Source organism: Nomascus leucogenys, chromosome 5, assembly GCF_006542625.1.
Source record: "Nomascus leucogenys isolate Asia chromosome 5, Asia_NLE_v1, whole genome shotgun sequence".
NCBI lineage: Eukaryota > Metazoa > Chordata > Mammalia > Primates > Hylobatidae > Nomascus > Nomascus leucogenys.
The window spans coordinates 28749430-28860520 of NC_044385.1; the positions used below are offsets into that span (position 1 = coordinate 28749430).

The window sequence follows — 111091 nt, forward strand, 5'->3', positions numbered from 1 at the left end:
AATCCTACAAGAATAATTCCTCATGGATAACTCTCAGAGCCTGTAACAAAGTGGGGGTAATAGTCAGGAGGTTGCTGGACTTCCTTGGGGCTTCTTGGTGCCCCTCCCACCAGTTTCTGCCTAAATTTCACCTTTCAGAAATTTGAATGGAGCCAGTGATTTCTTGGAAGGCCAGGTTATGGGCAAGGGGAAGATGTGCACACGTGGTGATGTGAAATTTGATACTTTACTAAATGAACAACTGCCACTTGATTTAACATTCTCCCAGTTTTCTGTAGAGTTTAATTTTGGTTCAAATGAAGAAATTAGTGTTACACCCATGCTTGAGGACAAGCCAAACTGCATGACTTCACATCACTTTTAGAGCAGTATTGAATTACATAACTTCTTAGCTTGTTTGCTCCCAACAGCCTAAGATTCAGGATTTTCAGAATTGAGATTTGGGCCTGAGGAGAGGGTTTCCAACTCCAGGGCTGGCCAGACCTTGGTGATGTCACCTGAGGAACACATCTGTGTTCTTTCAGTTGGGTTGGCATCTATAGGAGAGAAAATCCCATGTTGGAGGGAAAGCCTTAAAGATTATATTGGGCCTCTTTCCTTAACACTAATTTTTTGCTTTTCTGTTTAATTATGTCTGTTCTCTTAGGCTGAATGATTTTCCTAGTTCTGATCACACAGCACAAAGTCTCTTTCAGTACATTCTGTTCCTTTTACAAGGTCTCTGCCCAATTACAGGAACACACTCATCTCTTCTCCAAATAACCATTACTTGCTGAAATAAAGAAACTAACTACAAAGTATTTCAGGGAAATAAAGACTCAATCCGGGAAAAACCTAAAGCAAGTCTTTCATTTAAAAAAGGCAATTAAAAAGCATTACTTTTGCAATGTTGAGTAAAATTATTCATATATATTGATACAATTACCTAATATTTATATTAATTATTTCTCGAATCTCATCAGATCTAGTTATTATGCTCCAAAAGACGCACAAAAATAACATTTCCTCTACTATCTCTGACCTGACCTGGAATGTTAGTAAAATCAGGGCCCTAGTTTTCTTTGTTCAGTACAGAGGTTGGGGTTGCAGAGACAGGGGAAGGACTAGAGAATAGAGTGATGATTTAGCAGATTAGCAAAAAGAGATGCAATCTAGTTTTTTCTAGAATTACAAGGTAATAGTCTGTGATAGAAACAAAGGCATGTATTAGCTACAGTTCAGAGACAGGTTTGCCATGATGCCCTTGAAGTTCTGGTCTTTCCCTTTTATGGGACCTTTCTAAGACTTTGAATCTAATTTTGTATTTGAAATTTTGCTTCTTTTTTTTTTTAAAGCAATCCGCCTCCCACACACATTATATGTGTTTTCAGGAAGACAAAGCATAGGTCCATCCATAGTCTAAGGCTTATTAGCAAAAGGAGCACAGCTCAGCTTATTCCCAGATAGAAAAGTAATGTCATCTCAAGGCTAGTGACTGCAAGGAACAGTGAGTTTTTGGCTTCTTCTTTTTATTCTCCCCTAAAAATGGTAGAACAGGTTGTCACAGGTACATTAATGAAGATTTCTAAGGGCTGAAATCATTTCATACAATAGTCCCACTTGCTTAGGAGTAGGTTGTGCTGTTCCACTTAGTGGTGCTTTGCTTGTATGTAACCATCAGTTTCATCAAGGGCTTTTCCAGTGGGGCTTAGGTAATATTTGTATTTTCATTACCACATTTTTCAGTCAGCATCACCTTTTATGTTGAACTCTACAGAATGCGAATAGTCAACAAATTTTGAACTACAAAAACTGCACTTTCATAAGGTATGACCTAATATTGTTCAATCATATGTAAATTACAAAAACAAAGGCTGGTAATATTATAGCTTATGGGAATCATGTAACCATTGTTTGTAAACAGAGCTGCTTTCAAATTATTTTGCCAGAACTGTCTACTAGAAAGACAAGAACACAAGACACAAATGTGAGCAACATACGTAATTTTAAATTTTCTGGTAACTGTATTAAATAAGTGAAAAAAACAGGTAAAATTAATAATATACTTTATTTAATCCCATATATTCAAAATAGTATTATTTAGACATGTAATCAGTATAAAAATCATTAATAAGACATTTTACATTTCACACTCTTTTTTTGTACCAAGTCTTCAAACTCTGGTGTATATTTTACACATCTGGCATATCTCAATTCACATTAGCCATGTTTCGATTGCTCAATGGCCACATGTGGCTAGTGGCTAATAGAATGGACAATGAAGTTCCGGACCCTTCACTTACAAACTGAGTAGTCTTGGACAAGTAATTTAAGCATTCTGAGTCTGCTCTCTTCCCTTTAAAATGGAGTTATATTTTTTTAAAAACCTACATCCTAGGATTAAATATGAGATTAAATAAATTAAAAGAGAACAGTGTCTGGTAGATCCTCAGAATACTATAGTTATCAATACTGCATTATCACGTTAGGGAGCGGGTCATTCAAGTAGCCACCGTTCTCTTTTACTTTGAATTTTCGTTGGTGGACTTCAGTAAAGCTTAAAATGAATTTTCCCTATAATAACTTCTGTCAGTCCTGTAACCAAAAGGTTAACATATAGAGTTATAGAATATTCTCAGGAATTACTGATGTCCTGATCAATTTATGAGATAAGGGTCTGGAGGTTTTACACATTTAGTATCAAGATGGAGAAATATGAGCCCAGGTTATAGTCTGGAGGTTAAAAGTTCATTACAAGATTGCCAAGAAACCAAAAACAGAACAGGCTTGGAAATATTGTTAAGCTGGCCTGCCATTTACTCTGCCAGTTACAGAACAAACACTAAGCAAAGTACCTTTTCACGTGTCTATTCACTTAACAACAAGGGCACTAAAACACACAGACAAAACGCTATAGAGCGGGGATTGTCATCTTCATTTTAAAGAAATAGAGGCCCAGAGTTGCTGACAAATTTGCCAAAGTTGGTAAGGCTGTTAGGTGGCTCTTTTCATCTCTCTGATTCTATGATACCTTCTATTTTTACTCATCAATTAAATATAATGTGGGTTGGGGTGATAGGTCTGGGACTAGCCAGGCTGCACAGAAGCATGAACTAATGGGTTTAGAGTGACAAAACTTCCTCCCTCTATGAGTTTACTATGAAAGATCAAACACAGATGAGACTGCAGAAAAGGGAACCATTTTCTCTTCTACCTCAATACTCGAATTGATGGTTTGTTTCTAGATGGTGTTTAGACAACACAACAGGCACACACTAGTTCTTTCACTAGACAAAGCAAGACAACCAGATTGACTCACAATTACTTCTTTTATTAGTCCTATTTATTAAGAGATTGGCAACTCGTTTTGAGGAGTCTGGTCTTGTAGGTAACAGCCAAAAACATTGGAGGAAATAGGGTGGGTTTTTTTGTTTGTGGTGCAGTGGTACCAGTGAAACTGACATGCAAGTAGCTGATCCCAAACAACCAACCCCAAAGAGCACGTGGCTCTTGTTATATCTGGCTGGCTCAGCAACTATCCAAGTTATGGGGCTACAGGGGATACTGTCTAGACCAGTTCTTTTGGCCCTGGCGTTGGCAGAACATAGAACCAGAAAGCCAAAGCATGGTGCAAACATCTCTCTGCATTTTTTCTGGTCGGCAGTCAAGCTGGATGGAAACTAAATCTCAAACAATTACCAAATAGCAATAAATAAGGGAATAAAAAGACTGCACAGGGATTTCTTCTATCCTTGATGGATATGGTCTGACTCTTGTGCTTTAAAGCGTGACTTCTGAAGTGACGATCCTTAAGGGAGAAAGCACAGAGGGCAATCTGAAAGGTGGTATGACTTTTCCAGTTTGAGATAGTCTTATTGCATCACAGGTGTTTTCTAGACTTGATGATGGTACTGATAGGAAAAAGACATCCACATATCATTGAAATAATTTATTTACCACTAGAGCACCACAAAAACAGACATACATCGTGTTAAAATACAGCGTAATTGGTCATCAAAATACAAAACAGCTAATCTTATATTCCATTTTTAACCATGCCAACGATCAAATTGTACTGCTGATTAACACAAAAATAATTGCTGCCCACTTGCATACTAGCACTTCACCCCTTCCTTCCCACCTCCACCCCCCTCCCATGGCAATATTTACTTATGGGAAATAAAGACCTTATAGAACCCCCAAATTAAAAAAAAAAAGATTCAAGAGATCTTAAAATAGAGCATTTAAAATATTATCAGTGCATTCATGAGGAAAGACAAAATAATACAAAACAAAATGTCATCCTATCTGAGAGGAAAATACCTGCAGAAATAAAAGTGATTTACACATAATAGAAAAGTGGAAGACAAAAAAAAATAATCAACACACACTCAAATCTGGGACTGGGTTACATCCAACACAAGGGCTGTTTACTATTAGGGCATCCCATCTCTTGCTTTTCCAGTTTTCAAACTTGCAAATCCAATTCTTTACTTTAATTAACGGTCAGGAAATTCCAAAAAAGAAATAGACCATATCAAACAACTTCACTTTGGATTCCCGCTTCCTTATGCTGCTCTTTAGGTGAAACTACAAATATTCCATTGCTTTGCCTATTAATTTTTATTTTAAAGCTAAATAAGTGACAAGTGACAAACTGACATATTCTATAAACCCCAACATGAGGATACCTCTTCTGCAATGATGTGGCAAATTATTTCTTAAAGCAAAGTAAACTTTAGCCTCAGATACAGATAACTCTCACTCAGAGGAAAGAAAGAATTTTTTGATCATAGGAAAAATTGGCTTGTGCCTTTTCCCCTTCCAAGAACATTTGTAAAAACCTTAACTTCAGTGAAATACACAAAATGACTTATGCTGACCTGGACTTTTTCCCCTTTTGAAAAATCGACTAAAATGTATATCTTTCAATTTCCCCCTGAATATTAAAAACCTGACTAAAGAAAAAGATGTTTCCTATGAAGTATCCTCTTTGTAATAACAATAGGATTTTACGAAAATATTGATTAAACCAAGGTAGAGAAACTTTTCTTAACTCAATCAAGATTCTGAGTTTTAGTTGGAACCCTAAATCCTTGCTAAAATGAAAACATTTTACTTCAATTTTCTATGTATTTATAACATTCCTCCTTTTCCTAACATAAAAGTTTGTTAACGTCTGACTTGGTTAGTAATGATGGTTGGAAGATGAAGATCACTGAACTCGAACCCATCTTTTCTGTAAAAGAAAAAAAAAGGACAAGTGGACCCAGGTAGCTTATGTCATAATAATGAATGAAACACAAAGCACAAGTAGGGCAAATGTTATAAAAAAAAATGCATTTGTAGTGCAAGTCAAAATATAGGGGCTTTACTCAAAAGTACTGGCCAGCTAAAAGAAACATACATTTGTGAGTGATCATTAAAAAGAGCCCAAATTTAAGTCAATCTAAATCGTAGTTGACATTATTACAGAACATAAAAAATATGGTAAAAATTTACACATTACACATAAAGTAGTTAATGTTTTGATTTAATAGTTTGCAAAAGAGATCTGCAGATGTGTTTTCAATTATGCTGGCTTCTATATCCATCTATTTTAATAATATAGGTATGGTTACATATACCAAAACAAAGGAAAAAACCTATAGCATAGCTATACAGCAATATTTTAAGGTCTGAAGTTTGACCAGTACATGTCAAAACATTTCAACATTTCACTGGTTTACTAAACTGACAAAGAACCATTTACAATTAAAAAGAAAAAAAAAGTCTTACAGACTTATTCTGACTGAAAGTTTCTTTTATTAACAGGCTTTTTAGTTTTTGGACCTTACAAGAAGCTTCCTTAGGCAGCTGGTACATAACATGTGTTTTCAGGGTCTTTATCTTAATGCAGACTTTCTCGGTCATATAATAACTCACTTGGGTTTTCATCCCATTAATATGACCTCTTTTTTTCTGGCTCGTTTGAGTTCAAGTTCCTTAAGCCATCCATGAGTTTCTGGCAAAGTATTTGGTCTCCACTTTATACACCTGTTTTATTTTCCAAGGGCAATGAAACGTTCATTATATAGTAACACACAATAAATAACTCACTGTTAACTCTAAGAGTAAGAATGGGAAGGGTGCCTATTGCATAGCAATACAGAAAAATCAAGTGAGGCGCGGGATAGGAACGGTACGTACAGCAACTCCACTTAATGGGATTTTCCTGTTTTTTTTTTCGTTGTTGTTGTTGTTCACATAATTAACACTAATAAATTCTTCCAGTGTTTATTTTTTTCTTTAAAGAAATTTGCTTCTTGTCTCTCTCACTTACAAAGTAGGTGAAATGTAGAATAAGGCCTTCAACTTTTTTGTGTCAGATGCCAGTTTTAACAAACAGAACACAAACTTCCAAAGTGTCTGAACTAGTACCGCCTTTTCAAATTTTTTTTTTTAACACTGATGAACCAAGGCTCTCTTATGTTTTCTTGTTACAAGCATCATCATTGTCGTCGTCATCATCATTATCATCATCATTGTAATTTTGGTCTTGCCACTTTTCCAAGAATTTTAGCTGCATTTGCAAGACTTTACAATCATATTAGAAAGCTGTTCAATCTTGGGTGTTTTGCCAATGTAGTAGAGAATGGTTAGAGGTTCTAAATCTTGGGACACGCAGCAAGGAGAAGCAGATGCTTCTGGATTTATGGTATTATATAAGCTCAGGACCTGAAAGGACACAGGAGAGGAGAGACAACATAGGGAAGGATGGAAAATGAACGCAATTCGTTTTTAAAAAGAATTCCACATTGTTAGCAGTCACAGCACTGAGTAGGCAATTTAAAATTATTTTTGGTTGCTAATTTCCTAAATTACAATCAAATTGATATGTGACCTTAGCAATCATCAAAGTCATCATTTTCCCACACGGAACTCGTTTTTCACACATCTTAAGCAAATGATTCTGTAAGAGTCAGATTGGAAAAAATTGCTCATTCAACAGATTTTTCCCAGTTTTTCCAGTAAGTCTTTCCTCTGGTCACTGCTGGGCTGCACATACTTCCTAGGTCCCCACAAAACTTGATCCTTATAGCATTTGGTCTTATTTCTACACTACTCTGTAAACGAAGTTGTTTCTTGAGTATACATTTCAATCCCATCTAGATTAAGAGCTCCCTCCAGATCAGGAACTCTGCAGACTTTGCTTTTATCTTGCAGCCCTAGTAAGTCTTCTCTGGACAAAATGAGATTCATGTACTAAGTGAAGAAATGAATACATGAATAAGTAGAAGAATAAAAATTTTTATCAAAGCTCTCATAAGAGCTTTAATCTACCTTTGGGTATAGAAAAAGACACCTGCATGCAATATGAAATCTTTCTACAGGCTGGGCACAGTGGCTCACGCCTCTAATCCCAACACTTTGAAGGATCACTTGAGTGTAGGAGTTCAGGACCAGCTTGGACAAAAGACCCAGACCCTGTTTCTTTAAATAAATAAATAAGGAAGGAAGGAAATGAAATCTTTCTACGTTAAGTTTCTCCTCAGGCCAATTTAAGGTATCCTCAATTTTCATTAAGAAAAAAAGCCTTTTTTTTTTTTTTTTTACCATTGCTTCATAAACACAATGATGCTAGGAATGACATAAAAGCGATCTCTAAGATCTCCTATAACAAATAATTATTCACTTTCTTACATTTTGCTTAAAACGATCATAATCATAATCACAATCATAATCAACCCTCCATTAACCTATGCGGTAAATGATAGTTGCTGAGTTGGAGGAGTTAATGGCAAGTCTGTAAACAGAATGAAGAGACGGTTCTATAATTAGCCTTATACCTTTAACCCCATTCTGTATCAGAGGGGTGTGAGACTTTTACTAATGGAAGTATGTAGGTTCCCCACTGATGATACAGAGACATTTCCAAGGATGCCATTAATGTGTTAGTCAAACAGCAAGTGACCTTTTCCTCGAGATTCACTGCAATGTTTTCAGCCTAAGACAGAAGATCTGTTCAGCACAGCAACACTGACTACTTTATTAAGCTACCTCTGGCTTCTTGGGTAACTGTCCAAACCACATATTTGTGACCATGACAGTTATTCTTCCTCTCTCCTTGAAAAACAAGCATGGTCTCAGCCTTCACACACTCCCTCTGTGTATCAGAGAGGAGAATTATGGTTCTACTTGGCAACAAGGCCTTGCCCACATTACAGCTACTGCTGCCGCAGCCCAGAGGAGGCAGCCTGGTCAGAGAGCTCAGACAAAGGGACAGGCATGAGCAAGCTTCCCTCACATGGCCAAGCACACGGTCGCCCCTGAGTGCCAAAGTCTACAGGGGAGTTGGGAAAACAGCTGAAGGAAGGGGAGCCGTATTTGTCAATTTAAATTCCAGCATATGTAGGCATTTATAAATAAATATACTTTATGCCCAATGAACACATGATTTTTCATATGAACTAAAGAGGAATTTTTATAATACAGATTGTCTAAAATAATTGATAACCCCCAAACTCATGAATTCAGCTGAATGTAGTATGTGATCTTTTTTGGCAGCTGATCCATTTTCCTACCCTGCAGTGAAGGCAATTTTTCTAATGCCTCTTTAATAGGGAGATTTACAGAGGCATAAAGAGCAGAATAGAAATCCTAACGTGTAACCATATTTTAGGAATTAAACCCAGTAAGATAGAGCAAATGGAGGCCTGGTTATAAAACAAGGAGGCCTGCATGCCAAGCCTTGGTTTGTCACTAATTTTATGTTTGGTCTTGGGTATCATCTAGACCACATGATCTAGACCCCAATTTCCTTTTTTTTTTTTTTTTGAGACGGGATCTCACTCTGCCACCCAGGCTGGAGGAGTGCAGTGGCACGATCTCGGCTCACTGCAACCTCCGCCTCCTGGGTTCAAGTGATTCTCTGCCTCAACCTCCCGAGTAGCTGGGATTGCAGGCACCCGCCACCATGCCTGGCTAATTTTTTTTTTAGAGATTGAGTCTCACTCTGTCGCCCAGGCTGGAGTGCAGTGGCGCAATCTCGGCTCACTGCAAGCTCCGCCTCCCGGGTTCACGCCATTCTCCTGCCTCAGCCTCTCCGAGTAGCTGGGACTACAGGCGCCCGCCACCACGCCCGGCTAATTTTTTGTATTTTCAGTAGAGACGGGGTTTCACCATGGTCTCGATCTCCTGACCTCGTGATCCGCCCGCCTCGGCCTCCCAAAGTGCTGGGATTACAAGCGTGAGCCACCGTGCCTGGCCTAACTTTTTTTGTATTCTTAGTAGAGACGGGGTTTCACCATCTTGACCAGGCTGGTCTTCAACTCCTGACCTCATGATCCACCCTCCTCGGCCTCCCGAAGTGCTGGGAATACAGGCATGAGCCACCGCGCCCGGCCCCCAATTTCTTTAAGAAAATGAAAGGGTTGGATAAGATGTCCGTTCTATCTCTAAAATCCTGATGAACCATCAAGAGGAAGCACGCGAACAAATATCATTATTACATAGAAAAACTCTTCTCTAATCTTGCTGGAAACCCATACCATCCAATCTGGGAATTACCGTCTGAATTAACTCTATCTTCATTGAAACAACTTGATAAAATACTCAGATTCTCATTTACTTTGTGTTACATTAAAAAAAAAGTAGAGAAATGAATTTTCAAGTCATTTTCACATATATCATCTTTTGTACTTCATATCAACTCTTGAGTTTGGCATTATTATTTTAAAGATAACTTTTAATACAGACATTCCTTCTTACTGATAAGAAACTGAGGTTTAGAGATGTTAAATTACATTCTAACTGTCATACATTAGTAAATTGCTAGTGTATTTACTAATAATCACACACTCCCAGGCATTAACTGAAATCCTCAATGTTCTTTCTAATATAACGGTCTCTGATGGAGATGATAGCAGATTTTTTTTTTTTAGATGGAGACCTGGGTCCCTTCACACTGTATCTATATATGACACTATGTGACATATTGATTCTAAAAAGGGTGGTGTTTTTTTTTTGGCTATTTATGCTTATAGCTGTTAAGAATATAAAACTTATGAAGGCAGAGAGTAGAATGATGGTTACCAGAGGCTGGGAACAGGGTAAGGGTGAAGAGAAGTTGATTAACAGGTACAAAAATACAGTTAGATAGAAGGAATAAATTCTCATGTTTTATAGCACAGTAGGGTTACTATAGTTAACAATAATTTATTGTCTATTTTAAAATAACTAGAAGAGATGATCTGGAATGTTCCCCAAATGAGGAAATGATAAATTTTTGAGGCGATGGATATCCTAATTACCCTGATTTCATCATTACACATTGTATACATGTATCAAAATATCACATGTACCTCATTAATATATGCAATTATGTATCAATAAAAATTATTTTTGAAAAATAATATAAAATAAAGAAAAAAATTAAACAAAACTTCCCTCCAGTTGTTTATAACTGGGCAGGTGAGACATATGGTTTGTAACTGATCAGTGTCACTTTCTGATTTCACCTACAGCTAACACTCTTCCTTCTCATCTATTAGGGGAGTTTCTTGCCATTATTTTCAATGGCAAAAACCGCGAATACTTTTGCACCAACCTAATAAAAGAATCTCTCCAGTACCCATACATGCGTGATGGTAAAACAGCACGAGGTTAATTACAACTCATTTGGAAATACTATCAGCAGGTGCACATGGTAACCCAAGAACAGAGGCAACAGGTAAGCTGAATACTCACCCTGCTGTGCTGAGTGTCTGAACTCCATAAATACGGGCACGCTCCAGCACAGAAGTTGGCATTGTACCCTTTGGGTTCGTGTATCCATTTCCACCCTAGATCCCTCTTGAAATCAATGTAAAGTGGACGTAGGCAGCAATTATCCTGCACATTTCTGGTTAAAAAAAAAAAAAATGGAGATTTTAAAGCTGATTCACCACCCTCACTCTACCACCACCTCACCCCAAACCAGAAAAATGAGTCATTCATTTATTCAACAAACATCTAATGAGCAAATATCATGGGCCAGGTTTTAATGGCTTTATTGTAATCTCAAGTGACTTTCATGATAGAGTGTTGTGTGTGGTGATTTGCTGGACTACTTGCCCTTATGAGTTCTACACCCTGACTTCCTTGTCTGTGACCTGGAAAATCATACCTTTACCTTCAGATGACCAGATATAAGCAGGGAGTGGCTGGGCGTGATGAAGCCCTTTCCAATCAACACTGGGCAGTTCTGCCATCCAGCCTCTATTGCCCTTTCAAATATAAAATGAAAGAAGTACAACAGCAATTTTCAAATAACCATCTAAGGCATTTTCCTTTGAGAATTGATCCTTTATTTCACCACATGTTCTCTGATCTAGGAATGAACCAGAGATCAAGAAACATGGAGTCCTGCTGAGGGCAACCACTGGATCTGGCAACCAAAAAGTGCCACTTTAATCATGGCCTCTGACACTTTGAGCACTTCATCAGTGAGGACCCTTCCCTGTCCCGTACCTCTCAAAATAAGGAAAGAGCCCTCCTCTTACTGAGACCACATAAGAACATTCACATTCTCCCTCCATGCACTCATGTGGGAATGGGAAATAAATTCTTGCTTCTCTCATATGCTGTTGCTAAAGGTGTGACACATGGCATTCTTCTGCTGTCTCATCTCTGTTACTATGAAAGAAGTGTGACTATCAGCACTTGGATTTGGTGAGGGTGAAGGCATCATCCAGATGGTGGGTCTTTCTTAATTAAGGAGTTGACATCACGCACTTCAAATAAGCTTTTATTTGTTCTGAGGAGCAGAGAGCTTGTTTTCTTCTTCAGCACCAAAGAACTTCAGAGGAATTTTGGGGAAAAAAATCAGGGGGCTAGTTTTCTCCCTTCACACTTGGTTCACTGCTAAGGACCTGATGAATATAAGCCTCTGGGAAGAATGGTATTATGAGATACGGGAGCTGTACTGCACTCTACCTGGCCTTAGCAATGAGTTCCACTTGGGTCAATACACGGTAGAAGAAAGGGCAAAGGCAGTGTAAGAGTTAACAGATGCAATTACTTGGTTTTATTTTTCTTTCCTTTACCTAAAGCAATAGGCTGCATCCAAAGCACGCTTCTTCCGCCGGTTGGTCTGTTGTGACTCAAGTCTGTAGGAGGGCAATAACATTAGCAGGAGATGTGGGGTCTTCCCACTGTTTTTTTTCCTAGTGGACTTTATAGTTTTCTGATCACCACTGGTATATGTGGAGGTGCCATCAATACCTTGAAAAAATGCATTTGGGTAATAAACATTTAGCTTCACCTTCATCAAATATAGTCAGCCATATTTTTTTCCTTTGTATATTGTCACAAATAGCAGTGATGACCACCAAAGCAGCATCAGCTGGCAACAGTTATTCCCCATGGAAATAGATATGGCACAACAGGACTACAACTAACCCACGTGACAATTAACACTTCTAAATGGGGCTCTTGTCAGAAGGCAGTTCGGTGTCAAAGCCAGGGCTGTTGGTTATGAAAGTCACTACAGAAGCAGTCTTTGACCTATAGTCCAAGGGCAATCTAGGCAGTTTATTTTAGTCAATCCTCAGTTTAGGCTGTGTTCAAGCCCTCAACAACTGAACACATGGCAATAGAACATGCCTTGTCACCCACTGGTTCACACTTTTCCTAAGACTACTAAACTCAAAAGACTTTCCTAATGAACATAAACTGAGACTTAACTGAATTGGAGTGAATTAGGTTCAAGTGAAACAGAAGTCACCCTTACCTAATGCTATTTTGGGAAGCTGTGAAGAAAGGGCTTTTTCATTTATTTTATGGCATCCTCAACACTTTCCTGATTCCATCTGAGATTTAGAAACTTGAGCTCCCCAAAGCATGCTCAAGAGACTGCCAGTTTAAGCATTTAATCTCCACACTCCAGAGAATCATGACTAGGTTAGAGACTGAAATAAATCTCTAGACCTCTGGGAGTATTTTTCCATGAGCGAGGGCTGCTGTAGTCTTCTAAAAGTGGATGGAGGTCCTGGGTGATGTTAGGAGGGCAGGAAAATCAATTCTCTGGCGCATTGTGGGCAGATGCTGCATTGGCACATGGGCATGGATTTCCTCTCACCTCTCATCATCCAACAACTCATCATCTAATACATGAAGTGACTTGAACCCTTGGTATCTCCTCACTCTCCATGACTTTTGTCCAACTTACTTAAAGGTGAGCATGGGGAAAGCCAAAACCTTTTTATGTGTTTATAAACTAATATAAAATTCTGATAAGGAACCCACTTGAAATATTGGGTATGGACTAGAAAAGGTGGAATGTTCTTATACATGGAAGGTTAGTTATGGAAGCTGTAGCAGGAGGAGACTCCTTTCTTCTGTGAAATATGGTTGTCAGTTCCTGACATTTGGTTTGGGGGATTATCAATGAATTTTCTTAAATACATTCTATCTCTCTCTATAATATCAGTATAGATGGAAAGTTGGTTTGCTACAATGAAGAACAAAGGTCTTAACTTACTACTGGAGGGTTAATGAGTTAATCAGTTATTATTGACCAAGTCATCACTGGGCATTGAGAATTATAAACTGGGAACCTATTCCGTTCTTCCAGTCCTTTCTCCCTTCACATATGTATATCCAACCATATCACTGTCCAAATGAATGAAACTCCCCAGGCCTTAGCAGTCTCGTTTTCACATGCAAACTGATTTTATCCCCCATGAGATTATCAATATAGACCCTTCCCTCCCCAACTTCATATGACCAAGTTTTGGTTACCTGCAAATCTTGCTTCTAGTTCTTCGCTTTTATTTGGGATGATGTAATTATTAGATGGTACAAAAGTGCAGCAGGGACAGTGTAAGCTTATTTTAAATCCCAGGTTCCTGTCTGGAAAACATTAAGTCAAGGAGGTCATTTGTATGTATGTCTATACCCTTAAATCTGCAATCAATTTAAAGTAACTTAGGGATACTGAACATCTTGGGAGGAAAAGAGAGAGTGGCTTGTAACCTTTATGGTGAAGCCATTCATGAACAGCATCAGTTACATCGAAGGAGAGCCATTCGCCTTCTGCTCTTGTTTTCACAACTTTGCTGTCGATGTAGCGCTGGGTTGGAGATGTTAAATCTTTGGACTTGAGAATCTAGAGGGGAAAAGAGCAAGAGAAAAGTCTGAGTTGGAATTCTGACAGCATGACTAAACCAAAACTATTAACAGTGTTCTAATTCATTATCTAAATTTAGCTCTACTGTAGTATAGCCATGTATTGTCATCTCAATAGCATGGTCACATGCATAAAAACACAACACCAGGCTATTTGCCATGAAAAATAGAGCTACTAAATCAGCTGCATGTTATGATAAAGGTGACAGGAACCATAAAGCCAAGTGTCTAAAAGAAAGTGACAGTAATTATTTTACTTTGCTGACATAAGCTTTGCAAGGTTTCAGCCATAAATTCTATGCTATTAAGTTAATGGTTTTCTTGTTCTGCTTCCCTACTTACTTAATCTGGGGAGTTGGGGTACAGAAAGTGACAAGAGGAGAAGTCCAGTTCAGAGGACCCAGGCTCACTCTCAAAGGCCCTGAATTATAAATCTCCTTCTAATAAAGAAAGAATGGTCCTAACCTTGGTTTCCAAATCCATTGCCATTAAAATATGTGTCATGCCTCAGCTTTTGAGCTAAGTCCCTAGCTGGGATATTTTACTCTTAATGTGATTTGTTATGATTTATAAAGGTATTCCATCCCCTGCAGATTCAGAATGAATCTAAGCAGAAGTGGTTTGGTATGGTACATAGACGAATATCTGAAAGCAAACTAGCCTAAACACTGAGGCTTTAGAAAGATGTATTTATCTCAGGCTGGGCGCGGTGGCTCACTGTAATCCCAGCACTTTGGGAGACTGAGTTGGATGGATCACTTGAAGTCAGGAGTTCAAGACCAGCCTGGCCAACATGGTAAAACCCTGTCTCTACTAAACACAAAAATTAGCCAGGCATGGTGGCGGGCGCCTGTAATCCCAGCTACTCAGGAGGCTGAGGCAGGACAATCACTTGAACCAGGGAGACGGAGGTTGCAGTGAGCCGAGGTGGCATTACTGCACTCCAGCCTGGGCGACAGAGTGGGATTGCCTCTCAAAAACAAACAAACAAAAAGAAAAAGTTAACGTTTCGAGAAAGGTGTATTTATCTCAAATGAGTAAAGTGCAACTGTAGTATGTTCCAAGGTTTCGACAAGAAGTGAATATTTTAGGTGGTTTTAAAAAAATTCTATTTTGATCATAGTGTTTTAGGAACTAAATCATGATTCTAAGTCTACTATAGTAAATCCCTACTGAAACCCTGTATGCTGCCTTTCCTCAGTACTTAGGGGTTCAAGCTGTCATTTTTGTACTACTCTTCCTGATTTTTGTACTACTCTTCCTGATTTTTGTACTACTCTTCCTGATTTTTGTACTACTCTGTTTTGTGGTCATTCCATACCTACGGGCTTGGTCTCTCCAGCAAATTCATAAAACTTCCCAGATCAGGGATCATGTCTTCAATTTGATATCGTTTCAAACCATAGCACTCAATTGAATCAATGTCTATTAAATGTTTATTTCAGTATCTAGAAGATTTATTAACTGTCCTTTAAACCTTGTAAAACAAAAATGCATCATCTTTCCACTGATCTGAAAATGTACTTTCCTTCCATGTGTGTACATGATTTGTTTCAGGTAATTTGGCAACAAACACTTCCTAAAATACTTGCCATAATGGTAGACTTTTTTCTGGATTAAGTAAGTATAGAAAAGGAAGGGGATTCATACACTTAGACCCTTGGGTGCCCTCATGAATTTTACACAAGTCCTATTCTACAGATCTGCCCCTGTGGTCCAAAAACTCCACTAAAAGAAGAGAATGTGGAGGCAATAATGACTCTATGATAGGTAAGAAATGTTCTTTGTGAGTTAAAGAAAACAGATAAACATGACTTGACGGCTGTGTACACTATGCTGTGGGCTTGGCACACATTATTTTATTTTATTTAATCCTCAAAATGTTCCTGTAGGGTAGATTAAGGAAGCAAACTCAAGGAGGTTAACTAGCTTGCCCAATGCCTCCCAGTGAACAAGTGTGAAGAGAGGATCCAACTCAATCCCGAGTCATTTTCCCACTTCAGTGCTGGATTTTTAAAGGCCCAACAAGTTATCAAGTTAAGAAAACATTCAATGACAGAGGCAAAGATTTTAAAATAAGATTAAAATAAATGTTTGTACAAGATGAAAATATAAGATAGTGGAACGTATACACAATGAATGTTGGCATAAAGCTACAGCTTTAAAGATACAGCTTAATAGCAGTCCATCCCCTGGGATTCAAACCTTGCTTTGAAAATACTCCCAGTTGGGAAAGTAAGACATCACTTATCTAATTCTGAATAAATGGTATAATTAACCTACTATGGAATAGGAATGATAAAAACAATGGTTGAGAAGCAGTTTTCAGGCATTCTGATCTGCCTCATTGACTAAAAACTGGTAACATTCACAGAACTCATCTTTTTGTCTTTAAATTCTTCCCCTAGCTAATCTGCAACAATGCATTTTTACATAATGCTTTGCATATTTCTGTGCTGCTAATTAGCACAGTGTATTATCTTATTCATATAGCTAACACTTAGACATACTACCTAGAACTAAACATTGTCTCCATTGCTGAATTTATTACTTATGATATATATGTCAAATGTCTATGACATATACATACATATACATGTATATATGTGTGTATATATATGTCCAGTCTCACTAAAGACAAAGAATTTTTAAAAATTATGGCCATATCGACCAAATAAGCAGAAAAGACACATAACGCCAAATCTATAGAAATCTTCCACCTTATAGAAAAGAAGTACATTTAGATTATCTTGCTTGGAAAGAGTCCAAAGAGCAGCAAAGAGACTCTGAAGCTTTTTCTCTTTTAAATCCTACCAGGAGACTTACGATAAGAGCTTCCTCAACCACAGAGCACTGGTAGGCTCAGAAAATGGACAACCTCATCCTCTCACTTGGGTGAAAGGTCCTCTGGATCTTTTTCACTAGCTCCAGATTCAAGAACAGGCCACATATAAATCACCCAAGAAATACAGTTAGTTAGCTACATAATTCTCAAACACAGTAGCAACTTTTGTCTGGTGGATTTGTTGTCTTGAACTTCATGGCCAAAGAGTTCTTAACCCACTTGTTACATGTTAACTTCATTCTTCTTATCCAGTCCTTAGTGGAAACAGGAAATGGCTGCTTTCCATCACTCAGAGAATATCCTTCATATTCTTGGAGACTATGATTAAGTCCCCCTCAGTGTGCTTGCTTGCTCTCTCTAAACTAAATAAACCCAGTTCCTTTAGACCATATTTAGAGGTGTAATTTCCCGAACCTTTAATCATTTGGGTTGCTAACAAGGACGAATGATGCTATATAAAAGTATTCCTCCTACAGCTTCATGATTTTGCTTCAGAACTGTCTAGAAAACCTTCTAATCACATCGTAAAGTCTTGAATCTTAACTTGAAAGGTATCTTCTTCCTAAGAATAGGCACAACCTCACTATCCTCTGTTTATCTCCCATTTATCACCCAAACTAACTGAACTATAATAGAAGAAGGCATGGAAAATCAACCTGCTGCTTACATTCAAAAGTTTATACAGGAAGTGACCAGATCAGTCAACTTCCCATTCTATTTTAGCCTTTGCTGTCTGTCTTTCTCGGGTCTCTGAACAACAAGAGTATTGAATGTTAGTAGTTGTGGATATGTAGCTGTTAATTGTTTTTCTAGATTCACGAGTCATTTGCTTCTAAATTTCTTTATACATCTTTTTTTTTTTTTTTTGAGACAGGGTCTCACACTATCACCCAGGTTGGAGTGCAGTGGCGTGATCTTGGCTCACTGCAACCTCTGCCTCCCAGGTTCAAGTGATTCTCTTGCCTCAGACTCTGGAGTAGCTGGGACTACAGGTGTGCGTCACCCATGCTTGGCTAATTTTTTGTATTTTTAGTAGAGACAGGGTTTTGCCATGTTGCTCAGGCTGGTCTCAAGCTACCCACCTCAGCCTCCCAAAGTGCTAGGATTACAGGCTTGAGCTACCATGCCTGGCCTCTTTATATATCTTATCATGACAAAGATAATTTAGTTGAATAGTAGAAGTTCTCTTAACTGGCCTCCCCTTAACTGGCCAGAGTAACCAGCATTCTCCATTAATTCTGTGTTTTATAATATGCATTGGCTGATGCCCAAAGCACACCAGGGATCATTGGGGAAAGTTACTCTCCAAGCACTTCCAGTCTTACCAGTTGAGTTGTATGCTTAACAAATATCAATTATATACATTTCTTTTTTTCCCTAGAAAGCATGAAATGATATACATTTCTAAACCTGCTTATGACACTTGGACTTGTTATTGTAATTGTGCAAGTTAATTAAATGATCTAGAAACTGATGAAATGCAGGACCAAAAGTAAAGAGAGCTGTTTCTTCTCTGAAAACTAGTTGACTGTCTTGGAAAGTCTTCATAAAGACAAGTTCCTATAGAAAAGAAAGTTTTTTGGAAAACAGTTTGCTAGTTCCTCAAAAAGGCAAACATTGAATTACCCCATGATCCAGAAATTCCACTCTTAAGATATATAGCCAAAAGAACTGAAACCTGGCACTCAAGCAATACTTATACATCAATGTTCATAGCAGCATTACTCACAATAGTCAGAAGGTGGGAAAAAATTCAAGTACTCATCAAGAGATGAATGCATAAACAAAATGTAGTACACTAATCCACTAAGATATTATTCAGCCATAAGAAAGAATAAAATTCAGACACATGCTACATGACATGGATGAACTCTGAGAATTATGCTAAGTGAAATAAGCTGACACAGAAGGACAAATATTGCGATTCCACTTACGAAAGGTACTTTAAATAGGCAAATTCATAGAGATAAAAAGCAGAATAGGCCAGGCACAGGGGCTCACGCCTGTAATCCCAGCTCTTTGGGAGGCCGAGGCAGGCAGATTACCTGAGGTCAGAAGTTTGAGACCAGCCTGGCCAACATGGTGAAACCCCATCTCTACTAAAAATACAAAAATTAGCCGGGTGTGGTGGCACACACCTGTAATCCCAGCTACTTGGGAGACTGAGGCAGGAAAATTGCTTGAGCCAAGAAGGCGGAGGTTGCAGTGAGCTGAGATCATGCCACTGCACTCCAGCCTGGCTGACAGAGCAAGACTCTGTCTCAAAAAAAAATAAAAATAAAAATAAAAAAAAGATGCTCATGGATAGGAAGAATCAGTATCGTGAAAATGGCCATACTGCCCAAGGTAATTTATAGATTCAATGCCATCCCCATCAAGCTACCAATGACTTTCTTCACAGAATTGGAAAAAACTACTTTAAAGTTAATATGGAACTAAAAGAGCCCACATTGCCACGACAATTCTAAGCCAAAAGAACAAAGCTGGAAGCATCATGCTACCTGACTTCAAACTATACTACAAGGCTACAGTAACCAAAACATCATGGTACTGGTACCAAAACAGAGATATAGACCAATGGAACAGAACAGAGCCCTCAGAAATAACACCACACATCTACAACCATCTGATCTTTGACAAACCTGACAAAAACAAGAAATGGGGAAAGGATTCCCTATTTAATAAATGGTGCTGGGAAAACTGGCTAGCTACATGTAGAAAGCTGAAACTGGACCCCTTCCTTACACCTTATACAAAAATTAATTCAAGATGGATTAAAGACTAACATGTTAGACCTAAAACCATAAAAACCCTAGAAGAAAACCTAGGCAATACCATTCAGGACAAAGGCATGGGCAAGGACTTCATGTCTAAAACACCAAAAGCAATGACAACAAAAGCCAAAATTGACAAATGGGATCTAATTAAACTAAAGAGCTTCTGCACAGCAAAAGAAACTACCATCAGAGTGAACAGGCAACCTACAGAATGGGAGAAAATTTTTGCAATCTACCCATCTGACAAAGGGCTAATATCCAGAATCTACAAAGAACTTAAACAAATGTACAAGAAAAATTCAAACAACCCCATCAAAAAGTAGGCAAAGGATACAAACAGACACTTCTCAAAAGAAGACATTTATGCAGCCAACAGACACATGAAAAAATGCTCATCATCACTGGCCATCAGAGAAATGCAAATCAAAACCACAGTGAGATACCACCTTATACCAGTTAGAATGGCGATCATTAAAAAGTCAGGAAACAACAGGTGCTGGAGAGGATGTGGAGAAATAGGAACACTTTTACACTGTTGTTCGGACTGTAAACTAGTTCAACCATTGTGGAAGTCAGTGTGGCGATTCCTCAAGGGTCTAGAACTAGAAATACCATTTGACCCAGCCATCCCATTACTGGGTATATACCCAAAGGATTATAAATCATGCTGCTATAAAGACACATGCACATGAATGTTTATTGTGGCACCATTCACAATAGCAAAGACTTGGAACCAACCCAAATGCCCATCAATGATAGACTAGATTTAAGAAAATGTGGCACATATACACCATGGAATACTATGCAGCCATAAAAAAGGATGAGTTCATGTCCTTTGTAGGGACATGGATGAAGCTGGAAACCATCATTCTCAGCAAATTATCGCAAGGACGGAAAACCAAACACTGCATGTTCTCACTCATAGGTGGGAATTGAACAATGAGAACACTTGGACACAGGAAGGGGAACATCACACACCGGGGCTTGTCCTGAGGTGGGGGGAGGGGGGAGGGATAGCATTAGGAGATACTAATGTAAATGACAAGTTAATGGGTGCAGCACACCAACATGGCACATGTATACATATGTAACAAACCTGCACATTGTGCACATGTACCCTAGAACTTAAAGTACAATAATAAAATAAATAAATAAATAAAAAGAAAAAAGAAAAAAAAAGAAGCAGAATAGAGGTTAGAAGTTAGCAGGGGTGTAGAAGGTAATTAGAAAGTATTGTTTAATGGGTACAGAGTTTCCGCTGGTGATAAAAAAAGTTCTAGAAATGGATAGTGGTGATGGCTATACAATATTGTGGTGAATGTACTTAATGCTGCTGACTTGTATACTTAAAGAATAGTTAAACTGTAATGTTTACATTACGTATATTTTATCACAATAATTTGTTTTCTAATTTTAGGTGTGAGAGAGACAGCTATAAAAGAAATAATACGATAAAAATTTAGAAGAATCCTACACTCAGGTTGCTCAGCAATTGTCCTTAAACGTCTCTCTCTACTTCAGAAAAATGAAAATAGAAATTGTAGATGATGCACTATAAATGTGATTTATACAAAACAAAATGACATGGATTGGTAATTGGCACATCCATGTCAAAGAAAAGTCCTTGGCCTTTCATTAAAAAAACTCAGCCTCAGCATGTGAATGTGTATGTATACATCCATATGTACATACATATATATTTGTTTTAAGTTTTAAAAATTTAAGGTTTGTATCTCTCTCTGTTTCTCTCTCATATGTTTTTCTAATCCCTTGCTTTAACTGATTTTTTAATCTTTAACTGACCAACAACTGCTTCTGATTGAATTAGAAAAGGGGGCTTCTCATGTATTAAAAATGAGATTTAGCTGTCTCTGGCTTAGCTGCCACCCACAGTGATGTTTGAATGCCACCTTCATTACATTACTGATATATACTCATTATAATATGTGCGAAATACCCACATATCGCCTTCAGCAAGGCTCCAAGCTCTTCATTGAATTACACAACTCCCTACACAAAAGCATCCATTCATTTCTCTGCCATTGGAAAGTAGCCAACCAGGGAGTGGATAAAGGTGAAAGTCACTGATGTTACCCAATAGTTTGAGGGGGGTAAAAACAAGTAGAAGTCTAGATACAAAATTATAGCCAGAAGAAACCTTAACCTTAAAAAAAATGCTGTAAAACAACTCAGGATTTGGGTTAGACACTAAGGGCAACATCTCTTACACATCTATGAGACATTGCAAAGAGTTATAAGAAAGCACTGAGAATTCAATGTTACTTTCCATATTCATACATCAACGGATCCACAGGAGGCCATGGGGCAATTCAATCAGACTTCTAATGCAAAGGGAATTTAACTATAGCGCTGTAGAGAAAAACTGACACCAGGTTCATTAGTGTGGGCCCATCTTGTTTTTAAATGCATTTAATGTTTTTAATGCTTTAAATATGTTTAATCATTAAATATCTTTAAGTGTATTCAATGTTTAAATGTATTTAAATGTTTTAAATGTTTGCAGTGACTTGCAAGTAGGATGAACAAATGATGAATCAAACATTCACTCTGCTGGCTGTGAGCGTGAGTCTCTCAGATGTGCCTGACCTCAAGTCATTCACTTCAGCGTTATGAAATACTAGCATTGGCAAGGCACTTTGAGGCCATCTGCTTCAATCCAATACAGTTCATTCTCTAACATCTCTTTGTCTAAAGGCCTCTCATGACCGTGAACTCACTATTTAATGAGAAAGGTCGTCCCCCTTTTGGACAATCCACATTGTTGAGATTCTCCGTTATCTTGGACTTAAAATTTCCATCAACCAGTCTTCCTTAATAATAGCACCATTGCCTCATATTTGTACAACCATTGTAGTTTTTCAAATATTTGAACATTTTGCCATGTTTTTAGCCCTTCACAGAAACCTTGTGGGATGAACATCATGGCCCTTATTATCTGCATTCTAAAAGAAACAGAAGCCCAGGCCGGGCGCGGTGGCTCCCATCTGTAATCCCAGCACTTTGGGAGGCTGAGGTGGGCGGACTACAAGGTCAGGAGATCAAGACCATCCTGGCTAACATGGTGAAATCCCGTATCTACTAAAAATACAAAAAATTAGCCGGGCGTAGTGGCTGGCGCCTGTATTCCCAGCTACTTGGGAGGCTGAGGCAGGAGAATGGAGTGAACCCAGGAGACGAGCTTGCAGTGAGCCGAGATCACACCACTGCACTCCAGCCTTGGTGACAGAGCGAGGCTCCATCTAAAAAAAACCAAACAAACACGGAAGCCTGAAGCACTTAGGTGTGTTAACAAAGCCCTTCAGGAAAAGCCTGGACTAATGTCTTTCCCTCTTAATACCAGTGGAGAAGGCTTTCCAATATTGTTTTTCGCCCTCTGGAGCAAGATGTAAAATTCTTTCTTTTCCATGTCAGGCTCCAGTCACAAGAGGTGGCTTCCCTCAACTGATCCCTTTAAGGCAAAAGTTCAAGGTGTGTCACCATCCTTGTTAAACCCCTTTCCAATGTCTTCTTAAAATTAGTTCCTCAACAAACTCCAGATATGGTCTAACAGAATATGGAGATACACAGAACCTGTCAAATGTGAAGAGGGGAGTAGCTATTGCTTCCCTTGTTCTGGTCACTACTTTTAATGCAAACTATTTACTTTTGGCAGCAGCCACATCACATCATTGAGTCACAGAAATTTTTTTGTAAAATAAAAACCTTTGTTCTTATTCACAAACTGTTGTTAAGTCAGATTTTTCCACTCCAAATCCTTTCTGGAATGAGGTGGAATAAAGAGAAAGAAATAAGGGAAAGCAAGAAGGGAGGGAGGGTTGGTCTTTCTAGCCCAGTGGTCTCCAATGTTAGCCTGCTTCAAAAACATCTGGAGTGCTCATTAACACAGATTGCTAAGCCCCATCCCCAGAGCTTCTGATTTAATAGGACGAGGTGGAGGCCCAAGAATTTGCATTTATAACAAGTTCCCAGGTGATGCAGAAGCTGCTAACCAGGGATTACTCTGAGAACCACTGCTGTAGCCTGTATTTATATAATTCATTTTTCAAACATAAATGCAAATTACACATATATATCTGTTAATGTTGAACTCTATTATCTGACCCAAGTTTTAGCCTTTTGGAATCTCTCTGAATTTTCAGTTTGCTATTCAATGTATAAGCTATTCTTCCGAGCCACAGAGCACCAGCAACAGTGCAGCTAATGTCTTCATCACATTAGTGATAACAATGTTAAAATCATAAGGCCAAAACCAGAACCTGTTGCTGGCTTCCTAGTTACCTCCTTCCTGGTGGCCATTTCTGAAATCAACATTCTGTGGTATGTTGTATACAGCAGAAAAAAGTGGAATTTCACTCATTGACTAAGGGTCCTGGTCATCTGGGCCACCTGACAATCAATCCATTCCATTTACTCAGTGGTCCCTTAGAGCTCTTTGAAGAAGCCATAAGGCTTTGCCAAGTGCCTTTGAAAATCATTAGCATAGTGAAAAGGTCCAGAGGCTTTGGAGTCAGACAAGCCTAAACTATGGCTTACTGGATCTATAATTCTCTCATCAATGAAAAGGAATAGTAAAGGAATAGTAAAACCCACCTTGTATGCTTGTTGAGAAAATTAAGTGTCACAGAGTAGGAAGAGCATCAGTCACATTGCCTGGTATTCAATACGTGTGAGTTATTATTATGATTATGTTCCTTACCTTGTCAAAAATTTTCAGAGGCTTCTAATGCCCAGTGAATAAACTCCAGATTCCTTAGTTTAGTATTGATAACACAACTGGCCACCAACCTATCATCTCAGATGCGCCTTTCATCCCTAGAAGCCTAATCTAAACAATATCTCTAAAACATGGATTATGTACTCCAAATTTTGGCTTCTGACTAGCAACCCTATCAGAATGCCTTTCCCTCCTCCAGTTTTCTCCTAAAAAACAAAACAAAACAAGCCTTTCCACTCTTCACATCCAAACTTGAAGTCCAGTTTTTCAATGATATGCTTACTTTCACTCTAAACTAAAGTCAGGTCCCTTTCCCTAATTCCCCATGCAATGCTACAGGGTTTGCTGAGCATTTGGTCCCTTGCACATAGTGGCTTCAAGGGTAATCCTGGATGTGTGGAAATGTTCATTTCCTCCAACAGAATATTACGCCCATAAAAGAGAGAGGGAAACATAAACTTATTTAATCCCCACAAACCCTTATATTTTGGTTTGCTGACACTGGTAGCTTAAAGAATACATATTCATTGATTAATTTTGGAGAAATCTGACTCTCTAGGTTGAAACCCTGTTATTAAAGATGAAGATTTTCTCTCAGGCAGACAGGCACAGAGAACACACTCCTGTGGTCATTTCTTGGCTTATCTACAGCAGGAACAAATGATTCTCCAAGACATTACTCCCACATCCATACTCTGGAAGGCTTTCATTGGCTTTGGAGAAGCCTTTTACCCTCACTCAAAGTAATAATAATAATAACTAATAATATTCAAATATTTAATATGATCAGTTAATTTGTTTGGTCAGTCATTCATTCATTGCCGAGCGTCTTGTATGCACTTGAGTCCTCATTTATTCATTTGTTTGATTTTATTTTATACCTCACTTCCTCCAGTTTAGTTCAACAAATATTAAGCACTGGCTGTAAGCAAAGCATTGCATTATATGTATACCCCAGGATAATAAGATGGTGCCTGTTCTTAAAGGAGTGCATTGGGTAGTAAGGGAATATAGACATCTCAACAAAAACTTAAAACAACGTGTGCATAGGTTACCAGAAAATGTTACAGGCAGGGCATCTATCCCTGCCAGGTAGATGAGGTCAGGGAAGATTTCCTGGAGAGAGGAGAGTGTAAAAGGATAACTATGAACATCCAAAAAACCAGCACTAAGAGAACACAGTCCAGGTAATAGAGATGTGCTGGTTCATTAGAAAAGAGAACAAGGCCAGGCATGGTGCCTCACGCCTGTAGTCTCAGCACTATGGGATGGGAGGATCGTTTGAGCCCAGAAGTTTGAGACCAATCTGAGCAACATAATGAGACCTCACCTCTATGAAAACATTTTTAAAAATTAGCTGGACATGGTGGTGCACATCTGTAGTCCCAGTTACTCAAAATGCTAGGGCAGGAGGATCTGTTGAGCCTGGGAGGTTGAGGCTGCAGCGAGCCAAGATTGCACCACTGCATTCCAGCCTGCGTGACAGAGTGAGACTTTGTCCAAAAAAAAAAGAAAGAAGAATGAAAGAAAGAGAGAAAGAGAAAGAAAGAAAGAAAGAAAGGAAGAAAGAAAGAGAAATAAATAAATAAATAAATAAATGATGGAAGAAAGAAAGAAAGAGAAGAAAGAAAGAAGAAAGAAAGAAAGAAAGAAAGAAAGAAAAAGAAAGAAAGAAAGAAAGAAAGAAAGAAAGAAAGAAAGAAAGAAAGAAAGAAAGAAAGAAGGCAGGCAGGCAGGCAGGCAGGCAGGCAGGCAGGCAGGCATCCTCCTCTCTCTTCAGTGCCCTTTTATCTTTTCTAACAATATATACTAGGATTTAGGGAGAGTTGGCTTGATGGGTGTATGGGTTGCCTAGAACTGTAGTAACAAAGTACCATAAACTGGGTGGCTTAAAATAACACAAACTTATCCTGTCACAGATCTGGGGGCTAGAAGTCTGAAATCAGGGTGTTGGCTGGGCCATGCTCTCTCTGACGCCTCAAGGGAGGATCCTTCTTTGCCTCTTCTAGCATCTGGTGGTTTGCTGGCAACTTTTGGTGTTCCTTGGCTATAGTTGCATAGCTTCAATTTCTGCCTTCATCTTCACATGGCAGGCTCCCTGTGACTGTGTCTTCACATGGCTGTCTTTTTATAAGGACACCAGTCTTACTGGATTAGGGACCCACCCTCCTGCAGGATGACCTCATCTCAACTAATTATATCTGCAATGACCCTATTTTCAAATCAGATCACATTCCAAAGTACTGGGGATTATGACTTCAACATAACTTTTTTTGTATGTGTAGGGGAAGGGACACAATCCCACTTCTAACAGTACGGATTCATAAATTATACTGTGGGGAGCATAATGCTGAATCTAACTATGAGCTCCTTCAAAGCAAAAAATGTTCTTTCTCTCTCTTATTACCCCCACAGAGTCTTTTTCATGGCAGCTTACACAATCCCTGCTTGGTAAATTCTTATTAACTAACAGACTTCATTAGAAAGACACATTTGATCAAGTGACAAATAAGCCCTCAAACAATCGGTCCTTTATAGTGATTAAAAAAACTTGCTTCTTGGAATTTTATAACACCCAGAAACCCACCACAGAGATTATATATATCAAGAAGGACAGAAAGAATCATCAGACAGAATAAGCAATTTAATACTGTATTTTATCCTTTCTACTTATTTCATTATAAAAATGAAATGAGGGAGAGAAAGCAAGAAAGAGAATTTCCAAATAATAGCCAGTGGAGCCTTATAGAGAATCAGAACTGGGTAAAGTGGCTTTTATTTCACAGAGGCACAAACGGAGCTCTCTCTTCCTGTCTAACTGTAGCCTCCTTGATTATGCTGGGTCACTTCGGGGGTGCCTACCACACTAACACACTGCATGATTATCCTTCAGAAGTGGCTTAACACACCCAGTACTTATCTTGCTTCTGCCATCACCATGTCCTGTAATTGCCATGGCTCCTTTATAATTGCATCTGTCTAAGAGGTCGTAAATAATGTATACCTGGCAAGAGTTTCATGAGGGCCTTCAGTCAGATCCCATGGAATACACATCCGCCTCAGAACACTGAGAATACAAGTCTCTTTGGAGCTCAGATAGCTGTATTATTATGTCATTATGTGAACTCTTTCTCTTTACAGTAGAATATTATTGCACATTGATATACACCTGTATTATACATACTCATGTGAAATTATGATAAAGCATGGCATACGCAGACCTTCGATGACCTTTACGGAAATGTCACTAGATGTGCCTTCAAGTTACACATACACACACACACACACACGCACACACACACAGAAAAGTCTCTCCTCTCTGATGAAAACACCTTATAATTCCCGATTGTTTCCTTCATTAAAAAAAAAACTTTACAGATGAACCTTTGTGCTGAGTGCACATGTGCATAAACAAGTAAATCCATTTCTCCAGATTGAAGGGATGAAGGAGTCCTTTGTGTGAACAGAAAGTCTCTCGGATGCTGCAGCTCAGTAGCATTCATGAGACCATCAGGTATAAATCACACAAAAGAGAAAAGGATTCAACTGGACTAAAGCCACATCAGTATAGACCAGGCGAGAGAGGGGTGCAGTACAATACGTAATGGTAGAATTTGAAGGAGAATTAAATCAAGACTGTACTGTCTTTTTCTTGGCTGAATTCCTACAGTCTTTGAGGCTGTACCACACAGCCCAGCACTATGAATTTTGAGAATGACCTAGCTATTTCCTGCCATTGAGGGAAAGACTGTCCACAAGACCTCAAGCTCTCTGGAGCCATATCTTCTAATTTTTTATTTGACCTCCCCCTTCCAATTCCACTCTGACTTTAACATGTGCACTTGGGGAACAGACTTCTAACTCGATTCCTACCTCCTGGCACCTATAACATATGTGGCCTGTACTATAATTTAAGTGAGCACTTTAATTTAGGGCATGTGACTATAAACTAACAAGCCCAAATAAATAAATAAAGAGCTTGTTTTTTCTGAAAACATCAAGTTTATGGGGTACCCAAGAATATCAATTTCATTAATTTATTACATAACTTTATTTTATTTTTTACCTACATGGTTATTATCTATTAATATTAAATACTTCATCAGAATTAGCTCTGAATAAGTCACAGAAGATGCATAGTTATATACATTTCTTTCTTCATCAATATTTAGATATCTTTAAAACAAATGGAGCAGAATTTCCAAATCCGAATAAATGAGTGATGTTTCTCAACAGAATCCCCTCATAAAGTTACATACTTATTTGACGGACATTCCTTATAGTTGAATCTTATTTTGACGTTTTAGTTAAATTCATTCAAAAACACTTATTGAACACCCACTGTGGACCAGACACATCTCCAGGAGTTTATGGCTAGAGGCAGATTACAAACAACATAAAGATGGAATAGATCAAATATTGCACATAATAAAGATTATCAAGGAGAAAAGCACAATAGACATTGGGGCTAGGATGTGTTGGGAAAAGTGACTCTGAGATCTTAGGTATGGTGGCCAAAGAGCCACCTCCCTGAGCAGGTGGTCTCTAAGGAAAGACCTAAAGAAATAAAGAGAACCAGCCATATGGGTAGTTGGGAAAAGCACTGCGGGTGGAGGGAACAGTGGCCACAAGCCACAGGAAGGAGGGAGTGCAGTGTCTGAGGAAGAGCAAAGAGGTCATTGACAAATGGGGAGCCCTATGAATGAGGGGGAAATTATGGCTGAGGGGTGGGTGACTAAGGAATAGGTCAGAGCCAGCCTCCTAAGTCACGGTAAGGACTTGGCTTCTACTCAGGGTGAGATACGAAGCCACTGTAGAGCTTTAAAGAGAGGACTTTGATCTGAGCAACATTTTATCAGGAATCACATTGATTGCTATGCTGTAAACAGCTGCTGAGGGGGTGTATTAGTCCATTTTCATGCTGCTGATAAAGACATACCTGAGACTGAGCAATTTACAAAAGAAAAAGGTTTATTGGACTTACAGTTCCACATGGCTGAGGAGGCCTCACAATCATGATGGAAGGCAAAGAGAAGAAAGTCACATCTTAAGTGGATGGCAGCAGGCAAAGAGAGAGAGCTTGTGTAGGGGAATGCCTCTTTTTAAAACCATCATATCATGAGACTTATCGTGATATCATGAGACTTATTCACGATTACGAGAACAGCATGGGAAAGACTTGCCCCCATGATTCAATTACCTCCCACTAGGTCCCTCCTACAACACACAGAAATTCAAGATGAGATCTGGGTGGGGACACAGCCAAAACATACCATTCTGCCCCAGCCCCTCCCAAATCTCATGTCCTCACATTTCAAAACCAATCATGCCTTCTCAACAGTTCCCCAAAGTCTTAACTCATTTCAGCATTAACTCAAAAGTCCACAGTACAAAGTCTCATCTGAAACAAGGAAAGTCCCTTCTGCCTATGAGCCTATAAAATCAAAAGCAAGTTAGTTACTTCCTAGATACAACGGGGGTACAGGCATTGGGTAAATATAGTCATTCCAAATGGGAGAAATTGGCCAAAACAAAGGGGCTGTAGGCCCCATGAAAGTCTGAAATCCAGCAGGGCAGTAAAATCTTAAAGCTCCAAAATGATCTCCTTTGACTCTATGTCTCACGTCCAGGTCATGCTGACGCAAGAAGTGGGCTCCCATGGCCTTGGGCAGCTCCACCCCCATGGCTTTGCAAGGTATAGCCCCCTTCTTGGCTGCTTTTATGGGCTAGTGTTGAGTGTCTTGTGATTTTTCCAGGCATATGGTGCAAGCTGTTGGTGGATCTACCATTCTGGGGTCTGGAAGACGGTGGCCCTCTTTTCACAGCTCCACTAGGTGCCTCAGTAGAAACTCTGTGTGGGGGCTCCAACCCCATATTTCATTTCTGCACTGCCCTAGCAGAGGTTCTCCATGAGGACCCTACCCCTATAGCAAACTTCTGCCGGGGCATCCAGGCATTTCCATACATCTTCTGAAATCTAGGCAGAGGTTTCCAAAACCCAGTTCTTTACTTATGTGCACTCACAGGCTCAATACCATGTAGAAGCTGCCAAGGCTTGGGGCTTGCACCCTCTGAAGCCATGGCCCAAGCTCTATGTTGGCCCTTTTCAGCCATAGCTGGAGTGGCTGGGATGCAGGGCACCAAATCCCTAGGCTGCACACAGCACAGGGACCCTGGGCCAGGCCCACAAAACCACATTTTCCTCCTAGGCCTTCAGGCCTGTGATGGGAGGGGCTGCCATGAAGACCTCTGGCATGCCCTGGAGACATTTTTCCCATTGTCTTGGGGATTAACATTTGGCTCCCTATTACTTAAGCAAATTTTTGCATCCAAGTTCAATTTCACTTCAGAAAATGAGATTTTCTTTTCCATTACATTGTCAGGTTGCAAATTTTCCAAACTTTTATTTTCTGTTTCCCTTTTAAAACTGAATGCCTTTAACAGCACCCAAGTCACATCTTGAATGCTTTGCTGCTTAGAAGTCTCTTTCACCAGATACCCTAAATCATCTGTCTCAAGTACAAAGTTCCACAAATCTCTAGGGCAGGGGCAAAATGCCATCAGTCTCTGCTAAAACTTAGCATAGAGTCACCTTTGCTCCAGTTCCCAACAAGTTCCTGATCTCCATCTGAGACCACCTCAGCCTGGACCTTATTATTCATATCACCATCAGCATTTTTGTCAAAGCCATTCAACAGGTCTCTAGGAAGTTCCAAACTTTCCCACATTTTCCTGTCTTCTTCTGAGCCCTCCATACTGTTTTAACCTCTGCTCATTACCCAGTTCCAAAGTCGCTTCCACATTTTGGGTATCATTTCAGCATCACCTCACTCTACTGATACCAATTTACTGTATTAGTCCATTTTCGCACTGCTGCAAGACTGGGCAATTTACAAAAGAAAAAGGTTTATTGGACTTACAGTTCCATGTGGCTGGGGAGGACTCACAGTCACGGCAGAAGGTGAAAGGCACATCTCACATGGTGGCAGACAAGAGAAGAGAGCTTGCGCAGGGGAACACCTCTATTTAAAACCATCAGATCTCATGAGACTTATTCACTATCACAAGAGCAGCGTGGGAAAGACTTGCTCCCATGATTCAATTACCTCCCACCCAGTCCCTCCCACAACACATTTGAATTCAAGATGAGATTTGAATGGAGACACAGGCAAACCATATCAAGGGGCCAGGGTGGAAACAGGGGGAGCAACAAGGAGGCCACTGCCATGGCCCAGGTGAGAGACAAGAACTGCTTGGACAAGCATAGTAACAGCAGAGACATGGGAGGTGGTTGACTTTCAGAAATATAAGAACCAGTAAAATCAGCTGAATGACTTATCATTTTCCTCTTCCATAGAACTTTGGCAGTCTTCAAAAATCAACACTACCTTTTGCAAATCCAGATTTGTCCCCTTTGGGGAAATCTCAAGTATGTATGCTGGGCTCTGCCACAGTTCTAGAACAGGGGTTCCAAAAAATATCCTGAGTACTGTTGGCATTGAGAAAAAAACATACACGCTCCCTTGAAATAGCTTTTGCCCTAAAGGAGGTTACAGAATAGTTGGCATACTGAACATTTACGACACGGAAAAAAAGGAATCTTATTAAAAATCAATTGGGAAGCATATATCAAGCCTATTTGTGTGGTGGTGGAGCAGGAAGAGGTAGTAACAGGACAGGAGATGAGATAAAAAGACACCCCTATTGCAGTCAGTCATTGTAATCATTCTTCAAAAAGAGAAGCAAGACAGAGCACAGCCCCCAGCTCAGCACTGCAGCCCTTAACATCTTGATAAAGCCAATGTACACAGTGATAAAACAATGGCTGTTCCCCAAAACCCTGCTCTGTCCCACTGTTAACAGAAAACAGATCAGACCTCATCCAAGCAGAGATGACTGACACCACTGTTGAGTGGTTTTAGAATCACAAGCCAACCTTAGGGGAAGTATGAACCATGTTCAAGATGACAAGAAAAATCCTGACAGTAACCTACTCCCTCTGCATCTTATGTGCCAGACACTTAACCTAGGCATACTCCTCACAGGAACTCATTAGGCAAGAACGGTTATCTCCATTTTCAGATGAAAAACTGAGGTTCAGAGAAAGGGCTGACTGGCTACAAAGGTCTTCTCCTTTCCCACTCTGATATGCTCACCTGCAAATTTTTTTTTTTTTTTTTGAGACAGAGTCTCGCTCTGTCACCCAGGCTGGAGTGCAGTGACACAATCTGGGCTCACTGCAACTTCCGCCCACCAGGCTCAAGTGATTCTCCTGCCTCAGCCTCCTGAGTAGCTAGGATTACAGGTGCCCGCCACCAAGCCTGGCTAATTTTTATATTTATAGTAGAAATGGGGTTTCACCATGTTGGCCAGGCTGGTCTCAAACTCCTGACCTCAAGTGTTCCACCCACCTCAGCCTCCCAAAGTGCTGGAATTACAGGCATGAGCCACCGCGCCCGGCCTGCTCATCTGCAACTTAATGAACCACCACAAGCTGAGTGAGTGGAAAATATTCTTGAAGGAGACCCTGAAGCAAACTCCTGGGACAGCAACCAAGAACCCAGACCCTACAGCAAGAAGGGCTAGGGGAAGTGTTCATTTTTAACAGATTCTAAGCAGATCATAAATTTCACACTGTTTCTTACAAAAGTTCAAACTCAATGCTCGGAAACTGTAATGATAATAATAGTAACTGCTGAGGATACAGATACTGTGCTAGAAGTTTCCATGCATTATCTCTGTGCCTTATAAAATCTTTGACAAGTAGGTGCTTTTATCTGCATTTTAGTGGTGTGGAAATAGTGTTAGTGACACGACTTCCTCAGACTCCCCAAAGGACCAAAGCTATGCCTTGAACCCACCCTGATCAACTCCAAAGTCTGTGTTCTTTCTGCTAGTATGGAATCATGGTCAAGAGTATGACCCCTGGGGTCAGACTGCCTGGGTTCAAATCCTGGCTCTGCTTCTTCCTACCTGCCTGGCCTGGGCAAGCTACTTAACTTCACTGTATCCCAGTTTCCTCACTTGTAAAAGAAGGATGAGACCAGTACCTACCTTAGCACACAGTAAGCACTGCATGTATTAGCGATAATTATCAATATTGTTACTGAGTCATATTATGAAAAAAGAATAAGATTATTAGTTACTATTGCATATTCATTAACATTTATTTGAATACAGTGGAGAAGGGCTGCTGTTCATTCTACTTTTTGGGGGGTCTTGTCTGCTGACAAGGTTAACACATTTGTGCTAATGTTATAACCTAATGCAAATGATAACAATCCAGTTTCCTTATGAGGCAAGTACGCCATTTGATCAGTTTGAAAAAAAAACCTGAGATATTAATAGCCTTGTGCAAACAAAGTGTTTATTATACCTCATGGTTTTTTTTTTTTTTTTTAGGTGGGTTACTATGCTATGTATGTCTCCAACGCGGCGCCGGGGCTAGGATCAGTATTAAGAAGATTGTATGCTGTAAAATTATGTACAACGGGAGCACAGTATGGCTTTTTGTTTGTTTGTTTGTTTTTCAGTAGCATTTTTGCAAGTCTAATTTAACAGACAGTTTTTTGGCTGACCTCTTTTTATTTTACACCCCCTTGGGCAATGTGAGAAGTGAAAGCTGAATCGTGTGCGTGTGTGTGTGTGCGCACGCGTGCATGCACGCACAAACACAAGCACGTGCATGTGTTTAGGGTTAGGAAAAAGAGGCAATTTTCATTAACCCCATTAGTGCTGTGCTCCCTGGTATGATAAAAACCCCACTTTTCAATTTTGCAGCATTAAAATCCCTTAAAAGGTAGGCCTAGGCCATCTACCCTGAACTTTCACTATGAAACCTTAAGAATGTGCATTTTAAAATCTGTTGCAGGGATGTTACATATGGAATGTCCATTAAAGGTAGCTGATGATTCACTCCCCCCACTACAATCTTCGCTTACTTATTTTGCTCCACAAACATCAATTCACCCTATCATCCTCAAGTCTGGAAAATCAGTTAGTATTTACTATACAAAACTAAATGGATGTAAATGACTTAAGATTTCGCCACTGTTTTATATATCCTTGCAACTGATAGCCTCTAGAAATGTCATTTCATCACATTTGACAAGCTGGTTACTGTTTAAATGCAAATTCAATGAGGCATTAAAATCCTAACGAAAGAGGTCAGAGCAAATAGGAAGACAGATTTTATTTTACAGATGCTCCTCGACTTACAAGGGATTGTGTCCTGATATCATACGTATGAACAAAAGGAAGTTGAGTCACTTTTACACCATTATAAAGTTGAAAAAATCTTAAGTAGGGGACCATCTGTACTTTCACTTGCCAAAGTCTTGACAGTTTTCTGTAGAGAGGGGGGTTCCTCTGCCATGCTAGCAGTGGCTTCAACTGAAGCTGGATGCCCTGCCTCTCTGTAGAAATGCACAGCGCCGATGCCTTGTCAGGCCACAGTCAAGAAATCTAAGGTCCCCTTTAAATTCACCGAGCTGACTTCACCTCAGCACATTTCTCTTCTACTGATTAACAGGAACCCACTGGCAGATGATATTCTACCAGCACCAACAGTGACGCAACCCGGGACGCAGAGATTGTGTGATCTCAGCTCACTGCAACCTCTGCCTCTCAGGTTCAAGCGATTCTCCTGCCTCAGCCTCCAGAGTAGCTGGGTTTACAGGCATGTGCCACCACACCCAGCTATTTTTTGTATTTTTTAGTAGAGACGGATTTTCACCATGTTGCCCAGGCTGGTCTTGAACTCCTGGGCTCAAGCGATCCACCTGCCTCAGCCTCCCAAAGTGCTGGGATTATAGGTGTGAGCCACCGCATCCAGCCTCTGGGCCTAGTTTTAAGAGGACTTGCAGCTTCTGCGTTGGACATTTGCACACTTGAGTCTCCATCTAAGAAGTCAGATTACTCTTCTGGGAAGACCACATGGACACACCTGAGACTAACAGCCCCATGGGAAAAGGCAACATTTTAGTGGCTTTTTCTCCTGACATTGTAAGATGCAGGAACCTAATACATCACTCTGCTTCCCCCATGGAGTTATTTTTGTATGACTTTATTCAGTGCTCTGAAGCTAATAAATCAGTCTTAAAAAAACCTGGCAACTGACTTTCACAGGTAACTCAGGAGAGAGCTCTTCCCACTGGAGGAATCAAACACATAGAAGTCAAAATCTAAGCAGTGACAGCAAAGGAAGGGAACCAACACATGTCGAACACGCGCTCCCCACCTGGCCGTCATAGACATTATTTCATTTCACCCTCATAATAAACCCCAAGCTAACTGGGAATTACTAAGAAAGCTTAGGTCACAACACCCATACCATTGCATACTATGCCATGCTGCCTCAATAAGGTAAACGGGGAGGACAGACATAGTCACCAAATCCTGGGACATGAGTACACGCACTGAAACACGAGGAAGGTCGTTCTGACATAATACTATGCATACCAATTAACCAAACCCACTCCTATTTCAATCTAATCTATTCAGATATCTCTGCAACAAATATTGTTGGGTTCATAGGAATCTCTTGATTCAGGCATATGGCTCAGTTCCTTGGAATTACGTGTCTGCCCACGAAAGGAGCCCAACCAAGATGGCACGTTGCCCGCAAATTCTCACAACTCCCTTTCTGGCAAGAATGAGTTCTGAGGCATTTCTCTGAATTCTCCAGCTTTTGCTCTAAGAGTATCTTGGGTATATCTTTATTCGTAGACAGATACCACTTATATGTACATTTCTTCACAATACCCTGAGTAACCAGAAGGTGGAGGCTAATTTATCTCTAGATGGCTGGCACCAGGTATGATGCTGATGACAGGAGGTGCACACTCACAGTCGGCTGACTATTACTTTACTTCACACAATGGGTTAGTGTTCCAAAATTAAAGATGGCTGCAACTTCTTTGACACATTTCCCATTGATATATGCGATCTATTTCCTTTCCCTTTGAATCTGGGCTGCCCTGTAGTTCATTTGATCAATAGAGTAAGGCAAAAGTGATGCTGTGTCATTTCTGGGCCTACTTTTTTTTTTTTTTTTTTTTTTGAGACTGAATTTGGCTCTGTCGCCCAGGCTGGAGTGCAGTGGTGCAATCTCTGCTCACTGCAACCTCCACCTCCTGGGTTCAAGCGATTCTCCTGCCTCAGCCTCCTGAGTAGCTGGGATTACAGGTGTGTGCCACTGTGCCTGGGTAATTTTTGTATTTTTAGTAGAGATAGGCTTGAACTCCTGGGCTCAAGAGATCCAACTGCCTCAGCCTCTCAAAGTGCTGGGATTACAGGCGTGAGCCACCACGCCCAGCCTTTGGGCTTAGTTTTTAAGAGGACTTGCAGTTTCTACCTTAGATATTTGCACACCTGAGTCCCCATGTAAGAAACCAGACTACTCTTCTGGGAAGACCACATGGAGACATCTGAGACTATCTAGGGGGAGGAGCCCAGCTGAGCCCGGCCTTCCAGTCATCCTACTGAAGTTCCAAGCATAGGCACAAAGTCATCATCAATCCTCCAGACCAGCCCAACTTTCATCTAAATGCTACCAAGTGACCCCAGCCAAAGCCACATGGAGTAAGACAATATCCAGCCAAGCTCTGATCAAATTTCTGACCCACAAAAACTTGTGAAGTATAACAAAATGATTATTATTTGAGGCCACAAAATTTTGAAGCTTGTTGTGCAGCAAATAGATAACCCAAACAGTGGTGGGAATCGTACTATTCTGGAGGTGGTAAGGTTTTAAATGAGAAATGAGTATTGAAAGGGTGTGAGTTGGTGAGAAGAAACTAGAAATATTGGAGAGCTCCAAGTCCTCTGAGGTTAGCAAATTTAAATATAAGTATTCTTTGGTGGTCCCAAAGGATTGTTTAGGGCCATGAAGTTATGGGTACCCTTAGATATAAGTCATTAAGTTCCCCAGGCATTTCTTCATGTGTAAAATGGGGATTTATCCACCTCCAAGATAGCAGGTGTTCTTACCCACATAGGAGATGTTCAACTTGAAGAGAATTCTCCTTCCTATTTTCTCTCCCTCTACCTCAGAGTTCTGGTTATGATTTTAATCATACATACAGGGGAAACTTAATCAAAGAAAGGTGTGTTCAAATTTACAAATGGGCTGAGAGCTATAACAACTATCATGGGTTTGAAGGCATTCCTACAGCAATGGAGTTTTGTCTGAACATATTGCAACAAAGGCTGCCTTTGGCATAAAGCTTTAAAAATATGGCAAGGATCGTTACAATCTAAAAACAGTTGTTTTTCATCTTTGGTTTCTCCTCTTTCCCTTCATCTGTCAGATACTTTATCCCTCTCATAGTCCCTTCATTATTGGTATACATGGGAAGCCTATCTTGATCACACCAGTAGATGCTATTTAGAGTTTGTTAACTTGAAAGAGGTTAGAGAAAGCAGGAAAGAAAGATTTTATTTTCCTATCATTCATTAATGTTCTGACACACTGTTCTGTAGAGAGAGGAGGTTAATGAAAATCCTAAGTTCACAAGCTTTCAGGTTTAAACAAGCTCAGAGTGACTTCAACAGAAGCGTGTGTTTCCTAACTACCCTAGGTGGAGAGAAACAACAGACCTTCGCAGCTCTGGACAAGACAAACCCTGAACTCATGTATAGAATTGCTATCCTATGTCCAACCAGTCCCATATTGTGACCCTAAAAGGAATATCTGGAGGCATTTTTATGAGACAGAATGACCCAAAAATCTTGGGCTATATTTTAAATCTGTGAATTCCAATTGGAAGATCCAAATTTGAACAATCACATGTGAGTTACCAGGAGAGCTCTTTGAAACCAACATCTGTGCGGAGGCAACTCTCATTTTCCTTTCCAGGGAAAATCGGAATCTCCTTGAAGGAAACTGTAGTTAGTCTTCATAAAAGCTCCCCCAGGGATTCCAAACCTGGTGGAGTGCCTATGCTCACATTAAGTTCACAGGCACGCGTGCACACATGTACACACATATACATACACTCCTCCTGCTGAGTATCAGTGTCCCGAAGAGTCCTAATAAATCATCCAAACAACCATGTAAACGACCTGAGAACCTTTTCATAGTCACCCTGTCTTCCTCTAGGGAGTAGGATGCCAACTGTGTGTCAAGTAATACAGTAATCAAAGGGTATCCAAGAACTTCAAAGGCTTTGTTCTTCTGAAGAGCTGAGCTTTCCAAATAGCTGAAGATCTGCCCATTTAAGCACCAAATCTTTTTTTTTCCAAAATAACATTTCAGCAATTTCGGATGTAAAACTCTGTAAAATTTATTGCATGTGTTCAGTTTCCTGACTGTAATTTAGCCTCATCTTCATAATTCAAGGCTATTACCATAGGCATCAATTCCTGTAATGGGACTAGAGATGGGAGTTTATTACCAACGACTACAAAGACCTCCAAATGGCAGCTGGAGACAAAAGGAAAGTTGGAGAAAGTTGGAGAACCATACTAAAAATGGGACTCCAAATGAAGAGGCCAGAAGCAAAAGTCAGAAGCCAGAGAGAAAGCCAAGGAGATAAAAAGTGGGTTAACTATAAACGGGGTAAGATTCAGAAAACTTGTCCACAACAGGCATTGCTTCTGTGGTCTGATTATCTGAGACAGCATTACTGTGATACACTGGTAAAAATCTTTAGTCTAAAGCAGAGGTCCCCAACCTGGACGGTACCGGTCCATGGCCCATCAGGAGCCAGGCCACACAGCAGGAAGTTAGCAGCAGGCAAGCAAGCAAAGCTTCATCTGTGTTTACAGCCACTCCCCATTGCTTGCAGTACCGCCTGAGCTCTACCTCCTGTCAGATTAGCGGTGGCATTAGATTCTCAAAGGAGCAAGAACCCTATTGTGAAATGCACATGCTGGGGATCTAGGTTGCACGCTCCTTATGATAATCAAATGCCTGATGATCAGACACTGTCTCCCATCACTGCCAGATGGGACCATATAGTTGCAGGAAAACAAGCTCAGGGCTCCCACTGATTCTACATTATGGTGAGTTGTATAATTATTTCATTATATATTACAATGAAATAAAGTGCACAATAAAAGTAATGCTCTGTGGAAAAATTGTATTCCATGAAACTGGTCCCTGGTGCCAAAAAGGTTAGGGACTGCTGGTCTAAAGGACCTACTGCTGATGTCACGGTGTCCTCCTCTAGCCCTCCTCTTTTAATTCAGTGCTTCTAACTTCTTGTGACCCTACAGATAGTCAACCTAGTTGAAGCAATAAAAGGCAAGAGGCTGCCTTTCTGATCCATCAAACGTGTGTGTGAGTTGCCTTCTCTTCGGGTGTTCAAGGATCTCTTTGACTTACTCTCTGGACCTTGTCTGTGTTTCAGGAGGTGTATAGCCGAGCCCCAGAAAGATAAAAAAAAAATGCTATTATTTTATATTTTTCTGCTATAACTTTCTCCTTCCAGATGCCCATGTATAGTGACAGTGAACGTGTCCATGCTTCTCTAAACTAAAAGCTTCCATCTTGGGCCATTCCCCTTTCAAGTGTGGGACTCTAAGCCATGCAGATCATGTCGCTTGCATCATGGAGCAGCCAGTGCTGCAGAAACCCCTGAGGCACATCCAAGAACTCACTAAGGTCCTCTAAGTTGCCAGCCTCAAGAGAAACACCCTTTCCTGGAGATGGGATGGGCCCTGGGAGGAAAAAAGTCATCGGCAAGCCTGCTGGCAGAGGCTACTCCTCAGAGGACAGGGTCAAGGGGCTACAGGAAAACAGTGACTTAGCAGCTTCCATTACAGGTAACAGGACCTAGGTGACCCTGCCTTCAATTTACTGAAGCCATGTAACTAAAGTAGGGCCAAAGAGGGCAACCTATGATGCTATCGTCAGCACAGAAGGAAATTTAAGAGTGATTTAATTGGTAAAAAAGAGAAGAAAAAGGAGATATAATCATGTTTTTTGTTTGTTTGTTTAAATCATCTTGTAATTTATACGGCTACCCTTAACCTGGCTTTTTTTCATAGGAACCAGTTTTTGCTTTCCCTCCAAATATTACTTCATCCTCTAGCCTAGTTTGTCTTACTATTCTTCTATTCTGGCTGATCCCAAGGGTAAGAGAAAGGGAAAATTTTGCTAGGAATAGCATAGTATGTGGTGAGGGGCAGGAGGGACTTGGGGAGTCAGAGGTGGATTTGTATCCCAGCCATGCCATTTCCTACCTGTGTGACCCTGGCCAAGTTACTTAATTTCTCTGGGATTTAGCATCATTCTCTGTGAAATGGAGAAAGAATATAATAGCAGAAAGAATACTTCATTGTACAAACTTCATAGTATAGCTGTGAGTATCATTGGAAACAGTACTTCTAATTCTTTGCTTAGCATAGTGTCTGGTCACACAAGCATGCTCTCTGACCTTGGGGTGACGAGCAACGGCTGGCCCATTGGTGCTACCCAGAATGCAAGTTAGGATTTAAAAGTCTCCAAAAACAGGTTCTTGAGGGCCTATTTAAATAAGTAAGAATTATTCTTCATGAACACACATGTGAACTAGTACTTTAAAACTGGGGCCAGGCACAGTGCCTCATGCCTGTAATCCTAGCACATTGGGAAGCCCAGGTGGGATGATCTCTTCAGCTCAGGAGTTGGAGACCAGCCTTGGCAATAAAGAGAGACCTCGTCTGTACTAAAAATTTAAAAAAAAAATACATTAGATAGGCGTGGGGATGCACACCTGTAGGATCGCTTGAGCCCTGGAAGTTGAGGGTGCAGTGAGCTATGATTGCACCACTGCATTCTAGCCTGGGTGACAGAGCAAGATGCTTTCTCAAAAAACAGAAAAAGAAAACAAAACGACTGCTTTAAGTATTTTAAACTATTCTTCAGGTCTCATATTGATTTGTATGGTAGTTCTCCATTTTCATAATGAATACAAAGAAAATTTTGATCCTAATTATCACAAATTCCAAATGATTAGGGTCCAGAAAAACTAGCAGTTTCTGCACATAGATGCCAATTTCTTTTTCTCAAGTAATCCCATGTTTTAATCATATTGTCATATATATATACCCCTTATCACAGGGATCCCAAGGGGTTTGTTCTTAATCCTCTGTAGTGTCACTCTACACACTGTCTCTGGAGGGCCACCTTCTCCCCAGTCTCTCCTCACCTCCAGGCACTGAGCGCTATGCATCAGGTACCCTCAGCAAGCCCATTCAAGACTGTCTTTGCACTGGCTGCCCTTCCTGCCAAGAATGATGATCCCCCATCAGGTTTTAATAGATACTTCTCAAGGCCTCACCAAAATGTCAGCTCCCGGGTGAAATTTCCCTGCCTATACTTTATATGCGAGTACCACTATTCATATGGCATCAGGATGTATTTAAGTTGCCTGTTTACAAGGCTGCACCAGACTCAGGATTTTTCAAGTGGTTCTTTAATGTGCACAAGAAGCACCTGCGGATCTTGTTAAACTGGGGATTCTGATTCTGTAAAGTCTAGGGTGGGGCCTGAGATTCTACATTTCTCACAGCCCCTAGGTGATGCCGATGCAAATGCCCTGTAGACTACACTCGGGTAACAAGCTTTTAAGAACATCTCTGAAAATCTCAGCAAGTTGGCATTTCATCATCATCATCATTATATTTTGACGCAGCTGCCCACCAACTCCAACTCTACTAGAAAGATGAGAACAGGAGACATCACGGCTGTCCAAATAATGGAGGAAAGTGTGTGTGTGTGTGTGTGTGTGTGTGTGGTGTGTGTGTGTATTGGGTGGGTAGATTGGAGACAGTGGGTAGAATTAGAAAGGAAAAGGAAACGGGATAAGGTTAATAAAGAGACAGGAGGTTGCAAAGAGAGGAGAAAAAAAGTGAAAAAGGAAGAGAGAAGACAATAAGAAAACAAAGAGAAAATCATAGAAAAGGAGAAAGAAACAGCTATAGGATGAGTAAAGGAAGGTCAGCTGACTACTCCCCGGAAGAAATTGGTCCTACATTATCTGACTTTATAGTTTAAGGGGTTGACTTCTGGAACCAAACCCTCTCAAGAGTACATACTCCAGCTGTTCATGCAACTGAGGAAGTGTGCTCAGAGCTTCAATACTGCATTCTAAAGGGTTCTTCCCTCCTGAGTGATTAGGAACAAGCTATTACTAGAACAGTAATAGCAAATGAGGGCCTATATCATGATTGCGAATATATAGAATGGCTTATATCAGCTAAGAAAATCTAAGACACTAGAATTCTTGTACTCTAAGACCTCAAACTGATTGCCCATTACAACAACCTAAATGAGCCAGGTATGGTGGCTCACGTCTGTAATCCCTAAACTTTTTGAGGCCAAGGTGGGAAGATTGCTTGAGGCCAGGAGTTCCAGATCAGCCAGGGCAACATGGTGAGACCTCATATCTATAAAAAGTTTTTTAAAAAGATAATCGGGTGTGATGGTACACTCCTGCAGTCCCATTGACTCGGGAGGCTGAGGCAAGAGGATCGTTTGAACCCAGGAGTTCAAGGTTGAAGTGAGCTGTGATCATGCCACTGTGCTCCAGCCTGTGACAGACAGAGAGAGAGAGTCTGTCTAAAAAAACAACAACAACAACAAATGAACATTACCTGATACAGCTCAATCCGTTGTTCAGGCACTCTGGCTTTTGGGTTCTGCAAACGAAAGACTCTGAACTCTGCTTTCACCAAATTGGAAGCATTCTTCTCCATTGCTGAGACGTCAAATCGAACAATTCTGAAGTAGGGTCTGTAGAAAGTGGGCGGGATGGCATCTGTAAAAAATTAGGGCAATCATTGAAAATGATAAAATCCATTGTGCTTTCAGAGAAGACTGTAGCCTGAGATAATCCCAAGAAACCATAAGGGAAGTAACTACAGAATAATTTAGTTTCCAATGGCCAATTTAATACTATTAACAATTTAACCAGAAAAAAAAGAAATAAAATAAACATGTGCATTTAGTTACAAGAGTAGCAAATTAATAGAGATTAACAAACCACTTCCAACTCCATTTGAAAGCATGCAGTTAACCCCATCCTTTGAAGGCTGACAGACTGGTGGAAAATCATAGATGGTTTTGAATTGGAACAAGTTTATGACAGTTGAGGCCTGGAGAGAGCTGTCAGGCCTGCATACACTTTAATCAGATGTGCCAAGAAAATAGTTCCTAATGGCCGCAGTTTGCCCGTGTATTTTTTTCCTTGAAAGTTTGTCATCCGAATAATCTTTTTTTAACCAGGCTTATATATCGAATCTCTTTTGGCTTCAATATTTTAGTTTTTCACACACGTATGACTTAACATATTCTCTAGTCAAGTTATGATGAGGAAATTCAAATAAACAAAAGTATAACCCACGTGCTAGCTTATACCAGATCCAGTATTAAAATTCTTTAAGCAGGATAATGTCTGTTGGCAGGAGGTCATCCTAGCTAATGAAGAAAAAGAATTGGCACAAATTCCTTCAGTTCTCAACCATGTAAAATATAGAGTTGCTGATGGTACATGACAATTTAAAGCTCCTGGGAAGGCCGGGCACAGTGGGTCACGCCTGTAATTCGAACACTTTGGGAGGCTCAGGTGGGCAGACCACTTAAGGTCAGGAGTTTGAGACCAGTGCTGGCCAACATGGCGAAACCCTGTTTCTACTAAAAATACAAAAATTAGCCAGGCGTGGTGGCGTGCACCTGTAATCCCATCTACTCCGGAGACTGAGGCAGGAGAATTGCTTGAACCCCGGGGGCGGAGGCTGCAGTGAGCTGAAATCACAACACTACACTCTAGCCTGGGCAATAGGGTGAGGCTCCATCTCAAAAATCAATCAATCAATCAATCAATCAATCAAGCTCCTGGGTTGCTTTAGAGTTGTGCTGGCGTTTTTTTTTTTTTTTTCTTGTAATCTGCCAATGTCTTTGAATATGCAACTGAGGCTATACCAAGACCAGAGCAGGTCCTATTCTAACTCCATGCTTTCAAATACAATATTCATTTATTAAGCACCTACACTGTGCAGACCACTTGTTACAGGTATGTTTCCACAATCTTCTTCCAAAATCTCCTACACTCTTTCCCCTTTCCAGAATGTTTCATCCAACTCTAGTGGCTCCACTTCTTTCTACCCACTCTCCAATTATCTGACTTCATTACAAATAATCATTCACAGTTGTTCATGTTTCTTTATAAATGTTTTTATTACTTCTGCATTATGTTTGTTTATTTTGTTTCCCCCGTGAGATTTTAGGAATCTTGAGGGCAGAGACTGTATTTGCCAGGTCTTTCTTCTTTCCCACGTATCTGGACAGGGTTCACCAAATATCCCGTTTGCATAGTTGGTCATCAACAGGAGTCTCTTGAAAGACTCAGGCATCTGACTGTTGGCAACACTAACATCTTATTAAATAAATGAGCCATCTTGCCGATCTTAAAATAGAAATAAATACCTTCCGTGACTTATTGGGAAATCCATGCCCTGACAATTACACTGAAGAAAAAACGATGCTAGGAACACACCAACATTTTCTCATCTTAAGAGCCTGAATTTTTTCCTTCATAGGAACTTTCTCCCAACCCATCTCCTTCCCCTATATATGTGTGACTCTCAGCACACAGGCTCATGGAGAAGCAGGCAATTTCTACGCCAGTCTCCTCCATACTGGTTCAGAAAATGACTGTGTGAATTCAGGCTTTATAACCCATGAGTCAGAAGTCTCAGAAACAAACAAACAAACAACCCCCAAAAATCCAAAGTATCCAGGTTTCAAAGAAAAAAAGTATTCACGCAGACATGGTGATGATCCGCTGCATCACCACTGCGAATTAGCTGATGGGCGGCTTCCAGGCCAGGGCGCACTGGTATGCGCAGAAAGGCTTTTGGAGCCCCCTAGCACACAGCATTTTGACAAGGTAGCTGCTGAGAACAAATAGAACTTTTTCTCTTCTGGAATATGCCCGCCCCCATGATTGGAACGGCTGGTCCTATGCCGACCAGCTCAGCTGAAAACAGGCCAGACACCCAGAGAAGCCTAGGCCAGTCGGGCCAGGCTTTCTGGCTTTGCACACACCGTCTTGGCCAAAACCTTCCACAGGCCGATGCTGCATTCATCTTCGAATAGCCTCGGCATTAGACGGCAAAAGCTTCAAACATCCTTTGAGGGAGCATCCTGGAATAGCGAAGCTAATTTAGCATGTTTCCTGTTGTTAGGAAGAGTAAACATCTCATTCAATTTTCCCCGCCTCTTTCAGTGGAATCCCTGCAGGCCTCTTCCACTTTCACAAACACCCATCTTTCACACCCGCCCGCCTCAATCTTATCCTTCCATCAAGTTTGTAAATAAGTGCTCTTGAGATTTATTTTTATCTCTTTTGTGTTTATTAAACTTTGGACCATTTTTCCCCCCTTTTCTGGTCCTCTGCCCATCCACACTCTTTCTTTTTATGACTGCCTCAGACCATGAGGTCAATTTTGTTTCTTCTTCTTCTAAGCAAATCATCCAATGATCGTGTCCTAGGCTTTTGAGCTTTGAAGGGGCGTTTGCAAATATTTACAGGAGTAGCTTGCTAGTTAAGTACAGTTGTTCAGCTGGGCTTCCTATACATTGGCAAACAGCCCTCCTCCCCTCTGGCTCTTATAAGCATTTAGGCTGTTTATATTTCAACTGTCTAATAACACAAATCTGCATTTTTGGTCCTTGTTTTATAAGTAGAAGTAGCTAACACACACAGTGAAAGGACTGCTGAGCAGCCCCCATCAGCCACTGCTTTGGTCTTTTAACCACAGCGAAGCAACCAGGCCAGGAAGAACCGGCAGCCTTCCCTGCCTGTACTCCTGCTCCAGCATATGAGAGTGTGGTAAAAACTGTCAACTGAAGAACCGACTATCCCTTCCAGGGGTTGATGCCAGCTGTCCTGTGCTGTCATCTGCTCTGGGTCACAAGCCCCCTAGCTGGCTGAGGAACGTGAGCAACTGGCCAAATGTCTCCTCATTTGGAAAAAACAAAATTGCTGTCAATTGCTCTAGCAGTCTTTGACCCTGCCTTTACTTCATAAACGCCCTATACGCGGAGCAGGGAGACCCAAAAAGGCCCCTCGATGCCCAGTCAGGACGCAGCAGGCTCCCGCCCTCCACTAAGGGAGCTCGGGGTAGGGGCTTAATGGCTTGTGCAGCTCTGATCCACCCACTTAGTCTTGGAGGGATGGAGGTTTTTCCTCTGCTTCCTCCAAGAACTCATTTCCCCCTTTGGAATGGGAGTTCTCGCTGAAGTCCTCTGTAATGCGCATCCCAGTTCCTATTTCATTGCCAGGTGGTCAGGTACTTGTGCTTGACCTTTGCCAACTTATCCACATTCACATCCTGGCCCGCTCCTTCTCTCAATTTCTGACCTACTTTTTCAGTTCAATCAAATCGATTTTCCTTCAACCCTTTGGATTTCACACCAGGAGGCTGATTCTGGTCCTCCTCCCAGGCTTTCTCATGGGCCTTCCTCCCAGGGAAAATTTTGCACATAGAAGATTCCAGTATGTCATCAAGTGGTGTCCTCCTCACCTCAACCTTGGCCACACATGCCTGCAAAACCATATTTTGGGGATGGAAGAGAGAGAAAAAAAAACCTGAGAAAATCTAACTAGTCACTAATTTCCAAAGAGTATACAAAAAGCTTAAATACAGCACTTAATCACATACTACTGTATAAACATTATATGTTGACTTGTATCTGCTCCAAAAAATTTACCAACTTATTGTATGTAAGTACTTTGAACTCACAAATCTTTCCTTATAGTTTTTCTCCACAGCCCAGGGTGGACTTCATGAGCGTGTGGCCAGCACAGGGGCACAGGGTCTCCATCCTCAGAAAGGTCTCATACCTGAATTTAGTGCTCTGTGGCCTCTCTAGTCACCATCTTGAAATCCTCAATCATTTTATCTTTGAATTGATGCTTTGTAAGTGAGGTCTTACGGGACAATGAAGCATGCGCAGAGGGCTGGGGACCTCAGCCCTGTGCCATCTCACCTCCTGTCACCTGTCCACTTGCCCAGGACTCTCTGCCTCCTACCTCTTGCCCTCTGGTGTCCCCACTCTCACCCTGCCTTCCCTGGCCCACGCAGTGGCCACTGTTTTCCTCCACCCAATGACAGCTGGGGTCAGGCACACAACCCATGCCATTTCAGGGCAAGGCCTGGTGGCAGCTGTCCCCACCACAAGCTGGCAGTGCCACAATATGTTCAGGGAGCAACCCAGTAGAAGCATGTCTCTCACCCACTCCTTTTTAAAAATTTTTTTCAATACTTTTTGGCGTACAGGTGCTTTTTGGTGACATGAATGAGTTCTTTAGTGGGTGATTTCTGAGATTTTCGTGCACCCTCTTAATCCAGGTACCAAGCACATCCCAGTGCAAAGTTTGCAACCCTATGGGTTGAAGTGGCAGCCCCATGGGAAGGGAGATGCCTGGCTCAATGTATTATCAATCTTCTGGGCTTGTGGCAGGGGTCCCCAGCAGCTGCTGGGCTGCATGTTCCAAGTTTTAGGGCAAGGGTTTCAGGTCCCCGTGAAAGTCTCCTGTCACTCTGGGAGCATCCCCATGCCCAAGCGAGCACAATATCAAACAGCACACAAAAAAAACACCGTGACAGTTGGAAAGCTAGAGAGACAGAGAGAGGGAGACCATGGAACAAAGGAAAAAGTTTTATATTTTAGCATCTTCAAGAGTACTCCTTTTCCTTCTTTTTGAACAAGAGACCCCATATTTTCGTATTGAAAAGGGATTCTGCAAATTTTGTAGCTAGCCCTGCCAAAGCCTCATATAGTTATAGGATTCTTATGTACTGAAGGACCTTCAAGGCTATCTGAATTCTAATCCAGTTAAGAATGAACTGGTTGAACTGAATCAACCAGTTCCTAGCTATGTGGCAACAGGGATATTATTGGCTTTTCTGAGCCTGTTTCTTCATCTATATAATGAAGTAAATAATTTTCTCCCTCCTATGTATTGGGTCATATTGTCAGGATTATATAAGCAGGCAGATGGAAAGTTGGAGCACTGGGTCTAGCACAGATTTCCACACAGTTTCCTCCCTGCCTCCCTTCCCATACTGCAACAGAACTGCCAAGTGGTCAGTGGGCCTTTCATGAATGCCCCCGAGAGAGAGTGCTCTGATAGCCTGACAGACTAAATTAGAAGAGGGGAGAAAGAACAGGAGGAGCTAAGTGTCCTGGGGCAGTTTATAAATGACGCTATATACTCTAATTCCTTTCCACTGAATAGGGAGCAATTCCAGTCCCCAAAGTTCTCACAGACTCCCCACCACTATCCTTTAACATTTCACCTGTTTTACTATAAACCTGGCCATCAGAAAAGGTGACAAGAGAAATCCTAACTTTCCACTAAACAGCTCTGCATCAAGCAATTTCACTTTTCACTACAATGTTCATATTAGGACTATTTTTATTAAAAAGTTTAATTGACATTGGTACAATACTATTAACTAGGCTTGGATTTCTTCGGTTTTTATATGTACTAATTTTTTTAATTTTTAATTTTTGTGGCTACCTAGTAAGGGTGTATATATTTATGTGGTCCATGAAATACTTCGATACAGGCATGCAATGCCTAATAATCACATCATGGTAAATGGGGTATCCATCCCCTTTGAAAACGTACTATAGTTGTGATTATCATTGGGAGAAGCTGTTGAAGGATACATAGGAACTCTCTGTACTATTTTTGCAATTTCTTGTGAGTCTAAAATTGTTTCAGGCCTGGCACAGTGGCTTATGCCTCTAATCCCAGCACTCTGGGAGGCCAAAGTAGGAGGACTGGTTAAGGCTAGGAGTTTGAGACCAGCCTGGGCAATAAAGCAAGACAAGACCCCATCTCTATTAAAAAATAAAAATTTAGCTGGCTGATGTGGCATGTGCCTGTACTCCTACCTACTTGGGAGGCTGAGGTGGGAGGATCACTTGAGCCTGAGAGGGTGAGACTACAGTGAGCCATAATTGAGTCACTGCACTGAAGCCTGGGCAACAGAGTGAGACCTGTCTCTAAAAAAAATTAAAATAAGCCAGGCACAGTGGCTCATGCCTGTAATCCCACCACTTTGGGAGGCTGAGGCAGGCAGATCATGAGGTCAAGAGATCAAGACCATCCTGGCCACATGGTAAAACCCCGTCTCTACTAAAAATACAAAAATTAGCTGGGCGTGGTGGCAGGCATCTGTAGTCCCAGCTACTCGGGAGGCTGAGGTAGGAGAATCGCTTGAACCCGGGAGGCAGAGGTTGCAGTGAGCCGAGATTGCACCGCTGCACTCCAGCCTGGCGACGGAGAAAGACTCCATCTCAAAAAATAAAATAAAATAATTTCAAAATAAAGTTAAAGAAAAGGTTAATAAAAAAACAACTGAATAAAGGTCTTACAACCTCACTCATATATGATGAGCTCTGAAACAGAATGTAGATTTGAGGCTTGCAAGAAGTCACCCAATGATGTCTAAGGTTCAGCCCTTCAGGGGGGCAATGCTTCAGCCATCTATCTATTGTTTATTCCCTCTTAGATTGGTTACACCACAAAACTGGCAGGGAGAAAGTGTGTGAATGTTGAAATGCTTGGGTCAAGAACCTACAGGTATTTGCTGTATTTGCTAAAGCAGTGGTTCTTAAAGTGAGGTTCCCGGCCCACGGCATCAGCCATGCCTAGGAATGCATGATAAATATGAATCATCCAGGAAAGTCTGATGCACCATCTCATCAAAGTTTGAGAACCAATGTGTGACTACATATTGGTTGACACCTAGCTGGTGAAACCAGTCCTAGTTAACAATTAAAAGCAGATTGGTAAAGTCCAGGGGAAAAGAAGGAGGCTTTGGTGTTTAATATCAGCTTTCTTGGAGTCAGCACTGACCACAATCCTTAAGGACAGACAAGCACTGGTCTCAGTGTCCTTGTGGGGGATTTTCCAAGATAAGCCAGAAAGGTCAGTAGTTCAAAGTGAAACACAGGTGTGGGTATGAACGGAATTGGTAGTGGCCTGGAGGTTTTGTTTATCCTCCTGCCTGAAGTACTCACCAATTACCTCAACATCAAGTCCAAGGTAGTCCCCGCCTCCTAGGGGAAAAGCTAAAGGAGGCTTACAAAGCAGCACAGGTTCCTGCTGATTGCAGTGGATATATGGATCCTATATCACAGTCTTTCTCAAAGAGTGGATGGTGGTCTGCATTTTACCAAACTCCTTGAGCAATTCCTATGTACCCTAACATTTGAGAACTGCTGAAATACACAACAGAAGAAAAGAAATCTACAAAGAAATACAGAAAGACAAAGGAGCACCTAAACTTTTTTTTTTTTTTGAGACGGAGTCTCGCTCTGTCGCATAGGCTGGACTGCAGTGACGCGATCTCGGCTCACTGCAAGCTCCGCCTCCCAGGTTCACGCCATTCCCCTACCTCAGCCTCCCGAATAGCTGGGACTACAGGCACCCGCCACCATGCCCAGCTAATTTTTTGTATTTTTTAGTAGAGACGGGGTTTCACCATGTTAGCCAGGATGGTCTCGATCTCCTGACCTCGTGATTCGCCTGCCTCAGCCTCCCGAAGTGCTGGGATTACAGGTGTGAGCCACCGTGCCCAGCCTGTTTTTTTTTTTTTTTTTTAAGATGGAGTCTTGCTCTGTGGCCCAGGCTGGAGTGCAATGGAGCAATCTCAGCTCACTGCAACCTCCGCCTCCTGGGTTCACGCAATTCGCCTGCCTCAGCCTCCTGAGTAGCTGGGATTACAGGTGCCCACCACCATGCCAGGCTATTTTTTTGTATTTTTAGTAGAGAGGGGGTTTCACTATGTTGGCCAGGCTGGTCTCAAACTCCTGACCTCAGATGACCCACCGCCTCGGCCTCCCAAAGTGCTGGGATTATAGGCGTGAGCCACTGCACCTGGCTCAAGCACCTAAACTTTTGATCAGGCTTTATACCTAGAAAAAAAGAGTAAGACAGAGAAAAGAGGAAGAGTTCTAAAGCTCTTAAACTGGAAAAATAGGATTCCTCTATGATTTGCAGTAGTAGTCTGCCTTGACTGCACATTTTAATCAACCGAGGAACTTTGAAAATCCTGATGCCTGGGTTGAAGTCCCTAAGAGTCTAGTTAATTGACTGGAGTGGACTTAGTTCTAAGTTCCTCAGATGATTTTAATGTAAAGCCAGGATCAGCACCCCTCACTGAAAGAAACTGGTAGTACACAGATTGAAGAAGGGAAGACTTAGGGATATCAAATCTCAAGGGATTTCAAATATCTCAGGGACTTACTTTCTATATAGCCAAGGAGCTGCAGTTTGACTCAATATAAAAATAATTTTCTAAAAATATAGACGATTAAAAAAAGAAACCAAACAACTCACTCTCTTTCAAGGTTGTGAGAGATCACACCTCACTGGAAGAACCTGTGTACTCACAAGGCGCACTCTGTCCCGAAAGATGCAGTGGGGCTTCCTGAATGTGGTGGCAGGGTGAGCTAGATGGCCTCGCCGCCCACTTCCAGCTCTGCCCTTACATCATGCTCTCCACCGATGGAGCCTCCAAAAATTGTTTTTCTCCCCTAAATTCCACTATGTTAGTTAGATATTTGTTCACTCACACCCTGCATGAGAATCACCTGATGGGCTTATTAATATGCTTGTTACTTGGTTCCATACTAGACCTACTGGGTGAATAGTAGGCAATTCTTTTTTACAATCAAGTTTGAGAACTTCTGCCCTAGACTATGATGGTCTAACCACAATGCACTTGACCAGGCTTCCCTTCTGGTTACTCAGTGTCATGAACTAGCTAGAGAGGAATAAAAAATATCCATCCTACCTCCCTACTCCAAAAACAATGACCTGATCTCACTGCAGACTCAGAATTCTATTTTATGTCCCCTTCTCATTTTATAATAGCTTTACTAACTTCATCACTGCAAAGGCCTTTTTTAATCCCCATTTCACAGATAAAGAAATCAAGACTGAGGAAAGTAAAATAACTTTGGGCTAAAGTCGAAGTGAGGCTGGCCTTTGAATCAAAAGCTTTTCAGTACAATATCCTGCCTCCTGTGCAAAGGAGCCCTGAGTTGAAGGCATGACTACCACGCCAGGCAGAAACACCAACACATGCAATGGAGCGTGGTGGCAACAAAATACAAATAAAATAACAAGGCAGCAGCTCCTCCTCCACTAGGGATAAGTTTGATCATGCAATAAAGCTTGAAAAACTTTAATGCAAGGCCATAGTATTTTCACAGATACTCCCTAAGAGAATGAACCTGATGTGGAGAACTGGGGGCTCACCCAGTGTGAAAGTTTCCCAGTGAGAAGCACTTTACTAATACCAGTATTGCTCAGGGTCTTTCAGATCCCCATACATTGGTGCCTAGTGCTGCTGTTCTCAGTGGTATCCCCTGACTCTTATTCCCAAGCCCCTAGAATGAACAGAACAAACCCCCTCATTTCCCTTTCCAGAAATGACTGCACTTTTCCTGCAGCTTAGCAGTGACTGGTGTGGACTTCTGACATGCTTAATGAGTGTGTAGTGGCCCCTCATTCCTGACATCCCCAGTTTTGAAGGAAGTAGTGTGGGGTTCATTAACCATTCCCCAGAGTGTGGCAAGACAAGCAACCCACCGAGTGGTTGGAGGGCAATAAACTAGCTACTATTTGTGTGTGCACAGACACAGCCAGCAAGAAACCAAGACAATTGTGTTTTGGGGTTTTCTGAAATTTGTCTTGGCACACTGGATATGGATTTTATTTCACTACCACATCCCAAACACTGCTGACATTCAAGTCACAGCAATTTAACATAAAATGACTGAGAAATAAACAGCGCATCAGCAGTGGTTTCTGATTTTCTCTCCGGCCATCCCACCTATTAAATGTAACACAGCACCAGAGCATCTGCTATGTAAAGACAGAGTCTCTGAGAGGGGGATGATATCAGACTTGACGAGCTGTTGGCAATGCTGAGTCTAATTGTGTCAGCATCAGCTTATGTGACTTGGCCTTCATCTAACGGCTATTTGAGACTGTGCGTACCGTCAGCATGAGTGTTTGGGCTCCTTCTTACACTGTGCAAAAAAAGTAAAATAACAGTGGTGCCGGCCCATGGTGTTTAGTTTTCTTGAACTGTGTCAGACATGGGGTTTCCAGTTTCTATTCCAAAGTTTCCATCATCCTCATAAAACCCCACCTACATGGAGACACCTATTTCACTTCAGTTCCTCTACATTCCTCACCAGGCTCAGGGCTGTGTAGGTAGTTTGTGTAGGGTGTACTGGGTGTTAGCAGTAAAAGCATTGGGTGCTGAAAGGGCAGGCTGACTGTTGATGTTAAGAGGCCTATGCTGGCCAGGTGCGGTGGCTCACGCCTGTAATCCCAGCACTTTGGGAGGCCGAGGTGGGTGGATCACGAGGTCAGGAGATCGAAACCATCCTGGCTAACGCAGTGAAACCCCGTCTCTACTAAAAATACAAAAAAAATTAGCCAGGCATGGTGGTGGGCACCTGTAATCCCAGCTACTCGGGAGGCTGAGGCAGGAGAATGGCGTTAACCCGGGAGGCAGAGCTTGCAGTGAGCCAAGATCGTGCCACTGCACTCTAGCCTGCGCAACAGAGGGAGACTCTGTCTGAAGAAAAAAAAAAAAAGAGGCCGATGCCTAACATAGAGGAGTCTCAGAGCCCATGAGCATGAAGAGTATGGCTGGACCCACGTTTGTGGGCAGGTAAACCGTGAATGTCCCTTCCCAATGGCCTCATCAGGGCAGGCAGCCCTCACATCTGGAACAGGCCACTGAAGCAGCTCTTCTCTGCCATAATCTCATCCCTTAAAGCAGATAACTTTATTTTTTTCTTTTTCTCTCTCCCTTCCTATCTTTTCTACTTCCTTTGCTCCATTTTCTTTCTCTCCTCTTTTTCTCACTTCCCTTCAATCTGTGTTTTGTTTGCTGTGATATCCAGGGAGCAAAATCTTTTTGGTTCTTTCATGGCTTTTAATGAGGCCAGTGAGCCCATGACAGAGATAACCATATACCATTCTAGAATGCAGTAAAGGCTTCAAACAAGATCAGTAGAAGGAAGCCAGCCTGTGTTGATTCGTTTAATGAATTAAACTTGGAAATTTAGGATCTCATCCTTAACCTTTTAATAGATTAGAAGCACATTTTATTTTGATCTCCTTTACAGATTAAGAAACCGAAGGGTAAAATCTTTGCAGGATGACACCAAACATTGGCAAAATAGGACTTAAACCACACAGCCCTGGACATCCTTGCTCAGCATTGGACATTCTTGCTCATCCCTGCAAAGAAAGCATTCTTATCCCACAACAAATAAACGCCAACATTCCCCTTTCCAGAAATGAATGCACTTTCCCCTGCAGCTCTGCAATGACTAGTATGGACTTTCGACATGCTTAATGGCTGTAGCGGGTCATTATTAGCCCAAAAATCTTTCTCTAATCTTTTCAAAATTACAGCAGTGATGCATGTAATTAATGGCCAATGCATGTCTTGTACTGAGATTTTCTTTGTGTTTTCTGTAAGCTTCTTGCTTGTGGCCTAATTTTTCTGTAAGGCAATTGCCTAATTACTTTGAGGCACTGTGCTGATTTGTTGCTCTGCCCTAAAGCTTAAGCTAATAAGTGGCAGGGCACACCCTGCTAGGATTGCAAGCTGTTTACCACCTTAACTAAGTGGCATGGGCTGTTATTACTAGCATATTAAATTAATGGCTTGGGAGTTAATAAACACGAAGAGGAATACATGGTCTGGATTATCCAGTTTTAGAGAAGTAAAAAGCAAATACAGCTGATGTTCAATCTCTCTGCAAGTCTTTACTGAAATTAGAAATGATAGCACACAAAGGGGTTGCCTGGCACCTACTAGGTGCTCTCTCTTATAAGCATCTAACTCTTCTTACTGCAATTTTCTTTACGAGACAAGACAAGACAGTTTCTCTCAGAACCCTTCAGTGACAGAGAACTTAGAACCCAGATAGGTGGCCCACTTCAGCCTCTGACCATTGTTCCAACGGTGCAAGAGTTCTTCCCTACCTCAGGCCGACAGCTGCTTTCTACAAGAGCTACACCACAGTGGGTCTAGTTCTGCCACATAAGATGATCTATTCCCTTTCCACTCGATCCTACTTAGATCAAGCCAGTTTTTTGTTTGTTTGTTTTGAGACAGAGTCTTGCTCTGTGGTCCAGGCTGGAATGCAGTGGCATGATCTTGGCTCACTGCAAGCTCCGCCTCCCGGGTTCACACCATTCTCCTGCCTCAGCCTCCTGAGTAGCTGGGACTGCAGGCGCCCGCCACCATACCCGGCTATTTTATTTTTATTTTTTTAGTAGAGATGGGGTTTCACCGTGTTAGCCAGGATGGTCTCAATCTCCTGACCTCGTGATCTGCCCGCCTCAGCCTCCCAAAGTGCTGGGATTACAGGCGTCAGCCACCACGCCTGGCCAATCAAGCCAGTCTTTGAAGCCAGTTTTTGCATCTTCTCTTCTTCATCTCTTTTCTTCTGTAAGCAAACATCCCCTCTTTCCTTTCACGTTTTGCCATGAAAGCCATTCACTTGTTCTAGTTGTTCTCTACTTTGCCCCAATCTTAAACCTGAACCATTACATCTGAACATAATTCTCAAGGCAGAATAGAGTAGAACTATCTATCCCCTTCTTTATGTGGAACTTGTGCTTTTATGACTGCATCCCACCACTGAATTATTCTATTTTTTGACCTTTGCACTCACATCATATATTCTCTGTATTCTGAATGTCTAATAAATTACAAGTCTTTGGTCTTTTCCACACAAAAAATTTTGCAGATGTCATCATCTTACACTTACACCCTGTGCAATATTTACAATATACTCCTATTCAGGGTATACTTATTTGATTTGAGTCCTCATTTTAAATATGCTGAGAAGGATTTGAAGTCTGATGTGGTGAGCCTGTGCATTCATGTGTTAAATGATACTGCAGGGCACAGTGTTGTATAATAAAATGAAGAATCCTTGATGTTATTTCATTCAATCCCCAAAACTCACAGATAAGGAACAAAGGTCCTCAAGTTTGTTTAGGTGGAAAAGGACCTGAATTCACACTAGAACTTATTCCTTCTGAGGCGCTTCCTCTGCACCAGGCACTTCCCACTGTGCTGCTCAACTCCAGGGACACAGCCAAGTCTATGGGCAGGGGGCTCTGGACCTGTACAGGCACACACTACCACCACAATGAGTCTTCCAGTTTGCCCAGTAGCACATCTTCTTCAAGGGGGACCAGCAGGCCAGCTGTATCCTACTGCGAATCATCAAGGGAAATGGCCAGTGGGACAGAACTCAGGAAGGTTCTGGAACCCACCTTAGCCCAGAATGCCCATCCTCTATTAATCAGCACTCTGAGGAATTCATTTCAAAATGTTTCAAAATATACTTCCTTGAAAAGCTGAATGGAAAGTCTGAATTTTTCTTTATGCCAAATGGTAGCCCTCTATCTAGAATATAAAGATAGTAAGGAGTAAGCATTTCTTGGAAGAAACGTTAAGTTACCAGATATCCATATTAGCACTTCAGTAGATGGCCATTTAGTGCCAGAAAGAATATTAAGAGTTTCAAATGATGGTGCTTTCTTAGGGTTGGTAGATGTATTCATTAAGGGTGTGCACTCTTCCCTCATCCTGTTTGTACTGGCAACACAGCTATGGGCAATTAAGATATGGGAACATACAGGAATTATAGGAATCCAGATGAACTGTGGCATGAACGAGTTCTGGAATGGAGCCAAGGGTGTTATGCTTGTTTTAAGGAATCATGTTCATTTGGGTGCTAAGCAGCTTTCTGTTCTTCAAGGTTGGGCCACTGTCTGTGAGAGGAAGAAAAACAGCCTTTAAATTAAGAATCTCCATTGCAGAAATAGACCCTGGCTAAGTACTTTAAAATGTTTAAATGTGTGTTATTTTTATTCAATTGAACTAGCTGAGAGCAAGCCCCTATAGTTTAGCTTCAATCTCATTATTTTTGTGCACAGAGGCTATAAAATGTCTGAATTTTAACCTGCTCTCGGGATACTGGGAGAGAAAACTGACTGAAAAATGGCAGCTAAGGTCTCCAAGGAGTTAATCCAATGGGTCCCAATTTATTGGAAAGCACAGTAGTTTTGAGAATGGAAGGAGAATTCATAAGAAAAAAGTAAGTTTTTTTTTTTTTTTCTTTGGGGAAGCTCAAGATCTGTCATAGAGCTCTCTCTGTTTTCTTTAGGAATGTTCAAGAAGTCCTTGCAATGGAGGTGCAAAAAAAACTCAGGTGGTTTCCAAAGCTTTCCTGCTTTCTTTTCTCACTGGTGGTTGTGTAGCCCGGGCGGGGGGGCAGGACAAATGCTTTTAGTTAGTCCCAAGTCAATGGCTGTCCTGTGCGTCCTAAAAAGCATTTACTAAGTCCTCTTTAAAGAAGTGTTTCTTGATTAAAGCCAGTGGTTTATAAATGTGTGAGGGTGAAAGTAAATAGAGCACCATAGTGGAGTGGTACATATATAACAAGAATTAAACAAATAGCAAATGCAGGTATAGAGATGGGAATTTTACACAAAGCCTGCATGGGGCTTACCTATGTGTACTCAAGTATATCCTAAAGTCAGTGGAATCACTTTTAGTATGTCAGGGTGCCTCAGTGATGTCACTGAAGATGTTTATTTCTCACATATTACATGGGTTTCACTAGACTACTCTTAAAGGTTAGACATGTCTGAAAAATTTCCTTGTGTCAGAAAAGTGAAAAAATAGTGAGTTCCACAATCACATCTGAATACCTTAATTCAGCTTCTGTGTGTGTAGTGCCTGAAAGGTTACCAATAAAGAAGGTATGTTCCTTGAATAGTTGATTAGCACCCATATACACTGTACCACAGAGCACCCATGAGATACTAACTGAGTATATTCATTGGCCAGAGGGGTTTTGATTGGGGAAAATTGATAACTCCTCTCAATTCTTTTCAGTGCTCTTGAACACTCGAGAATGCTCTTTAGCCAGAAGCAAGCTGTGCTGCTGTCTGACTGTAGCACTGGTTTAGAGATCACTGAAGGCCAGGCAGAGGTCTGCTTTACTTGTAAGCAGGTGCATATGGGACCGGTACAGGAAGAACAGCCTCTGTATCGGGTGAGGGTGCCTTTGTAAGTTTCACAAGCGCAGACACTGAATCTGTCATCTTCCCACTCCTGTGTCCTAGCTCCAGGCCCAGGACAAGGTCTCTTAGTACACAATAGGTGTTCAACACGTATCACAAAGCAAAAGGAAATTAATCGCTCTCAAGCAGCTAAGTCACATAACAATGATGAATGTTAATCCCAATCCTTTATGTCTTCATAGTGTTTCACCAAGCACCTCCACATATACTGCTTCATCCTAGCCTGATAACCCTGTAAGCCAGGTTAGGATTATCCCCATTTTACTGTTGAGAAAACCACAATTCAGAGGCCAAACGATTCGACGTAAGTAACTCCCCCAGACTTCTCAGCGCTAATCCAACACTCATCTTCTGACATCAGGCTCAAGAACAGGCTCCCCTGTAGGATATCAAGCAGCCAGTGGAATAACCAACCCTGTATAGAGTGCCTTCTAAAGGGGAAACACAGTCAGCTGAGAAGGCCAGTTCTGAGACTGCCATCATATTCCAACTTGAAGAGATACAGCAACATTAAAACAAACAAGCTGCTTTTTCAACTGCCACTGATACTCTGACAAGAGTGATTTTTCTCTTCATTATGATTGTGAATAGTTATTACTAGTGCTGAGAGCGGAAGTATCTTCCTCTAAACACACAGCAGCCTTAGAGTGTACAATATCTGGAAGGGACCAGGATGGAGAAAGTTATTAGTGTTCAGGCAGCCAACTCAGGGATCAGCTATTCAGCGGCTCCTGACATATGGTGACCTTCTTTGAAAATGGTACTTTGGGAATGACCTAGGGATAAGATCCAGAGAGGGACAAGCAGGGAGAGGACCAGGTCCCCCATGTTTCAGCAGGAATAAAGATGTCTTCAGAACAGCCTGCTCTTTCTTTCACGGTGGGCAAGGGGGCCACTGGTCCACCTCAGTGGGCACAGCAGAGACTCAGATGTTGTTTGAACATCAGCCTCAAAGACAAAATCACTTTTTGGTGTGCCAAGCAATCCATAATTGCCCAGTAGCTTACCGAACTTTTAACATTTCCCTCTGGATATGGGGGGACCAACTGTGACCTCTCTCCCCTCAGGAGGGCCTGATGCAGGTCAGACTGCCTCGGACAGGCAATTGTTGCAGCCTAAACACAGACAGACTTTTAAAAACTCCAGTTGATCCCTTTGCTTCCTTTTATTGAAAACAACTGACTGCACATTACCCTTTTTTTAATTGTCAGAAGGAAGCTGGGGAGCTCTAGGAGCCAAAATGTGCCTTCTCCATAGCTCTACTCTAATTATATACTATGCCTAATTCCACGTCCATTCCTCTGTGGGTGCACAGGTCCTTTAACTATAGCTTCTATTCTTGCAGAGGACACAGATGTGTTCTTGCTGTCTACGGGCCTTCCAGATCACAGTCATTTCCATGTAGAATAATGCCACTGGGGGTGTGGGACATAGAAAAAGACATGAACTTCATGGCATGGTGAACCCTTTAAAATATCTCAGAGAAGGATCCCAGAATCCTAAAAGGATTTTGTAAGTCTCATAGCCAGGCAACATAGAGTCATCAATCCTAATTTCCCAGCCTTCAATCAGACCACCTTTTCTCACAAGTCTGGCTTGGGCAGAAGAAACAAAAAGGTCAGGTGGGAACAGGCCTTGTACAGTAACCACTTGAGCCGTGAAGGGATTTAAGATGTGCAATATGGGAGGGGCTTTTCAGGAGTGAGCATTAAGAGAGGGTAGTAGTACAACTGATTTCTCTGTAGATCTCATATAGGGTATCATCAACTTCCCACGCCTCTGTTCCCTCGTGTCTAAAAGAATAATGGGCTTCATGAGACTCTTCCATCCAAGGCTAGGAGAGACACTACCTGCCCTTGAGGTTACTGGGGTTCAAGGTGAGAAAGCACTACCCTCTGTAGCTGGGCATGCCTTTTCCAGGAACATAAACAGCATGGTACCAAGCAAGCCTACTTCAATTCTTAACCATCCTTTCCTCTCTCTTAACCTCTAACAAGTACACAGTCTTAATAAATTTCAGATATCCCAAAGAGACAACTTCATGGCATGTCAATTTTTGTGCCTTCTGACCCCAAACTCCCTTTCCAGCTTAATGGGCACCCTGCTGTCTCCCCTCTACTCCCCTCCCACCCCTGCCATACTGGACTCTGCCCCAGCCCCTAAGTGCACCACATCACTTCCAATCTCCAAATATGCCAAGCACCACCACACCCATACCATGTCAGTCTTTCACCTAGAAACCTTTACATTTGGCAAATTCTATTTATCCTTGAAGGTCCAGCCTAGTGTCACCTCTTTTTAGAAGTGTCTCTGGCTCTTCCAGAGCACAATGAATTTCTCCCTTCTTTGCATCCTGGCACTTATCATACTGTGTATTATAGTGGCCTCTTTAGGTGTTCACCTTGATAGATGGGAACAGCAAAAGAGCAGGGACTCACTTTATTTCTATATCTTTAAAATATGATAATACTAGCACTTGCCTCTAAGAATTGCCATAATGATTAAATAAGGTAATAAACATGAACATAGTAAGTACTCAATAAACATAAGCTTATATTATTAACAGAACGTTGGAAGCCAAAGAGGAAAGGGTGCACCTACTTTCAGGATCTGATGTCAATAAGACTTTTTTAGGCAGGAATACAGAAAAGGTCACAAATCTCAGGACAAGAGCAGTAACAAAAAGCTTGTGGATGGAAGCCCTCCCTTTCTCTGCCATCCAGAATCAAACAAACCAGAATGGCCCTGGGGTCTGCCTCTACTCCTCAGTTTGTAACTCTTAGCATCAGGAACCTGTGGGCAGGCTTGAGCCTGATTCAGTAGGACACATCTTAGAAAGCCATTCTTGGAGTCATTAGTTTTGTTGGCCCATTAGATTACTTGATAAATCAGCTATACAAAGAGACTTCCAGTGATTTTCTAGGAGCAGTGCCTACATTCGAAAACAACTTACAAAGGCCTTTCTTGGACATAATCTCATTTTTAATGACACCTGGCAATCTCATATATTTGCTATCTTATTGATAGTGCCTACTAGGTTGGCTAGAGAATTTCCAATCCCCACCACTCTCACTGTCTGAATGAAGAGACTGAGGTTTCCAGCAGGCAAGTCACTTGTGCAACAGCATACAGCTGAAACAGAAAGGTAGCTGGAAATTTGCAAATCAAGTCTATCTGATCCCAAGTCCACACTCTTTCCACTGTCCCATGTCCCCACCTCTCCTGATAAAGATTTGTTCTGTAGTACTTAAAGGATGGGGTGGGGGTGATAAATCTCAGAACAGCTCAAGCTCAGTAGAGTGAAGAGCCTTCAAACAGAGTTACCTACAAAAGGATCAAGCAACATCCCTGCGAGTAGCCAGGATCTTATGACAAGATTCAAGGAGTAATGACAGAACTAGATGACCTTTAAAATGCGACCACTGGAGTCTCTCTGAACTTATTCTGGTTTGGGGGAAAAGGCTGGTGGAGAGGCTGCCCAATTAAGAAAAAAATAAAAATAAAAACAAAATAACATGCAACCACTGTGACAACCTGTGACACTGAGGCTTATTAGAGAAGTCTAGTTCTAACAGCTTAAATCTTCAATTTTCCTCCAAGGGGAAAGATGGGGAAGGAGCCAGAAAGCACTGAGTTCAGAGACTGAGCTTATGAAAAGCCTAATTTAGGTTTTGAAGGAGACACTAGGAGGGCCCTGCTATGCTCCATCTCATGAGCCCCTCCCCAGCCAAAGACACCCTCTATGTGTGATCCTCTGCAGCTATGTGAGAAGATCTTGGTCTTAGACATGGGGTCATGTTAAAACCTTTCAGCAAAAAATCTCCCCAATATCATGGCTAAAGGGATAAAACAGCTTATACACCAAGGATTGCTGGTGTATAAGCCATTTTATACACCATGGCCACTTCTTAGCAGGAATTCCCATTTTCCTCTGAAGTCGTGTTACTTTGGGAAAGGCTCAAAACCTTTCCCAGGATGGCCACTTCTTAGCAGGAATTCCCATTTTCCTCTGAAGTCGTGTTACCTTGGGAAAGGCCCAAAACCTCTGTGCTCTGTGAACCGGTGATCACAGGCTCTTGTCAAGCTCAAATATGATAATGCATGTCCATGTCCTTTTGTTAAATGCAAAATGATAAGTACAAGGAAGCATCACTGTACTTCAACTTATTCTTAATTATCACTGAATAACAATATGCTGTCCACATATTCCACAGGTCATTCAGAAATAACAAGCATTGGCTAACATTATCTTATCTAATTCTACTCCACCCTTCTAAACAACTTTTGAGGTACATCTCCCTTTTGCAGATAAGGAAACTGAGGCTCAGAGCTGCCAACCAGAAAGTACCAGTAAGAAAGGGGGAAAAAATAGAATCAAACCCAGATCCTACCTCCTAACAGGTGTTCCTCCCACTCACCACATCCATCCCAAACATGGGAAGGGTTCACTCTGGTTTCAATGCATATAATAATACGAGCCATCCGCTGGGTGGTTATGTGACATCACTGCGGCATCAGCCTTAGGAATAATAACTGCACAGGCTGCAGTGTGCTCTGGGGCAGCCTCTGAAGCATCTGCAGCCACTTTGTCCTCAACTGTCAGAGACATTCAGGCTTCACTGAACCTCCTCCTGCCATGAGTCATCCCCCACGTTTCATGTTAACCATCCATTCTCAGCAGATTTGAGTTCTGCCTTCTGTCCTTTTCTGGTGAGACTCTAGGGGTGTGAATGGACTGTCTGTAGCCCCTGAGTTTAAGGAAAAATGAGATGAAGCAAACGTATGTTAAATCCACTGCCTGGAAAGCCAGCCTCTCTCAATATGTACAGGGCCAAGAATAACAGCAGCTGGGTCTGACCTGGATTATCTCGTTTAAGCCTCACAAGAACTCTGCGAGGTAGATTCTATTTTCATTTCCATTTTGCAGATGAGGAGACTAAGGCTTATGAGGATTAAATAATTTATCTAAGGTCACACAGCTAATAAGTGGTAGAGCCAGAGTGGAAGTGACTTGTAATGAACTACTTTTAGTACTTTATTTTAAAAGGTACGATAGACTCTTATTATACATAATCTTTCTTATAACACATAATAGTATAGGAAGCATTTAACATACTTGTTTTTCTAAGGCTTTCAAATATCCCACATACCTGCTAACACTTTTTCCACCACGATATTCCAAATTATTCTAACTGCATTCCAACATACATAGCTACTTTAATTATCTACCTGAAAATGATTATAACTTTTAATCCAATAAAATAATGAGTGATAAGATAGTTATTAAAAATAAAACCCATAACCAATGCATTCAGAATACTTATGCTATTTAATTCCTTTTTTTTCTTTTTAATGAATCAAGATGTTCTAGAAGAGGAGGGGGGGGAAATCTGTGACTTTATATTATTTAAATAAACCTTAAAAATACTTTCTCTGTATCTCATTTTCACAGAACTGTTACAACAACCACAAAATCGTCATAAATGACAAACTCTGTGACGTGGAAAGGAAGGAAAGGGAGGAGGAAAAGCATTCTTGTGTTGTTTCACAATTATTTTCGGGATCCCGAATGTGGTGCTTTTTTGTCAGTACATGTTTACTCTCTACCTTTCTAGATGGGGAAATCCAAAGCCAATATTTCTTGGTCTAAAATGCCTTTCATGGAAAGTTTTTCCAAAGCCTGTGGTTGATTTTGTTGCAATTTGTAACCCATCGAAACCTGACTCATGGGATATATAATCAAATCTCGCAAGTCCTTTGCCACGTAGCTGTGTGAAAATCCTTCAGTAAAAAAATTCACAAACATTATGGCTGAAGGGACGAAGGGCTTCTGCAAGGACTGCCACTTCTTGCTAGGACTTTCTTTCTGCCTGTGAAGCCACCTGAGGGCTGTGTGACAATGAACGCCTGAGGACACTCTCCCTCTCCCCGGCACCCCCCACATACACACACTTCTCATGCACCTGCTTTCCCAACAAAGAAAATGAAAAATGACTTCTGAAGGGCAAATTAGCAGCCCTGTTACTGCATTTTAAAATGGTCTTGTGTTTTTCTTAAGGCAGATTCATATTTGCAATAGACTATACATTAAAAAGGACACATGCTTTCCAGCTTTGAATTTTGGACCCTCCTAAAGGTCACTTGCAAATTCCTGTAGAATTATGCATTGACAAAACAGAGGTTTCAGATTCTGTCTAAATGTGGCTCCATTCATGCTCATAGTCTTCTAATTAAACCCCTGGTTGCATCATAAATCCAGTCCTAGGGCCTTGCTGTAATATCCAAGGGCAGAATACAAAAGCTTAAGACTCCATCGCATAGGTTTCTTTCCTCTTGGTTGGGAATTGCCTTTCTTTTTAACTTTATCCTCCCTTGAAACCTTTCCTTATCACCTAGTGTTTAATTTAAAAACTCAAATATTTTCAAGAAGACTCCAAAAAGAATTTACAGTAGGCTTGTGTCATAACACAATCTTCTTACCCCCATGAACATTTATTTTCAAAATCTGAGATGAGTAGCCAAAAGAGAAACACCACCTCATACCTCCATATACACCACCAGTGCTTAAAATTAAATATTCATGAAAGACTAGAACTCCTACGGAAAGTAGAGGTGGCATTTGAAGATGATCTTAGTGATTGGGTTGGGAGCAGAAGTTTGTGACTTTAGTCCTTGTTTTCCTAGTCCTGACTTTTTTACCCAGAGACTGGCCGATTCATCACAAGCAAATTACTCCATCTCTCTTCTATTTTAAGATTTCAAGTGATAGAAAACCATCCCTTGGATTCAGTTTCTATGTGTCCAAATGTCCAATGGAACGTGGTGGTACTGTGAAGTAAGTAGAGAAAAAAAATCTCACTTTCCACAAAACAAATTTATTATTTCTGAATAAACTATGAATACTTTAATTCAGAAGTATGATCAACTGCTTAAAAATAGTCACTTTATCAGTCTCACATCAGCGAGCGCCTGGATGAATCAGTGGTCCTGCTCAAGCGTGTGTATGTGTCTTGGGGCACCTATTACTCCACCGGGGTGACTGTTCTTCCACTGACAGCACTAACCAAAGAGCTTCACTTCACACCTTTGCTTTTATAATTTTCCGCCTTCAGCTAAAAACATTGATTTTTGGGTGAGACTCAACCAAAGCTACAGTCCCCAAAAGCAAAGGTACCAGTAGCTGAATAAGGGCTCTTGCCAGGGGCCTCTGGGCAAGACATTTTTTCTATTTATATTTCCAGCTTCCTTGGAAGACAGCTTTGAGCACTGCAGGAGGTGGGGAGGGGGGTGTAAAGAGTGGTTTCCAATGCTATAGCTTAATTTTCACAAAAATACTTCATAAAATTTTTTTTTTCAGTTGAGTTGAGGGTTTTAATGGCGGCCTCCATCTGGTAAGGGCAGGAAAGAACTAGAGCTAGATTTCACCCTCTCTTTCTGCTGACCTGCAGGAATCCCCTTAAAATGTATTCATCAGATGGAGTGATGATGAAAGTAAAACACAGGACATTGCACAAGTGCTTCTCTGGCAACTGCTAATTTCTTCAATTTAAAAATAAATCTTCCCTGCTCCAGCCTGCAACTGCCCCACTGTGTGCATATGCATGCATGAACACACACACACACACACACCTAGTAGCACTATCTCATTTACTAGCTCTGTTTATTCACACACAGGATTCAGTACAAGCTACCTGGAGCTCTGCCTCAGTCCCCTTCCCTTTTAGGAACATCACAGAAAATTGAGCTTGTCCAGAGTTAGGTTTTGTTTTATTTGTGATCTTGTCACTGGTGCCTAATGAAGACGTCATGTTTGAACACAAAGAGATTTAAGATGTGGGATTCAGCAGATCCAGATTCTACTCCTGGATTTACCACTTCAAAATCTGGCCTTTCAGTCGGGCGCTGTGGCTCACACCTGTAATCCCAGCACTTTGGGAGGCTGAGGCGGGTGGATCACAAGGTCAGGAGATCGAGACCATCCTGGCTAACAAGGTGAAACCTCGTCTCTACTAAAAAAACAAAAATTAGCTAGGTGTGGTGGCAGACGCCTGTAGTCCCAGCTACTAGGGAGGCTGAGGCAGGAGAATGGCGTGAACCTGGGAGGCGGAGCTTGCAGTGAGCCAAGATTGTGTCACTGCAATCCAGTCTGGGCAACAGAGCGAGACTCTGTCTCAAAAAAAAAAAAAAAAAAAAATGCCTTTGACAAATATCTTAAGCTCTAAGGCCTCAGTTTCCTCGTCTGTAAAATGTTAACAACACCTAACTTTCAGGGCAGTTACAAAGGTTAGAGAAAGTAAGAACCAACAGAAGATACAGTAAGTGCCTTGACTTGTTGGGGTTCAGCTTGATGCCCTGTCATTCCTTGCTCTGTACTAGTTTTACTAAAGTAACAAAGAGACATTGGAACAGAATAGAATTGATCTTGGGTAATTAACTCTCTAAGCTGCACTTTTCCCATCTACAAAGTAGGGATAATAATAGCATCTATCTCATAGAATTGTAAGGATGAGACAGGCTCATGAAAGCAGAACATTTGGCACTTTGCCTGGCACATGGTAAGCACCCCAGCATGTTAGCCTCTGTTATTTTTTCCTAGATTCCAAGTTGCCAGCAAAAGGGCTTTTTCTGGCAAATCTCTGTTCCCTTCCCAGCTACCTACTCATTCAGGGATTCCTCTCAACACTGAGCTCCCTTCCCAGCAGCCTGACCCACCCCCACTCTATTCATCTCTGCTCTTCAACTCCAGATGAAGCAAAAATCTGGTAAATATTACACTTACAAGGTAACAGGTCTGGAATGCTTGGCATCCCAGGCGGAGTGCAGTTGCTTCTTGGCACCCGGACACATATACTCTGCAGCCTAGGGCCAAACTACATTTGGCTGCTTTGTGCAATTCAAATAAAGATATTAAAAATCTTCCAACTCTATAAACATTTGTACTATTTGCTAATCAAAGCGGTTAGCTAGGGAAAAAAAAAAAGGCCATCTAAAAAGAACTTTGCATGCTGATTACCCTTGCCAGTTTCAGACTGTAAGGAGCTTAGTATGTGTGTGCACCATGTAAGTTTCTAACTTGGTGTGATAGCACAGTGATTTATATATTTTAGGCCAGGTGAAATCTACTTCTAGAGTGGAATGTCCTTCCCCAAACATACAAACCTAGGCCATTTTCATTCCAGAGTTTGTGCCCTTAATCATTACACTGTACTGCTGCTTTAGGGACACATGATTGGTCACCGACTTGAGTTTCCAATGAATGCGAGTGAGTGCTGATGATGGCAGCAACTTTGATGGGTAAATGTCTCAGCTCTACTACTTCACAGCTTGGGCAAGTTATTTAATCTCTCTCTGCCTTGGTTTCCTCACATGTGAAACGAAGAGAGTAATAATACCTATTATTGCCAGGATCAAATGAATATCAATATCTCTAAAAGTGTTTAGACGAGTGCCTGGAGTATATGAAGCACCACATCAGTATTATTATTGTTGTTATTGTTATTATTGACTAAATACCAACTGTGGATAAAAGGAACTAGACATAGGTACTTATCAAAGGGTAACTGGTTCCTTAAGTAAGTAAAAAAGTTAAATGCAATTTGACATTTTAAGAACCAGCTTCCTCCATTAACTAAAAGCATGTGAAAGAAAATGATAAAATGAGATTGTATCACAGCCAGCTGACTTAAACTTTGGTCTTCCCCAATTCAAAAATCAGGACTGACTGAACTTCTCTCAGGCATGAGAACAGAAAAAGAACACTGTTTTCCACTGACTTCATCTTATCTTCCAGGTATTTAACCTCAGAACTTTTAAATAAAACCTCCTGCCAAATGACAACCTTGAGAAAAAATATGAAAGCTAGATTTGAGCATTAGAGAGGAAGAAAGACAGGTGCAACATTTTCATCAAGTTAAAGAAAAGATATTCCAGGCTCCCAGAAGTAAAAAAAAAAAAAAAAAAAAGAAAAGAAAAGAAAAAAAAAGAAATACAATTAAAAAATAAAGAAAAGGTACTGGCCGAGCACGGTGGCTCACGCCTGTAACCCCAGCACTTTGGGAGGCCGAAGCGGGCAGATCACGAGGTCAGGAGAGCGAGGCCATCCTGGTGAACCACAGTGAAACCCCGTCTCTACTAAAAATACAAAAAAAATTAGCCGGGCGTGGTGGTGGGGGCCTGTAGTCCCAGCTACTCGGGAGGCTGAGGCAGGAGAATGGCGTGAACCCGAGAGGCGGAGTTTGCAGTGAGCCAAGATCCCGCCACTGCACTCCAGCCTGGGCGACAGAGCGAGACTCTGTCTCAAAAAAAGAAAAAAAAAAAAGAAAAAGAAAAGGTACCATGTGTTCTTGGTCTGCTTTTATAATTAAAGGTACTAATGAGACCAGATTTCCCTTGTGGGTGGCAGAAGGTCATGTTTTAAGGACTGCTGGGATGACAACTAGAATCTGCTGGCAAACAGCTTTCTAGGCCGAGCTGACCTGAGAAGGTGCTGCTCAAGAGGGTAATAGCCACAGACCCAGCGAGGAAGCAATGTGAAGGCTGCTGCCCTTGCCACACCTCTTCTTCCATTACCCGCCTTTCCTCTCCTTTCCTTGTCTGCCTTTCTCTATCCCTCTGGTGTGCACTCACAATGCATATTGTTTCCTCAGGTCCCTTCTGTATAAGAAAAAGAAAAAACAGGCGGGGTGAGGTGTAGCACCCCTGTGATCCCAGCACTCCAAGAGGCTGAGGCGGAAGGATCCTTTGGGGCCAGGGGTTCCATGCTGCAGTGAGCTATGGTCCCTGCACTCCAGACTGGGTGGCAGAGTGAGACTCTGTCTCAACAGCGAAACGAACAGGCTGGGCACGGTGGCTCACATCTATAATCCCAGCACTTTGGGAGGCTGAGCGGGGAGGAGCACTTGAGGTCAGGAATTCGAGACTAGCCTGGCCAACATGGTGAAACCCCCTCTCTACTAAAAATACCAAAAAAATGGCCGGGTGCAGTAGCTCACGCCTGTAATTCCAGCACTTTGGGAGGCGGAGGCGGGCCAATCACCTGAGGTCAGGACTTCGAAACCAGCCTGGCCAACATGACGAAACCCCGTCTCTACTAAAAATACAAAAATTAGCTGGGCACAGTGGTGGGCGCCTGTAATCCCAGCTACTCGAGAGGCTGAGGCAGGAGAATCACATGAACCCGGGAGGCGGAGGTTGCAGTGAGCTGAGATCGCACCATTGCACTCCAGCCTGGGCAACAGAGTGAGACTCCATCTCAAATAAATAAATAAATAAATAAATAAATACAAAATTAGCCAGACATAGTGGCAGGTGCCTGTAATCCCGGCTACTCAAGAGACTAAGGCAGGAGAATTGCTTGAACCCGGGAGGCGGCAGTTGCAGTGAGCCAAGATGGCGCCACCGCACTCCAGCCTGGGAAACAGAGCAAGGTTCTGTCTCAAAAACAAACAAACAAAAACACTATAACATATGTAATGAATTAAAACGAAGGAGGCGGTGGCAAATGGGAAGCCTCATCTCAGGATTCAATTTAAGGAAGACACAGGAAGATGCTGGGGTTATATTAGTAAGAGAGAAGAAAAGATTTTTTTCTCAGTAAGGTCTTCCGGCACCTCAAACTGCATCCTTTGGAAGCATCTGTCCTGCTTCTGCATGAAACTGGGCAGAGTTTCTCCCCAGCCACAGCTACCCAGGGTATAGGCCACGACTGGACTTCCCAGGGGTCGGAGTTGGGGCAAGGCGGCACAACATAGGGGCAGGCGACCAGCAGAAGAGTAGGATTTCTGTTTTTTGTGCTTGAGGAAGCATAAGTATCTCTCAATGTAAAATATATTAGGGGGAGGAGCACTATGATTCAGCTATTGAATTCACTATTGAATGAATCATAGTGCTGATTTGGGGGTGGAGTTGGTGGGGAGGGATGCCCTTGTGGTTAACCGCATTTTACTGGGGTTTTTATTGATTGCAGTTGTATTGAAAGAGACATGACTCACACATACCATATTCAAAGCCACGTAAAGCACTGGGTTCTAATGGAATTTCAGTGTCTGAGAATGTCATGAACTATACTACAAAATGTGAAAAGTTATGCTATCAACATAGATATCTGTGTTTTGCTTTTGTCCTCTATCAGCTGAAGAGGAGGCTGATTTTTCTATTTCCCTTTCACTTTAAGGCTGTGGCTAAGCACTTAAGAAATACACGTTGTTCTAGGCATGCTAGGGACTGTTTCTCCTAAAAGTTAGTTTCAGCTGGGCACAGTGGCTCACGCCTGTAATCCCAGCACTTTAGCAGGATCCCTTGAGCCCAGGAGTTTGAGACCAGCCCGGGCAACAAAGTGAGACCCCATCTCTACAAAAAAATTTTTTTTAATTAGCCAGGTGTGGTGGCATCATCTGTAGTCCCAGCTAACCTCCTAGACTGAGGTGGGAGAGTCACTTGAGCCCAGGAGGTCAAGGCTGCAGTGAGCTATAATTACACCACTGCACCCCAGCCTGGGCAACAGAGCAAGACCGTGTCTCAAAACAAACAAAGCTGGTTTCATTAACCAACCATCTTCCTACGTGTTTGGATTGAACTTTGCTTGTAAATGCCATTCAGCAGTTTTTTAATTTTTCTGCTTTGTTGTAGGGTAGTGTGTACAAATGAGTCTCCACAAATAGGCTATAAGCTACTTGAGGGCAGGGATAATATAGTAATAACAATAAAAAGAATAAGCGTAACAGCAAAAGCAATGTTACTAGCTATTGGGAGCACATCAGCTGTCAGGTACACACCTGGATTCATCCCACTTAGGTGGGGGATAAGAAACTGAGGCTTTAAGAGGGAACTTGCCTGGTGCTATGGAACTAGAAACAGTAACGCCTCCACTTAAACCTAGGTTGTATGGTCCTAGTACACTCTGAGCTGTTGGTGATGCCCCTTCCAAGAGGGACTCATCCCTACCTATCTCATTTTTTATTCATCTACATAATTCAGGCACCAAATTCTTAAGGCAGTATATGCTTGGTGAATTATAACTGAATTAAATAGAATAAAACAAAATTTTGTAGGTCATTGTTTTCAGGAACCATCCAGGCAGAGCTTAAAGTGAAATGACAAGGAAGTGAGGTGGCTGATGTTCTGCCTAGTTGTAGAAATCGTTACTAACACACATTGTCCTTTCATGCAAGGTCTGAGTTTCCAGCCCTTCTAACAAGATAAAGAATGTCATTCTGCCTTATTCACTTCTAACAATATCTTTAATTCTATTGTGTAAGAACACTTAACAGGAGATGTACGCACTTAACACATTTTTAAGTGTACAATCTATTATTGTTGACTGTGGGTACAACATTGTGCAACAGCTCTCTAGATCTTATTCATCTTGCTCAACTGAAACGTTATGCCCATTTATTAGTAACTCCTCATTTCCCCCTTGCTGCAGCCCCTGGCAACCACCAATCCTCCCTTTGATTCTATACATTCGACTTATGAATATAAATTATAGATATCCCATATTTTTTTCTTCAACTTCTTAAGTTCAGGGGTACATGTGCAGGATGTGTAGGTTTGTTACATAGGTAAACGTGTGCCATGGTGGTTTGTTGCACAGATCATCCCATCACCTAGATACTAAGGCCAGAATCCATTAGCTATTCCTCCTCATGCTCTCCCTCCTCCCCCGATATCCCATATTTTAAAATACTATCTCCAATATTATCTTCCTCTCACAGAAATTGGTACCACTTTTCTTCTTTTCTAGACTTTGAAAAAAAAGCACTCGCTGTTCTCAATATTTGCTGACATGAGATTTAAAATATGGGCTAGAATTTCTAGTTTTTCTGTGGTTTTCAGAATAAGAAAGCAAAAATGCTAAAGGCTTCAATGATCACCTTAAAACAACTGATTGAATGAATGAATGACAATTTACTCAGCCCCTACCATGTGAAAAACATTTTTGTGTGTTAGATAATTTCTTCTTTTGAAGAACCATTAAGAAGTAATGTTGAGTTTTGTTTTTTTTTTTTAATTAACTCTCATTTTACGACAAAAAAAACAAATTTCAGAAAGGATAACTGACTTTCCCGATGTTACACAGTCAGGATTTTACCCAGGTCCCCTGTATGCAAAGCGTATATTTTCTTTCTACTCGATTGTAAGACTAATTGTCACACTCAAGAGTCATTGTTGGCTCATGTGTGAGTCGCTTTCTTGGCTTATCAACAGCAGGTTGGGATAAAAAAAAAACAAAGGTTGACATCTTCACAAAGTTTAAAGGAAGGGACCACCGTCTGTTACACAAAGCAAAAGAAACAGAGAGGCCCATTATATGAACTCGTCTGTCTAGACAGATGACTAAACAGGGGTCCCTCCAGGGTTAGACTTGAATTTCCTCCGTTCAGCCTGTTGGATATTTAGCAATAAAAAAAAAAAATTTTTTTTTGAACTGTTTAAAGGCTGTAGTACTAATCCAACCCCTCCTACACTGCCCAGAGAGTAGTTTAAAAGTATTTCAGTGAAGCCTGCATGTGTTAAAATTTCAAGCAGAAATCAAATTGAGACAAAAAGAGCCCTAAAAATACTTGTGCTGTCTGGCTACAGACCCAAGAACACATGCCTAAATGTCCCTTTATAACTCCAGTGACAGCAGTTTGAACTCACAGAGGGAGCAAGGTCTCATCCAGGTGTCCCTGTAGCAGGGGACATGAATGCATCCAAGTTGGGCTTCTGATCTTTCACATGGGCTGGCAAGCAACTTCTCTCCTGTTCCTTATGTGCCCTGGGGACAACAGAACTTTTTCTAACTTGTAATATGAAGAATGCTACTTAGAGTAAAGCAAAAGTCAGCTTCCTTTCATCAAGGCTGAGAGATACAAACAGAAGCTTGTGATGATAAGATTTTTTAAAAGCCTACTAATATTGCTATGTTTAGTGTACAGAGAACTGCTTCTGGTAGGCAATTAGGAGTTGGTTAGCAGACCACGGGGGCCCCGTAGAGAAACTGGGATCATAGCAATTGACTAAAACCACTCTCATTTCCCAAGAAGTCCTTAGCAATATGCAGGGTGCTATTTCTGTAATGGTACATATGTGCAAAAATTCATTCACTCTCTCATTTAATAAATATTTATTGGATGCCTCAACTGTAACATTCCTTCATAAGTATGGGGTCTATCAGGAACTGGCTATGGAATTTCCAGGATCCTGCCTATTGATAGGGGCTGATACTATTCTAATCTTTTACCAGGCATTAGAGAATTAACACAGTCCTTTAAGTAAGAAGTATGTACTCTGATTTACAAATCTGCCAACAACAAAAGCAACAACAAAACAGTTGTCCTATTCAGGGAACAAAATGAAAACACTGGAGTCTATATTGCCCACTCTAATTATTACCCAGCCTAGACAAGAAAATAACTGTAAGGACACATTCATCCTCCATATAAATTCACATAAGAAGCTATTTTCATTCTTCTAATGGGGAACATGAAGAGCACGCATGAGCTAAGCTCAGAGACCACTGCTTAATTCCAATACCAGTATGCAAGCCCTTGGTTCTACTGCCTGCCTTGAACTTCCACAGGTTCTTAGGAAAAAAATACTGCATTTAAGAGAAAAAAAGAAACACATCTGGACATGTCTTTTTTTCCTTTTATCAGAAGAGAATGATGCCCTGACACATACAGATGCATATGGTTCTCACTCATAGGATTCTCCTTTTTAGACTTCTCATTCTTTAATCCACATTTTCCTTATTTAAATGGAAATTTATCATCTTGGAGGAGTGATGAATAGGATGAGCTTTGGAGTCAGACAGCTGTGTGATCGTGAGGAAATTACACATGATGTTACTACACCTCAGTTTCCTTATTTATAAAACTTAGAATAATAATAGTGTTTATATATAGTGCTAATATGGAGATTAGCCCAGAGCCTAATATAACTATTCCATAACTGATGTTTAGTATTATTAATAGTTAATTAATAATTATTATTAATAATCATATTACTAATCATATTGTTATAAAAGACAGGATCCACTGCCCCCATCCATCAACATCACCACCCAAATAGATGTCTTTTCTTCATGCAGAAATTCACTCAAAACATAACATGGATATTTAGACAGAGCCACACAGTTTTATTAAAAGCTTTGTAAGCCCCCAAAATACAGGTTCTCAACTCCAGTTACACATTAGAATCTCCTGGGAAACTTTTTTTTGAGATGGAGTTTTGCTCTTATTGCCCAGGGTGGAGTGCAGTGGTGCAATCTCAGCTCACCACAACCTCCGCCTCCCAGGTTCAAGCGATTCTCCTACCTCAGCCTCCCGAGTAGCTGAGATTACAGGCATGTGCCACCACGCTTAGCTAATTTTTTGTATTTTTAGTAGAGACGGGGTTTGTCCATGGTGATCAGGCTGGTCTTGAACTCCCTACCTCAGGTGATCCACCCACCTCAGTCTCTCAAAGTGCTGGGATTACCGGCGTGAGCCACCGTGCCCAGCCGGGAAACTTTTTAAAACTAAAGATGCCAAGTCTCACTCCAGACCAACGGAGTCAGAATTTCTGGAGGTGGACTCTGGCCTGAGTAATATAAGTAATACGTTAAGTGCTCCCCAGGTGATTCTGATACATAGTGAAGTTGAGAATCTCTGCACTACGGCTACCAAACAGAAACATCAGCCTTGACTGTCAAAGCTCCCAACAAAGAACCTAAGTGCTTGGATATCCCAAGTCCAAGTCCAAGTCTTTGCCATGGTACCAGAGCCCCTAGTAGTTTAGCTATTCTTGGTGCTTCACCTGTTTCATTTCTGAAAAACAGTCTGCTCTCTTCCTAACAATAACACTAGAGTTAATGATCCTTGAAGTCCCAGTGGCCATAGTTCCACAGGGAGTTACCTTCTTGGTCTCCTGAGTATAGACAATGGACAAGGTAAGCAGCAGTCTTGGGAAAAGAAGCAACACAGACCAGGAAAACAGAGAAGCAACCCCTGCTGCCACTGTGAACACATATGAAGTCAGCTCCACTTCAGAGCAAAGATACAATCCAGCTGAATATTAGAAAAATATGGTCTGACCATTTAGATTTCAGAGGGATCCAAAACCAATTTAGACTCCAGTCGGTCGACAAAGTTCACATTCAGCAAAACAGCTCCAGCAGTTGCATCATACACACAACAGGGCAATTCAGAAATACAGATGTCCAGCCATGTGCAAAACAATGCTTTCATTTTTTTTCTTCTCTTTCCCACCACTGACCCCGAGAACAGGCTGGAAAAGCTCAGCATCTGTTGCTACTAAGAATAGGCTGTGGAGATAATTATTTATGAACTTGCAAGCCCTGAGCTACCTAGCACGCTCAGGGACGGTCAGAGCAGATCACTGTCACTGTGTTGAGGGTTACACAGCAGATACCCCATGCCAGGCAGGGTTACTTTCCAGTTTGCTCACTGGAAACAACAGGTAGGAACATGACTCTAAACAATCAACCTGGTGGGTCATTCTCAAGAGACTAAGGTTCAAGTTATAGACGGGATTCTAGGGAACTACATGGTACACAATGTTTAAGATGGCATGGAACTCACACAAGAGAGATAAGAAACAGGAAAGCTATGCTCCTTCTGGCAAACAGCTAAACATCTACAGACCCTCATGGAAACTCACCTGAATTCTTATTGTGGACAACATCTATCAGACACTGCTAGACATATCAGGACCAGAGTGACAATCTAGGACCTAAGGCTAAAAGACATCACTGCGTGCTTTGGAGGTAAGCCTGAGTTTCAGAGTCTACTGGACATACATAAACTCTGTATAATGTATCAGGACTTGCTTTAGAAAACTGATACTGCCAACGGGGCCTTTTAAAATAGATAAACTCATCTTGATTGGAGGAGAATGGCATTAATGAAAATGGAGGGAAATAACATGTATGTCTTACAAAACCAACCAAATATGCAGTAAATATTCATATTTCAGTAAAGTGCCCCATATTCCCACAGACACAGCAATAGTTTGGATCCAATCATGTCATATCCACAAAACAGAAAGTTTTTCTTTTCTGTTTTTAAATTTTTATTGATTGATTGATTGATTGAGACAGGATCTACCCTCTGTCGCCCAGGCTGGAATGCAGTAGTGCGATCTTGGCTCATTGCAACTTCCACCTCCCGGGATCAAGTGACCCTCCCACCTCAGCCTCCTGAATAGCTGGGACCACAGGCACGTGTCACATTAGGCCTGGCTATTTTTTGTATTTTTTTGTAAAGATGGGGTTTCACCATGTTGCCCAGGCTTGTCTCAAACTCCTGGGCTCAAGCGATCCTCCCACCAGGACTTCCAAAGAGCTGGGATTACAGGCATGAGCCACTGCGCCCAGCCACAAAGTTTTTTTAAAGTGGGTGAAACTTTTCTCTGTTCCCCTACTCCTCCACCTACACTGTGGTAGATTGCATCATTTGTTCAAAATGCTGGCTGTCCCTCTCCCCTGGGCCCATCCCCACAGCCTCTCTCCCTTGTACCCAATTCCTACTCTACTGAAATCATGTGTGGCCATGTGACCTGCTTTGGCCAATGGAATGTGGGTAAAGACAGCTGCCACATCTCCTGGTTCTGCCATGAGGTCAGCATGCCCAGTTTAGGGGCTGCTCCCTGAGCCCTGGTCCTGGAATAAAGAGCTCATGGAACAGAGCCACAGCCATCCCACAAGGCCATCTATATGAACGTGCGAGAAACCTGTGCTGTTTATCGCTCACTGAGATTGAGAGAAAAGCTCTAGACGGTGACCCTGAGCTTATAAAATAATGCCAAATTCCAGAGTCCCAGTATACCATATCATCACATGGATGTTTATATACAATAGGTCCATTATGTCCTTGAATATATCAGCTTTGAATAACAAATACTTGATGTAACCATACTGTCCTATTCTCTAGTCTCAGTATTTCAAAGTTGTTCCCTTGTAAGAATACATCAATTTTTTCAAAGACCACACTAAGCGTTTCTTGGTGTTTCATGACTCATTAAGACAGTAGTCATGCAAACTCACAGAGAAAGAAATTACATGAAGGGGCAAATCTCCTTCCAGAAAACATAAGCAGTTTTCTACTGCTGCTTGATGACTACCAAACTACAATCTCAAAGGCCATCTTTCAAGAGGTAAATATAATCTCCCCCAGTAAGGCTTCCTTCACCACTAGGCCAAGTTGCACAATTCTTTTTCTGGCCTCTCAGATGCTTTCCTTGTCATCAACCACAGGGTTGGCTTTTTGTTTCTGTTTGGTTGGTTTAGTCTGCCTGACTTCCTCACTAAGTGCAGGCTCCCTGAGGACAGGATCTATGCAGTTTTCTTACATCTATCACCTGACACACAGTAGGCTCAATTGATGTTTCTTGTACAGATGGATGAAGAAATAAAATCAACATCCCAGTGTGAAGTCTTCCTGTTCAAAACTTAAGAATTAGAAAGCAAACTTCAGTCTAACAGAAATTCTTTTTGACTGATAAGAGACATAGTTTTACAAATTCTCTGGCTTATGACCTCATTTCAAAGTTTAGGCAAAAGCCCTTCTATTGCATGTACAGAGCACAGCTGGACAGATCCAAAGAAGGATGCTTTCAAGCTTGACTTTCTATTTCACACCGGAAAAGGTAGTCTGACATTCTCCTAGGCCAAAGTATGGTCAGCTATGGGTATAGTGCCACATGTCCCTGGCCATCATGTCAAAGAGGGCCATGACTAGGCTTCACCGTGAGTACGAACTCCAGTAGCTGCCATTCCACATGCGTGATCACAAGAGGGGAGACCCAGGGGGTTATTTTCTGCTGCTCCTCAGAAAGGAAGGGGGTGAGTTGCCAATAACTAAGGACTATTAACTAAAAACCATCAAACAGAAAAACATTTTCTAAATACAAAACCCACTGTAGCCTGCCTATCAAACTGTTTGCTAAAGGAAAAACTCAGCATAAGGCAGGTCTGTTTGAGATTCTTGCTATAGAAATGCAGTTGCCAAGTGCCATCCTGATGCATCACAAAGACCTCCTCACTGAATTTCCTACTTCCACTTTGGCCATTCAACATACTATTCTTTTTTTTTTTTTTTTGAGACGGAGTCTTGCTTTGTTGCGCAGGCTGGAGTGAAGTGGCACGATCTCGGCTTACTGCAACCTCCACCTCCGGGGTTGAAGTGATTCTGCTCTCTCAGCCTCCTGAGTAGCTGGGACTACAGATGCATGCCACTATGCCCAGCTAATTTTTGTATTTTTAGTAGAGACAGGGTATCACCATGTTGGCCAGGATGGTGTTGATCTCTTGACCTCGTGATCCGCCCTCCTCGGCCTCCCAAAGTGCTGGGATTACAGGCATGAGCCACCGTGCCCGGCCCAACATACCATTCTTAACAGCCACACGGCCCTCTGGCTAAAACCACTCTTCTCTCCATTTTAGTCAGAGGAAAAGCCACAGACTTGATGATGGCCTACAAGGCCCCACATCACTTATCCCTCATTATCTCTCTAATCTCATCCCTAGGATACTTTTGACAATCCTTGAACACGTCACAACAGAACCAGCTATTCCCTCTGCCAGAATGGAACAGAATAGAATGCCCTTCCCCAGGTAGTCCCAGATTACTCTCCAACCTCCTTCAAGTGTCTGCTTACACGCACTGCCTTCTTAACAAACTCATCCATGCCCAGCTTATATAAAATTGCACCTCACCTCCTCATCCCCGTGACCAATCTCTACTTCCCCTGCAAAACATTTATCCAATTCTAAATTCTTATTTCATCTTTATTATTAATTATCTATCTTATGCCACCAGAATGTAAGCTCCCCAAGGGCAAGGATTTTTGCTATTTTATTCACTAGCAGCTAGACTGCTGCCTGATACAAGTAAATACTCAATAAATACAGCTGAATAGGCTGGGCACGGTGGCTCATGCCTGTAATCCTAGCATTTTGGGATGCCAAGGTGGGTGGATCACCTGAGTTCAGGAGTTCAAGACCAGCAGGGCCAACATGGTGAAACCCCGACTCTACTAAAAATACAAAAATTAGCCAGGTATGGTGGTGTGTGCCTGTAATCCTACTCGGGAGGTTGAGGCAGGAGAATTGCTTGAACCCGGGTGGTGGAGGTCACAGTGAGCCAAGATCACGCCGCTGTACTCCAGCCTGGGCAACAAGAGTGAAACTCCATCTCAAAATAAAATAAAATAAATACAGTTGAATGAACTAATACATCATGAGAATGTCCTCTCTTCAGCCAGGTGCGGTGGCTCATGCCTGTGATTCCAGCACTTTGGGAGGCTGAGACAGGCGGATCACGAGGTCAAGAGATCGAGACCATCTTGGCCAAGATGGTGAAACCCCGTCGCTACTAAAAATACAAAAATTAGCTGGGCGTGGTGGCGTGCGCCTGTAGTCCCAGCTACTTGGGAGTCTGAGGCAGGAGAACTGCTTGAACCTGGGAGGTGGAGGTTGCAGTAAGCTGAGATGGACCACTGCCTTCTAGCCTGGTGACAGAGCGAGGAGCAAGACTCCGTCTCAAAAAGAAGAAGAAAAAAAATGAATGCCCTCTCTTCACCTTTCTCTTCCAAAGGTCTCTACATGCATTTGACATTTATCTTAAAATTATATCTATATTTGTAGTTAATGTACAGCTCTTTTAACTGAAGACTTATGCAGAAGTAAAATGAATACTATCAAGTCATTCTTCTCACACTTCAATAGCCATGTGGGCTATTTAGTCATGTAGACCACATACGAGAACTGGGTATTTCTGTAAATAGTTCAATAGCCAAAAAATCTATAGTAGTTATAGAATATCCATACTGTACAGTTGTCTTCAAAGTATTAGGTGGTTCAAAAACATCAGAATACCAGGAGGCACAGGGTTGCACAAAGAAAATACCAAGTGATTTATCATTAACTTTTCTTCTTAATAAGTTGGTCAGATTCTTGCCTGCTCTAATGCCTCTGGTTGAACAAAACACTATTTGGAAAGAGAAACCTGCAGTTACCCAAAGCTGAGTTTGGCTGAGATAGTAAAGTTTACATTCCATTGTTTGCTAGGTCCTTACCCCATGGAATGTCTCAGAACAGGATTCAGGCCATCAAGAGGTCAGCAGCGCTTTGGCCAAACGCTACCTCAGGGAATTACACATTACCTTATACATGATATGTGTCACTTATGCATTAAACACTAGCTTTGAAAGTCCCTTCCCCACTCCACAGTTGCTCATTTGAAGGCATTTGAGTGCAGAAATACATAACTTCCAAACTAGGCATTCAACACCCACCCACATGATTAATTTACTTCCTTGCACACTCATTGTTCTCTGTGATGAACACTGAGCAGAGGGTATGTGTGGTACTATTAATAACAAGTAATATTATTAATAACTACCTCAATATTTGCCTGCATTTGGGAAAATGGAAAGCACATGGCAAAAACTCCACAGGGGCTGTAGGTTCAGGGTCACACTTGAAGGACCAGCTGACCAAACAGAGAGTCCACTGGATCTGAATCCATCCATGTGGTATGACTGAGTAAACAGATGTGCATAATCAGAGCATCCTTTGACTTGAGCAGCTGCAAGGTTTAGTGAGGTCAGAAGCACCTGCAGTGCCTGTTTAAAATGTGCAGAGTCCTCAGCTCCACCCACCCCAGTGATTCTGACTCGGCAGCTCTGAAATGGGGCCAAGAAATCTGATAGATGTCCCAGGAGACAGAAATGCATATCACACTTTGAGAAACACCACCTCGGGTCAGGCACAGTGGCTCATATCTTATAATCCTTGCACTTCAGAAGGCTGAGGCAGGAGGCTTGTGTGAGGTCAGAAGTTTGAGTCCAGCCTGGGCAATATAGCAAGACCCTATCTCTAAAAAAAAAATTTTTTTTTTTAAGTAGCCAGTGTGGTGGTGCACACTTGTAGTCCTAGCTACTCAGGAGGCTGGGGTGGGAGGATTGCTTGAGCCCAGGAGTTAGAGGTTACAGTGAGCTATGATCATGCTACCACACTCCAGCCTGGACAACAGAGAGACCTGGTCTCTGTCTCTAAAAAAAGAGAGAGAGAAATACCACCTTTAAATCTTAACCAAGTTACTTAAAAGCCTCTTATTCAGTAAATATTCTTTTTAAAAAATTATATTTGCCTTCATGACTATTAATCCATTCCTTCACAGAGAGACTTATCTCTACTGCTTACACACTGGATTCTTATGTCTTAATAGGAAAACCTTTAGGCAAGCTAATCACATCTTAACCAATATTATTGGGGATAATAAGCTTGAAAAGAGAAAAATGATTTCGCAGTCACATGGCTGTGAGGAGCATGGACTATATTCTCCTCCAGGGTATTTAATTTAAAGCTGATGCAGCATCAGAGCTGCCAGTCCAATTGTCAGTGTCAGAACACGTCGTTATCAACAATACCCAGGTTAGAGAGTGAGAAAAGCAAGAGGCGCCACAGGCCTCACGCTCCCTTCAGCCGCTCCCAACATCTCCTTGGAATGGAGAGGCGGTTCACTCAAGGTGACAGGGATGGCCCTAGAGCTGCTTGGCACAGGCCAACTTCACTTAACGAGTGTTCAGAATCACACTCAGCATGGAGAAATTCACCCTGACCCTGGATGCCTGCCCCCTGGCATACGCTCACTTACATTTTTACTCAATTACTATTTCTAAGAACAGAGACAAAAAAAAAAAAATGCAGAGCCCCACTGCTCAGCAGCCTTGCAGGGAAGGTCTGAAAGGGGTCTGCAGGGTTTTTCCAGAGCCTGCGAGCTGGGCAAGGTGGAAGAGCCTCCCACTGTGTGGGAATCCATGTGGAGCCTGCGCCCCATCTCCCCTTCCGCACCCTCAGACACTCCTGATTTTCTCTGACTCGCTGAGGAGCAGGGTGGGTTTCCAATGTTTTTTCACCAAAGGAAGAGAGAAGCTCGCAGCAATTAAGTGACCGAAAATAACCCCAAGTGAGGAGTGTCTGAGAAGAAAAACCGCCCAAAGAACCAGGGTAGGCCTCTCACTTTGTTTACTATGGGAGGAAAAGATGAAAAGGAAATTAATCCCAAGTAGTAGGCAAGAAAGTTACAAAATTAACAGGACAGGATTCCAAAGGAAAAGCCAAAAAAGGGGGGAAAAGTTTGGGGTCTCTGTGGTATGGTGGCATCCGGGCCAGACCTGAATTCAGATTTTGGCTCTGTCACTAGCCAGCTCTGTGACCAAGGACAAGGTGTTTACCTCTCCAAACCACAATTTCCTAAAAAATGGGGATCGTCATTCTGGCCCTCCCTGACCAACCGATGTGGGGAAAATTAGGATGATGTGTCTTAAGTACCAGGGACATAGGGGGTATTCAAAAAATGTTTTCTTTCTCTCATTCCCTCCCGTTTTCCTTTCCAAATAGCCAGTTAGCTAGGGGGAAAAAATCAGATGTTTAACTCCTTGGTTTAGCTAGAGAAATAAAATTAGAATTTAGAGTATAAAAACAAAACGTAATGACTCACAAACGGGAGCTTTAAAGACATGATTAAACTTTTCACTCTTTTTATTCACATTGCAGCTTCTAGCCACTTTGAGGCTTTCTGTACTAAAATCAATGTATATTCTCAACAGAATGAGTACTTTTTGAGGAAACCCCAGCTTAGGCCACTGGAAATAAACTATACTGATTTCTAAGCAACAATGTGTAGGCATGAATCATTGCAGAATAGGGTATCCAGTGACCTAGGCTTTTCCTAGGATAATAAAAACATTTCTTTTGTCTCTAGCTGGGACCTCCACCCACACTTAGAATCAACATAATCCAAACCTTCTCAGGGCCTCAAAAATATGCAGTGAACCAATGCCAGAATTGCAAGCCTGTTTCCTTTTTTCCTGAGCATGGTTCAGGGATAACTTTAGCCACTGAATTCCTTGAGTGTCGGGATCACCCAAGCTCTATTCTTTGTTGTGGACTCATTGTCCAGCATATAGTAAGCATTTAATAAATGGCTGAATTAATCAGTGTTCCCAATAAGAAAGGGGTGAAGACCTCTGGCTTTTGTACCCCTCAGCCTAACACCTGGTGCTGGCTCCGAGGAGCTTGCACCTGCTCCGAGGGTCAGGGCTAAGTGGTTTGAGCAAGTGGCAAGCTCACATGTCCAGTTAGCTGAGGGCCTGACCCACGATGATCCATTTCCTTATGCAAACCAGACATGTCAATACAAAGGTCACAAATAATCAGCAGCATAACTCCCCGACAGGTCTCCCTCTAGAGCAGGGGCATCCAATCTTTCAGCTTCCCTGGGCCACACTGGAAAAATAACAATTGTCTTGGGCCACACATAAAATAGACTAACACTAATGATAGCTGATAAGCTTTAAAAAAATTGCAAAAAAAATCTCATAATTTTTTAAGAAAGTTGACAAATTTGTGTTGGGCCGCATTCAAGGCCATCCTGGGATGCATGCAGGCTGAGGGTTGGACAAGCTTGCTCTAGAACCTTCAAGGAGTGAAAATCTCCTTTCACTTTGGTTCAGGACAAGAAACATTAATTGAACAACTACTACGTGTCAAGAACAAGAACATAGATACAAATAAGATATAAAAAGGAACATCCCCTTGACATTCAGGCCATGCTGTCCAACCCTCCAGAGAGTGGCCTCCATGGGGATCAGGAAAGGTGTATGTCAAATCACTCTGTGACCCCTAAAACACATATCTCATCCCCACAAGTCATTCTTTTACATGCTGCAATATAGTCATTGTATTACTTCAAAGCTATTCATCAGTTTTTCTCATGTAAACTCTTACTAAAAAAAATTCTAGGCACCTTTGTGATCGCTCAGCTACAAGGCTGCATTTCAGAATCTCATCTTGCCTCTGGCAAGTTCCCCACAGGAGACAAACACTAAAGATGGATTTGATATAACTATGTCAAACGAGGAATAAAGCAGACAAGTGTACTCACCAAGGTACCCACAGAGCACCTGGGACTGTCTGGAGCACAAGCTGCCCACTGAGCCAGAGGGTGTTGTAACAACTGGGCAGACAGCTAGGAGTTTTAAAAAGCACAGTCATTAGCTATTTTACTGAAGAGATGTCTGGCACAGAACTATACAAAGATTCAAAGTAGAAGAGAGACTCATTGAATGTTCTTATCATTTCCCCAGAAATAAGGTCCCTGCTACCTGGGGCTAGGGGATTAGACACTGAGGATCTAAGGAGGATTCCAGATTCTAGTCCCAGATCTTCTGGCATCCCTTAACCAGCAGTCAGACTCCTGAATTCAATTTTCCCTTTAGCACGTTCTAATGTTAAAATAACAGCGTACAATTTACATACTGAAACGGTAAAATAAATACCTTGATTTATATTAAAGATGAATAAGAAAGGCTTTGACCTCCTTTGACAAAAGACAGCCTACCGATTAAGAATAAAACTTTGGTTTTCATTTGGCTGGCCTAGATTTCAGTGTTCTTAAAACCACCTGTCATTATTTCTAACCCGCATGTGAAAACTCCTTCTTGAATGAGTCAAAAATACAAGTGAATATTGGTTTGGGGCTACTTACCTACAGTTCAAAAAGCTAGGGCTCTCTGAAATGGACTAAACGCATCTTCCACGATAGTTATTACATCAGGAAAATTTGAACTTCGCTTTCTTTAAAGTAATAGAAACCCAATTTGTATTTTGCCCACCATATTCTTAGAAAAGAAAGCACACTCCCTCCCCCGCCCCAAAATACCTCAAATTGAAGAGGAAATATTGCTGAGTGTTCAAAAGTTTTTCTATTGGTGGAAGGGTCAATAAAAATATAGAATTTTTGCAGAAGAAGATGTGAATTCAAACCCCTGTTCTGTCACTGATTTCCTGTGAATCCATGGAGAAGTCTGTAAGATGAGGCAGACATAACCCTACCTCTGAGGGGTTTTATAAAATTGAAATGAGACGATATATTTAAAACAGACTGACAAATAAAAGGTGGTCAAGGAATATGAGCAGTTGTCTAACTTGTGTGACAAAAGAAGCCCTGACTGCCTATTAAGGCCTGGCACGAATATCATTCTTTCCTGGCTCCTAACATACTTTAAGAGTCCATGGACCTTCCATTTTTATAGGGCACGTCTTCTAGAAGTAACACTGCCACTATTCAGACCTGACTTGAAAACTTTCAACACAAGACAAAGGCTTTGTGGACTTTTCTCTTAATTTTTTTTTTTTCCATATGTGTGCCTCTTATCACTCAATTTTTAAATGGATAGCAAAGACTTTTTCCATACTCTGGAACTTACCGTGTCCAATATTCAGCCTACTATCAAGATCCCAGTGGCAGATTTTTCACAAATGTATGGATTACACCTTCTAGGCGGAACACTCTTTAACTGAGATATGGGGCTCTGACTGGCCAGTGTGGCATGGAAGATGAAGACCCAACAGCAGGGATTCTATAAGCACATACTGCTATCATGTTGCCACCATATGCTGCTTCCAGCTGACATCTGCTCACATATGTTCCCACCAATAAGAAACCATGCTGTTTATTTTTAGAGGCTTCTCCACAGTCTTACAGGAAGAAAATTCCCTCAAATAACCAGTCAGCAAAGACAGGAAGCTACACTGGATATAAACTGTTTGTCACAAGATTAACAAGTCAAACAAAGTTTTCTCATTCGTATCTGACCTTTAAAAAGAGATGCTGAAAGTTATCTTAAATAAAAATCTCAAAGAATACAACCAGAGAAAGGTAGAATATGCAGAGTAAGTCATTTGGCTAGCAATACTTTTTCTTTGAACTATGGCCCTATGCATTTCTTGGGGGGATTTAAGTGCTTTTCCTGGGAAACAGCACCTTCTTCAGGCCAGTGTACGCCGTGGTGCAGAAGAGGGACAATTCTATTAAACAGAATTCAGATCCCAAGGTCACCCAGGTCATAGGAAGTCTGTGTGGGAATAAGATGAGGTAATTATTGTCACTTGCAATTTCCAGCCTGCAGTTCTCAAGTATGCACCTTTGGTTTACTTTCACTCTGCTATAAAGCAGTACTAAAATCTCTTCTTTCCTTTCTTTCTTTTTTGTTTTTAAGCAAGGCAGGAGGACAGGGAGCTCTGGTGCTGATCCAATGCCTTAGAAGTTAAGACCATGAATGAGATAGAGATGTAAGGATGCTAATGATTGTTCAGTCCACAGAAAGCAAACCTTAGTTTTAAAATAATCAGTTTTCAGGCTGGGCGCGGTGGCTCACGCCTATAATCCCAACACTTTGGGAGGCCAAGGCAGGCAGACCACGAGGTCAGGAGTTCGAGACCAGCCTGGCCAATATGGTGAAACTCCGTCTCTACTAAAAATACAAAAATGAACTGGGTGTGGTGCCACGTGCCTGTAGTCCCAGTTACTCAGGAGACTAACGCAGAAGAATCGCTTGAACCCAGGAGGTGGAGGTTGCAGTAAGCCAAGATCACACCACTGCACTCCAGCCTGTGGGACACAGTGAGACTCCGTCTCAAAAAAAGAAAAAAAAAATCAGTTTTCAATAATCTACATCACTGAAGCAGCAATGAGGTATGGATACACTCTGTTTAGAACAGTGAGGCTTTGGATATATGCGAAAAGGCTTTATAACAAAGAAATGTAAACAATTCTCAAAATCTGAGGCATTTATAGTCTTAACAAACATAACTTTTTTATTTTAAATTTTATTTTATTTTAAGTTCCGGGATCCATGTGCAGGTTTGCGACATAGGTAAACGTGTGCCATGGTGGTTTGCTGCACCTATCAACCCCATCACCTAGGTACCAAGCCCTGCATGCATTAGCAATTAATCCTAATGCTCTCCCTACCCCCTCCCCACCAACAGACCCCAGTGTGTGTTGTTCCCCTCACTGTGTCCATGTGAGAAACATGATATTTTTAGAAAAATGCAGGCACTCACTAATTTATGATGGGGACTATGGGTAACACAAGTCATAAAATAAAAACAGTCCTAGAATTAAAACTTTGCATGGGTAATTTACAAAGTAATTAAATGACTATGAAGTTAATTAACTATAAAAATGTTGGGGTTTATTTTTGCCTGCAATGACACAGCTAAGAAATAAAGCAACAAAACAAAAATACACAGTGTTTCCTGAGTATGTTTCTGAACTATCTGCAGAAGGATCACCTGGCCTTCTTATCAAGATGCAGGTTTCTGGAGCCCACCTTAAAACGAACTGAACTATAATCTGAATTGGGGTGGGTGACAAAGGCTTGGGAATCTACATTCATAAAGGTACATCAGTAATTATTTTGAATGGTAAAATTTGAGAACCCTGGTACAGGTTATTGTGCCTTACAGGTTAACAAGGCCTTTTACAAAACCTCATTTGACCTCAAAACAATCCAATCAGGTGAATCGAGGAAAAATTATTCCCTCATAAGGGCTATTTGTTCTGAGTAGGTAGTGGTTTTGTGTTGTGTGAGTTTCTATAGGATAGAGATAAAGCCATTCTTACTGCAATGATATCTTAAGTAAAATTAGATGTCTTACAAATGTACAACTAAACTCCTATCAAATAAGCTCCTGCCCTAATCCCTCCAGCCTCTCCACACAAACAACGCGTCTCTCTTGGGATACAGCAACTCTGTAAGTGGGTACAATCATTCCTCCCAACACTGAACTACAATGAGTTTCTACTCTTCTTAGAGAATTCTCAGCAAGAAAGGGAAAACCGATCCAAATGTATAACAATTCAGGGTCAGCTTGGATCAAGACCCTCTTTCTGTAATGAGTACTTGTGAAAAACAGTTAATAAAATTAGACATGACTTTACACATGTAGTTTCATTATTGATGGTGATATTTTCTGACAGTGGAATTCTTCTGAAATATATCTCTCTCCAGGACAAACTAGAACTGGTCACCTCATTCTACATAGAAGAAAAGTGTAAGTTTAGTAGGTGGAACCGTGGCAGTTCAGGACTTAGTTTAGAGATCTGATCAGTGACTTTAGTTAACACATATAATAACCTAAGGCTTAATACTATGAAGAGATAGAGATGAGTGACTAAATTACTATTCAAAACAACTTAATGTTTTAAAAATGCCTCAAGATATCTCAGATAGAAAACAGTGAAGACAGGTACAAGCAACCCAGGGTGGTGAAGGTTAACAGATACATCTGAAGGTGGAACCTGCTGCTTCAGAGCCTGAGATCATGGCTATTATTCGGCTTTGCTTCTGCTTGGCTACTTCCAGGTAGGAGTCAGAAGGTTTGGAGCACTCCTTCCTCTGTCTCCCTCTCTTTAACCTGCAGAGCCCAAAATGCCAAGGATGAACTTGAATGTAGAAACATTTTTCCCACAGAAAGCCCTGACTGACCTCCGGGGGGACCGTTCCTTGACCAAACCACCCATCCTTTGCACAGAAAAGTCCTCCATCTGTGATTGTTTCTTTCTCCTTCTAAAGTAGAATCAGAATAAGTCATTCACACTTTTTTGGAGTTTCTAAGCCAGCACTTTTATTCTAAGAGTTCACTGCTGGGCGCGGTGGCTCATGCCTGTAATCTCAGCACTTTGGGAGGCTGAGGCAGGCAGATCACGAGGTCCTGGCTAACACAGTGAAACCCCGTCTCTACTAAAAAAAATTAGCCGGGCATGGTGGCAGGCGCCTGTAGTCCCAGCTACTCGGGAGGCTGAGACAGAAGAATGGCGTGAACCCGGGAGTCAGAGCTTGCAGTGAGCTGAGATCGCACCACTGCACTACGGCCTAGGTGACAGAGCAAGACTCTGACTCAAAAAAAAAAAAAAAAGAGTTCACTATAAAGGAAGTAGAAACAACTTCAGTCATATTGCCATAAGATGTCAAAGCAAAAGTGAAAAATGAGATTAAGCCAATAGATAGGGGAATAAATGATCATATTTTTAAAAAATCGAAATAGAAGAAACGACAAAGTTACTGCTACATCTGGTGTAAACAGAAAAATCCCTGATAAACTTGGTCTAAGAAGCATTGACATTACCAACACTGAAATGAACCCAAAATTTTAGAATTAAATTATATTTCTCAGAAAATTCCCATTTATGTTTTGGCAACAATAAATATTTTAGTGCTCTCAAAATCCACTAAAAAGTACACAGTCATCTTTTTCAGATAGAGAGATTTGCAAAGACCAGTGGACTTGCGGTCATTTCAGTGTCTTTCTCAAAACCAAATTTCGCATTCTTGCTCACAAGATGAAGTAACAAATAAGGATTCTTACAACAGCCTAAAATTATGAATGAATAGTTATTTGCAAACTAGCTTGTCAAGACAGATGTGATATTTGTCAGTGTCGTGTGGGTTAGATAAGAAAAGCAAAATAAACAGAGCCAAAGTCACAGTCACAACGTTTTTCTTTTTCTTTCGGAAGACCAAAAAGATGCTACAGTACTTCCTGAAACGACAACTCCGAAAGAGCAGTGTTATTCTTAAATAGCTGTTCCATGACTTTTTCTTCAGAAATGCAGCGTCTCTTTTTCAGAAATAACCTGTTTCATAATTACCGACGTATAGGTAGCTTGGAAGGCCTGAGGGACAGGGACACGCTAGTGGAACATGCTGGTGTGAGAGAAAAACAGCTGCCTGTGGAGGGATGGAAATGCATTCAAACTATTTCCAGAAGGTTTGGACTTTACAATATCCAGGAAGCATTTTCCATTTGCCTTAAGTTCCTCAAGTCATTGTGGTTAAGGGAACATGTAAGCCAAACATTTCTGACTTATCAGGCAGTAACAAATCCAAGCGTTCATTTGAGAGAATGAAGGGATGGTCCCGGCCCAGGGAGGATCGCTTTCTCAGCACGACGAGGCTTTCCCTCCTAACAGACACTAAAGCCAGTGAATTCAGTTCCTCTTGGACAGCAATGTTTTTCCACATCACTGAAGTGGTGTTACCAGGTTGCCCCAGGAAAGCCTGGATGCCAACTCACTGAGAGAATATGTTGCACTGTGAACAACTACCCAAGGCCTTAGTGTGGCTTCCCCTCTCTGATATCATTTCTACACCTCAAACCCTCTGCAGTGACTCTCGACCAGCCCCTCCCCTTCATCTCATCCAGCTTCCTCTTTGAGATTTCTTTTTTTTTTTTTTTTCATTTTTCAGATGAAGTCTTGTTCTTGTCTCCCAGGCTGGAGTGCAGTGGCGCAATCTTGGCTCACTGAAACCTCTGCCTCCCGGGTTCAAGCAATTCTCCTGCCTCAGCCTCCCAAGTAATCCCAAGGGATTACAGGCACCTACCACAATGCCCGGCTAACCACAGCTGCCTGACCTGCCTCAGCCTTGACTCCAAATGTCCTGGCTTCTTTTCAACTAGTGGAGGTGATGAGAGACAGGGCACCTGTGAGGAGAAGCGAAACCAGCCCCAGAAGCACATTACAAAGAAGCCCTGTCTGCATGTCAGCCTTTTATAGGCAACATCCCCTCTGTTCTTTGATTTTGGACTTTGGGATCCAGAAAAATAAAGAGGCAAGTACTATGTGACACACATGCACCTTCAGAGATCAGTACAAATAGTTAAACAATTTTTCCCGCTGGGTGCAGTGGCTCACATCTGTGATCCCAGCACTTTAGAAGGCAGAGGCAGGAGGATTGCTTCAGGCCAAGAGTTCAAGACCAGCTTGAGCAACATGATGAGACCCCAGCTCTACAAAAAATTGAAAAAATTAGCCAGGCATGGTGGTGCATGCCTGTGGTCCCAACTACTCTAGAGGCTGAGGCAGGAGGATCACTAGAGCCCAGGAGATGGAGGCTTCAGTGAGCCATGTCTGTGCCACTTACTCCAGCCTGGGCAACAGAGTGAGACTGTCTCAAAAAAAAAAAAAAAAAAAATTCCCCTAAAAATGCATATACCCTTTGAAACAAATGGTAAATCTTGAGATGTCAAAAATAAAATAAAAACAAGAAATTTTTGATTTTCAAGACTCTCGCTGGGAGGAGTATACACTATGTGGATCTCCTGTTCTTGATTCCACAGATGGGCTCCTAACATTCATTAACTAGAAAACGTTTCTGAGGGCAGATATCATGCCTCCACTTAATTTCATTTTCCATGGACTTCTGCTACAGCACTCTATACCATGTGCACGCAGACTGCTATTCTTTCATTTCACATACATTTATGTGATTTCACTGATTCTATATATTTTTCATATTCTATTATTTCTAAAATCCAGATTCTCTCTTACAATCAATGGCTGAGTTAACTGGCAGTGATATTTAGTTAATGTTATAACTAACAGTTAAATGGGCAGTGATATTTCTTTGTTAGTGGCACATAAAATAATGTTGCATTTTAAAGTCAATGCGATTCGATGAATAATAGCTGCTGTGCAAAGAAGGCCAGAAGCAGCTGCACCAGGTGCTTTTTCACACACATCATCCTTTACAACCCCTAGAAAGTCGATGTTCTTCTTTACCAATGAAGAAACTGAGGCTGAGCTAACTGAAGGGAGGTTTCAAATCCAGCTGCAAAGCCGACAACAGCAGAGCCAAGATCTGAATTCGGTAGGAAGCAACTTAAATATCAATGAGGCAGTTTTAATAACTTGCACTGAAAGAGCCAAGTTGCTAACCAAAACAGGACCACTCTTTAACAATTGCCACAGGCCTGGAGTAGGATTTCTTGTCTTTGATGTTACCGCTTCCCTTTCAGCCTTTGAGATTCCTTTGGTACAATTCCCATTTACTTATTCTCCTTTCTTTATTTAATGGGTCTGTCTAGCTCCAAAGTCATCATGCTCATTGTATATCATCTTGCCTTCCCAAATAAATTAATTCTCTGAAACAGGAATATCCTATCAATAAAATTTATCAAAATTTTTGTGAGGAAAATGATTGCAGTTCAAAAACAAAACCAAGGCTGGGCACGGTGGCTCAGGCCTATAATCCCAGCACTTTGGGAGACCGAGGGGGGTGGATCACTTGAGATCAGGAGTTCGAGACCAGCCTGGCCAACATGGTGAAACCCCATCTTGACTAAAAACACAAAAATTAGCTGGGCGTGGTGGCACATGCCTTTAATCGCAGCTCCTCAGGAGGCTGAGGCAGGAGAATCGCTTGGACTCGGGAGGCAGAGGTTGCAGTAAGCCAAGATGGTGCCAGTGCACTCCAGCCTGGGCAACAGAGCAAGGCTCCGTCTCACAAACAAACAAACAGAAACAATCAAAGGCTTAACAAATCACACTTTTTGTATCAATTAAGTGCGTAAATAAAAGTTGATTGTGTTCGAGGCAAGAAAAGAAAACCCAGGTTGTGTGCTTCAGAGGTATATTTTCTCAGCGCTTGTGAATGTAATTCTTGTTAACAGAGGAGAGTCACCATTCTCTCATGTATGTATTACATCATTTATCAAGAGGGCAAGAAAGGTCATGCTCTCTATTTCCTGGGCTCTGTATTAGGGCTTCTATTACCTGTGGTGGCTGAAAGTCTAATTTCCATAACACATCACTAATAGAAATAGCTATTTCCATTTCCTCAGCTGTCAAAGGGACAATATGAGTATTAACCTCATAGGATTGCTTGTGAGTATTAAAGAGTAGGTACATGTAAAATATTTAAAACTATGCTTGGCCTATAAGTCTTCAATAAAGGTTAGCTATGCTTGGCCTGTAAGAAGTCCTCAATAAAGGTTAGCTTTAATCATCATTATCACCAACTTCATTATTATCTGAGAATTGGAAACAGAAAATATGTGGTTATGAGAAGCCCTGTGCTCTTTAGCATAGCGACATGACCCATCAGACACATTTTCCCTGATAATGAAGGTCAGAACATTTCATCTCTCCACATCTCCTGGCCCTGACACCTCCTTGAACTCACAGATTCTTCTTCTTCCTGTAGTTCAATCTTATTCTCTAAAGGGAATGCTCATTCATTTGTCAAACATTCCTTGATCAAACACAATATGCTAAGTCCTATAAGAATATAGATAAGTTAGACTTGATTTCTGTTCCTGGGGCAGTCTACAAACCAATGAAGAAGACAGCCCAGAACAGAGTTAGATCTTACTAAGATCAAAAGAGAAGAGGGAGAGATAGACATAACCATTGGTATAGTAAGAGTGCAAAGGAAGAGCTAATTAAATAAGACTAGGACAATCAAGGAAGGTTTTCTAAGGAGGTGGCATCTGACTACGCCCAGAAATATTTTGTTTTATTTTGTTGTGTTTAGAGACAGGGTCACGCTCTGTTGCCCAGGCTGGAGGACAGCGGGGCAATCATAGCTCACTGCAGCCGCAAACTCCTAGGCTCAAGCAGTCCTCCTGATTCAGCCTCCCAAGTAGCTAGGACTACAGGCACACACCACCAGGCCCAACTAAATTCTCTGTGGAGACAAGATCTTGCTATGTTGCCCAGGCTGGTCTTCAACTCCTGCCCTCAAGTGATCTTCCCACCTCAGCTTCCTAAAGTGCTAAGATTATAGGCGTGGGCCACCACACCAGGCAGAAGGATTTTTAAAGGTGTGAAAAGATAGATCTCTATGTAGAAGAAACAGCATAAACAAAGACCCCAGAGGCATGAAAATAAATCGCCCATTTGGGTAAAGGCAAAGAGGACAATGTGACTGGAGTATAGTTTTCATGCAGGGATTTAGTGAGAGGAGGGGCTGAGCAAGGAGGAGGGACCAGACCCTGAAAGGCCTGAATCTAATAGCCTAAACTCTCAGGCCTTCTCATAGGAGAACTAGATCGTGCTAGACATGGTGAATTACCAACCCTATGTTCTCTGTTTCCAGTCCCATCCCATCCCTGCCCTGAAGTGGCAGAGGCCACCTAAGGAACAATCTGAGCGAGCAAAGGAAAGAGATCCACTGAGTGTAACTATCGCAAAGGAAAGAATGAGCTGGGGGTTCCAAGACATCCGAGGTTCATGGAAGTGGTTCCCAGGGTATCGCTTATAATCACATTTTCATCTCTCTAAAATCCAGACCCTCTCTTAAAATCAATGGCATGATCACTGGAGTGATTTTTTTTCTTAGTGGCACATAAAATAATGGTACACCCTAAAGTCAAAGGCATTTGAGACTCAGAGAATTGCTGCCAGGCAAAGAAGGCCTACTCCATGCCAGAAGCAGCTGCACTAGGTGCTTCTTCACATATGTCATCATCAATCCTTACAACGCTAGAAGGCGAGTGTTACTTTCTTCATCTTTACAAGGGAAGAAACTGAGGCCTGGTTAAGTAAAGGGGTTGCTGTCTCCCACAAACTTAGTAGAGTATCAAATGGGACATGATATGTGAGCACGCGACCATCCATCCATGCAGACATTCCATCACAATGAAGGAAAAGAAGGCAATTTAGAGATGGTGGAGAAGAGGCCAAGGGGAAGTTTTATTCAGAGTAAAGACCACCAAGCCAATTCAGGAAGTAAGGTAGTGGTGAGAGTGTGGTGCAGTTAAACACCCACTTCTGGATATCAGCACTTTGAAAAGAAACAAAACGGCCAACCATCAAAAGCAGCTTGTGGTTGTAGCATGATGCAAATTTATTCCAAACAAATGACAGAAGCAAACTTTTCAGTCTAAACAAACCCATCAAAGAATCCCCTAACATATTATTAAATCTAAAATAAAATACCTGGAGAATGTTGAATTCCCAGGTTAAAAACTCTCATTGTTTAAAGGATATTTTTTAAAATGAAAGCACTCATATGCCTTCAAAATGACAATGGACATTTGTTTATCTCAGGCAGAGCCACATTTCGTCAAGCTGTGCAGAATCTGCAAAATGGAATACACCCTTGAGCAGAAGTGCTGCCTAAATAGAGCAAGCACATCTGGCAAATCCAAATCCTCTCTCCAGGAGCCCATCAGTACCGGAAATGCTACATCAAAATAGCGGAAAGGGCTATTTCCAGAGCTCTTCCATGCAGTCTCTTGCTGGGCTGCTCACCTTACTCCTGAACCTATAATGAGGCAGGGTGGGGGGGTGGGTGCGGTGGGCAAGGGGCAGGGGGAGGCGGGCTGGAGTGGCAGTGGGCCAGAGTCCCACTCCAGTGGTGACCCTGCACACCTCTCCCAGGGCCAGGAGCCTCCACTCTAATTTCTCGAACCTTCTAAATATGCAGCCTAAAGTGTGTTGTAATCTCTGGGCGAAGGCCTACAAGTCAGTGACCTCCTTGGTTCTAACCCAGATTTGATGTGGGTTCAACAGTGAGTCATTAGCCCTTTTTTCACATCTCAGTTTCCTCTAGGAAAAATGATCTGTCATTCTTTCATATCTTTATATGAAAGATGCTGCAACTAGGTTACATCACCATCTTTTCACCAGGGAGAAGTCATCATTCAAAAAGTGCAACTCCTCGAGTAGACCACAGGGGTTGCTGTGGAGACACAGTGGGCTCCCCCAACCCCTTCCTTCTGTGCGGTGGAGAGGTCCCCACCTGCCCCCCAACCTTTGCACAGCCCCTCTTTCATCGGGTGGGGTCTTCTCAGGAGAGGCATAAAGCTGGCTGGCCTCACTTGGCAACAAAGACGACCCAACTGCTTTAGTTATAAATAGTATACTTCTTTGAGAGGTTTTTCTAGTCTTCGAAAAGTAAAAAAAGAGGATACCCTGAAGGAGGAGCACGTGACCTAACTTAAATGTAACAACAATTAGACACTAGAGTTAGTACAAGCAACGATGCAATAAAAAAGGAAGAATTAAAGTTCGGTCTGTTGTATATTAATAACTCAATCATTCTGGAAGTCAAGAAGTTCAAGTCTGTCTTTGATATGCTCTCTTTTTCTTTCTGTTTCAATCTCATACACCCACATACAAACACACACACAGAGAATCCTAAAAAATAAAATAGTAAAAATACTTACTACATAAAGCAAAAATACCACTATGTTCCAGCAATCGCTAACATTTTCCTTCATTGGGCAAGTGGCCAACAGACCGGCAACTTGTATATAGAAAGACATATTCATGAATTGAATGCTAAGTCACATTCCCCAAAACCATCGTGTCATTGGTATTCATTCTACATTCCACAATTTAACTTGGAAAATCACAGAGGAAATAGAAAAGGAGATTGCTTCATGTTAAATGTTTAACATTCATGTGAAACAACTACAAAGGAAATCTCATTGTGATTTTTCAGGCTGTATATTTTTAGTGTCTCTACTTCAAAATGGTAGAATAAATCAAGATGATTATTTACTTTCTTCCATTGCCTAGCTTGGAGATTCCACTCTTTATTAACACAAACTGCTTATTTCCCTTGCAAGGAGAATCCATGATAATTCCTCACTTCTTCTTTCTCTGTTCTAACATCACACTGCTGCTGACTGAAGCTAGTAATGGATAGGTCAACACCATCACTTAAGCTAAATAAATGGGAAGTTTTGATGTCTCTAATTTAGGGGCTTTAAGACCACAAAAAATAAAGTACATACCGTATATGATGGTCTAATCCACACTCCATTTAATTAAGGTAACTATCTGACTATCCTCCTATTCAGTTTTCTCATTTGAATATGCTTTGATCATAAAGGTATTTTATTTTTGTTATTATTTTCTAAATGGTACGGTTAACAGAATTCAGTAACCCCAAACAAATACCAGGGCTCCTCAACAGGGGTATTACTGACATTGTGGTCAGGAGAATTATTTGATTTTGGGAGGGGGGGTTGCCCTATGCATTATAGGATGGTTAGAAACATCCCTGGCTGACCCACTAAATACCAGTAGCACCCCTCCAACTCCAGTCATGACAACCCAAAGTGTCTCTGGACATTGCCAAACGTTCCAGTGGGAGTATGGGTGTGGGGGTTGGGGGCAGTACAAAATCACCAGGGTTAGAACCACAACATGTGCTGACTGGTTACAATGAAAACGGGAGAGAAAAGAAAGAAAATGAAACTTTGTGTCTCTTCGTCTTTTTGATTGTCCAACTCTCTACAGATTCTTACATGTCAATTATTTGAATTCTTCCTGTGTATAATTGAATCACCCTTCCTAAGTTTCTAAAACGTTGTGCAGCATCTTTCAAATAGATGTGCCTCAAACTTCAAATGAATTGTTAAACTACTAGAGGTCCACTAATTCCCAGTGGGCAAACTATCGGTAAACCTTAGCATAACTCCACTTTGAGTCTTAAACTAACAGCACGTGAAAAGATCAATATGAATAAATTCAAAACTAATCAGACCCCTTCTTTAAATGTTGACACAGTATTATTTATATCCCATAAATACATTCTTGACTAAAATTCATCCTAGGAGATTGGCACCTGGCCAGTTCTATTCATATTTACTGTATTTATATAGTATACTTGGCCAAGGATAATATTTAAGACAAAATATGCCTGAGAGCATACACAATATCTCTTATATTTTTACTTTTAAATCTCCACATTGCTAAAAATATGTAGTCTGAACTTTATAAAATGTCCCACAAAGGGCTATCAGCAATCTGTAATGATATATAGCTCATTGAGTATAATTAGAGCATATTTGTAATACTTGAGCTGAAGTCACTCCCTGAACGCTAATAAGTTGGTGGTAAAAAATGAACCAGTGATCTTTCCCATGCCTTCATCTCTGGGGCTTATGACCCTCGCCAGATTCACTGCAAGGAATGACAGGCACACTCCCTCCCCACAGCCACTTCAGTGACAGCTGAGTTAAAAGTTAGGCAGAAAAGTCCTAAAGAGGGAAAGATGGTATATAAGCCAATGCTGTACTTTCAATTTGCTTTTTAAAAATATGTTTTTTTTCTTTTTTTCCTTTTTTTGGAAGGGTTTGCTATATTCCAATATAACTAGAAAGTGCTGGAAAATCAGTTAACCTATTTTCTATAAAATTATCCAGTCCTTGCACAGTAGTATCGAACCTGCTATTAATATGGCTTTCTGCTCCTAAACTTCCATACAGAATACAGACTTTTTAAAGCCTGTATTCTTTGTATGAAAACTGGCAGTATGTTCTATTTATCCTGGACATATCAGAGGTTTTCATTTATTTGGTGGCTGGGGTGAAATGGAGAGGAGAATCCACACATTGATGTCAAATGCCATACTGTGAAATCCTCCTAATAATCTAGGAATTTTTCCAGTTTGTTGATGACCATGACCCTGGGTTGGATCATCTCAGCTCTTCAGACTAAAGTGTGCCTGAGAGAACAAAGAACTAATGCCCTCTTGGGTTCCTTGCTCTCTCCACACCTATTCAGTAATGAGATCAGAGCTCCTTTCTGTGTTATAAAAGTGCTGGCAATTTATTAGACCTTTTGCATATAAACATTGAAAGATGAGTTATTCAGGTTCTACATAACATACTTTTCGCTTTGCCCAAATACCAGCAGAACCGATGCACGTGCTAGAGAAAGCAAACTGACTGAACTCCTTGTTTGTCTCAATGGTTTTGGATTAATTACAATGAACTTTCTTTCCTAATATCTCCTTGGCTCCACCCCAGATAGAAAGCTTTACTTCCCAAAGGGGATAACCAGGGGTGGAGTGTATTTATCACCACTGTTGTGGATAGTGCCATAATTACAGTAATAAAATCATCCTGCTTGCCAGAATTCTCTGCATCTGTTCTGCTATTGAACAAGAACAGGAGAAGTTGCAGCAAAATAAAGGTCACTAGGAAGACTGGGGTTAGATACATGGGCTGACTTCTGAGACCATCAAGTACAAGACATGGCAGGTCACATAGCTAGGACTTGTCAAACTAAAAATAAATATTAAAAAAGAAAAGCACCACCCTGCAATTAGAACCTTTAAGAGAAAATTACCAAGATGGCTGTATTATCTATTTAGGCAAGACACAGAGACTTTGCAAAGGCAGCCAGCAAGTATATAGGGCATGGAAAGGGGAGGAGAGAAATGAGCAACCAATGAAAAGTTTATGACTTGGGATTTGGAATACACAAATGTTGAAGAGGTTCCCCCCACCCCGCCCCCACTTTTCTTTTTCTTCTTCCTGATATTTAACCCTCTCAGGTATCAATTGGATGCTGCTGCCCCTTTTCTTCCTTTCTTTCTTTCTTTCCTTTTTTTTTAAGAACTCTGAAATCATTCTACACTGTCTCTTCCCTTCCTCTACAATAAATCATTTCACTCCTATTGCTACTGTATGCCAGCTGGTTTTGAGGACACTGTTCTCAGAGAAGCCAGTTTAAAAAAAAAATACGTCTGTCGTCTACTCTGAGTTTTAGGAATGCATTGAAATAACTGCAGGAAGCCTACGAAAAGGCAGGAGCAGGATAACAGACCCGTAAGAAAAATGATCTGCTACACTGGAGATGTGAAGAAGGCAGGTTTGAGTGTATTCCTTAAAATAACGTGAACAAAACCTTTTAAAACACAGTCAGAAACGGAGTTGTCCTTTCTACACTCCAGGTTAAGTGAAAAGGGAACGTGGTTATGGGATTTTGCCTTTGGGTAATGAAACACCTAGTGATAACAAACGATACATCAAGGACTGAGGGCCAGGTAGGTTTCCCGAGGGGTCTCCAAACCGGGTTTTGTCTCGGCGATGCTGACATTTTTCGGGGAGTTAGAGACAATAGAGAAGGCTTGGGGAACCAGCTGATAGGTCAGCACGGAAAGGGGGCGCCTTCCGGAGAGGCTAGTTTTGAGACACTTTTTTTTTAACCCTTCGCGCACCAGTTCGGCGCGCTCCACGCCAATCGGAGCAAAGAAAACAAACCTACCAAGATTCACCAGTTTAACTCTGCCCCTGGGAGCACCTCTAGTTTGACAGAGTGGGGCTGACTCCTAGCTGGTGGCCGACTAAAGAACTTCAGGGAAGAGAAAAAGAGAATAACGCCTTTTAAAGCACCGAATTGTTAGGGGGAAGGGAAAGATGGAGAAAATAAAGTAGAAAGTAAACATTTTAAAGCCTGATGGCCTCAGGCATACAACTGGAAAGGAGGTGGATGGGGTGAAGGACAGGAGAATGGGAAAAGAGCGAACGGGAACCGCAAGAGGGAAGGGCGATCCCGGGAACTGCTGCGGTTTTGAGAGCTCCGGGCAGCGCTAAACCTCAGGGGATGGAAGTCAAAATGAGTACTTACTTTCGGAGGGGAAGAAGGGCGGCATGTCTATTTTGTAAACCTCCTTGGCGTAGTACTCTTCGTCGCTTCTCTCGCGCTCGCAGGCGGCCGCCCTCCGGCTCGCCTTCTCCTGGAGCAAGTCCCTGGTGCTGTTGTAGATGGAAATCACCTCCGGGGGGACTTCCTCGGGCTCAGGATAGTCTTCTGGGGGACTGGTGAGCTTCAGCTTGCTCAGGATCTGCCCGCGGATCGCCTCGATCCTCTTGCGCATGAACTGGTCCATATCGAGTGTGCTGCAGGTAGACAGGCTGAGCGCGACCGTGACCAGATGCAGGATCAGAAAAGCGCTCAGCACACAGTAGTGCATTTTTTAAAAAAGTGGGGAAAAAAAGTTGTTTTTAAAAGTCAGAATAAAAAAAAGAAATCAACAATTCTCAAAGTATAGATCAAGGAGAGTTGTTTGGTTTTTTGTTTGTTTGTTTGTTTTTGACGCGAAACTTTTGCAAACAATCTAGTCAATGCCCAACAGAAAAACGTATCCTGCTTGAATTCCTTTAAAAAGAAAAGGCAAGTAGTTCCAAAAGTGGAAATATTAATACGGGACGGGCAGAGGGAACCCTGACTTTGGAGAGTAAGAAAAAAAAAATTCTTGGAGCAATGAGATGGGGAAAAAAAGAGACGAGTGGCTATTAAGCAGAAATAAATTTAAGAGGAGGAAATGGAGTTCAGTGTGTCAGTCTCGGGTGCGGAGTGGCGGATCTGAACTCGGCTCCTCCGGCCAAAAGGGAAGAGATGAAAAGGTCCCGGGGCTGGCAGCTGGCGAACTGACAGGAGGGGCGCCGGGAGAGCGGTGAGGGGGGCCGCCGAGGCTGACCTGGGCTGAAATTTATATATTTAAAGAAGGAGCGGTTCGGTCCTGCGTTCCACTGCGGCGCTGAGAGCAGGAGCAGCAGCAGCTCCGGAGCAGAGAAGCGCACACGTGTGTGCGTGCGTGTGTGTGTGTGTGTGTGTGTGTGAGCGTGTGCGCGCGCTGGGGGCGAGCCCGGCGCGCCGCGGGGAGGAGGGTGCGCTTCGCAGGGCGCTCGGGACTCGGTCGGGTGCCTCAGGGGCCGCAGAGGCTGCTGAGGCGGCGCGGATCCTGCTCTGGGAGCTGCGCGCCGTGGCCTACACCCTGGCGGGCGCGCGCTGACCCGCTTGGTTACTCCACGTTGCTGCCGCCGCCGCTTGCAAACGCTTCCAGCCTCCAGCTCCCTCCTTCTCCTGCTCCTCCTTCTCTTGCTCCAAACGCCAACCCAGCCACAGACGATCAGCCGTCGCGGTTGCGTTCACCCCCTGCGGATCACAACGGCAGCCCTTGCGACACTCTGGCTGGGGAGTTTTATTCCTGAGGGGGTTGCGCAGGGGCTCCCTTGGACTCCCACCCTTTCCCAACCTCTGCTGGCTTCTCCCCAACGTGGAATTGCTCGCTTAGGGTAGGTAGGCACTTGCCACCCTAAAATAGACCCTGTCTGTCTCCTCCTGTCTGCAGCCGGGCAGCCCCTCAGTTTGTTCCTGGATGACTCCCTAGACCTTTAGGCTAATATTCTCCATCCCCCTCCCCTGCCTCTTTTCACTTGCGCTCTCGCTCTGCTGTCTCTTTCTCTTTCTATCTCTATCTCTGTCTGTCTCTCTCTTGTCAGGAGCTTCTGGAGCTCCGCTCGAAGCGAACCTTCTGCTGCCAGCAGATAACATCACGATCTTGCCGGGGAGGAGAGATTTATAAGTTCTCTCTGAACCACGTGTCTGCCTTCAACAAAGTGACGTGCTAGGATTACAGTCAGAAGTCCTCTCGTTTTACTTAGACCACGAGCTCTCCCCGAACCGTTGAGGGGGTGTGGAAATGAGGACCGCTGTGGGGAAGGGAGGAAGGAGGTGGAATGTGCGCCCTGACAACAGTGATTTACGGTATTTACTTTCTAGTCATTTTGGACAGGTCTGTTGAAGGACAATCAAGTCTCCCGTTTTTACTTAGTGTAGCTCGGGCACAGCCTCCCAAACTGAATCACTTGCTCTAGAAGGGAAGGCTTTCCTCCTGTATTATGTGTGCACACACACCCCTATGGGAGGGAGCACTAGTCTACTCAGAGCCAGGCCAGTCCTGAAGACTACCTTCCAATGTTTTAAATTCATGTCCTACCTCTAATTTTCTGGGATACCTTAACAGGTTGCCATCCTAGAATTTATTTTGTTAGTTTGTTGTTTACAATATAGCCCTCTGTTTGTGAACTGCTGGAAAACAGAGATCCATCAATTTTACCTAAAGAATAAGGTAGATTTGTTTGTTTTACTGATTTGAATGAATGGTCACCTTTATAATTTGCTGCCTAAGCCACTTCTTGTATGGCTTTCTTCTTCACCTTCTTGCTAGGCTAAACATTATCAACCAACTTCATTCTTTACATAGCATTAATCCAGGAAGCTGGAATTTTAAGTGTTTGATGTCTACTGTTCTACACTACTCATAACTTGACATTTTCAATTTCAACCAAGTCTAAATTAGATGAATACAAGAATAACTCTTACCACTGTTCCACTTTCCCTTTTTCTTTTATTTTACCTTTAGTTACTCAAAGTCAACATTTTCATTTCGGTATGACTCTGCAGCCATACTGACCAGACAGATGATTTAAACTGGAAACTCTGTTGAATGTACCCCCAAACCCAAGATCTCTATACTGTTCTCTACTTCAGATGTTCCTTAGTTCAGAAAAGTCACAAAGAACTTTCTATCACTTTTGGAATTTATACTTTAGATGTGTATGGGGCCTAGGTTATTAGTAGAGCACTGAAAAAATAATAATAGCTAACATATACTACACTTAGTAATTTGATGTGTGTTGTGTATGGTCATTTAATCTTCACAACGAACCTATAAAGTAGGTCTTATTATCCATATTTGGCAGATGAGGAGACTGAGGTACAAAGAAGTTAAGTACTTTGTTCGAGACCACAGTAAGTGGTAGAGCTGGATTTTTGCAGTCAGGATCCACTATGTTCTTACCTACTATGTACTTCTGAGAAACAGTGGTCCCAGAATATGTTCTGACAAACAGGAATTCTGGGGTCAAACAAGTTTGGGAGATACTGGGTACCCTCCTGTCCTCTTAGATTCCTCATTCCGGAACATTGTCATGTTAAAGGCTCTGAAACTCCTGTAGAAGAGAAAACCTTTCACTCTTTTAACCCAGCATTTTCCAAACTCCCTTGAATACAGAATTTTTTCCATTATCACACATTGAAAAACTCTGGAATAAAATAATTGTTCCAACCCACTTCTGAATAATTCTAAAAATTATGTATAAATCAGCACCAGCAGGTTCCTTTCCTTGACACCAGTTTTGAATTGAAGCAAAGCTACCATCCCAGTAACCCAAGAAAAAGAAAATCAAGAGGCACTACTGTCAGACTAGTAGTTTCATCCAGTTAGGTCCTCCCTCTGAGTTCAGTTTGAGAACTGCGGTAGGCTAGCTCTATAGATGGGACAAAAAGTGAATATTCTTACACCTGTGGCCATTATAGACACAGAGCAGGAGCTCCAAACCAGAGCTACTGAGTGAAGATGCTGCTGTGGAATATGGCTGGTTACCTGAATTAGCTATCACCTTATTTTGCTGAGGATATACGTTCAGCTTCCCCACAAGCCAGTGAGCATCTTTCATGTTTACAGACAACCTTCTTGGTACAGACACTGATGCACCTTAAGTAGATTCAGATTAGAGTGTGGATAGAGTAGCAAAAGTTCATTTACAAAACTTCTAAGAAAGCGTAAGCCATAAATTCTGAATGCCACCCCTCTTCCTGACATAGACATATACACTTTTGTTCGTAATACTTAGTTTACTGAGTACCTATTGCTCACTTAACAACTCCTTAGACCTGAGATCCCTGACTTATTCATAAGAGGCTACTTTAATCTCCCCAAAGCCCAGGAGGGTAAGACGGGAGGTATTGGTAAAGCTTCTGGAATGGGTAAGTGCAGTGAGTATAGCAGGAGAGGAGCCCCTTTCCACCTCTCAAATGATCGGTTCTTTGAAGACCTAACAGGCAAGATTGCTAGAGCTGTCTCCCTGGTAACCGTAAATGAATCCTTTCTTCTATTAAATAACTCTTATAATGCCTTTTCATCTCTATATTTAAGAGGCAAAACATTCACTCAATTTGTGGAGGTCTTATGTGCCGGGGTCTCTACAGTCTTCACGGTAAAAGGGTATTTAAATGATATACACCCATCTTGATGACTTCAAGGAGGCAGGAGAGCACAGTGGTTTAAAGGGCAGGCTCCAGTCATGGTTTCTTGGGTTCAGATTTCTGTCACTTTCTGGCTTTGTGATCCTGAACAAGTTACTCACTGACTCTATGAGTTTCTTATCCTATCATGTCTTTATTTCTGTCAAGGAATTTATAATAAAAATATCTGGCCTCCTCTCTCTCTCTCTCTCTCGCTGTCTCTGAAAAGTCAGGAAAGAACCCAAGAAGAATTTGCTTCTAGTTCTGCCTCCTAGTAGTTTCTGTAGTCACATTTTAAATGTTATGGTATTTTGCCCCCAGTAATTATAGGAGGGAAGGACAAGAAAATACACTTTTGGTGAATAAAATGCTAAATGACTATCAAAGTTCAGTTAAGCATTCACGATTAAAGTCTCTTATTAACGCCCTCAAATGGAATTTTTTGTTTCGAAATTACAGAGGTAGAGAGTGGAGCTGTTTCCACTCTTAGCCATTCTCCACTCATCAATGGGTCTATTCACTTAAGTAATGTGGGATTTCTACAAGAGGCTGAAGAAAACAAAACTACTCATCCCTGTCCTGGAGTTTTACGCCTATGGATCATAAGTCCTTACTAACATTGACCAAAGCATAACTTCATTTGTAACAATTCTGGAAGCTTTCCAGAATGGTTTCAAGCATGAAAAATCAGGAGGTGAAAAAAAGAAATACATGGAACGACTGTAATTGATTACATTTTCCCCCAAATAGTGATACTTGATAAATGCAAAATAACCCTTTAATATGAAAATACACCAAAAGTCTTTTAAGATTTTATTTATAATTTTATATTTGATACCACTATTCAAGAACAATGTTTGGTCTATACTAATTTTGTCTCATGTTCTGTATGCATTTCTATAAACAGCTTTATTTCATTATTCTAGTTATGAATAATGAAATGAAAAGGTGGTTTCCTCATGAAAAATAATCCGATTATTATTTCCATTTGTATTTAAAGGTTAATCTAAGGAAGAAGTGTTAAGGAAAAATGAGGAAACAATGGGCAGGGAGGAAAATGGAAACAGGGTGGGTTTAAAGAGATCAGAGGTGGTAAAAGATAGAGATAGGACCAAGAAAAACCACAGCATATCAGCAGGTTGTGAGGCTTTAAAGAGATAAACTCATCACACTAATGATACACTGTGGGAACATTATCTCATCCTTTGGAATTATGATTAGTTGATTGATTACTGCTTGTGGCTTTTGGGCCACTCATATCTCTACAATTTTAGCTCTCCAGGGAAGTCTTTCTTTGGGAGGCAGTCTCACAGTGGCCTGCGCTATGTCACCCCTGTAGCTGTAGCCTCTGGTTTCTTGCCCCTGGTGAAAGTCATCCACTAAGATAGCATTTAGTAACTGATATAAATAAATGAACATATGGTAACAGTTGGCACACAGCATAACACTATGGATAAGTGCTTAACAAAATCCTAATGTTGACAAAAAGAAACCAGCAGCAGAATTTTCCTTATTTTTTAGGGCAGTACTTGACACTCACCTTTACAGAATCTCTACTCCTACTTCATTTACTCTGTCACCACAGAAGTTCACAGATAGACTTCACAAAGCAAGAAACCAGAATGAGGTTGCTGGGGAGAAATGGAGAGAGTGTTTTGGCCAACTAAAAATAAAAACAAAAGATGAGAAAGAAAAAGAGAAGGTGAGTGATAGAGAAAAATATGACTGTGTTCTCATAATTAAAATGAGTATAACAAATTTTTTTTCTTTTTAAAGATACATGGTCTTTAAATGAATTTATGTGTCTGTCATCATCTCAGTGGGCTTCATAGATTGGGTAAAATTCCAAATGTCTAAATTTCCACTGCCAAAATTACCAACCTACATTTCAAACAACTTTGCCATTCTGCTGCCTCGATTAGCCTGCAATTAAAAAATAAATGAATAAAAACCAAGGGTCAATAGTAATTGCATAAAAAAAGAAAACCTCAGTGTAGTTTATGATAGAGGGAAAAATCAGTAAATAAGTATTTTTAAAAGCCTAAGTATGTAAGTATTTTTAAGAGCACAGCTATATAGATGGTTATAATTTATAAAACTGGAGACTACAGACCACAAACTCTCACTGATGATTATTTTAAATCTTAGTAGAAAATAAAGTTCTCATAACTAGGGTAGCTACATCATTTGTCACACAAATCCAAACATTTTTGCAGTAAAGAGGATGCCACTCATTGATACACTAAGACAACAGGGGTAAATCAGGACTGTCCCAGATAATTACCTTATTTAAAATGAAGCCACTTTAAATCTGTAAGACTACATCTGTTAGTCTCTCACCTTTTTTCGGTGACAATGGTGATACTATATTTTGCATACTTCCAAGACCTTTTTTTCCTTTGCCTATGCAGCATATTCTAAAAATCACCATTGGAGATACATTTTGAAAATGCTACTTGCACAATTTTAGCATTAATATAAACCTGCACTGCCATAAAAATGAACCCCCGAGAGGTGCTTGGTCAAGTTCTTTTGAGCTCCATGAAAGCAGTCTCCCACAAAGAAAGGAAAGAGAAGATAAATACAACAATAATGGGATTAACAAGCATTTTATGCATTCTGTGTATAGCCAGAGAAATTCATTTTTAAATTTTTGAAAATCAACAACAGAAAAAGAATCCCAAAGGTAAAAACGAGTTTGGCCCCCTTCCCATTTTAGTGCCAGTACAGAAAAAAAGACCAGTGTTTCTGTTTGTTGTTTGATGCTTGCAGGTCACATAATTACTTTTCACATGTTGATCCTTCTTGTTTAGCACACAGTAACCGCTTCATAAAACCAGGGACACCAGGAAAGTTACCTTCACATAATTGAAGGGGCTGTTTCCTGTTAACATGAAAATTTTTGTGATCAAGAATCCTACCATTTGTGGTTTCTCTTTAGATTTGTTATATCTATATGAGTCCTTTTAAGTAAAAAGGCAGTATCTTTACTGTTCCAAGCAAATAGCAAGCTATCTACCATAAGAAATAAATATATGCCAAAGAAATAAATCCAGAAATGGGTGTGTCATTGTGACCTGAAGAGACAAATAATTTTGGCTGCTGGGTTATTGGAGGTAACAAGTTTTTGTATTTGTTTCTTTAAGAGGACTTTGTCTTATAATTTTAAGTTACTTAAGATCATTAAACAATACACTATTATAAGGTCAATCTGGTTATTTAACCAGTTGTAACAATTAAATCTAATCAATGTCACACTTACACTGATTGTTCAGAAACTACATACTCCTGTGGTTGTAGAAAAAAAGGATTTTTATCAGTTGACTCAATGATAGCTGAAATCATGCCACCTAGAGGAAAGCTGTGGTATGTCTTACAACTTCATACTGTTACATTCATTAATGTATAATTTTGCATTGATTTGTTGTTACTGCACATCAAATAAAAATTAGTTTCACATAAATATTGTAAAACATGCATTTTTTAGAAAAGATCAACAGCAATGGGATATCCTTAATTATAAAGTTTTAGTTACCTGTTATCTCCTAGGCAATAACATGCTAAAAATCTAATCCTCATTTATAAAGCATAATTTGAATATCTAAATTCTTAATAGCAAAAATGTCAACCACTTACACCTTTATGAGTCATCTAATGTCATTAAGTAACAGAGCAGCAAATAGCCAATATATTGTATCTTAGGAATAAAAAACCAATAGCTGTATATAGTAAATTATTGGATACCACTTCAGTAAAGTAGTTCTATTTCTGTAGCATCCAGATAATTCAAATATAAAGTTTTAATTATCAGACATGCTCAGGCAAGACCTATAATGAATTATCCAGTAGCAAGTTACAGAATAAACTGACAGCAACAGCCTGGGGTGACATGTTAACTGTAAATTGACACAACCAGGAAAATTTTCACCTTTTGATTAATGGCATCTACTAATTTTTTTTAAGTACAATTTCCATTTTACTTTTCTCCAGAGGATAGTTTTGCTTCAGTCCTTAAAGACTCAGCTCCTTACATGAGCTTTGGTGCCAGCATCTGCAGGTCTAAATAGAAGTGGAGATGTTCAGTTCTTGCAGGCTTCCTGCTGTGAATGGCACAACTCACACAATAATGTAGCTTCACATACAGCTCGGGAAGCACATACGCATTGAAGACACTTGCTGCAGCCTCTACTGTGTTTTGAATAAAGAACTTCTTAATAGCCCTGTCCTTGGGCACACATGTGGCCACCACCCTTTTTGGCACAATCATTGTTCCATTTATTTATTTATTTATTTATTTTTTATTTATTTTTTATTATTTGGAAGTGAGGACCCGAAAGAGCATGGCATCTACTACTACCTTCCATTGGCCATAGGTTTATGTCACGGTTGAATGAGACCAAAATACTGAATGCCCATTTTTCTTTCCAGAGTTCAATTTCTAGAATCTCATTTTCTGTAAGACATTAATATCTAAAATGTGAGCAATCACAATTGTGTACAGCAGCTCTGTGACTCGAACCTGGATTGGGCTATACTATCTGTGTGGCCTTGGGTAGGTTACTGAAACTTATTGCTTGTTTCCTCATCTGTATAATGGGGACAATAACAGCATCTACCTAACAGGGTTATGAGGAAGAGGGTATGAATTAAGGGGCATTATGAAACCCTTAAATATTGTCTGGCATAAAATCAGTATTGTTTAAATGTTTGCTGTTATTATTACATGTTCTGTTCCAACTTTTACTTGAATAAGTGATAGAACTGCAAAATAGGATAGTTAAAAACAAAATAGCAATGACTTTTTTTAAAATCAAGAAAACAGAGGTTCTCACTTAAAAATAAAGTTTTGTTAATCAAGAGGCACAAGGAAACAGTGGACACATGGAAAGGGAGTCAAATTTTTTATGTTCAACATTCATTGCAGGGTAATTAGCAAAACTTAAAAGATAAAGTAGGATTCTATCAAATAGGACTCTTTATACAGTCATCTAATATCAAGAGTGCTCTATTAAACAGTATTTAGAGTTTGGATTCTAGAACAGAATAAGTAAGCAAAAAATAAAAACTGTTTTACTGTCTCATTAAATGTCAGGATCATTTTTCTCAATATAAATATAAGGCCTGTCTTTTCAGACTGTCAAAAATTACATTCTTTAAAAAAAGTCTTATTCTGTTCACCTCATGCATTGTTGGCATTTAAGAAACTTATACTATCCATAATGTTTTTAATTTTACTTTTTCAGTTAACATATCATTAACACTGTGTTTTCATCAGTCTTCACAACCATCATTTTAAAAGGAATTAGAAGACTGGTGGTTCGATAGTTTTTGTATGTAAATGTCCTCATATCACTGAACTTGTAAGTTTTAAAAAATTTATTGCTATTAAAAACAATTCTATATAATACTGTTCACACAGCATTTTCTGTCATCAGAATCTTTTCCTGAGGAAGGTTTCCAGAAGTAGAATTGCTGGACCTCAATAAGCACCTACCACCTGTTAGACTTTAAATTTTTGTTGGGGGGAATTCTATCTAGAAAAGGAACACTCAGAATTACACAGATGAGAAATGAATGGAAACCTATAGGCGCAGCACCTAATCCTCCAAATGCATAAGAGAGAACATCTCTTGACATGATACTACATATCAGGCACTGTGCTAGATAGACACTGCATACATTAATCCAGTCTTTACACCATGAACTATATATTATTATATCTGATTTACATGCTAGCCTTACAAAGGTTAAGAAACTTACACAAGGAAACAAAACTAGTAAGACTCAAAACTGAACTGTGAACTCAGTTGTGATTCCAAAATTATGCTGTCTCTCATCTAACAACGAACACTGGTATTTCTTAAAATGTCCAGTGTAAATATAATTTTACTGGTTATTAAGGAGTATATTTGGGAATCCTAGTAAGGACCAAGATACGGCAGTCATGTCTCATGCAATCTACCCTAGTGTTCCTGCCATTTGTAGAGAAGGATATCATCACATTGAACCTTTTGGACTTTGAGCTTTTATGTTTATAATATACTTAAGAGAACCCAGTGTTGTTGTACAAAGACAAATATTATTGTGTAGAAACAGTCTTGATGTTATGCTTGATACTTCTCAGTATTTCAGGGCAACTGCTGAGTCTGGCTGCTGCACTGATGTTTTCAGAGCTGATGTCAATCTATTGTTTATGTCCTGTCCATGGGAGGGATACA

General features: G+C 41.3%; 1 protein-coding gene across 5 annotated transcripts; it reads right to left on the reverse strand.

The window, feature by feature from the left end:
- Nucleotides 1-3289: 3289 nt before the first annotated feature.
- TGFB2 (transforming growth factor beta 2) lies at nucleotides 3290-109707 on the reverse strand. 5 transcript variants are annotated; one of them, XM_003265092.4, is made up of 9 exons: nucleotides 106414-109707; nucleotides 100629-101939; nucleotides 84573-84656; nucleotides 43067-43230; nucleotides 13975-14107; nucleotides 13741-13851; nucleotides 12045-12222; nucleotides 10708-10861; nucleotides 3914-6696 (listed from the first exon to the last, which is right to left on the reverse strand). In XM_003265092.4, exons 2-9 carry the CDS (start codon nucleotides 100972-100974, stop codon nucleotides 6538-6540), a joined length of 1329 nt encoding a protein of 442 aa, XP_003265140.1. In that variant the 5' UTR covers nucleotides 100975-101939; nucleotides 106414-109707; the 3' UTR covers nucleotides 3914-6537. The 5 variants fall into 5 exon arrangements, 4 of the variants coding, with proteins under 4 accessions (XP_030668725.1, XP_003265139.1, XP_003265140.1 ...); XM_030812865.1 differs by lacking the exons at nucleotides 84573-84656; nucleotides 106414-109707 and adding an exon at nucleotides 103648-103688 and having other exon boundaries at nucleotides 3308-6696; XM_030812864.1 differs by lacking the exon at nucleotides 84573-84656.
- Between the last annotated feature and the right edge of the window lie 1384 nt (nucleotides 109708-111091).

Coding starts and splice junctions, on each gene's coding strand:
- TGFB2 (XM_003265092.4), bottom strand. CDS start 100,974: ATGCACTACTGTGTGCTGAGCGCTTTTCTGATCCTGCATCTGGTCACG. Junction 10,862..12,044: donor GATGCAGCCTATTGCTTTAG/GTAAAGGAAAGA, acceptor TTTTTTAACCAG/AAATGTGCAGGATAATTGCT. Junction 6,697..10,707: donor CAGACACTCAGCACAGCAGG/GTGAGTATTCAG, acceptor GTGTCCTTTCAG/GTCCTGAGCTTATATAATAC.